At 60.7% G+C, this 125,422-nt stretch overlaps 4 protein-coding genes across 12 annotated transcripts; 2 read left to right on the forward strand and 2 right to left on the reverse strand.

Moving 5' to 3' along the window:
* Positions 1-6,267: 6,267 nt before the first annotated feature.
* Positions 6,268-21,423, reverse strand: AMZ1 (archaelysin family metallopeptidase 1). 4 transcript variants are annotated; one of them, XM_061153777.1, is made up of 8 exons: positions 21,203-21,228; positions 18,147-18,307; positions 15,303-15,785; positions 14,776-14,943; positions 11,812-11,940; positions 11,387-11,556; positions 10,782-10,958; positions 6,268-9,277 (listed from the first exon to the last, which is right to left on the reverse strand). In XM_061153777.1, exons 3-8 carry the CDS (start codon positions 15,634-15,636, stop codon positions 8,732-8,734), a joined length of 1,524 nt encoding a protein of 507 aa, XP_061009760.1. In that variant the 5' UTR covers positions 15,637-15,785; positions 18,147-18,307; positions 21,203-21,228; the 3' UTR covers positions 6,268-8,731. The 4 variants fall into 4 exon arrangements, with proteins under 4 accessions (XP_061009760.1, XP_061009758.1, XP_061009762.1 ...); XM_061153775.1 differs by lacking the exon at positions 21,203-21,228 and adding an exon at positions 20,177-20,219; XM_061153779.1 differs by lacking the exons at positions 18,147-18,307; positions 21,203-21,228 and adding an exon at positions 21,242-21,423.
* A 9,937-nt stretch (positions 21,424-31,360) lies between these two features.
* BRAT1 (BRCA1 associated ATM activator 1) lies at positions 31,361-41,292 on the reverse strand. 5 transcript variants are annotated; one of them, XM_061153781.1, is made up of 15 exons: positions 41,064-41,292; positions 40,278-40,460; positions 40,053-40,195; positions 38,636-38,790; positions 36,654-36,801; positions 35,811-36,201; positions 35,430-35,546; positions 35,130-35,221; positions 34,345-34,463; positions 34,083-34,269; positions 33,804-33,877; positions 33,157-33,259; positions 32,856-32,954; positions 32,546-32,721; positions 31,361-32,243 (listed from the first exon to the last, which is right to left on the reverse strand). In XM_061153781.1, exons 3-15 carry the CDS (start codon positions 40,177-40,179, stop codon positions 31,572-31,574), a joined length of 2,460 nt encoding a protein of 819 aa, XP_061009764.1. In that variant the 5' UTR covers positions 40,180-40,195; positions 40,278-40,460; positions 41,064-41,292; the 3' UTR covers positions 31,361-31,571. The 5 variants fall into 5 exon arrangements, with proteins under 5 accessions (XP_061009764.1, XP_061009765.1, XP_061009767.1 ...); XM_061153782.1 differs by having other exon boundaries at positions 40,053-40,186; positions 41,059-41,292; XM_061153784.1 differs by having other exon boundaries at positions 36,654-36,798; positions 41,059-41,292.
* Positions 41,293-43,044: 1,752 nt separating this feature from the next.
* IQCE (IQ motif containing E) lies at positions 43,045-84,299 on the forward strand. 2 transcript variants are annotated; one of them, XM_061153786.1, is made up of 23 exons: positions 43,045-43,145; positions 52,869-52,916; positions 53,807-53,852; positions 56,677-56,805; positions 58,570-58,640; positions 60,835-60,948; positions 61,046-61,096; positions 63,576-63,646; positions 64,929-65,001; positions 65,247-65,296; positions 67,004-67,167; positions 68,266-68,324; positions 68,913-69,091; positions 70,738-70,842; positions 71,942-72,032; positions 72,889-73,059; positions 74,325-74,348; positions 75,192-75,308; positions 75,402-75,512; positions 76,157-76,278; positions 76,928-77,028; positions 78,161-78,247; positions 81,556-84,299. In XM_061153786.1, exons 1-23 carry the CDS (start codon positions 43,110-43,112, stop codon positions 81,681-81,683), a joined length of 2,148 nt encoding a protein of 715 aa, XP_061009769.1. In that variant the 5' UTR covers positions 43,045-43,109; the 3' UTR covers positions 81,684-84,299. The 2 variants fall into 2 exon arrangements, with proteins under 2 accessions (XP_061009769.1, XP_061009768.1); XM_061153785.1 differs by lacking the exons at positions 75,192-75,308; positions 81,556-84,299 and adding an exon at positions 79,277-80,875.
* Positions 84,300-97,454: 13,155 nt separating this feature from the next.
* TTYH3 (tweety family member 3) lies at positions 97,455-122,947 on the forward strand. Its single transcript, XM_061153787.1, has 14 exons — positions 97,455-97,612; positions 111,080-111,249; positions 111,425-111,536; positions 111,682-111,902; positions 112,197-112,292; positions 112,451-112,523; positions 112,810-112,885; positions 113,853-113,908; positions 114,549-114,641; positions 115,255-115,347; positions 116,287-116,423; positions 116,886-117,059; positions 117,749-117,824; positions 119,998-122,947. Exons 1-14 carry the CDS (start codon positions 97,490-97,492, stop codon positions 120,070-120,072), a joined length of 1,575 nt encoding a protein of 524 aa, XP_061009770.1. The 5' UTR covers positions 97,455-97,489; the 3' UTR covers positions 120,073-122,947.
* Positions 122,948-125,422: the final 2,475 nt, after the last annotated feature.

The raw sequence follows: 125,422 nt of genomic DNA on the forward strand, positions 1-125,422 counted from the left end.
TCGCGGGGGCTCCACGTGGCCCTGGTGTCCGCACTGTGCTGGTGTCTCCCAGGTGAAAACCTGCTTCAAGGGACAACAGCTTGCATACTGCCTGAAGCACCCGCGGTGCCTGCCTCGGCCTGCCGACCCTGACGGTGGTCCTGAGCCTGGACACCCCACGGCCCTGCTCCACGTGGGGGCTCCCCGTGTGAAGGCTCCCGGCCCCGAGATTGCAGGAGGAGCACGGTGTCACCAGAACTAGGGAGTCCTCGGGTATCCTAGCAGGAAGGACCTTCCAAGGAGTCCATGTCTGAGTGTAGCAGGGGCAGGAAAGTGGGGCGACCCAGACCACAAGATCCCTGCCCCGAAACAGCCCTCGCGGGGCGGCAGGGCCCTCCCCGGCTGACTGGGGCGTGGGACTCTTCCTACAGGGACCCAAAGGCTGCGTCTGGGCCGTAAACGCGGCTCGTGGCTCGCCTCACGGAAGCGCATGCCTGGCTCCACCTGGAACTGGTGGCCCTGCCTCTGAGCAGGTTAGGGAGGTGCGGGTTTTCTTGTGGGGGGCTGGGGAGGGTAACACCCGAGTGACACGCTGGGGCAGCTTCTGGGCTACTGAGCCAGTCTGCGTCTCCTCTGGGCCGGCAGCGAGCGGCTGGGCTGAGCCGCACGGGTTCCTGCCGTCCTGGTCTATCCATCGGTTCCAGGCTTGTCACTCGGGTGCCCTTTTATCAGCCGTGGATGCCCCTTCTCTTGTGCTTTCAAAAGCCAATCCCTGCAGTGAGCACAGCCCAGCTATTCAGTCTAGGAGGCATCCTTCAGGACCACGGGGGTGTGGGCTGCGTGTGCCCCCGGGAGCCGACAGGAGTCCACGTTGGGGTGGCTGAGAGTGCAACCCCGGGGTCGGGGTAGACAGGCCCTCCCCTCCCTGCCCTGGTGCTCCCGGGGCCGTGCAGGCGCTCATCCCTCCAGCTGGCTCCAGAATCCCGCTGCTCGGGCGGAGACTGGGAGCGCGGTGCCCGTTCTGCAGTGTGCGGCCTCAGCCCTGACCAGGGACAGGCGGGGGCCCCACCCACTCTGTTCAGTGCCTGGCCCCCAGGGAAGCCTCCCGCCGCCTTGGGGTGATCCAGAAGGTCTCCCCACCCCCGGCTGTCAAGGTGCCCTGGAAGAGTTTGGCACGCACAGTGGGCAGAGGGCTGTCACCCAGGTGGAGAGAATTCGGATCACAGGCTTGACCCAACAGCCAGGTTGACCAAGCCCGTCCTCCACACTTCCCCGCCCACCCCAGCCACCTGCTGAGCCTGGGCATCTTTTCCAGGTCCACCTGCAGGCAGGTGGCCGGAGCCTGCGGCAAGTCTGGAAGCCGGAGCCAAGGGCGTGAGGGCAGCCTGTGATGCCAGGCCACTCCCCGTCTCCTTAACTGTCAGACTCTTCCACCGGCCTCGGTATCGAGAAATTTAAAATAGATCTCTGTTGAGTCTCTGAAATCTTATGGCATTACCTTTCGACCTGTTAACACAAATCAGAAAACATTCCAAATGTCTTTTTCTTCGGTTCATTCGAGCCAGCTGAAAACGGGCCGGTGTGGTGGTCTCTGCTGACACGAGAGCAGCCAGGAGGTTCCTGTCGTGCACCCGCCCCCCGCCCCCCGCCCCGTCCTCGGCTCAGCCTCCACAGTGGACCCCACAGGGGCCGGGCCAGGACAGCGCCCGGCTCAGCGTCCCCGGGGACGGAGCCCCGAGCTCTTCCAGGGTCTTCACACTCGGAAAGGAAATTTCACGGGGCCGGGGCCCTCCCCGGGCTGGCGCTGAGCCACCACCCCCCACCACCCCACCCCTCCCCGGCCCCAGCGGTGGGGACAGGCCTCTGCTCACGCTGTGTCCCGGCTTGAGAAACACACGGCGCAGTGTAAAAAGTGTACTGTACAGCCACGGTGGGTAGTTGAACATGTTTTGTATATATGACTTTTATAAAACGATTAAAATTCGCCTTAAACGACCTTCCCCTGGTATGTCTCATCTCTGCCGCGGTGAGCGAGGCCCCGGGTCCTTGGTCTGAGTGCAGAGTCTCGCCTGTGGGCCTCCTGGGTGCAGCCTCGCCCCGGCTCTGCGGGGGCCCTGGCGGGAGAGGGTTGCGGGGTCTGGGCCTCAGGCTCTGCTCCCCCGTCCCATCCCCAACGTGCCCCCGCCCCGTTCAATGCCCCTCCCAGGCGGGGGGGACCCCACACCCTGCACTGTGCACACAGCCAGGTCGGAACTGCAGTCACGGCAGAGAAAACGTCTAGGTCGTGTTAGTACAAATAGAAATAATGACCCCCCCCCAAAAAAAAAAACCTTTTCATTATATCACATCAGAAGCATTAGCCGTGACCCTGGGAGGCGTGGACATGGGGAACAAGCATCTGTGAGGTAACCCAGGTGGTGGATGAGGTTTCTTTTAACTTTGGGCAGAGCGACGGAACAGAAGGTATCTAGTGGGTGTGTGTTGGGTGGACGTGTCGTGCATGAATAAATAAAGACTTGCGGTCTGTCCTCATCAACGACGGTCCAGGTCTCCCGAGAGGAAACCCTTCTGAGGAGAGTAGGACGTCCCATTTCTACAAAGCGCTGGCAACTTTTCTAATCAGTAGATCCCCACGGGCGCTGAGCATCATTCCCAATGGGAGGGAACTTCTTATCACATTCAAGTGACAGATTCTTTTCAGTTAGACTTCTGGAATTGCATCCTCTCCCCTGGAGATTCAGATTGGATAGTGTTAATTTGGAGAATGAAAATGTGATGTGTAAGCATTAAAAACGTGAATGACACAGAACTTACTCTGCACATCAAAGCCATCTGTAATCTCCCTGTGAAGGTGCCTGAAAGAAAGTGAACGTGGCCCAGTCGTGTCCAACTCCGCGACCCCATGGACTATACAGTCCATGGGATTCTCCAGGCCAGAATACTGGAGTGGGTAGCCATTCCCTTCTACAGGGGATCTTCCCAACTCAGGAAACGAACCGGGGTCTTCTGCATTGCAGGCAGAATCTTCACCAACTGAGCTATCAGGGAAGCCCCAGTGAAGAGGTCTACGTGTAGCTATATTTCCACTTGGCCTCTACACAAGGCTGATCAAGTTGTTTGACCAAGTTGTGACTAAAGCTCACGGGGACGCAGTGTCCCCGCCCTCCACTGAAGGGGACTCCCCAAACGAACGTTCAAGGTAACGGCCCCGGTCCTTCCCACGGGGCAGGGATGGACGACGGCTCCGCACCTTTTCCGGCTGGTGGGGCCCCTCTCTGCCCGGGCTGCTGCTGGCCCAGGTGGACGCATCTCCCCGCTTCCTGCCTGTGTCAGGAGTGCTGACCTTGGAGGAGCTCCTTCCCACACCCGTGGCCCCATGGGGCTCCCCCTCTCCTTCGAGGAACCCCTTTGCCACCAGCTGCGAACCCCCTTTAACCACGAGGGCAGGAGGGCTGTCCCAGCGGCAGAGCCTCCCCAGGGGTGTCCGCGTCCCCGCTGACCGCCAAGACAGCAGGATGGGGGCAGACGCAGCCCCGCTCTCCCCGCCCGCCCCCTACCGCCGGCTTCGGAAAGGCCACCCAGTGTAGACGGTCAGTGACCCGCATTTGAAATCCACTCTTACTGTGGACAGGTGTTGGGAGACACAGGGTAAAGAAACCTCCTTTTGTGGCTCAAAGGCCACAGGAGGGAAAGAGACGGGGAGGGGGCTCCGGCCACTCTGGGGCCTCCCGCTGGGGGACCCCTGCCCCATCCACGCGGCGGGTGAGTGGGGGCCTGACTGGTTCCCCAAAGGGCACAGGCCAGTGAGAGGCCCTCAGACGTACCCCTGGTGACTGCAGAGAGTCACAAAGAACAGCGCGTAGTGTCGCTGGACTATCAGGGGCCCCTGGGGAAGCCACGGGGGCCTGAGGGGCCTTCCAGCTATGCTGCGGCAGCGGCTGTGCGGTGGGGGCGGGGCGGGGCAGCTGTGCGGGGCGGGGCGGACGCTCTCAGGCGGCCCAGGCCTGGCACAGAGAGAGCGCTGATGGACGCGCAGGCTCGCGGCATCTGCAGAGGCCTCATGTGGAGCCTGGCTTCATTTCTGGCCAGCCTGTTGAGAGCTGGGCTCATCCGGGAGGCCGTGCAAGGTGGACTGACCCTGAGGGTCCTCTCTGGCGGCCCAGGGGGTGGGGGGCTGCTGCGTCCCCTCACCTCTTTGCCCAGCATGTCCTTGGTCGCCCTGGGTCGTCACTGAGGTGCGGGGACTGGACCGAACACGCCGTGGCCCCAGGACACTTCTTGGAAATTGCTTTTTTAAAATAAACCCCCGACATAAGCTTGTTTTCGTTTGCCTTTTGACCCAAGAAGCCGAGTTCAAAAATAAACCTCGGGTATTCTGGGTTCTCCCCGACAACAGAGGTGCCGGAGAAGGCGAGACGCTGGGGGGCTCCCCCCGGGGCCCCTCCCCACAGCATGGTGTTCACAGCCTATCGTTCTGGGGCCCTAAACCCACGGTTTCCTGGGGCTCCTGGGGTCCTCTGTGCAGTCACCCCATAGCTGTCAGGACGGGGCAGGCCCCGCTGGAGACCCTGGGAGCGGGCGGGGGTCCCCGGCGCCTGCTGCCCTCTGCAGCCAGGCCACGGCAGCCGGAGCCGGCCTGGATGAGGCCTCTGTCCACTGCCCTGGCACACGGGCTCCAGCTCAGGTCGGGAGCGGCTCAGAGGAGCCCTGGTCCTCCCGGCCTTCACCAGGGTAAAAATACTCCTGCAGGGCCTCACCCTCTCTGTACAAACAAGTCAGCGAGGCCCTGGGACTCTGGGCTTTGTTTAAGTTGGCATCTTTGCCCAAGAGAGCCGGCCACCCACCCAGGCCGCTACCCACCCTAAAGGGCTGCGGCTGTCAGACTGCTTCCGGGTCGTCTTAGAACTCAGGGCAGCGGAGCAAGGGCTGCCACCGCGTGGGTAGGAGTTCGGGTGCAGCTCCTCTGCCCTTTGCTTCCTTCCCGACTCTTCCTGCGCAGACTTTCCTGGAAATGCCCTGGGACACGGAGGGTCAGGTCAGAGCAGACCTGGTCAGAATTTCAGCCCCAGCTTTGTGGCCTCAGGCAGTGACCACACACACCTCTCCACTCCCTAAACCTTCAGATGCAATCTGAGTATCCGCCTCGCAGGACGAAGGAATCCCCTGGTGCCCACGAGGGCCGGCTCAAAGAGGGGGTTATCTGCAGGGACGAGTTGCCTGGCTTTCCCCAAAGGGATGTGGGTCTACCCGGCCCTGCCCAGCAGGCCTACAGAGCAATTTGTGGCCCCGCTGGTGGTGTGTGTGTCTGTGCGTTGGAGATCAGCTCCTTGTGGCCCTGCCAGTAGAGTCTGTGTGTACGTGTGTGTGTACGTGTGTGTGTGTGTGCGTGTGTGTGTACATGTGTGTGTGTGTGTGTGCGTGTGTGTGTGTACGTGTGTGTGTGTACGTGTGTGTGTGTGTGTGCGCGCACACACCCCTGGAATGCTACAGCCGCTCCTTTGAACTTGGTGGGATCTAAATTTGGAATCTTTGCTTTAATATTAGCTGCTTGGCTAAGCTATTGTGTGTTTATTTTCTTAAGCCCTTTCAGAGATTGCCTCCCTCCCAGAAAGGTCTGAATCAGACGTCCTGCGGGACGGTATTAACACGCTCTGGAATCGCGGGGACTGCGGAGGGGCTTGTGGTAGGGGGAGGAGGGAGGTCAAGACGACTCTTGGGTCCCTCACCTGACGACGAGCCTGAGCTTCCAAAACGACGAGGGGCCTGCCACCCCTCTCGTCCCCCTCCACCAGGACAGGGTGCCGGCATGAGGCTACTGCTGAAGGCAAGTGTGGACACCCCACCCTGTGTCCCACAGGAGCGGTGACATGCACATAACGTCACGACCCCCACGTATCTTCAGCTCCATCGAGCCCCTCCACCTGGGCTCATGGCGGGGGACGCTCGGAGAGGGTCCGTGGGAAAGCTCAGACCCTCTCCTCTGACTCACAGGGCCTTTGACAGATAAGGAGATGACACTGACTTCATGCATCAGCAGAAATAAAAGCCAGGGCCCTCGTTTCTCGGAAACCATTATCTGTGGCTGTTTCAACTCAGCCCGTTAAGGTGCCCAGCCGTCCAGCGTCTCAAGCCTGGACTTGGCGACCCAAGACTCTGATTCAAGAGATGGGGCTGGTTACACCCCTCCCCAGCCAAAGCCACTCCCTGGGGGCCGTCCCCAGCTGCTCCCCACTCCCCACAGGGGCAGGACCTGCGCTGATACTGGAGCAGAGGAAGGAAGCTGTAATCTCTGCTCCTAGAAGTTTTTTATTTTCAAAACGTCCCTCCCAGCTGCTATTTTCAAAGTGTACTCTGTCTGCAGCTGGCGCAGGCCGAGAAGGAAGTGGCTTGTCCCTCCCCGTCTCAGGATGCTTTATGGGGCCACTGATCACAGCTGGGAGCCAGAGGCCACGGGTGCAGACAGACGGTGCTGAGAACTTGGTAATGACCCCCCTGAGCCCCCGGCCCCAGTCTGAGCCAGGCTCTTCTCTCTTCATCAGTCGTGTGTGTTCTTACGTCACTCCAGTCGTTATTTTTGTGTGTGTGAAGCTTCATCAGGACTCTGCTGCGGCACAAGGGACATTTGTTGCGTCATGGGGGAGTTTTCATGACAGCACTCAGACTCTAGTTGTGGGTTCTAGAGCACTCAAGCTTAGTTGCCCTGTGGCAGGTGGGATCTTAGTTCCCCGACCAGGGAGCAAACCCGCGTCCCCTGCATTGCAAAGAGTGAAAGTGAAGTAGCTCAGTCATTTCCGACTCTTTGCGACCGCATGGACTGTAGCCTACTAGGCTCCTCCATCCCCAGGATTCTCCAGGCAAGAATGCTGGAGTGGGTTGCCATTTCCTTCTCCAGGGGATCTTCCCGACCCAGGGATTGAACCCCGGTCTCCCTCATTGTAGGCAGATGCTTTACCCTCTGAGCCACCAGAGAAGGCATTGCATTGCAAGGCGGATTCTTAACCAGTGGAAGACTAGGGAAGTCCCTCCAGCTGTAACCCCCTGCAGAAGGAAAGCAGGTGAGATTGTGTGGTGGGTGTGACGGCTGATCCGGGCCGGGCGTGCTTACAGCGACAGGTTTCCACAAGTGTTTTCCCACCGCCCATGCTCCTCCAGAACCTGGCCACTCCCCCGTGAAGAGGCGTGAGCCCTATTGGACCCGGCTGTCCTGAGAGGACACACCTGTCCCACGGGGCACCAGGAAGTCCTGCCTTTGACAGCCAGCCGCCAGGCCACAGGGACCCCGGCCCTGGCCCTCAGCTGCCACAAGGCAGCTCCCCGCACCGCCCCGCCAAGTGGGCCATCCTCAAGCCGGACTCTCCAGCCCAGGACCGGGGCACACCTTCCCAGCTCTCTGCCCACACCGAGCCTCCTGAGCAGACAGCTGTTGGGGCTTTAAGCGCTCGGATGTGAGTGGTCTGCTCACTGTTCTTGTGCCGTGCTGTCTGCGGGGTCCACCCCAGCTCACTTCCCGCGAGCCCGGCTCATCCTGTCTCCCCATCAGGAGCCTCCAGGTCCTTGTGCAAAACCGAATGGGGGTCTGAAGAGCTGCGGCGTTGCTGCTCTGCTTGCACGATGGTCTCACCCCTCTTATGTCTCCCTGGTCTGGGACTTGCCTGGTCAGGTTACAAACAGGCTTCGGGATTCTGTGCTTGTGGGACCACCCTCCTGATTCTGTATTTGTATTTTGTACCATTGTTCTTAGAAGGCTTCCCCAAACTAAGCTCTGTGAAAAATGTAGGAGCTGCCCCGTTCTCGTCTCTCCCCAGACGGGAAGATAGCTGCCCTGGCCCTCCAGGCACCCCAACGCTCCCCTCTACCCATCACACCACAAGACCCCTGCTGTCAGGACCAGAAGCATCTCTGCAGGACTCATGAGCCACAGCCCAGGGCGTGTGAGAAGGAAAACAGGGTCAATCTGTCATGAAAACATATCAAACGTGTGTGTACATGAAGGAGCCTCGAAAAGCCGAGAGCAAAATCTGACAGAGTTAAAGACAGACAGATGCTTCTACTGGGGTGGTGGGTGTTTTAACATCTAAATCACTTGTTCTCTCAGCAGCTGGCAGAACTAGACCAAAAAACAGACACGGATGTTCTGAACAAAACCCTAACCCCCCTGCCCTCGTGAATATGGGGTCCAGCCCTCCTGCGTCCAGCTGTCCCGAGGGGGGAGCTGTGGTCTGCTCTCACCTCTGCAGGCCCCAGCGGGGCCGCACTGTCCCGCCGCACCTGTGACCTCCCCCACCCAAGAGTCGTCAGGGGAAACGGCAGGTCTGTGGGCACATGGTCCCATAGAGGTGGTGACCACCCCAAGCTTCAGGGAGATGCCCGCGGCAAGTCCCAAGGGTCAGGATGCAGTTGGACCACAGCAGAGAACCCTTTCTATGGGGCTCATGGTAGAGAGAAACACAACCGCTGTGACTTGCCCTCTGAGTGGAGACCCCGCGTGCGGGCTCTGGAAGCTGAGTTTGCAGTAGCGGAGACCCCGGGCTGCAGGAGAAGCGGGCACCTGCCCCACTACCTACATCGGGTGCCTGGGACGCCCTCCCCACCGGCCACGTCGCAAGGCCACGGTCAGGACTGGGGGTGCAGCTGCGTCACCCTCTGCTTCCCGAGACACTGTCCCTCCTGCCCCTGCACCCCGAGGTGCCCCGGAGGCCGGGCAGCTGGTGTCTGGGGACAGGCCGGCGCTTGATGGGTCACACCGGCCCTGCTAGTCATCCTCCGCCTTCTGGCGCCGGGGAGACGACTCGGCCCTGGACGGCCTGCGAGCGCTCAGCTTCCTCCGGAGGGAGGAGAACGTGTCCCCCAGGACCCTGCGCAGCCCCACGCCATCGCGGCCACAGGGCAGGTCCTGCCGGGGGGCCGGGAGCTGCCCCGTGAACAGGTCCCAGGGGGCCAGTGCATCCACAGCGCCGTCCACCTGTTCCAGCTCCCCCTCGCTCACGTCCCTCTCCAGGGCCTGGATGCAGGCCGCCAGCCAGCGGCCGTGCTCTGCCAGGGCCTCCCCTGGACCCTCCGTGGCTGCCAAGGAGCCCAGCCCGTCCTCGGGCTCCAGCTCGAGGCCCGCGGGGAAGGCTTGGCTCCAGGCGTCAGGCGACAGGGGCTCCGACAGGCTGCTGCCCGGCTCCGAGTCGCTCTCACAACACAGCCCCGAGTCTGCGCTGCAGGGCAGGGTGTCCTCCGACACAGACGGCTCCCCCGCCGCCGCTGGGCCCGGCTGTGTCCCTGCCGCCGCTTGTGTCCAGGCGTAGAGTCTCTACGAGGGAGAGACACAGGCTGAGCCGCCCTGATCGGCCACGTCCCTCACCAGGGAGCTGCCAGGAGACCCAGCCACCCACTCGAGGAGACCCCACCATGCCCGTGACCCCAGGCAGATGTCAGACTAGAAGCTCTATAGACAGCAAACTTGCAGGAGCTTTGCAAGCCTGACATATTATTCATGGTTTTCATGAAGATAAGGATGTGGCACATATATACAATGGAATATTACTCATATAGTAGAATATTACTCAGCCATTAAAAAAAGAATGCCAAAAAAAAAAAAAAAGAATGCCATTTGTAGCAACATGGATGCAATTAGATTATCACACTAAGTGAAGTCAGAAAGAGAAAGGACAGATACCATATGATATCACTTGTATGTGGACTCTAAAATATGGCACTAGTGAGCCTATCTATGAAACGGACTCACAGAGAACAGATTTTCCACTGCCAAGGGGTAGAGGGTGGGGGAGGGAAGGAATGGGGGTTTGGGATCAGCAGATGCAACTATATATAGGATGGATAAGCAAGGCCCTGCTGGTCAGTGTGCTGGGATAAAGCCTAATGGAAAAGAATATGAAAAAGTGTACATATGTATACAACTGAATCACTCTGTCACTCAGAAATTAACCTTGTAAATACACTATACTTCAATAAAAGAGGAGAGAAAGAAAAGGAACCGCCACCTGCCTGTGACCTGTGAACTCAGAGCCCGTCCCTGGGTCTGCAGTGGGGCCGATGGACCTGGCTCCCTGGGCCCCTCCCGGCCCTGCTCCCCGCGGCTCCTCGCGCGGGCGGCAGAGGGCAGCATCGCCCGCCGGCTCGGCCCCTGCCCGGGCGGGCGGGATTACCCGCTGCCCGCCCCTCCACGGCTGCTCTGGCTTTCTCCGCTCCCGTCCCCTCCTCCCAAGGGGCCGAGGCCCAAACAGGGAGAAAGCGACGCTGCGCGGCCCCTCGGTGAAGCCGGCGCCGCCCGCGGACAGCCGCGCTAGGACAGGTCTAGCACGCGGTCAGTGCCGGATAGAGGCTGGCTCTAATTAGGATTGCTGCGAAACAGAGGAGCCCCCTCCGCCGCGGGACAGCCACCAGCACCCGGCCAGGCGCCCGGCCGAGGACTCAGCCCGATCCCGAGAGTCCCCGGAGTGACAGCGCGGGTGTACACACTGCGCCCTGCCCCCTCACCGCGTACCCGCCCCACGCCCCGCCCACTCACCTCGTGCCCGCCCTAGCCACGCCCACTCACCTCCTACCCCGCCCGGCCCCGCCCACTCACGTTGTTTCCGCCCCCACGCCCCGCCCACTCATAATCATACCCTCCCCGCCCACTCACCTCGTACCCGCCCCGACCCCGCCCCCTCACCTCGTACCCGCCCCGGCCCCGCCCACTCACGTTTGTTTCCGCCAACGCCCCGCCCACTCATAATCACCCTCCCTGCCCACTCACCTCGTGCCCGCCCAGGCCCCGCCCACTCACCTTGTACCCAGCCCCGCCCACTGACCTTGTACCTGTCCACCAGCCTGAAGCCTAGCAGGTGCTGCAGCTTGCGCAGGCAGATGGGGCAGAGGTCCAGGGGCCGGCGCAGGGCCTCGTCCACGCGCAGCGCGCCCTGCATGAGGCAGCGGAGCCAGCGGCAGTTCCCCAGGCCCAGGAGGTGACACAGCTCGTGGCACGTGACCTGAGAGAGACGGGGCCACCGCCTTGCAGCCTGGAGCCCGCCGCCCACCAGAACCCCAGGACCCTGGAGAGGGGGACACGCCGGGCTCCAGGCAGAAAGGCCCAGCTCTGGGGGCCTGGCAGCATGGAGGTTTGGATATCAGAGAGACAAGGGTTCAAGTCCCAGCCCCGCCTCTTGAGAGCTGTGTGACCATGGACAGAGCACTTGGCGTCTCTGGGCCTCAGTGTCCATACTCCCTAAAGTGATGGGTGGTCACCACATTGTCCGGACTGGACAGCATAACTGACCGTCCACCCACGTCCTGCTGTCCGACTCCACCTCCCAGCCTCTCCCGGGAGCTTGCCCAAGCCCCCAGCCCTTCCCCCGTCCCATCCCCTGTCTTCTCCCACCACCCGAGCGGCACCCGGAACCCCGGCTTCCACACCCACCTTGCAGCACTGGACCATCCCCAGGGTGCTGAAGCACACGGCCTGGCCCCCATCCTGCAGGGGCACCTCGGAGCCACCTGCGGCCACCTCCACCTCCGCCAGGTCAGGCGTGCTGGGCCCCCGCGGCAGGAACTCCCCTGAGAACCGGGCAAAGCTGCAGACGCCCACTTCTGGGGAAAGGCAGAGAGGCGGGGGCACCAGGCGTGGCCTCAGCTCAGAGAGCCCACGGGTAAAGCCCCGCCCCCTAGGGTGCACAGGTCCTGAAGGCCCCGCCCCGCCAGGTGTCCCCCATGAAGGTGGCCTGGGGCAGACACCCCCGCCCCGGGAGGGCCCTGGGAGCCACAGCGAGGGGCCGGCGTCCCTGGGCACTCCAGGCCTGTGCCCAAGCCCCAGGGCGGGGGCAGGGTCCCCGGGCGCTGGCTCACCGTGCCCTGGAAGGAACGTGCCGAAGGTGAATGTCCAGGCCTCGCGGGGGTACAGGTCGGACAGTGTGAGGCCCAGCACACACAGCGCGTCCCCCGGCTTGCTGCTCTTCAGGAAGGACAGGATGCCGTCTGTGGGGACAGGGCCAAAGGACACAGTGAGGCGGCCACTAGGTGCCCCCTGCCCCCGGTTCGTTCCCTTCTTCCCCTGCCTGGAACCAGCTCATCCCAAAGTCAGACACGCCAGTGACATTCCGTGAGGAACTGTCAGAGCTCAGGGCAGCCAAGCTCCATGACGTGAAAGGGGCCAGGGGCCTGGCCTCCTTGGGGACAAGAGAGCGCTCAGGGTCTCTGTTCTCAAAAGTGCTTCACAGGAAGAGCCGCGGCAGTCCCGCGCAGCTGACGGATGGCCCCAGAGATGCCACCTCTCGCCCCCGGGGCCGGTGCGCGTGGCCCTCACGTGGCAGAAGGAACTTGGCAGATGTGATTAAATGAAAGGTCTCCCAGGGGGAAGGTGATCCTAGATTATCCAGCTGGACCCGATGTAAGCACCAGGGTCCTCACGGGAGCAGCAGGAAGGTCAGAGAGAGACCGGGAGGGGCTGCAGGGTGATGAAGCTGACCTTGATTTTAATTCAGGGAGACTCTGATCCTTGGAGCTGTTAAGAGAATGCATGTCATTTAAGCTGTTAAATTACTGCTGAGTAACTGCCCACAGCGGGTGTAGACAGATGAGACGCCAGGGATGGAGCCGGGACCGGCGGGAACATGGAGGAGCCCAGAGACATCGGGCAGAGTGGCGGCGAGTCTACAACTAGGAGAGGGTCTCGGAGTGATCGGAGGGAGAAGGAGAGAAAGACCCTTTCCAAGAGGTGTGGCTATAAAAAGGGGCAGAGAAGGGGGTCAGCGGTGTGTCAACAGGATAAGTAGCAGCAGCTCCTGTCTGGGAGCGGGCGGAGGGCTTGGGCAGGGCCGTGATGTAGAGCTGGGCGTCCACCCGTGGACAGGGGGCTCGAGGCCCGCGGGTGAGCAGCTGTGCCGAAGGGGTGTGAAAGTTCCCCTCTGCCTGCATTTCCTCCGCCCAAGAAGCAAAGTCAGAAAGAAGAGGAAGGCGGAGACGTGAGGGCCCCGGGCTCACAGTCCTGTGTTTCGAGGGGGCCACGCAAGCAGGCTCTTTCCTTCAGTCCATTCAGCTGCCAGGAGATAGGAGCGGGAGTCACGCTCATGTGGACAGGCCGGGGGGCTGGGCGGGGGGCTGGACTGAGCGTGGGAGGCAGATCTCGACAGCCAGAGAGGGGCACGGAGCAGCGGGCTGGGCCTGACAACCTGGGACCCGTTAGCCAGGCAACGGGACACACGGAGCGGGGAACGCCGGTGGAGGCGCTGCGAGGGGGCTGCTTGCAGCCCCAGCTACAGAGACGACCCTGCTGTCGGTCCTGCCAGGCCTAGCCCAGCGCTGTCCCTAGAAACAGTGTGAGCTGGACGTGTAGCTAAGACTTAACGTTTTACTAATTTTAAAGTTGATCAGGAAAAGAAAAAAAAAAAAAGTTGATCAGGGCTTCCCTGGTGGTCCGGCGGTTAAGAATCCACCTTGCAATACAAGGGACGCCAGTTTGATCCCTGATCCAGCAAGATCCAGGATGCTTCAGTGCAAGGGAGCCCATGTGCCCCAACTACCAAGCCCAAGTGCTGCAAATACTGATGCCCAGAGCCCGTACTCCACACGGAGAGAGCAGCCCTCACTCGCCAGGACTAGAGAAAGCCTGCACACGGCAGTGAAGACCCAGCAATGCCAAAGAAATGAAATAAACCTTTAAAAAATAAAAGATCAAATGGATTCTAGCATAGGGATTTTAACCTAACATATCCAAAAATTGAATATATCAAAGACTAAAACGTTAGACCATTTATGTTGTTTTTCACACCAAGTTGTCAATGCAGGTGTGCGTCTGTCTGCTCAGCAGCTACACGTGGCCGGCAGCCGCTGTCCGGACTGCCCAGGTCCAGGGGTGACCTGGGACGAGTGGCTGAGGCCTTGGAGGAGAGACCGAGGGATGTCAGGTCTCAGGGTGGTGCTGACGGTGATGCCTCTTAGAGGTTGAGCTGTGACCCCCAGAACATGATGTGGAAGTCCTCACGCCCGGTACCTGAAACGTGACTTTATCTGGGCCCTGGGTTTGCGGACGTGATCAAGTTAAGGAGAAGTCAGCAGGGTGGGTCTGATGCAGTTTGCCCTGGGTCCTTATTAGACGAGAAGAGACAGACACACAGAGGCCGTGAGGCAGCTTCAGGCGAGGGACCCCAGGACTGCAGCCACCACTGGCGGTGAGCAGGCAGGGGTGGTCCTGGAGCTGTCAGAGGGGGCAGGACCCGCCGACCCAGGCCAGGATTCTGGCCTCCAGGCCCTGAGATGATGCAGAGCTGCTGTTCTAAGCCCCCCGGTCCCCAGGAAACGAACGCAGCCGTGAAACCACGGAATCTGACCACAGGAGTTGAACCCCTCACAAGCTCTGCGCCCCACCTGCCCCGAGCCTTCTCGGGTCCCCTTCGTTCCCTGCGGTCCGTGCAGTGTGGGGCTGGGGGCGGTCTGTTCACCAAGCAGAGGGCGGACCCCTGGGCCCCCTGCATCTCGATGCTAGGGTCTCCAAGGCCCCTGGGGCAAGTGGCTGGATGCTGGGTTCCCCCTGAGTGGGGCAGAAGCAGCCGCAGGCGTAATGACGTCGTACGGGGCAGGGAGAAGCTGGGCCAAGGTCGGTCAGTGCTCCGCAGGCCCCACTCAGACCCTTGGGGGCAGGGGGAGGCTGTGCCCAGGAAGGGGCTGAAGCTGCAGCCGGAACACAGAAAGGAACATGCCCCTCGGGGTGGCACCCACCCTGGACGCCAGCTGCAAGTGGCCCCACATGCCCCTAGAAGACGGCAGAACAAGCCAGGCGGCGGGGGCCTGCCCGCGCGCGCCACACGCACTCACCGGTGTGGAGCTGGAGCCTGTCGGGGTCCTGACTGGGGCGGGATGAGCAGTGGATGGAGGCGGCTGCCACCGAGGGCAGGCATCTGACCTGCAGGCCCAGGAAGAAGGCCTCCGTGCAGCTCCGCAGCTGGTCCAGAAGTGCGCTGCCCGCCGGCCCCTCGCTCAGATCTGGGGGCGGAGCACCACTGTCAGCCCCGCTCAGCCCCTTGCCCCCTCCTCGGAGCCCCCACCCGGGACAGTGACACAGGGTGTGGGCCAGGAGACCTGCAAGAAAACGGCCACAGGTACCCAGGTTCCCACGGGCGCAGGTTCCCACGGTCGCAGGTACCCAGGGGCCGCAGGTTCCCATGGGCCGCAGGTTCCCACGGTCACAGGTACCCAGGGGCCGCAGGTTCCCACGGTCGCAGGTACCCAGGGGCCGCAGGTTCCCACGGGCCGCAGGTTCCCACGGGCTGCAGGTTCCCACGGTCGCAGGTACCCAGGGGCCGCAGGTACCCAAGGGCACAGGTTCCCACGGGCGCAGGTACCTATGGGCTGCAGGTAAATGTGTTTCCGAGCGAGGCTCTGCTTCCGGGGCGGCAGGGCAGCATGGAAGGTCTGGAAGTCCTCGGGGGCCTCAGGGCGGCTGAGGAGCCAGTCGAAGGCCGTTCGGATGAGCAGCGTGCCAAAGAGCGTCCTCTGGGGGTTGTAGGCCTCGGCCAGGAAGAGCCTCTCGGCCGGGGAGAAGGCGGCTGTGTAGAGCTGCCGCAGGGCGGGGTCGGTGGACAGCAGCGCGTCCTTCAGGGCCCGGGGCCCGAAGCTGAACTCCTCGGCCGGCCGGCACTGCAGCATGACGGGCCTGGCCTCGCCGGGGCGGCCCATGCACCGCCCAGGGCCCGGCCACCGGCTCGTCCGCAGCCTTCCTGGGGGCCAAGCGTGGTGGCCACGCGGGCTCCCCGCACACGGACCAGGAGTCGAGGACCCGCGAGGCCCGGCTCCACCTGGCGCTGGGCCTCCCGGCCTGTCAGCACCTGCAGGGACAGGGACAGGCTCCACTGAGCCCCCGGAAGTTCCCCAGCACCACGCCAGCAGGGGAGCCCCCCGCAGGGGGAGGGAGGCCCTGAGCCACTGGGGAGGCCGGGGGGATGGGCGGCGGGGAGGCCGGTGCCCAGTCACCGCACTGAGAGGGTTTCCCCCAGACCAGAGGCGCGGGCCTGCACCTTCGTGTGGATCGGAACACCGCCCCCTCCACTGCATACCCTGCAGAGCGGCCAGGAAGGGCCCGGCCGCCCGGGCTTGACTGAGTCTCCCCAGAGACGCAGGGGTGGGGCGGGGGGAGCCTCGCCGACGGAGATGGAGGGGGAGGTGACGGAGAGAGGAGACGCGCAGAGAACAGATCGGGACCTAGGCCAGAACGGCGGATCCCTGATTTAGAAAGTCGGGCAGCTAGGCAAACCTGCAAACCCTTCTCTACGGAGCACAGTGGCGAGGCCTCCCAGCCCGCGCTGGAGAAGCAGCAGCCGCCTTGCTTTTGTGGGAAGAAGGAAGAAAGGAGCCTGCCATCACTTTACTGTGTGTGCACGCTCAGTCGTGTCCCACACTGGGCGACCCCGTGGACTGCAGCCCGCCAGGCTCCTCTGTCCCTGGGATGCTCCAGGCAGGAATCCTGGAGGGGGGTGCCGTCTCCTCCTCTGGGGGATCTTCCCCGCCTCCCGGGGTCGTCTCCTCTACCTCCTGCCCCGGCAGGTGGGTTCTTTATCACGGAGCCACCTGGGACGCCCACCCAGCTTGTCAACCCCCGGTTAAAGTGTTGATCCAGAAGATAAACTCACCTGTATCCACTCGTATATGCAAATACGTGTATGTGCATATATGTACAAATAAATATATACACATGTATTCACATAGAGAGGAAAACTAGGTATGTATATAATTTATAAATCTTTGTCTGGAAAATTATATATGTATGACTTTTTCCAGGGATGTTATACGCATATGTGCATATATACACACATACTTACACATAGGGGTGTATTTTTTTCAGAGTTACTTGCTGGCTTAGATGAGGGGAAGGGAGCCAGGACTGAAGGCTTACTGAGATCCCTGCCAGTAGACAGCGTTACGTATTTCTCTTTGCACATATATTTTACAAATGTAACATCCAATTGTGTGTGCAATCTTAAATCCTCTTGACTTAGTATATGATGAGTGCTTTCCCAAATCCTTAAACAGCCTATTTTTTTAAAATGTCATTTTAATGACTGGCTAAAAACTCCGCAATTTGTGCATGAGTCTGTTTCCATTTCCTCAGGAGCGGTTCCCGCAGATGCTTGTGTGTGGATGTTTAAGGACTCTCAATTTGTATCGCCAAACTGTTTTCCAGAAAGGTCACGCCAGTTTGCAACCCCATCGCCCACCAAGTTTCTAAGTGAAGTGAAGTCGCTCAGTCGTGTCCGACTCTTTAGTCGGCAGCAAATAAAAACTATTACCAACAGCGCTAAATCCCCCGCTCTGTTCCAGACAGGGGAGTGGGGACAGTTACCCTCATTTTCAAGAAGGTGAAACTGAAGCAGAATAAGGTTAAAACTAGCAACCGAAGCCACGGGCTTCAGAAGTGGCGCCCTGGTAAAGAATCCATCTGCCAACGCAAGAGACCCAGGTTCAATCCCTGGGTCGGGAAGATACCGTGGAGGAAGAAATGGCAACCCACTCCAGTATTCTTGCCTGGAGAACCCCATGGACAGAAGCGCCTGGCGGGCTCCAGCCCACTGGGCTGCAAAGAGTTGGACACTGAGGAATTGAGCTTGAACAAGCAAGCAAGCAAAGCCACACTGCTCACAAGAATCAGAGGTAAGACTGAGATGCACCCGTCTTCCAGGACCACAGTGCCCGTTACCCGAAGCTGCAGAGCGCCACCTTCTGCGGACCCCTGCCCTGACCCCACTCCGTGTGGGGTGGGGCCACGTGGGGCAGCCTCAAGGCTGCCCCCAGAGCTCTGGCCTCCCTCCAGCCCCCGACTCCCGGGGGCTGCAAGCCGGGTTGCAAGAAGCCCTCCACCCCTGTGTCCTGAGGGTGGGGAATGACGCTCCAGGAAGCTTTAGGCGTGGTCAGAGCGGGCCACGGGCTCCTGGCTGTCCAGGACTCCGGGCCGGGCACACAGGGGCACTCAAGAAACCCTGAGGACGGAGCGCTCTGAAGGCCAGCAGGGCTCTGGCCTGAACTTGACCCTCAGACGTTCAGCGCCACTGGGCCTCATTTCCTCACAGGCACACAGGCCTGGTCCCACTTGCCTCCCTTGCCCAGAGCGAGGCTGGACCGGGCAGAGAGGAGGAGGTGCCGGCTCGCGTCCAGGGTCAGCCCAGAGCATCTGACACCGCATGCACCTCACTGACCTGTTCTGGCTTCTGGATGCGGGCCGCGGGCCCCGCACAGCTGCTCCGGGCTCTCCCCAGACCCTCCGCTCACCAGTACCCACACGCAGCGAGCTGCAGTGGGCGGGAGGCTTCACCGCGGACCGTTCCCTGGTGTCACAGGCCGTTCAGAACTACGCTTTCTGTAAATGAGAGTGACTATAAATCCTCCCGAGGGCCGCGGGAGCCTTCCGGATGCCCGGAGGGTCTGCGTCTCAGCCTCCCCACAGAAGTGGAAACGGGACAAAGGCCCCCAACAGAGGACACCCCTCCTCGCAGCTCCACCGTCCTGCAAACCCCAAGGTCACTTCTGGACACAACGCCTCCTCTGAACCCACTGCTTCCTGAAATGGAGCTATTAGTAGTCACATGGTTTATGGGCGAGGAGACAGAGGCTCAGAGAGGGGAGGCTACTTAAGTGCCCAGGGTTGCACAGTTCATAAGACACGGCGCTCCAGGCTCCGATAGAGATGTAAGGCAGACAATAAAAGGCAATAAATATTGCCCCTGTCACTCCAGGCCTCCCTGGCAGGACCATCTCCCCTGAAGGGTCTTTCCTGCAGCACCCACTGCCCATCACCATCCGCAGACCCCGCTCAGGGGCTTCGGTGCCAGGGAACTCCACAAAGCCTCAGGAAGTGGAAACCGCCTGCTTTTCACCAGAAGGTCAAGGGCTGGGAGCGACCTGGGCCCACACTGTAAAGCCAGGCCCCTCCCAGGTGTGCAGAGGGGGCCAGGTCGTGTGGCCCACAGCGACCCGAGGCACAAGCGGAGTTTCCCCAGGAACCGGCTACCCCATCACACCCCGCGGGGGATCCGAGAAGGTTGGCTCATGCGGTCACATCAACCATCTTCTGCGTCTGAACTTAAAACCAAGAACCATGTCAAATACAGGAACGCAGCGTCCTGCCTCCATCGGCAGCGCACATCTGACACATCTCTGCGCTGTCGTGAAGACGGTTTTGACCTGAGGGTCCCCTGCAGGGTCCCCGGAATGCACTTTGAGAACCACTGGTTCACTGTGAATTCTCTCCCCGGGACAGCTGATCACAACCTATAAGAACCACGTGGGCACGCCTCTGCCTGGAGCATCCACATGTGAAAACCGGGCCTGACATGGGCCAGAGACACCCCCACAACACACCCCGCGGCAGAGCCGCTGGCCCACCAGCCACGTAGAAGAGCCTGGAAGAAACGGCCCCTTAGCTGCGGACCAGTGCGGGCTGGGGGGTCCAAGGGACAGGAGGCTCCAGGTCGGGCCCCAGGGTGTGTGAGATCCTATCCACCACTTGGGTCCCACTCTCTCTGAGGTCCAGCCATCATCTGCCCAGACAGCGTTTCCTCTCAAGAGCCCCGGGCGGCCACATTCCCTTCCTGGGTCACTAAGGGAAACCCTCGTGGGACTCTTCAGTCCTGCCGGGTCATCTCTGCATAAGACCACCCCTCGTGCAGAGGCAGAAGCTGGGTGTGGGCAGAGATGCAGGGCATCGACAGAGGCAGCCCCATCAGAGCAGGTGCTTCCCCACCCTCCCCGCTACCTGCACCCCGTTAATCTTGGCAACAGTGAACATTCTGGAAGGGAGACCTCCAGAAACACCGGCTGTCTTTCCTGCTCTGCAACATCCAAGGCTCTCCTCTGTATACACCGTCGCACCGGACCCCAGCCACATGCCTGAGCCCCGCCCGCATCCATCTCACTCAAGCTGCACAACCCGGGGCCGCCGGGGGTGCTGTTATGGTGCCCATGTCTCAGATGGGGAAACTGAGGCCAGGTGCGATTTCAGAGCCATGCTTCACACTGGAGCTGAAACTCTTTTTTTTTTTTTAACCCCAAGTCAATGACCTTTAATTTTAAAAAGTAACATGCTCAAATCAGCAAACTTAGGAAAGAGCCAGAATTCTTAACCATCAACACGGTGGGATGTCTCTGACCGGCCCCTGTTAACACTGGGACGGTGGCCACACTTCTCAGCCCGCCTCCCCTCTCCCTGGGGCGCCCACGTCCCCCTCACCTGTCCACGGTCCTGCTCAGAGGCCGGGGAAGGACGTATGTTGGTTCCACTCCCAGAGGAGGGTCTGCCCCAACGCCCTCGGCCCAGCACCCAATCCCCCCGCCCCCAACCAGGCAATGCCTCAGAGTCAGAGGCAAGAAACCACGCTCTGGTTCTTGCTATTCTGAATACGCTTTGCAAAACATCCCGGCAGCTGCAGCGAGCTATTCATCACCGTCTGGCTTCCGAGCAGCCCCGCGCTGGAGCCATGTAAAGGCTTTGGGGTTTCACACTTCTCAGAGGCTCCCGCCTGCTCGAAGGGGCGCCGAGGGCTTCGACCACAGGGGCCCGGCTAGGCGGCAGACCCCTGCTTCCTGCAGAAGCCCCCACCTCTCAACCACCTGGCCACCAGGCTGACGGCTTCCTCCCTGTGACGGGCGGGCAGGACCTGTCCTCCCCCTCCGGGCCCGGCGGCATTCCCCAGTTCGGCATCTCCGTGGGACCCCATGCCCCACTTTTCCGGCAGGAGGTGTTGCCTGATTTCCTGGGGAGCAGCCACTGAGCCTCCTCCCCACCAACACCGCTCGGTTTAGGGGGCCTCTCCCCGCACCCCCAGGCTCAGGGAGGCACTCCATGCCCACGTGGGCCGGCCAGGCAGTGCCCTCTTCCCGTGCCTGGCCCCGGGCTCTCCCACAGCCTGTGAGCCCCCATCACCAGGATGGAAGACCGCCCGCGGGGCGCCCTCCCCCAGGGAGCGGAAGGCCGGGAGGGGCACCCCAAGCCCCTTCTTTCCACCGGCTCCCCTCTGCCGGGACCAGGCCGGAAAGTTCCCAGGCAGGCGCGGAGCACAGAGCGCAGCACTGCGCCAAACCCTCCTGGGCGCCCCGGTCCGCGCCTCCCCTCCCGCGGGCCCGCGGACCCCGCGCAGGAGCGCGCCCGCCGCCGCCAGGCCGTCCTCGGGGCTTGCGCGGCTGGGCCCGGCGCTGCGCGCTCCCGCCCGCCCCGGCGGTCTCCTCTCGGTCCTCGGGCTCCCCGCCGCACCCTGACCTCGCAGTCCGGCGCGGGGTCCTCCCGCCGCGTCCCTACCTCGCTGCCGGCCCGGCTGAGGGCGCGTGGGCCACCGGAATGGGGAGGGAGGCCTCGTGACGTCAGCACCGAGGGGCCGCAGTGGGTGCCGCTCCCCTCCCGCCGCTCTGGGGCATCACGCGCGGGCCACAGTGGGCAGGGTGCTGGCAGGGGCCCCTGGGCCTCAGAGTGCGCTTGCAGGCGCTGCCCTCTGCTGATGCCCGGGGAGCCCGCCAGGGACGCCCCGCCACTTGCAGAAACAGCGGAGGCGGGGCGGGGCCTAAGATCTTAGGGCCACAGAGGTGAGAGGGGTAAGCCAGACCTGCCCAGGTACGCCCCGGTGAGACAGGTAAGCCAGGCCTGCGCAGGTAAGGTGCTGGCATCAGGGAACCAGCGCGGCCAGGCCATGGCTCCAACCAGTGACTCACAGCCTAGCCCCGTCACTGCCCCCCACCCCGCCCGGGAACCTTGTCTGGTGGCCTCCCTGTTAAGATGTAATAATGATTTTTTTTTTTTAGTATATATATGCCAGGCATAATATCTATACTAAATGCTTTAAATGTATTATCTCGGTCTGTGAGATAACTATCCTTTTTGTCTCCATTTTATAGATGAAAAACTGAGAAAAAAAAAAAAACCTGAGGGGAGGGCAGGGGAAGGGTCAGGCCCACCCAGGGGGCAGGGCAGCAGGCTGAGCAGCCCCAGCGCCAGGGGGGCACCCGGCCAGCAGCCCGGGCTCCGTGTTCAGTGCCCATTTACAGCGTGCGTGCCGTGGGCCCCCAACAAGGTCCCGGGGGTGTTTGTCCTGGGGGCTGAGAGGCAGGGCACCCCGTGTCATCCGCAGGTAACCTGGGTGGCCTCCTGGAGAAGCTTCCCCCTGCATTTTGGGAGGCGAGGAGCCGCCTTGCCCAGCTTCCATAGAGCCTCTGTCCCCACAAGTGTCCTGCCTCCGGGGGCGGCCCCCGAGGGAGGGCCTCGGGCCGCAGGACATGCACCGTGAGTGAGGGCGGCCTCCTGTGCCGTCTCTGGGCCATCGTGGTGGCCAGCGGCCCCCTGCCCAGTCCCCAGAGCTGCCTGGGGCCACCACCCCAAGGTGGGAGAGGACTCCCCGGACAGGGAGGAGCCTGGCCCTGGCCCCAAGGGGGAGACGCTCCCTCCCGCTGCCCTTTATCTCTGGAAATGTTTACGATAAGGGCTTCCTTTGAGGCGAATGTTGCCCCGGCTCTGGACTGCCAGCTCCCAGGACTTCCCGGCAGTCCGCCCACTCCCGCCTGCCCAGCCTCATTCTGGAGAAATGCCCCACGCGTGGCTGAGGGCTGTGTCACCGTCGTCCCCAGCATTGCTAGGGAATTTTGTTTAAGCCTTAAGAAACAATCCTACAACAATAGACATCCATTGTAGAAGATTTGGAAAGTTTTAAAAAATTTAAGAAACAGAAAAGACCCCATAATCCAACCATCAAGAGGTGACTTCTCTTAACTTTCTGTTAGACATCCTTCAAATAATTTTTCTCTCAGCATTTACACAGAATTTTTAAGGAATGCACTCTGCATATTTTGCTCTGCTGGAGGCTTTATCACATGATACCTTTCCCTGTCAACTGCCAGAAATCAGAGCTTCCTCAAAAAACTAAAGGTGGCTCAGATGGTAAAGAATCTGCCGCAATGCAGGAGACCAGAGTTCAATCCCTGGGTCGGGAAGATCCCTGGAGAAGTGAATGGCAACCCACTCTAGTATTGTTGACTGGAAAATCCCATGGACAGAGGAACCTGGCAGGGTACAGTTGATGGGATTGCAAAGAGTCGGACATGACTGAGCAGCTAAAACTTTCACTTTTTCCCCCCAACAAATGAAGAGTTGCCGTATGATCCAGCAATCCCACTCCCGAAAATAGATTCAGACGAAACTCTAATCCAGAAAGACACACGCACCCCTACGTTCACAGCAGCACGATTCCCAATAGACGAAATGTGGAGAAGAGCTAAGTGTCCGTTGACATGCGTACAATGGGATACTACCCAGCCGTGAAAAGGATGACATAACGCCATCCCCAGCAACAGGGACACAGCCAGACATATCATATGAAGTGCAGTCAGTCAGAAGGTCAAACTCCGTAGGATATCACTTATACGTGGAATCTAAAATATGGCCCAAATGAACTTATCTACGAAACAAAAACAGACACACAAACATAGAGAATAGGCTTGTGGTTGCCAAGTGGAAGTGGGAGTGGGAGAGGGAAGGAGTGGCAGTTCGGGATTAGCGGATGCAGACTGTTATATACAGGATGGTAAAAGAGGTCCTCTTGTATAGCCCGGGGAACTCTATTCAATATTCTGATAAACCATGATGGGAAAGGATGTGAAAAAGAATTTATATGTATAACTGGCTCACTTGCTGCACAGCAGAAATCAGAACACTATAAATCAACTACACTTCAATAAAATTGTTTTAAAAGATACAAGTTTAAACATACGAAAGTAAATAATAAACCCAGTGGCAGGAATCCTCCTAAGAGACAGAAGAGGAGAGACACAGAGGGAAGAAGGCCAGTGACACCAGAGGCAGAGATGAAGGATGAGGCCATGAACCAGGGGCCCCAAAGCCGCCTGAACCTGGAAGAGCCAGGAAGGACCCACCCCCCCCACCCAAAGCCTCTGGAAGGAGGCCCTACCCATGCCTTGACTTCGGACCTCCATTTAAGAAAATTAATTTCTGCTATTTTTCAAACATTTATTTGGCTTCCTGGGGGCTCCTTTATTGAGCTGCATGGACTCTCTCGTTGTGGCACGCTGGCTTAGTCGCCCCATGACACATGGGCTCTTAGTTCCCTGACCAATGATCGAGCCCCTTCCTCTGCACTGCCAGGCAGATTCTTAACCACTGGACCACCAGGGAAGACCCCACGCAGCCCTGTTTATGATCATTCGTTACAGCGGCCTCGGGAAAGGAACGTGTGTGGGAGCGCACTCAGTCGTGTCCGACTCTGCAACCCCAGAGACGGTAGCTCGCCAGGCTCCTCTGTCCACGGGATTCTCCAGGCAAGAACACTGAAGTGGGTTGCCATGCCCTCCTCCAGGGTATCTTCCCGACCCAGGGACTGAACCCGTGTCTCTTACATTGGCGGGAGGATTCTTTACCACCACGCGTAGGAAACGAATGGAATTGGAGAATAAGATGGTTCCCATGGTTGTTGGAGGGTCAGGAAAACTTCCAGAATGCTCTCGGCACTCAGTGGCTCCTTACAGCACTCCTCTGGCTGAGGCGTGGACACCCGCTGTGCTTTGGGGGGCGGGGACCGTGTGCTTCCCTCTGTCCCCGGGCAGTAGACAAGGGCGAAGGCGGACGTTGGTGGGCACAGACAAGGGACGGAGGGGCTGAGGGGCTTGTGCCATGTGGGATGGGCAAGATGAGCTGAGACAGGGTCCTGCCGGCCAGAGGGACAGCACGGGCCAAGGCCTGGACTTCAGGGCAGGCAGGGCCTTTGGGGAGTGGGGTCTTGGTGGTTTGGAGTAAAGCAGGGGGGACCCAGGGGGTGGAGCTATGTGGGGGGTGAGAGCCGGGAGGGGGAGGGGCAGGGACCTGGACGAAGGGCCTCACTAGGGCTCCGGCTGTGGTTCGGGAGGGGTAGGCAGGTGATGTCCAGGTGGCCGGCAATGCGGGCTGAGTCAGGGTCCAGGCCGGGGGATGTGGGGAGCACCTCGGGCCTGGGGGACTTGAGGCCCACCTGAATGGGGAGCAGGGATGTGGTACCCACCTCCTCCGGGTCGTGGGCGCCCTGTTCGGGCCTCAGTTTCCCCAGGCCTCCTGGGGAAGCACCCAGTGGCCATGCTAAAGCGACCGTTTCCTGAGTACACACCCCATGCCAGTCCACACGGGGCACCCTGCGACCTCCCCCCGGAGCTCAGGGCTGGATGGGGCTCCCCGCAGCTTGGGGGACTCGGAGGTCCCCCGCATTAGAAGCAGGGTGAGTGGACCTGACCTGCAGCCCAGGCCAGGAAGGTCCCCGTGGGTGTGGCGGGGCAGAGCGGGCAGGGCCTCCAGCCCTCGCACCCTGCCTGTGAGGACGCCCTCGGAGCTCAGGGTCAGCATTCGCTCAGGGTGCCCAGGTCTGGAATCCCGTGTCCCGCAGGGAGCAGCCGGGCCAGCTGGGCTGCGGGATGGTCTCACCTCAGGTACCCCAACACACACTCACATGCATACACACACACACACACGCACTCACACACACACACACACACACACACACTCACACACATGCATACACATACACACACGCACACACATATACACATACACACACATACACACTCACACACATACACTCACACACACATACACACATACACATACACACTCACATACACATACACACACTTATACACACACATTCACACTCACATACACTCACACATGCATACACATATACACCATATACACACACATAGACACTCACACACACACATACACATGTACACACACGTATACACACATGAATGCACATACATACACACATGCATACACACACACATACACACATGTACACACTCACACACACACATACACACACTTATACATACAGATACACAGTCACACAGACACACACATATACTCACACACACATACACCATATACACACACATACACACATGCACACACAATACACGTACACACACATACACACATACAAATTTACAGATACACACTCACACATACACACTTATACATACAGATACACACAAACATACACTGACATACTCATACACACATACAAATTCACACTTATATAGATACACACACACAGACATATACACACAGACATATACACATATACATACATATACACTCACACACATGCACACACACATACATACACACACTCACACATATACACACACATATACACACTCACATACACATACACATGCGTACATATAGATACACACATGTACAGACACACATACACGCATACACACATACACAAATGCATACATACACATACACACACATACACACATATATACATTCACACACATGCATACACACACACTCACACACACAGACATGTACATACACATATACACACACCAGTGACCCCGCCCCTCCTGGTGGCAGCAGCGGTCCCTTCCCAGCATCCACAGACTCAGCAAAGGCTAGGGAAGAGCGTGGGGGTCCTTGGCCTCCAGAGGGCAGACCCCCACCTCATGTCTGCGTCTGCCCCTCCTCCTAGGCCTCTTGCCCCCAACCCCCACCTCCTCGCCCATCGGAGGTCCCTGCAGGCGGGGGGCCCAGAGGCACCCCACAGAAGTGGAGCAGGGGACGGAGCACGCGCGCTCCCTCGGAAGCCGCCCCCCGCCTGGCTACATGGTCCCGGCAGGCCAGTCTGGACTCCGGACACCGGGCAGTGCTTCCCTCGGATCTGAATGTCGCCTGTGCGGGCTCTGGGCAAGTTCAGCCCCTGCGTTTGGTCCCCAAGAACGACAGCTCCGTCCTGGGTGCCCAGGGCAGGGCAGGTGCGGGGGTCTCCCAGGACCAAGGCCACATCCTGCTCAGCCGGGACAGGGCTGACTCCAGGCAGATGGCGGCCTCCCTTCCGCCCCCCCCACCCACCAGGTCCTCACCGAGGACGCAGCCATCCGACCCCCACCTGGGTGGTCCAAGGGCTGATGGAGCAGCCGGGACATGGGCATCGCAGAGAACGCCAACCACACTCTGATGGTTTCTGACCCAGCGCAAGCTGCCCAGCGCATATTTGGTGGACAAAGGGGGCTCGGGGTGTGGGGATCTGGCCAGGGGCCATGCCTGAGGCCACCCCCTGGGATTTGGGGTGTCCCCACCCCCAGAGATCACCTGAGCCCCGCTGCCCCACAGGGAGACGCGGGAGGCCCAGCGTCCAGTAGAAGACCTTGAGGCCGTGGGGTCCCTGGGCCGGCCTGTGGGGACCCGTGGCCCTGGACACATGGAGCCCTGCCTAAGGGGGTCCCAGCTTTGTGGCCAGTTTGAGTCCTCAGAGCCCATGGTCCAGAAGCTTCTCCAGGCAGGCACAGGAGGGGCAGGGGTGGTTGGGGAAGGCAATTAGGGGAAGGTCCTAGGTGAAGGCAAAGGCAGCCTGAGGAGGCCAGGCTGCATCTGGTCGACCTCCAGGACACCGTTTCATGGCCCCCGGCCCCAGGCCAGGCCTCCCGGGGCCCATCCAGCCACACACCCAGAGCCAGATGAAGCCACATGGCCACGGAGCCTTTCAAGGACTCCTCGTGACCTGAGGATGAAGCTCAGCCTTCCCCACGAGCCGTGAGTGTCCTGGCCACCCAGCCCGCCACGTCCCAGGCTTGCCGGCTCTGTCTGACCCAGACACCACCCTCTTTCTCCCTCTGGGGTCCCTCTGCCTACAAGGCACCCAGCACCCTGCAACCCCGGCAGGGATTCCCGAGTCAGAGTGAGCCCCGACCTGGTGGGGTGCCATGGAGCCCTGGCCGCCACTCCTAGCGGCACCCCCATCTGCCCCAGCCCCTTCTCTCCCGCCCGGTCTCACCTCTGGGTTTCTGCCTGCAGCCCTGCCCCCTCCCCCTCTCAGGGAGGACCCCCACCCCTCACTTAAGTGTCAGGCCCCAAGGCTACTTCCTCCCAGGCGCCCTCCTGACACGCACTGCCACCGACGCACGATTACCTGGTCAGTGTCTGTCTTCGGCCGCGAGAGCACGCTGGGGGTTGCGTGTTCCCCTGAGCGGCTAGTGCAATGCCCAGCCCATAGTGAGCGCTCAGCCCAGGTGGGCACGCTGCCACGCGTCGCAGCCCGGCATGCACACCCCTGCACACACCCCGCGTCCCTGCCACGCACGGCTCTCTGAGCATGTCCACACGGACATGCTGGCCTCCAGGCACACACACGCACGCACAGGCATGCTTGCACTCACTCCCAGCGTGATGCACACATGCCCCTCCACACACAGGGTGCTCACGCTGCGCACACACGGGCACACACACAGTCAAGCATGCTTGCTCATGCCGTCCCCGCCACCCTCACTCCGACAGGCGCCTGAGCTGCTGTTTGCCGCCTCTGCCTGCCGGCGTGTTTGCCAAGCAGTTTCCATGGCAACACATCTCAGCTCGGCTGGGAGCAGGGAAGACGGCCTCCATGGAGGGGACGAGCCTTGAGGTCTCCGCATCCACCAGCTCCACTGGCAAGCAAGGCAGGCCCTCCCTGAGGTGGAGATGCCACCCCTGCCCCAGCCTGGATGAGGCTGGCACCTGAGGAGGTGGCTCTGGAACTTCTGGGCTACATGCTCCAGGGCGAAGGTCACTCAGTCATTCAACAAACCCCATATGCCGGCTGCACAGCCACCTGAGGCATGGGCCTGGCTCATGGGAGCTCATGGTTGTGCCCTGAGGCTGGACTGTCATCCCAGCATCTGGCTGAAGGCCCATTCCACAGGTCAGTGGTCCCCGAGCACCGAGGCCTGGCCACCCACCCTCTGCTCACATGGGCAAGGAAGCCGAGCTCCTCCCCACCACCACCACCCGCTGGGAGACCAACTGCAAACGCGACCCTGACCCTACATCCCTGCCTGAACCGCCAGCCTCTGTGCCGCAACACCTGTGAAGGAGGGAACCTGCCCCGTAACTGGCCTTGGCCATCCACGGCGACAGTGACACCCTGCCAGGTCCCAGCCGCAGGGCGGCGTGCTTCTGCCTGCTCTCCCGTGGGCTCCTGCGGTAGCACGAGAACAAGCCTGGGCTGGTCTGCAGCAAGGTGAGGAGACACGGGGCCCCCTAGCTGAGCCCACCGCCCCCAACCCGCCACGGAGCGAGCCCAGAGCAGCAGTCCTGCCGGGTTGGCCTCGGGACCCTTCAGATGCAAGAAAACGTGGTTTTAAGTTGCCAGCCTGAGACTCCCTGTTACACAGCGGTAGCTAACAGACACACCCTCATCCAAGGGCCTCATGCAGTCAGCACAGACCAGAGCGTGTGGGCTGTCCACGGACTGCCCTGTGCCCGAGCCTGGGGATGGAGAGGACCACTGCCGCCTCCTTGGAGCCCACAGCACTTAGGAGAGGCGGGGTGAGCCGCCCAGGCCCTGTGATGTGTGGGAGCAGGTGGGCGTATCCACAGAGCCTGGCTGGGGCAGAGTTTCCTGTTTCTCTCCCCTCGGACACCTGTTTGCAAACATTACTTCCCGGGTAACTGCACGTCAGTTCAGTTCAGTCGCTCAGTCGTGTACGACTCTTTGCGACCCCATGGACTGCAGCACGCCAGGCCTCCCTGTCCATCACCAACTCCAGAGTTTACTCAAACTCACGTCCATCGAGTCGGTGATGCCATCTAACCATCTCATCCTGTTGTCCCCTTCTCCTCCCGCCTTCAATCTTCCCCAGCATCAGGGTCTTTTTTAATGAGTCAGTTCTTCCCATCAGGTGGCCAAAGTATTGGAGTTTCAGCTTCTGCATCAGTCCTTCCAATGATTATTTAAGACTGATGTCCTTTAGGATGGACTGGTTGGATCTCCTTGCAGGCCAAGGGACTCTCAAGAGTCTTCTCCAACACCACAGTTCAAAAGTTATCAATTCTTCGGTGCTCAGCTTTCTTTATAGTCCAACTCTCACATCCATACATGACCCCTGGAAAAACCATAGCTTTGACTAGACGGACCTTTGTCTATCTCTGCTTTTTATGCTTTTTAAGCATAAGTCCGTAAAAAGCAAAGTCTCTGCTTTTTAATATGCTGTCTAGGTTGGTCATAGGTTTTCTTCCAAGGAGCAAGCGTCTTTTAATTTCATGGCTGCAGTCACCATCTGCAGTGATTTCTCACTGTTTCCATTGTTTCCTCACCTACTAGGTCGTTAGCGCAGTGACTTTTCGGTCCCTGGTGCGGTCTGCGGGCTTCTCTTGCTGTGGAGCAGGGGCTCCAGGGTGCAAGGCTCTGTGGTTGGGGCGCACAGGCTTAGTTACCCCATGGCACGCAGTATCTTTCATGACCACGGATTGGAACCGTTGTCCTTTGCATTGCAAGGTAGATTCTTAGCCACTGGACCACCAGGGAAGCCCACGCTTCTACTTCTAAAACTAGTAATTTGTGTCTTCTTTTTTTCTTAGCCTGGCTAGAGCCCTTTGTTGTTTAGTTGCTAAGCTGTGTCTGACTCTTTCTGGACCCCGTAGACTGCAGCCTGCCAGGCTCCCCTGTCCGTGGGATTTCCCAGGCAAGAATTCTGGAGTGGGTTGCACTTCCTTCTCCAGGGGATCTTCCCTACCCAGGGATCAAACCCTCATCCCCTGCATTGGCAGGCGGGTTCTTTACCAATGAGCCACTAGGGAAGCCTGACTCGAGGCTTACTGACTTTCTTGATTTCTTCTAAGAACCAGTTGTTGGTTTCACGATTTCCTCTATTAATTTCCTGCTTTCATTGATTTCTGCTCTAACTTTATTTCTTTTCTTGTCCTTACTTTGAGTTGAATTTGTTCTTTTCCTGGTTTCCTAAGGTGGAAGCTTAGTTTATTGATCTTAGATCTTCTTGTCTCATACATGTATTCAATGCTATAAATATCCCTCTGAGCACTGCTTTGCTGCAGTCCATAAATTTTGATAAGCTATAATTTCATTTTCATCCAGTTAAAAATATTTTTAAGTGTCTCTTGAGACTTCTTGACTGTGCAGTGTGCTTTAGAACACCGAGACTCACCTCTGGGAGGCAGACAGTAAAATCCCCATTTCACAGATGAGGAAGCAGGTTCACCCAAGGGCCACATGGCCGAGAGATGGCAGAGCTGGGCTGGGGTACCTTCTGCCCGGTCCTGAGGACCAGCCTGGAGCTAGACTCGGCTGATGTCACGAGTGACTCTGTTGCCTGGCCAGTGAGCGCTGAACCACTACAAGATCAGGGGGTTCGGAGACTGAAAACCTGGCTTGGTTGGGCCTGGGGTCACTAGCCTCAGGGCCCGGGGCCAAGGCCACACTCTCCAGCCTGAGCTGTTGGCTCTCTGACCCTGGGTGTCCCTGGGGCATGGTGGGATCCAAGCAGAGGAACCCCCGCCCCAGGCCAAGGAGGCACGTGGCCCGTGCGCAGAGGGCCCTCCCCGGCTGCGTCTCCGAGCCCCACGGGGCCTGGGGCTGCCCCGGGCCATCTCGGAACTGTACTGACTCACTGGTACTGTCACAGGACATTTATTTTGTGTAGAAAATAAGCCATTTCTTCAACAATACACCAAAATGGGGACTCTTTAACCTTGCTGAGCTTGCCTGGTCCTGGATCCCCTTGAGGGTCCCCTGTGCGCCCGGCCAGACCAGGGTCCCCAGCAGGGCAGGGCCTGAGGAAGGGCCGTGGGGCCACAGGGTCCCAGGGAGGCGCCGCTCAGCCGGTCAGTAGCAGTCGGCCTCGTTATCTCCCAGGACGCCCACGGTGGCCAGCATGTCCTGCAGGAGGGACTGGGGGCTCCTCTCCACGTGGTCACTGCTCTCGGCCAGGGTGTCCCGAAGGGCCTCTAGGTCCATGGACCTCAGCACGGCCAGGACGGCCTCGGGCGCCAGCTCCCCCAGGGGCTGACCCTGTTCACCAGCCCGCCACCTCCGCAGGGCAGCCTCCACGGGGGCCACGTCGGGACTGTCCCCCGCCTCCTGCAGGCTGCCGGAGGGAGCAGCCTTGGCCCTCAGGAAGAGGAGGAGGTCACAGGACTTCTGGGCCACAGGGCGGTCACAGTCAAACAAGGACCGGAAAGCGAACTCGAAGAGCTGGACCCGGCAGAGCGCCCGCAGGGCCTGGGCCAGTGCGCCGGGTGGGGCCTCCCCGGGGCCGCGGGCGCCCAGCAGCTGCTGCAGGAACACCAGCGCCAGCTCCAGGCCCTGCACACGCACCTCCCAGTCCAGGTCCCCGCTCGCGGCCTGCAGCACTCGGGCCACGAACCGCTCCCGGTCCTCCGCCGTGGCCACGTGGCCGTCCCGCAGCCACTCCGTGAAGACCCGCATGGCGGCCCGCCGGGGGAACCCTTCCGAGTCCGTGGTCAGGACGAGCAGAAGCTCCTCGAGTGGCGTCTTCTAGAAGACAGTGCAAGGAGGGTGGGGGGGCCGGGCACCGGTGCGGCAGGGAAGACCCCTGAGGGACCCCCGCGGGAGCGCTGGAGCTCGGCCTGCTCTGCCTCCTTCAGGCCATGTGCCCCTGGGCCCCCCACTATCTCACCTGTCAAACGGGGGTGACCATATCCAAGTGACAGGGGTGCAGGAGGCCGAGCAGGAGACTCAGGGGCCCTGCCCACACCCGTGGCAGGCCCGCGTTACCCCGGCTGTCAGGGCACTGGCCAGGGGCGGGCTGCGGGGCCACGGGGCCCACGGTGTCCTACCTGTGGGCCGGCCGGGTACTCAGGGCTGGAGGGGGCGGCGAGCAGCCCCCGGCTGGACAGCTGCCCTGCGGCGGCCACTGCGCTCGCACGGACGTAGCTCTCGGGGTCCTGCAGGAGCTGGCTGGTGAGCTTGGGCACCTCCGAGGCCAGCAGCGCCTGTCTGAAGCCGGCCTGCCCTGGGGGTCCAAGCAGCCACAAGCAGCAGTGACCAAGTGCCGAGTCCACGGGCCCGCCTTGCTCCCCCAAGGTTCCCACGACCTGGGGGCGGCGGGGTGCCAAGGCCAGGCCGGCCCCCAAACCCTGTGCTCACCTCCCCAGCGTCTGGTCATCTGGGTCAGGAACTCAAGGCCCGAGTCCCTCACCTCCCAGCAGGGGCTGCACAGGCGTTTCTGCAGCACAGCCAGCAGCTCTGGGGCGGGGGGACAGCTCAGAGGGGCCCACCCACTGCCCCCCGGCCCCCCACAGCGACCCCCGCCCCACGGCCCCCTGGCCCCCCGCCCAGCCCCCGCCCCGCGGCCCGTCTGCCTGTGGCCCCCCAGTCACCACCCCGCACGCCCCGCCCCACCGCTGCATGCCCCTCGGCTCCCCGGGGGGCGGGGGGCAGGGGTTACCTCCGAGAACCAGCTGGGCACGGGGCTCCAGGTCACAGCAGCCAGGGGGCACAGCTGAGCTCAGCAGCCAGCGGAGTGTGGCCTGGAAGGCCTTCTTCAGAACCTGGGGCGGCAGGGCGGGCAGGGGTGAGCCGGCCCCCGCCCCGCCCAGCGCCCTCTGCGCCCGCCCGGCCCTTGGGTGTGCGATGGGGACGGCGTGTAGGGGGAGAGGGGGCCTGGGCCCAGCTTCTGTGAGGCAGGAGCCTCTGGAGGAGGTGGACAGGCATCAACACGAGACAGAGAAGAAGGCAGCTCTCCTTGGGACCCCCGGTTCCGGGGACAGGCGGGACCACCAGGGCCTTTTCCTGAAGGCCTGCCGCCTAACTCCCTCCACCCCGCCGCCTGCTCAGCGCACGAGCCGCTGACCCTGCCCCTCACAGCGTGGCAGCCCTGGGAGGACGGGGAGGCTCGCAGGGAGCCTCAGGGAGCTTGGACCCCGCGCATTAGGCCCAGCCGGATCCAGGCTCCGTCTCTCAGAGAATTCCTGGGAAGACTGGGCCCTCTCCCGCTTCCCACGGCCCAGCGGCCCCCCCTCAACCTCCACCAGCGCCCGGCCCTGGCTGAGCCCCAAGCAGCTGCCTGCCCACCCCCGCCCGCCCCGCCCGTACCGTGGGGCTGGAGTCAGGGCTCACGAGGTACTCCAGCAGGACGGCAAACACCTGCGTCACCAACTCCCGGGGGCCTGAGACGGACGTGCATGGGTAAAGCACCCAGCCTGCCACCCTGGGGCCTCCCCCGCCCGGAGGTGTCACCCAAGGAGAACGGGGGCACAGACCCCCGCAGTCAGCTGAATCCCACCTCTCCTGGGAGGAGACAGGAGATGACAGCGGTCCCGGGACACTGCTGAGCAATGCCCGAGCTATGCAAGAGAACGCGTTCTCACTTACCCAGCCCCTGAGACAGGACCCCCAGGAAATCCAGGGCAGCTCGCTGGACGCGGACACAGCCCACCAGCATCGCGCACAGGCGGCCCCCCACCTCGGAGCTGGGGGCTGCAGAGCCGTTGCAGAACCGCAGTATCGTCACCGCAGCCGCAAGCAGGGGCGCCTGGGGCCAGGGCGAGGGGCGCTGGGGCTGGGGCGGGGAGGGAGCATCAGTGCCAGCCGCAAGTCCCGCTGCCAGGGTGGACGCGGGCTGGGCCACACCTACCAGGGGCTGCAGCAGCTCCAGGTGGGCCAGGGTGCTGCAGAGGAGACCCACGCACGCCGACTTGGAGGGCGGGAGCATGTCCACGGCCATCGGGTCGCCTGCGGCCCCCTCCAGCAAGCCTGCGGGCGACCAGACACGGGTCCTGGTGAGCAGGCACCTCCCGCGAGGCCACCGGTCACCGAGTCCCACCAGAGACCAGGTGGGCGGCTCCGAGCAGTGGGCCTGCTGGGTGACATGTGGTCTGAACCTGTCTGCAGGGCTCTTGAGCAGAGTTCCACTCTCCCAGCAGCCTGTGCTGGGGCCGGCTTATGCTGGTCAGAAGGCCCCTCTCTCCCTCGACATGGGGCTACTGGGCACAGCGGGGTCCCCATGTCTAACCCCCAAACCGTCATGCAACTGAACAAGACGAGCTGCGGTCGAGGAGACCCACTTTCCCGTCACAGAACAGATGGTCTGGGAGCATGAGTGCCAGGCCCAGGTGCCCGATGTGGGTCAGGAATGGTCCACGTGGCCAAGGCCCCGGTAACCACCACCGACTGCAGGGTCAGTGGCTCTGGGGCCCCCTCGATGATGCCATGGGGCGGGGCTGGGGGGAGATGCTGCCCTAAGAACTAGGCAGGCACGCGAGCCAGTCACTGCCGAGACAACGCCCACAGCCCTGCCAGCTTCACTCTTGGGTGGGGAGGTGAGCCAGACACCGCGATGCCCACCGGCCTGGCCTGGCCCCAAGGACACGCTCAGGGTTCTGCCTTCCTACACCCGCCCGCTCTTCCCCAACAGCCTACCTGGTATTCCAGGGGCCTGAGCAGCGGCTTCTAGGACACAGGCCAGGGGCCGGAGGAGGACACCGAAGGCGTGGGTCCTCAGCGTCTGGGGACTGAAGACAGAACAGGGTGAGGCTGCCCGACCCGGGCACCCTGGCTGCCCTCCTAACACCCCCAGCGAGGCTGGGGCAAGGGGGCAGAGCCAGGGACTGGGAGACAGCGACCCTGTAAGCCTCCTTACTGGCACTCCACCAGGGGCAGGGATCCTGGGAGGCCCCTGACTCACTGCCTGCCCCGCACAACATGAACCCTGGCCCTTACCAGTCCTGCAGTTTCAGGATCCCCGCAGCCAGAGGCCCTGCCTGCATGGGGCTCAGGCAGCTGAGGGTCTGTGCTGCAGTCTCCCACAGGCCAGGGTCAGAGCTGGGCACGGAAGAGCTGCAGAGGCCCCAGAAGACAGCGTCACCCCTCCATCCAGCCCACACCAGGCCCAGCGGTGCGGGGCGTGCCCGGCCCAAGACAGGAGGTCGTTCCCGGCGTGCAGGCTCTCAGACCCCCTGAGGGGTTCCCCTGACTCAAGGCAGCCTTCTTGGGGGGCCAACGAGCCGCGGCCCTGGGTGCGATGGCCGCTCAGAGACCTCGAGGAAAACTAGCAGTGGCCCCCCACCCCGCCCACCCTGCAGCCGCGCCCGGGGGCCTGACCGGGCCACGCTGAGGAGGAGCTCCACGAGCGCGTGTGGGGCCGGCACGGGGTCCTTCTCGAGCAGGCGGGCCACGAGGGGGCTCAGCTGCACCCAAAGGCCCTGCGTCCAGAGGCCGTGGCAGTGCCCGAACGCGGTGGTCAGCACGTGCAGGGCCTGCGTGACCCGCGGGGTGGCCTCGGAGCACAGGCAGTCTTCAAGGTGACACACGATCCTCCGGGCACACGCCGGCCAGTCCCGGGCCTGCGGGCGGCCGTGCCCCTCGGCGGGACCACACCCCTCGGCGGGGCTGCGCATGGCCAAGTCCAGGACGTGCACCAGCAGCTGCCCGGCGGCGGAGGCCACGAACAGGCTGGGGTCTCCCTGCAGGGAGAAGATGGTGTCAACAGCACCTGGGGGGGACAACGGGGCAAGGGGGGGAGAGAAGGGTTCAGCTGGGACCGCGGCCGTGGGGCAGCAGGGACGCTGGAGATGCCGAGGGGCCTCCAGCACTGGGACTCAGAGCCTGAATCCCGCCCACTGGGGAGGCAGGGTGGGAGGCCCAGCCTCCCCTGCTCGGAGGCTGGAACCCTCTGGGGGTTCACGGGGCGGAGACTTGAGAACCCTGGCCACTTTGGAGCCTTCTAACCAGCCTCAGAGCCACCCCAGCTGCTGAGTCTGACCCACAAACCAGAGCACACCGCACAGCCTAGAGGGGCCCCCAACACGTGATCACCCCGAGTGTTCCTCTCAACAGCCCTGTGACACCATGGCCGCTCTCCTGTTCAGAGGAAGAACCCAGCGAGGCTCACACCGCGCGGGACGGGGCGGGCAGAGGCGCGGGCGGGGTGGGCGGGGCACTCACCCGAGTCGGCGAGGAAGAGCAGGGCGCTGGGGTGCTGCGCCAGGGAGCGCAGGCCCTGAATCCAGCCGCTGCGCACGGTGGGGGCCGCCCAGGCCGCTGCCCCGAGGGGGCCCTGCTCCCCGAAGAGCCCGGGTAGCAGCTCCCCCTGCTGGAAGCAGAGGAGGAAGGAGCCGAGTGAGGCCAGCTCGGCCTTCCGGGGAGAGAACTTGGGAAGGAAGGGCTGGGTGTCACACTCAGGCTCCGATCCTGTCACAGACCTCTCCAGAAGACCCTCCCGCAATACCCACTAGCAGAAATGCCAAAGGATCCCTCTGACCACAACATCCTGTGCCCGAAGACCCCCGCAGGTCTCCACAGCCCACTAGGCTCTGCACTTGGCACGCAGGGCAGGTGCCCTCCTCCAGATGTCCCCCACCACAGACTCCCCAGCACACCCCATGTGTCAGGCTTGCCCCGCACGTACACCTGCTCAAAGCCCTTCCGACCCAGCTGTGAGCCCGCGGTCCCTGAAGCTGGCCCCTGCCCCACCCCACGCCTGCAGCAGACACTGCCCGACTCCCCACTCACTGCCCATCCGCGCATGGGTGCCCACCTGCAGCACAACAGCACGCCGCCCTGACCCCCGCCATGTGCCCGAGATTCCTGTTCCCCACGGGGCCCAGCGCGGTGAGTGGGAAACTCGGGGGCTGCCTCTTTCCCCTGGAGCCCCTCCCTGGGCTCGTGACTTGCTCAGAGCCTTGTCTATCTTGATAATAAAATGCTGTTCCCCACCCTCGAGGGACGGGATCCTTCTAATCATCCCAGACTCCGGGTGAGGGATCCCCGGGCCAAAGAGACACTCTTTCAGTCACTGGGGGATGAGTTTGACCCCACAATGGCCTTACAGGGCGCCGCTGCTGGTGGCAGCCCACAGGGAGGCCCTCTGTGGGATCACCCGTCATCTAGATAGCCCCCCCAGTTACAGCCCTCCTGGGGGCAGCCTGCAGCCAGTGGGAGGGCACCAATGCCCAGCCCCCAGCCTCACGTCATCTGTCCATATGCCCCCTGCCCTGACGGGGGCCCGTGTTGAGCATCTCACTGACAAGCAGCCCTGGGGGCTGCCAGACCCCCTGGGGTTCTGTGAAAGGGCAGCTGAAAAGCGAACAGGAGCCCAAGCCAGTGCCAGGGGCCCAGGGCAGAGGGCAAGCTCCCTCTGCGACTCAGGGCCCAAACCTGCCGTCTCCCTTGTCCCCGTGTGCAGGGGCCCGCCAGCAGAGAGAAGGGCAGCCCTTGGCCTGTGAAGCCTCCACAGCCACGGTTGGCCACGGGAAGGAAAAAGAGGATGTGGAGAAGAAGAGATGGGAACCGGGGCGCACCCAGGAAGTCAGAGAAGCTGGGGAAATCCACATGATTGGGACTGAGCATTTGTTTTCAGAGAAGCAGATGGTGTGACAGACCACGCCACCAGCCTGACTCCTCAGGGCCCACTGTGGGCCCTGCCGGTTCTGCGGGGTTCCTCTACTGAGCCATCGCTGTCTCCTCGCCCGGAGACAGAGGTGAAGGCTCCTGACCTGATTACTGGCCAGGGCTCTCAGGATAATCTGGACGTGATTCTGGAAACGCTGAGGTATGTACGGAAGGATGATCAGACATGAAGTCATTTCCTACAACAGGCTTCGGTATAGAACACCCTGGAAAGTCTGCCCCACAGTTAGCTGGGGTGGGCGAGGCCCCGGGAGCTTGCACTGCTGAACTGAGGGGTGCCCACGAAGGCTGCAGAGGCCCAACCCCAGCTCTGTCTGATTCCAAAAAGTTCACCCTTCACCCCAATCCGTTCCTGGTGAGTTTTTCAAAGGAGGACTCTACGCAGGAATGAAAACCCCGTGGAGCACCTCAAGGTACGGGGGCAAAGCGAGTTTCAGAGACCAGAGGTCATGACAGCCACCGGCTCTGTGCAGCTGCAGGAGAAAATGGGTTACACAGGTGGGAGAGCCCAGGCTTACCTGAAGGTACTGGAAGCAGTTCTCCTGGGCTGCAAACGTCCCTGCGAGGCGGAGTGCGAAGGACAGGATCCTGGAACTCAGGTCCTGGGGCTTCAGCACATGGAAGAGCAGCTCCACCAGGCAGGGGTTTTCCTGCAGTAACAGGAGACTGGACCCTGGGGACAGGCCCAGCCGGGAAGCACGTTACCAGGGCACCGTGCCTGCCTCCAAAAGGGACCGTCCTCCTGGCAACTCCCAGTCCTCCTCTCTCAGGCTGTCAGACTCAGCAGTCCGACCGGGAGGAAGCATCTGCAACAACTGCTTCAAAGGATTCGTTACTCTAATTCAACGACACCTCAACAACAGGCAAGGGGCTTGGACAGGAAATACAAACGGCCAGCAAACCTGAAAAGACGTTCTGTCCCGCTGATTATGAAAAAAAGACACAAATAAGAGCAGCAGACAATCTTCACCTCTCCAGTGGGTAATTTTCTCTTAAATGGAGAGCACTAAAGCAAGACACACAGGGAACAGGAGTTCTCCTCCAGACACGGCACCTGAAGTGTCTACACACCACAGCAGCAGTACTCACAACCAAGACATGGAAGCAACCAAAACGTCCATCAACAGATGAACAGACAAAGAAGATCTGGTTCCACTGCATATACACAATGGAATACTACTCATCACAGAAAGAACGAAACAATGCCATCTGCAGCAACATGGATGGGCCTAGAGATTGTTGTCCTAAGTGAAGTGAGTCAGACAAATATCCTCTGATATCACTTACACGGGGCATCTAAAAAAATGATACAGGTTAACTTATTTGCAAAAGAGAAACAGATTCATAGACAAAGAAAACAAACGTATGGTTCCCAAAGGGGAAGGTGAGGGGACAAATTAGGAGTTTGAGATTAGCAGATACAAACTACTATATTTAAAATAAACAACAAGGGCCTACTGTATAGCACAGGGAATTACATTCAACATCTTGTAATAAACTATAATGGAAAACACTCTGAAAAAGAGTGTGTGTGTGTGTATGTGTGTGCGTGCACACACACCTATTGCTGTTTAGTCACTAAGTCGTTTCTGACTTTGTGACCCCATGGACTGTAGCCCACCAGGCTCCTCTGTCCATGGGCTTCTCCAGGCAAGAATACTGGAGTGGGTTGCCATTTCCTTCTCCAGGGGATTTTTCTGACCCAGGGATTGAACCCGAGTCTCCTGCATTGGCCGGTGGACTTTACTGAGCCACCAAGGAAGCCTATATACTCTAACCCTAACCCTAATTTGTGGGTGAGGAAATATCATGAAAAGCAAGGGAGGATCTCTAAGATGTAGGGGAACGACCCCGGACAGACGGGCCTCTACCTAGCACAGGGGAGCCCTGCACCCTCTGGCCTCCGGGGAGAGTCGGCAGCCGCCCTCAGCCTACCTGCTTCAGTGACTGCTTTAAACCAGTCCAGCAGCTTCTCCAAACAAGTGTCATCTGCCACAGGCTGCCTGGGGTCTGCCAGGACGGCACAGAGAGCCGGGAGGAGCCGGGCGCACTCTGGGTCCATGATGGGGCTGGGGTTCCTGCAGAGATGTCAGGCAGGGCTAGACCCCACCCGCCGAGTCACAGGCAGCCCCCAGCCCCACCAGGCCCCAGGACTTTCACCTCAGGCCAGGTGATCACTCTTCAGAGGGAAACTCCCAGCTGCCAGGACAGCGGTGAAGCCTCAGCTGGGGTGAGATTGGAGGTTGTCAAGAGCAAACTGGAGCCCTCGAGTCTGGCGGTGGAGACGGGAGTATGGAGTAAACCATGCGGCCTCAGGAGTTCAAAGGCAGCCAACTCTGGACTCTGGTGGGAGGAAATGACCGTGAAATTGATCTAGGCTGCAGGCCTGTCAGAGCCAGGGGCGCATGCGCGCTCTGGGGCCAGCCACGTGTAGGAGGCTGAGCGGGTTAGTCAGTCAGAGCTGTCGGGGTCTCAGTCCAGCTGGGAGGTGTCTGTCTGTCAGTCCCTCCCAGGGTCAGTGTGAAAACCCTGCAGCCAGCAGTGTGCGGAGGGGAAGGCGCTCTGCCCACTGCCGGTTCCTCCCGGGACTGCAAGCGCACCTGCGAGTCTAGCCTGGGAGGGGGCCCGGGAGCCCGTCGGTCCTGTGGTCAGGGAGGGCTCTCGCGGAGGATGGGGGTGTACAGTGACTCTGTCTGCCGGGATCTAGAGCAAGCCTGGGGCGTCCGTCTGTCCATCCCTGGCCAGGCTAAGTTCTTGAGAAAGGCGCCCTCCCTGTGGACCCCACGGAGGACGCCAGGCCGGCGGCTGCGGTGGTGCTGGGGCCCAGTCCAGGGGCGCGCACGCGGGCCCCAGGCGGTTCTCCGGCCCGGGAGGCCCTGGCCCCTAACCTCGACCCCGCCGGGCCCTCCACAGTGACCGCGACCCCTCCCCGGGTGCGCACCTCACCCGCTTCGCTTCCCTCAGCCGCCGCAGGCCCCGCCCCGGGCCGCGCGACCTGCCGGGACTGGAGGAGGCGAGGACGGGGAGGACGCCCCTGGAGGCCACTCTGAGAGCCCCAAAGGCCCAAGCTCAGGGAACGGGCTCAGGAGGAGCAGGACAAGCCGCCGCCAAGCCCGTTGCCCGGACCCGTCACCCGACCAGAGCGCTCAGAGGTGTGTGCACCGGAACCCAGCACGCTTTGCGCCTGGAAGGCGTGGCTTTCGGCGGAAGGGCGTGGCTATACGTGAGGGGCGTGGCCTCGCCTGCCAAAGGCCCACGTGTCTGGGCGGGCCACCGAAGCCAAATGCTAGCCGCGAAGTAGGCACACCTTCCTCCATTTACAGAGGGGTTTCATCCTGACTAAATTCAGAATGCACACACTGTCCCTGCCCCACCAGCGTCATCATCCTACCACACCACATGCCCGGTGTGCGGACTCCTTCATCTGTGTCACACTGCGCACACTCTGGAACCCGCAGCTGCTGTAAGCACTTTCGGTTCGGTTCAGTTCAGTTCAGTTCCGTCGCTCAGTCGTGTCCAACTCTTTGCGACCCCACGGACTGCAGCACGTCAGGCCTCCCTGTCCATCACCAACTCCCGGAGTTTACTGAAACTCACGTCCATCGAGTCAGTGATGCCATCCAACCATCTCCTCTGTCGTCCCCTTCTCCTCCCGCCTTCAGTCTTTCCCAGCATCAGGTCTTTTCCAATGAGTCAGTATTCCGCATCAGGTAACCAAAGTATGGGAGTTTCAGCTTCAGCATCAGTCCTTCCAATGAACACCCAGGACTGATCTCCTTTAGGATGGACTGGCTGGATCTCCTTGCAGTCCAAGGGTCTCTCCAGAGTCTTCTCCAACACCACAGTTCAAAAGCACTGGGCACTCTGGTCTTCACAAAAGCTCTTTCCTTCCCTTTATGTTAGAGGACACAAACCCAGAGAAGTTGTTACTCACTGGTCACCAAATACCTACTGATTAATCACCTGTTGTGTGCCAGATACTGTTCCAAGGGACGGTGATACAGTCGGGAGCAAAACAAGGCCTTGCCCCAGAGAGCTTGCATTCTAGACAAGGGGAGTTCTTGTAGATAATAAAGGTCAGGGGGCTGGAAAAATACAGCAGGGCAGGGGGACAGAGTAAATGCCCTTGGAGGCCTGTAGGAAGAGAAAGGGCAGATTATGTTTGCTAATTGTTTAAATGAAACTTGCAGCCCAATGCGCCCAAAGATCTTCATGATTCACACTGAATACAGTGAGTGCAAACTCTGTTCTTTTTTTTCTTGTCCTGTGACTGCATTATAACCCTTGAGCCTAAGATCTTTCTCTTTCTTTCTTTTCTTTTTTTTTTTTTGGTCCTGTGACTACATCATAGGATTTAGGCTACCCACTCCAGTATTCTTGGACTTCCCTTGTAGCTCAGCTGGTAAAGAATCCACCTGCCATGTGGGAGACCTGGGTTTGATCCCTGGTTTAGGAAGATCACCTGAAAAGGGAAAGGCTACCCCCTCCAGTATTCTGGCCTGGAGAATTCTGAGTGACTTTCTTTTCTTTTTTTTTTTTTACATCATAACCCTTGAGTCTAAGATCCGAGATTAGGAAGATGGTTTTCTCGATGCCAGGCATTCAGAGCTAGCAGGTTGTGGACACGGCACAGGCTCCCTGTCCCTCTCAGCGTTAACCTACTAAATATTTATTAATAACCAGCTCTGGTGACTAGCGCGCAGGGTCGCGGTGCCGCCTCGGCGGCAGAATGCTATTCCAGCTCCGCCCCGCTCTCCGCCCCACACTCTGGGCGCGCAGCCGGTCGGCCAGAGGGTGTCCCCGGGTGCAGGTAGAGTCGGCCGGGCTCGCCACATCCGGGGCTCGGCGGGCTGGCGCCGTTGCCATGGAAGCGGGGTCGCGGCGGGCGCGCGGGCCGGCGGAGAGGCTGCGGACAGCCGGGTGGCCTGCGGAGCCCCAGAACCGGACGGCCGCGCCCGCCGCGCCCGGGGGCGATCGGGCAGCGCCGCCGCCATGTCGCTGGGCACCGCGGAGCCGGCCTCGGAGACGGTAAGCGCGGACGGCGGGGCGGGGCGCGCCCTCGATGCCTCCCACGCCGAGGCGCGGGCCGGAGGGAAGGGGCGCAGGGCCAGCGGCCGCCGGTGACCGCAGCCATTATTGTCACGGCATAAGAGCGGACCTCTGGCCGCCGCCCCTCGCCCGGCCTCCAGCCGCCTCTAGTGCCCCACTCGTCCTCGCCCTGGCCGCCGCTTCCAGGAAGCCCTCCCGGACGCTGCGCCCGCGCCGCTCGGCGCCTGCGAAGCCGGGCCTGAGCGGAGCCTGCGATCGCGGCCCGCCGGGGTGGCGGAGCTCACTGCGTAAGTGCCCGCCCACCCGGCGATTCCCGGGCTGGGGGCCTCGGACGGGGCGAGGGACCCGAGCCGTGCCGGATGTGAAGGAGGAACCCCAGGCGCCGATCAGGGCAGGCTTCCCGGAGGAGGTGCCGCCCGCCCAGGGTGGCTCCCCCGGGTCAGAGCGAGCGTGTTCTCAACTCTTCCTTCACCCAGTGTTTCTGGGGCGTCAGCCATCAACTGTAGATACCACTGTGGGTGAATACACTGCATTCCGGTGGCGGCGTGACGGGACCCGGGGTGGGGGTGAGGGAAAACAAGGCAAAAAAAAAAAAAAAACAAACCCCAAAACGGATCGTGTCCATCAAGTCAGAAAGTGCCCTGTAGAAAATAAAACAGCCCATGTCAGGGAGGCGGGGTGGTGGGCTGCTTTAGGTTGGGTGCCAGGAGCAGCCCCTGAGAAGTTGGAGTGCCCTGATGTCCCCGATGAGAAGGAGGCAGCCGGGTGAAGATCTGAGACGCCGGGGCCAGCAGGTGCAAAGGTCCTGAGGTGGGAAAGTGCAGGGTTCCAGGGCACGAAAGAGAGCTTGCTGGGATCTCACTGGGCGACATGTGTGGATGGAAGGGAGCCGTGGCCCTGACTGCGGAGAGCCTTGCAGGCAGTGGTCCCGGTCTGAATTCACTCCTGCCACAGTGGGAAGGGTTTGGAGGGCTCCAGGAGAGGGCACTTGACTCACGGTTGCTTCCTTCTCTGGGAGGAGATGGCAGAACCCAGCAGGGCTGCCCGGCACTCTCCCCAAGTGGGGGCTCAGGGCTCCTGCCACTTGTTCCCCAAGGCACCGAGTCCGGCCTCCCCTGGAGGGCCTGCCGCCTGCTCTGGTCTCCGTTACTGCTTCTTCACCTTTAAAAAGTAGCTCCTCATACTGTGACTGTAAAGGTTATTCATGCCCAGTAAAGAAAGTCAATTACCCGTACTCTAACTGCCTACAGAAAACCACAGTTAATGTTTGGTATATTTCTCTCTTTTTTTTTTTTTTTTTTAGTTCTAGCACTTTATTGCTACCAACCCATCTCCCTCCACCCTCGTGTACACACGCTCAGTCATGTAATCCCATGGACTGCAGCCCTCCAGGCTCCTCTGTCCATGGACTTTTCCAGGCAAGAATACTGGAGTGGGTTGCCATTTCCTTCTCCATGGTATATTTCTTTCTGATATTTTTTCAACGCATTTTTTCTTCCCATATGGCTTTTAAAACTTGGGGTCCTATTTATATTGTTTTGTAATTCTTGCCGTTTAATTTACTGTTAGCATCTTCCCATACCTACGTTTTCAAAAACATGTCTTAAAAACCAAGTTTATATATATATGTATAACTGAATCACTTTGTTGTATACCTAAAACTAATGCAACGTTGTAAATCAACTGTACTTCCATTTAAAAAAGAGAAAGAGAGTCAGCCTTCTTAGTGCAGTGGGCAGCACATCAGTCTCATAAAAAAGAGAAAGAGAAATACATCAAACAGATAATGACAAATGCTGTATGATCTCACGTATATATGGAATCTCAAAAAGCTGAATTCTAAACAGCAAGGACTGACTGTATAGCACAAGGAACTACGTTCAATATCTTATAACCTATAATGGAAAAGAATTTGAAAAAAAAATATGTATATAATATAACTGGATCAGTTTATTGTACACCTGAAACTATAATATAGTAAATCAACTATACTTCACTTAAAAAAATTTTTTAACTCTTAATTTGGGGGACTTCCATGGTGGGTCCAGTGGCTAAGGCTCTTCACTCCCAATGCAAGAGGTCTGGGTTCAATCCCTGGTCAGGGAACTAGATTCCAAGTGCCAGGACTAAGGGTTCACATGCCACAACTAAAGATCCCATGTGTCGCCACTAAAAAGATTCCGCATGCCCCAAGGAAGATCAAAGATCCTGTGTGCTGCAACTAAGACCCAACACAGCCAAAGAAAGAAAGAAATATTTTTTAAATAAATAAAATGAAAAAACAAAAACTCTAACTTGAAAATTCCCTGGCGGTCCAGTGATTAGGACCCTTGAGCTTCCACTGCAGGGGGCACAGGTTTGATCCCTGGTCAGGAAACTAAGGATCCATGTGACCTGCAGCACAGCCAAAATAAATAAATGTATGTGTAAAAATCTTCACAAGTATTATTCATGCAAAAATGGAAAGATAATATTTTTTAAATAAAATTAAAAAGTAAAACTTCTAACCTAATCATTTCAGTTCAGTCGCTCAGTCGTGTACGACTCTTTGCGACCCCATGGACTGCAGCAAGCCAAGCCTCCCTGTCCATCACCAACTCCCGGAGCTTACTCAAACTCATGTCCGTTGAATCGGTGATGCCATCCAACCATCTCATCCTCTGTTGTCCCCTTCTCCTCCCGCCTTCAATCTCTCCCAGCATCAGGGTCTTTTCAAATGAGTCAGTTCTTGGAATCAGGTGGCCAAAGGATTGCAGTTTCAGCTTTAGCATCAGTCCTTCCAATGAATATTTAAGACTGATTTCCTTTAGGATGGACTGGTTGGATCTCCTTGCAGGCCAAGGGACTCTCAAGAGTCTTCTCCAGCACCACAGTTCAAAAGCATCAGTTCTTTGGCACTCAGGCTTCTTTATAGTCCAACGCTCACATCCATACATGACTACTGGAAAAACCATAGCTTTGACTAGACGGACCTTTGTTGGCAAAGTAATGTCTCCGCTTTTTAATATGCTGTCTAGGTTGGTCATAACTTTTCTTCCAAAGAGCAAGCGTCTTTTAATTTCATGGCTACAGTCACCATCTGCAGTGATTTTGGAGCCCCCCAAAAATAAAGTCTCTCACTGTTTCCATTGTTTCCCCATCTATTTGCCATCAACTGATGGGACCAGATGCCATGATCTTCTGAATGTTGAGTTTTAAGCCAACTTTTTCAACTCTCCTCTTTCATTTTTATCAAGAGGTTCTAACCTAATAGGATACTCGTATTTTAACTCTCCACTTCCTTCCTTTTGGACTTCCCTGTTGGCTCAGACAGTAAAGAATCTGCCTACAATATAGGAGACCTGGGTTCCATCCCTGGGTTGGGAAGATCCCCAGGAGAAGGGAATAGCAACCCACTCCAGTATTCTTGCCTGGAGAATCTCCTGGACAGAGGAGCCTGGTGGGCTATAGTCCATGGGGTCGCAAAGAGTCAGACACGACTGAGTAAATAACACTTCCTTGCTTTTCCTCGGTTGTTTTCACCTTGTGCTGTTGGAAACCCCGCTGCTCCAAAGGTCCTTAGGCGTAGAAGCGTTTGTCAAGCCCCTGACACACGCCAGCTCCGAGGCCACCCGGGTGCCCGCGTGTCTTGGTCCCCAGGAACGCAGTCCCGTGGGAGGGACCAGCGCCCAGCCCTCTGCTAGGAGGCTCGCAGCCATTGGCCCCGGCTGACTGGCGGTTTCCCTGCTGAGCTGACATCTGTTCTCAACCAGACGAGACCCTCTCGAGGGCAGGCGCCGGGAGCAGAGCCGCTTCTGGGCTTGCTCGTGCACTTCATGGGGCACGTACGGTGCTGGGGAGCAGCCCCGCTGGCCCCGGCAGAGCCCCAGGGTGAGGGGAGCCTGAGCCTGGTCCCCGGTGAAGGGCTTCCAGGCTCCAGAACAAGGTAAGAGCATCGGCAGAGCGTGTCCTGCTCCCGAGGTTCTCTGTCACCTGCTCTAGCGCCCCCCGCCCCCCAGACCTCTCGCGGGCAACCACTGGGTTGCCCTGCCTCACCGTCCTCCCAGCCTCAGGATAGCCCTCCTCTGAGCTTGCAGAGGCGGCCGCTCCGAGGCCCGCGGCCCGTGGCGGGGCCCTGCACACGGAGCTTCTGCCGCCTGCTCAGCCCCACATGTTGGTCGCACTTTCCTGGTCCTCCGTTGTCTCTTAGTTTTTTTGTTGAAAGCTCGACATTTAGATGATATGTTACCGCAGCTCGCCCCCCAACATTTAGATGATACATTACAGCTCCTCCCACGCCCGCCCTCCGGTTTGTTTATCTGGGGAGGGACCTGGCTGATCTGACTCTGAAGTTGTTGTCCTCGCACTGTGCAGCCTGTTTCCCTGCTCAGACTTTTTCCTTTTGAAGTCCTTTCGCCCAACTACCTTGGGGTTATCCTTGGGTCAGCAGAGGCCACTTGTTGGTCAGAGGTTGTTCCACCCCCTGGGTCAGTCAGATCTTTGCCGTTAACCGTTGCATGTGTGTGCCCCTGCGTGCGTGTGCGTGCGTGTGTGTGCGTGTGTGTGCAGGTGGCTGTCACTGTTCAGGGGTTTACATCTTTGCCCATGTGCAGCCAGGAACCCGTGCGTGGTTTTCCCCCTCCTACTCTCCCGAGTGCAGCCATGGATGTGCCGTGGTCCTCCAGACCTCCTGGGATGTCTGTCGTCATACTCCTTTTTTATTTTTTTGGCCACGCTTCGGGCATGCAGTATACGGGATCTTAGTTCCCCAACCAGGGGTCGAACCCGTGCCCCCTGCAGGGGAAGCGCGCCGTCTTCAGCCCTGGACCGCCAGGGAAGTCCCCGTCAGTGGTGTTTAAGCCTGGCTCCCTGGGGTCTGCTCTCGGGTTGGGGGGGGGGGTCCCCCGTTCTGCCGGGGTTCAGTCACCACTGGGGCTCACACCCGCTGGTTGACCTGGGTGCCAGGTGGGGGCGGCTTCCAAGTCTGCCCAAGCCCGCCCCGAGGCTGCACTCCAGTCCTTGCCCCCAGCCTCCCTGACCCTCAGGCTTGACTGCCGCCCCAGGAAGGCGCTTCTGGGCTCTTCAACTAGCGGCTGCTCTGCAGTGAGCTTTCTGCCGCCATGACCCTGGAGCTGGGGGCCCCGGCTCGCTCCCCACTTTGCCTTCATTGGCAAAGGAGCCAGGCAGGTGGAACTGTGCCGTCCCTCCCCTGGGCACAGCTGCCGTCCTGCCTCTCCCGGAGAAGGGCCCTGGGCCCCGGCACAGCAGGGCAGCGGTGTCTCCCCTGAGGGGTGCTCCTTCCTGCCCCTCCCTGCAGGGAGCCCCCGCCCCACAGACACGGGGGTCTTAGCCTGCCGTGTCTGGGGAGGAGCTCACACCCCACAGCACCCAGCCCTGTGGTCTTGACTGCACCCGCCCGCCTGCAGGACCACGCTCTGGGGTCACTTAGGTCCTTGGGGAGCCGAGGGGCCTGTGACTCTGGAGGCGCTTCCCTGACTTAGTAGATTTCCTGCACTGCAAGATTCGTTGATTATCTTCACTAATCGATGAAGATTGATAGCCTTTGTGGCTTCTTCTGTTAGATGATTGTTGGTTGAGGAGCGGGCCTTCCAGGCTCCTCACTGCACCGTCCTGGGAGATGCCCGCTCTGTGAAGGCATCCCTGCCTCCCCACCGTTCACTAGGAACCGAAGCCCTGTATGTTCCGGCATCTTGTTCTGGACACTGTGTCTCTTCCCCAAGTGTCTTAGTTAATATAGATTTAATGCTTTAAAATCCCGACGGGAAAACGTGTCCTCCTTGTCACCGAGGAAGCTGAGATGCGGAGGGGTCCATGGCGCGACCAGCATCGCACAGCTGACGCAGGGCCACGTTTCTGCCCCAGGCCTTTTGGGACCCCCCGGGGCACTGCCCGCCAGCCGCCGCCCCGCAGAGTCCCCCCGCGCGAGGTTTGTGTGCGGTCTGTAGGAATCCACGCAGGCCCAGGTCCTGCTTGCAGAGGAAGAATGAATTGACCTTGACCATTCATGTGTTTTTTGTTTTTCCAACACTGTCCGTGGTCTCCTGCTGGAGGGATAGATCTTGGGCTGCTTGGCGAGTGCAGACACTGGCAGTATTTCCCTTGCTTAGTTCCTTCTGACCGGCAGACGGGGAGGAGCAGACTCTGAGGGGGTCTGACGGGGGGGACGCGATGGTGTGGGTGAGCCCTCCTATAGAGACAGAGGCCGCCTGGTTTTGTTCACCACGCGGGTAACCTCCTTCCCTTGTTGAAATTTCAGGCCCTTAAAAAGTCTTCAAGGTTTTATTCAGAACGAAGAATTGTGACACGTGTTCACATGAGAAAGCGTTGCCGCTTTCCTGTGGGGCTGTTGACAGCTCACCCTGGTGGCTGGCAGGCCCGTGCTGTGACGCTGGGGGCTAAGGCGGCCTTCACCCAGCCGCCCTGATGCCCCTGCCTTAGTTTTCCACATCATTCTCCTGCAGTTTGTTACGTGAAGACTTCCGTCTGTAACTGTCATTTGCTACTTTACAAATGTTTTTACTGGATATGGCTCCATTCCCCTGTTGTGTTGCTTTCTTCTGCGCGGTGAAGTGAGTCAGCCACACCTGTTCACGTGTGCCCTTTTCTGGATGTCCTTCCCGTTTTGGTCACCACGGAGCACCGGGTAGAATTCACTGTGTATACAGTATGCTTGTCATTTGCCGTTTGTACCTCGGAATCCGCCTGCCGATGCAGGAGACGTGGGTTTGAGCCCTGGGTCGGGAAGCTCCCCTGGAGAAGGAAATGGCAACCCACTCCAGTATCCTTGCCTGGAGAATCTCGTGGACAGAGGAGCCTGGTGGGCTACAGTCCTTGGGGTTGCAAGGAGTTGGACACGAATGAGAGACTAAACAACAATAATAGTATAGGGAATGGATTTGAAACGTTCTGCTTTCTGTGTTTTTAGGACGTAAGCCTAAGTGTGTTAACAGACACATCATCCACTTGGGCAAGTTCCCTTTATTCTGATGATAGGACAGATTTTATTCTGCTCCCTGCGCCAGGTCAGATCGCCGGAACCGGAAGGCAGGAACCTCTGTGCGCGAAGACAACGCAGGCACTGGTGATGCTGGGTGACGCTGATTCACTCCCTCCAGGATGCAGTTATAGGGTCCTTATGCTCTGATGCAAAGATGGAATGCTTTTATCAAGAACCGTTCACTGGGGGAGGGATAAACTAGGAGTGTGAGATTAATAGACACTACCGTCTATAACTCATGAACTCCTTATTGCCAAATTCAGACTTAAATTGAAGAAAGTAGGGAAAACCACTAGACCATTTAGGTATGACCTAAATCAAATCCCTTATGATTTTACAGTGGAAGTGAGAAATAGATTTATGGGACTAGATCTGATAGACAGAGTGCCTGATGAACTATGGATGGAGGTTCGTGACATTGTACAGGAGACAGGGATCAAGACCATCCCCATGGAAAAGAAATGCAAAAAAGCAAAATGGCTGTCTGAGGAGGCCTTACAAATAGCTGTGAAAAGAAGAGAATCGAAAGCAAAGGAGAAAAGGAAAGATATTCCCATCTGAATGCAGAGTTCCAAAGAAGAGCAAAGAAAGCCTTCCTCAGTGATCAATGCAAAGAAGTAGAGGAAAACAACAGAATGGGAAAGACTAGAGATCTCTTCAAGAAAATTAGAGATACCAAGGGAACATTTCATGCAAAGATGGGCACAATAAAGGACAGAAATGGTATGGACCTAACTGAAGCAGAAGATATAAACAAGAGGTGGCAAGAATACACAGAAGAACTGTACAAAAAAGATCTTCATGACCCAGATAATCACAATGGTGTGATCACTCACCTAGAGCCAGACATCCTGGAATGTGAAGTCAAGTGGGCCTTAGAAAGCATCACTACGAACAAAGCTAGTGGAGGTGATGGAATTCCAGTTGAGCTGTTTCAGATCCTGAAAGATGATGCTGTGAAAGTGCTGCACTCAATATGCCAGCAAATTTGGAAAACTCAGCAGTGGCCACAGGACTGGAAAAGGTCAGTTCTTATTCCAATCCCTAACAAAGGCAATCCCAAAGGATGCTGAAACTACCGCACAATTGCACTCATCTCACATACTAGTAAAGTAATGCTCAAAATTCTCGAAGCCAGGCTTCAGCAATACGTGAACCATGAACTTCCAGATGTTCAACTGGTTTTAGAAAAGGCAGAGGAACCAGAGATCAAATTGCCAACATCCGCTGAATCATCGAAAAAGCAAGAGAGTTCCAGAAAAACAGTTATTTCTGCTTTATTGACTATACCAAAGCCCTTGACTGTGGATCACAGTAAACTGTGGAAAATTCTTAAAGAGATGGGAATACCAGACCATCTGACCTGTCTCTTGAGAAACCTGTATGTAGGTCAGGAAGCACCAGTTAGAACTGGACATGGAACAACAGACTGGTTCCAAATAGGAAAATGAGTACGTCAAGGCTGTATATTGTCACCCTGCTTATTTAACTTATATGCAGAGTACATCATGAGAAACGCTGGGCTGGAAGAAGCACAAACTGGAATCAAGATTGCCAGGAGAAATATCAATAACCTCAGATATGCAGACGACGCCACCCTCATGGCAGAAAGTGAAGAGGAACTAAAAAGCTTCTGGATGGAAGTGAAGGAGGAGAGTGAAGAAGTTGGCTTAAAGCTCAACATTCAGAAAACTAAGATCATGGCATCTGGTCCCATCACTTCATGGGAAATAGATGGGGAAACAGTGGAAACAGTGTGAGACTTTATTTTTGGGGGCTTCAAAATCACTGCAGATGGTGATTGCAGCCATGAAATTAAAAGACGCTTACTCCTTGGAAGGAAAGTTATGACCAACCTGGATAGTATATTAAAAAGCAGAGACATTACTTTGCCAACAAAGGTCCGCCTAGTCAAGGCTGTGGGTTTTCCAGTGGTCATGTAAGGATGTGAGTTGGACGGTGAAGAAAGCTGAGCGTCAAAGAATTAATGCTTTTCAACTGTGGTGTTGGAGAAGACTCTTGAGAGTCCCTTGGACTGCAAGGAGATCCAACCAGTTCATCCTAAAGGAGATCAGTCCTGGGTGTTTATTGGAAGGACTGATGCTGAAGCTGAAACTCCAATACTTTGGCCACCTGATGCGAAGAGCTGACTCATTGGAAAAAAACCCTGATGCTGGGAAGGATTGGGGGCTGGAGGAGAAGGGGACGACAGAGGATGAGATGGTTGGGTGGCATCACCGATTCAGTGGACATGGGTTTGGGTGGGCTCCGGGAGTTGGTGATGGACAGGGAGGCCTGGCGTGCTGTGGGGTCGCAAAGAGTCGGACACAACTGAGTGACTGAACTGTCTATAAAACAGAAAAAAAATGTATGGCACGGGGCACTCATTCAGTATCTTGCAATAACCTATAATGGAAAAAGATCTTTTAAAGCAACTGTACTTCAATTAAATTTAAAAAAAAAAAAACCATCTGTCGATTCTGTGGCAGTGCTGTTGCTGGACTGACAGGCCTGGAGCTGGCCCGCCAGCAGAGCTTCGCTTCGTGTCTCCACCGTCCCTTCGGATGCGGTGGACCACCCGGCCGCCGCCCACACCGAGTGTTGTGTCCCCCCTGCTGGACGCGGGCTCCCCCGGCAGCTCGGCCCAGCGGTTCCCGCTGTGTGAGCGCACCCAACCGTCTCACTGTCTGCCTCTCTTCCTCCAGGGGGATGACAGTCTGTCTGCAATCACCTTTGACTCTGACTCTGAGACGGTGAGTGCAGTCGGGGGGCTGGCGTTTCGCTCACCCGCCTGACTCCCGCGCGTCTCCCCACAAACGCGGGTCTCCCCACAAACGTGTGTTCAGAGCCAGATCACAGATTCCAGGTGCCCTCAGCTGGGTCTGAGCGACTGAGACGGTAATTTTACGACTTCTACAGAAGTCAGTTGTGAGCAGAGTGCGTTTGAGGCTGATGACAAGCTCTTAGCCTGCAGTCTGGTTTTGGCCTGCACGCCCCCACCCCTGCCCCCAGCCCCCCAGTCCTGCCGTGGAGGGGAGGGAGCAGAGCCCCCTGGACATGTGACAGAGGGCCCAGCGCGTTCCCGCCCCCGCAGCACTGAGGACTCCAGGGGGAGCACCCCGGTCCGGTCCGCGGTCTGAGGAGCGGGGCCTCTGCAGAGGAGAGGGTTCCCTCCCTGACACTCAGGACATGGCCAAGATGCTCCTGGGAGGGAGAGGGATGCGAGCCAGTCTCCTGGGATCTCAGTGTTCTGAGCGGGGTTCCCTGTCTGGAGTGAAACAGAGGGTGGAGGCATGGAAGGGGCCCGGGGGCGAGCCTGGGTGGGGCCCAGCTCCGTGTTTGGCCCGGGCTGTCGGGGGAGTGGTCCTCCAGATGGGCCAGCGCTGCCCCGCGTCCCCGTCTCACGTCCCACCAGTGGGTGTCCCCCAACCTCCATCTCTGGGTCCTGGGGGCGCCTCCCCCGGGCTGCCCGCTCCTGTGCTGGGGGCGCCCCCCTGCTCCCCACTTGAACTCTGCTTGGCCTCTTGGTGTCGGCTGCTTAATCCACCACCCCCCACGCCCCTAATTCTGAGCACTCCTCTGCTGTGTGGTTGGGGCCGTTCCGGCTGCCTGAGAAGGCTCAACCATCTCTTCTTTCTTTCAGAAAGCAAAAAGGAAAAGTTTCCACAAACCTCCACCCACATCCCTGAGTAAGTATGACCAGCTTGCCTCGGAAGGGGTTCTCTGAAGGCCTCCTTCCCGGGTGTCCTGGAGGAGGCTCAGCCACGTCTGTCTTCTCTGAATACTCAGGATCACTGAGGCACGCCCTTCTGCCCCGGCTCCATCTCGTGCTGGGGCTCACTCCTGGGTCTGGGCGGAGGCCCCACGGGGCGCAGGTCCTGGGCCCTCCCTGCGCTGCTGAGCCCCCGGCCGCAGGGCACCCTGACGGCCTCCTGGGCTCTCCTTCCCAAGCCGCCGGAGTGAGGGAAACACGCGGTTTGTTCCTTGAGACACAGAGAGCTCATCCGGGTGATATACTGAATTTTACGCTTCCCAAGGTCTCTGTGACCAGTCAGATCCTAGGCCAGCTTTCTTTTGCTGCCGAAAAGCCTGTGGCCATGCTTGGCTTGATTATATACTCGTGTATGTATTTACATCTCTTACATACATATATACGGTCAAACATACTGTCTTAGTATGACACAGTCAGAGAATACAAACGAACTTTCATATGAGCCCAAGAAAAACATAACGTAGAAAGATAAATTCCTGCAAAGAAAAGAAAGCATGTTTTGTAGTACAAATAAATAGAAGCATTAGAAAGGAACCATCTAGCGAACTTAACTGCAAAGCAGAAACGGAGACACGGATGCGGGGAACAAACTTGGATGCCGAGGAGGGTGGGGGGCGGGGTCAGTCAGGAGGTCGGGCCTGACATAACACCCTGCTGTGTGCAAAACAGGGACCAGTGAAAAAAAAAAACAACAAAACTGGGCCTAGTGAGAGCCGACCGCACAGCAGAGGGGGCTCGGCCCAGGGCGTCCCAGGCGGCGCTGGTGGTAAAGGGCCCGCCTGCCAGTGCGGGAGACGTGAGAGATGGCGAATTCTACCCCTGGGTCGGGAAGATCCCTGGAGGAGAGCGTGGAAATTCACTCCAGGATTCTTGCCTGGAGAATCCCATGGACAGAGCAGCCTGGCGTGCTGCAGTCCCTGGGGTCGTAAAGAGTCGGACTCACCCAAGGTGACTTAGCACTAGTATAGCTGATTCACTTTGCTGGCAGCAGAAACAACACAACAGTGTAAGGCAGCTATGTGCTAATAAAAATTAATTTAAAAAAAACCATCTAGCAATTTGGATTTTGAATATTCTGGCTCTCCTCCTGTGGAGCAAATCGAGAATTGATGCCAAGTGAAAGTGTGGGCCTTGGTGTTTTAAACCTTCTCTTTCAGACTATTTTGTTTAAATCCTTTTGTCCAGAAGGCATCACTACCTAAGGCAAATGTGAGATCATCTTTCATTATTCTTACTTACTGGAAGTCAAGCATTTCAAGTGTTGAAAATACTAATAATCAAATTGCTTTTTATCTTGATTTCTATAAATGTCAGAGTTGTGTTTCGAATAATTTAGGATAGCCAGAACCCCCAAAGCATCAAAACCGCCAGAGAGGTGCTTTCCCCCAGAGGCTCTGCCTCCCTCCCCCAAGCCCCCGGGCCCTCCCCCAGCCACGCTGGACACCTGTCCAGGTACCAGGGCTGATCCCAGACCCCCACTCACTGCAGGGTGCACTGTGTCCCCTCCCCCGGCCCCCCCAATCCCAAGCTCCTAACACTCCCGTAATAGGTGTACGCCTGTCTGATTTCTGAGCCATGACAGCAGGAATCCGGGCTGTCCTGTTCACTCCATAAATGTGTCTCTACTGCCCAGTACCGGCCATCTGATAACAAGAGCTGACTCACGGGCAAAGACCAGATGCTGGGAAAGGTTGAGGGCAGGTGGAGAAGGGGGTGGCAGAAGATGAGATGGTTAGAGAGCATCACCGACTCAGTGGACATGAATTTGAGCAAACTCCAGGAGAGGGAAGCCTGGCAGGCTACAGCCCATGGGGTCTCAGAGTCGGACACGACTTGGCGACTTGGCGGCAGCTGCCCCCTCTGGGTCCACGGCGTTCGTGGCTCCCCTCGTGCTGAGGTTCTCAGTCTCCACCCTGCTCCCAGGAGGCGAGGTTCCTGGCCCCTCCCCGATCACCGCTTCCGCAGCATGGGCCACCTGCAGGGTCTCCACCAGCTGAGTCCCTCTTCTTCGCAGTCTTATCCATGGGCATGCGTATTGTGGAATTCTCACTATTTATTGATAAACCTCATACAGTTAGGAGGGAAATGTCGTGTGTGGGGTTTTTTTCCAATCACTAATATACCTGCATAAATGGAAGGCCTTCCGAATACCCTGGGAGTGAGCACGGCGGTCCCGGGTGAATGGAAACTCTCAGGGCCCAATGTGTCTTTATTCCCACATCCTAAATGTTAAAGGGGAATTTTCCATTAATTCTGAAGCCATGGAAAAATCTTAGAAATCTTAAAAACTAAATGTATTAGATTTAGAATCTCAGGACCTTCTATAGATATAAATTGCTTTGGTATTTAAGAAATATAAGCATGGTTTATGAACAACTTGGTTTTGCATAAATTTGCACAATCTATATTTTACATGAAGAAGCAAAATTCCAGATTAAAATATAATTTTAAAACCTTTCCTTTGTTTTGGTGACAAAATAAAAAATGCCCTGGGTGGGGGGAATGGGAAATTAAATACTGTAATATGGGTACAACTTTAGGTTCATATTTTAAAATCAATTCCAGTTACTTCTTTATAATAAAATTTAATAAACAAATTGAGTATATAAACATAATCGTATTTTTTATTTTTGCCAGAATGTGTTCATCTGGGCGGTTGTGAATACTTTGTCTTTCTGAAGCACAGGTGTTGTGGGGAGCACGGTGTTCTGTACCCCTAAAACCGTGTGCTGTCTTTCTAGAGTCACCTTATCACTCTAAACCGAGGAAGGTGGCCTCCTGGAGATCTCTGAGGACCGTGGCGAGCATGCCTCTCGGGGGCCGGATGTCCTTAACCCCCCAGAAGCTGTGTCTGGGAAGCTCCAAGCAAGGTACGCAGTCACCCCTCGGAAATAGACCCCTCCTGCTCACGAGCAGCGCCTGGGATGTCACAGGTGCTGACGACATAGAGCTTTGAATACGCCTTGTCTGAACGACACCGTTTTTGACCTTCTCAAGGACGCGGCGCCTTGAGGCTTTTACTCTGCGTGTGTGGTCACGACGTCTGCTCTGCGGGTCTCGGCCTGTCTGAGCGGGGCTGGCAGTGGTGGGCCAGGGCGGCTCCTCCCAGCTTTGGGAGCCGTGTGAGCCGGTCGAGGCGACGCCGGCAGCTTGGAAGGGGATGTGCTGGGCACACGCACAGCCTGGAAGTGGGCAGGCGCCGCAGGGAGGGCTCTGCTGATCTTGGGGCCGGTGGCTGAGCATTGCTCACCCCCCACGGGTCCCGTGAGCTTCCTTCAACCCCCCGAGCCTGGTTACTAGAGGCAGGGCCGTCTGTTGTGTCTGCTCACACCTGTCTCGTTAAAACCGTGCACGTTCAAACCAGGCAGTCTGACCCCAGCCCTGACTTCAGACCTCACCTTGGGGCGTGCCTGGACCCACCTCCCCAGCAGCGCCCCCGACTTTGTGACCGAAGCCTTGAGAATGAAGAGGTCAAACCTCAGGCGTTCTGCCAGCCACGGTGAGCTCACCGCGGTGACATGGCCGCGACTGAGGACGGCTGCAAGGCCGGGCGTGGGGACTGGGGGTGCTCTGCGGAGTGAGGGGTGGGCCTCCCGGCAGGCGTCCACCGAACATCCTGAGGACAGTGACCCTGAAGGTCCCTGCTGCCTCCTGGAGGGTAGCTCTCCTGCTGTGGAGGGAGACGTCGTCCCCGGCTTCCGTGGTGCGTGCCTCCCTGGAGTCGTAGCAAAACGGGTTGTATAAACCATCTTAGAAATGAAAGCTGCAGGGATGACAGACAGCCCAAATCTCACAGAGAAGGGTGGGCTGGTGTCACATTCCTGTCCTCCTGTCCCGCCCGAGTCCACACGCCGCCTCCCCAGCGCCCCCTGCCTTCCCGTCGGCCCCGTGGGAAGCCCCGAGAACCCTTGTCCCGGTGCCTGGGATGGTCCCCGCAGCTCTGCCGGCCGGCATTGCCGCTCCAGGCTTACGTGCTTTAGAGTCCCGTCCCCGTTAGGGACCACGCTGAACCAGAGAGCGGCGGGCCCTGTGCAGCGTCGGACGCCAGGCGGGCGCAGCATCCGCACGGTGATGCGGCTGTGTGTTTGTGACTGTTAGTTTGTTTGCTGCGTCACGTGTCAAGACACGGCTCTTCTTTCCGACTCCCTCCTTTGATCCTTTTATAGATGAACACATGGGCTTCCCTGGCGGCTCAGTGGTAGAGAGCCTGCCTGCCAGCGCGGGAGGCCCAGGTTCGACCAGGAAGGTCCCCTGGAGGAGGGCATGGCAGCCCACTCCAGTATTCTCACTTGGAGAATCCCATGGACAGAGGAGCCTGGCGGGCTACAGTCCTTGGGATCGCAAAAGAGCTGGACACGACTTAGCAACTTAGCAACAACAGCTCTCCTTTAATCCTGAGTGTAAATAAGTCTTTTCCTTGTAGTTTTCTTTTGCTGCTTCTTTCCAGATCAATACCTGTTTGGGTTTTCTTACTTCTGGGGAAAGACCATGATCAGGTTAAAAATGTTGAAATATATTTGCTCTTTTTTATTCTTTTTTTTTTTTTAAAAAAGGATAATTTTATTAACCTCCAGGTTTCCCTTAAGGTATAGTCTAGCGTTCCTTCTTTTCAGAGGCTGTGTGTCTCCCTGCAGGTTACGTTCCGGGGACCCTCATCTACCGAGAGAAGGAGGACATGTATGACGAGATCATTGAGCTGAAGAAGGTAGAGTTCCCGCCCGTCCTCTGCGGCTGTCAAGCGGGGAGAGCCCTTGGTAACGAGGGCAGGCGGCGGCACCTGAGCCGGGGTGTGTCCCATGGGAAGAGCAGGGGTTGTAGGGGGACACTGAGTTTAAGCCCTGGCCGGGCGCCTGAGCAGCTGGGAGATGCTGGCTCCCGGAGGGCCACCCGCCAGTGGTGAAGGGGCCTGGACAGCCGTCAGCCAGAGAGCTCTGCGTCTCCCCGGAGGACGAGGTCAGCTCAGGGCCTTTTGTGCCCCGAGCCCTGGCGTGAGGATGAGTCTTTGGCTGTCATTGTGATCAGTAACTTCCCGTTTGCGTTTTCCTTTGGCATTCATGGCATTTCACGGGCCTGCTCTCAGTGGCTCTGTCTCTACATGCGCCCCATGAGAGAGGTGATGGCCTTGAGGCTCAGAGAGCTTCGTAGTCTATCCAGGGTTTACCAGTAGCAGAACCAGAATGTTCATCAAGGTCGTCTGCCTCCTGGGGCCGCGGCTCCGTTTGCATAACCCACGCTGCCTCTCCCCGGAGCACAGACTGCCCCGAGATGAGCGGTGTCCTTGTCCCCGTCTCGTCCCCCCTACGCCTCGGCCGTCTCTGTGCCCCGCACGGCTCCTGGTGCCGCCCAGAGACTCGGGGGGCCGCTTTCCGTCCATGACGCCTGTTCACAGTCTGCCGCTCCCTCCCCCACCACCAGTAAAGCCAGGACCTGTCCAGCACGAGGTCAAGCAGGGTGTTGGCGGCCGTCGTGCCCAGAGCACACGCGAGCCTGGAAGCCACCTTGTCCGAGGGGCGCCGGGCGAGGGTCCCCGTACACGGCAGCCCTCTTGTGGGAGCTGCAGAGTCCTCACCGGGGGAGGTTACTGGGAGCCCTGAGTCCTCACGGCGACACTCGGGGGAGCCTTCTTGGGGCCAGAAGCGCTGCTTGGGTTCCTCCTGGGTGGAATCACACTTCCTGATTCCAAGCGCTCAGGCCTCCTCTTCCCTTCCGAGCGGAGGGTTTATCTTCAGCAGTCTGCTGCCCTGGGGGCAGGGGCACGGGGTGGTTTTTCTCTGGCAAGCGAGTCTCAATTTCCTGTTGGAAATGGGGAGGGTCATAAGTGCAGCTTCATGGGGTGTTGTGAGGGTTCGAGGCAGTAACCCACGAGAGAGCTTCAGTGCAGGGGTCTTAGCTGTGCTGAGCAGGGCGGGTATTCCTGGGAGCAGAATTCCTGTTATCGGGTTTCTCGTCTTTCCCAGTGACTGGGCGTTAACTGACTAATTCACGAAATGGGCCCCGAGGGCCAGGCATCTCTCTCGCCGGCTGCAGCCGCTGGCCAGCTTTCCCGGCTGCCCGCAGTGGGTGGACGCCCGACTGTCTCTCCAGCGGCCGGGCCGGGTCTGTTCTGACGCTCAGAGCTCCTTGACAGGACGTCTCCGAGACGACTGGCTAATTCGGGTGCAGGCTGTGCTGGAAGCTGGTCAGCTCCAGCGCTGGCTGACCCCGTAGGCATTTCTGGACGAGGCTCACATGCGCTAACTTAACCTGACACTTTCCCAGCCATGGGGTTCCACAGACCAGGAGAAAGTTTCCTCAAGTGAGGCTGTTAGAAGTCCCCTCCCGTGAGCGTTGCCTCAAAGGGCCACACGTGTCTGGCGTAATAGGAAGGACATCATTTCAAAATACAGGATAGTTGTAAAAAGTGAATAAACTTAGTTTTATGAAAAATTGATAGTCTTCCTTCTAAACTCACCGCAGATGGGTGGGAAATCCACCCACAGATAAACGTGTGGGCACCAGCACTCTGGCCAGCTGAGCCTTAGGTGTGGATGAGTCTTGAGTAGATGTTAGCCCGTGACAGTTTGTGACGTATAGACCACTCCCGTGGCGCCCCCAGAGCTGCCACCGGCCGCGTCATTTGTGGAGCAGCGTTCATCTGCAGCAGGGGCGCTATTGGCATTCTAGGGGGCGGGGTTCCTGGTTGCTTGGGTCGCCCTGCACCTAAAGGGGTGTCTGCCCTCCAGCCCCAGTAACGTCCACGGTAACGTCCAGACCATCCTCACCCTCTGCACACACAGCGCCCTGCTCGGGAGCCAGACAGCTTTTAACACTCCTCTCCATCTGCGTGTTTCACCCGGATGTCTGTGCACGGTGTGTGTGTGTGTGTGTGTGTGTGTGTGTGTGGTCCTTCTTTCCTTCAGTCGTTAAACATGCAAAAGAGTGATGTGGATCTGATGAGAACGAAGCTCCGGCGCCTCGAAGAGGAAAACAGCAGAAAGGACCGGCAGATCGAGCAGCTTCTGGACGCGTCCCGAGTAAGTGCGGGGCCCCGGACGCGGTGCCGGATGCAGGCATCCCCGGCGGGGGAGGCCCAGCGTACCTTGTCTTCATCTCCCAATCTGCTTACCACAGGGCCCGGATTTTGTTCGGACTCTGGCGGACAAAAGGCCTGATACTGGCTGGGTGAGTATAATCTCCAGCAGCGCAGCTCATCTGTCCGCTGAAATCTTATCTTCAAAACAGCCTTTAGAGACGTGCCTTCTCTCTGAGGCACTCAGAAGTAGTAACAGGCGTGCGGAAGGCATTCCTAAAACCCTCCTCCATGGAGCGGTGGGGCTTACACGACGACAGCGCGGGGGCTCTTAGTGGGAGCAGGAGGCGGGCTGAGCAAGCTGATTGCAAGGGCAAAAACACACAGCAGGAGAAGGCAGTCACGGCGGGGACTTGCCCCGCCACACCTCAGAGGACACCTCGGGCCCAACCCACGATGCTGATTTAAGAAGGAATCAAAGCAGGAGCAGAGTTAGGGCCTTAAAGCGCGTGCAGACCCTTCTTGTTCATTGTGTGACAGTACGTAACCCACTGGACAAAACAGAATTATGGAAAATGGAGCCATTACGTGATTAATGCTGTGGGAATAAACACACAGTCAGAGAAAGATGAGTCACAGTAAACGTCACATGAGTCAAGGAAGAACGTTTAAAAAAAATCTGAGATGCAATTCACTTCTGAGATTCTTGAGCAGAAAATCACAGTCATGATGCGATTAATGGGTTTGATAACATAAACTTAAATTTTATAGTGAAAACCCATACGACTACAATTGAAAATGGATCCGTATAATGGGTGGGTGGGGGGGGGGGGCATGACTGATCAGTAAAACAGTTTTTATCCAGAAGATGCAAAGAATCTACAGCCGTGTCTAAAGAAAAGAAGCATCGTGCAGTGAACAGACGACGCTCCTGGCTCTCTGCCTGGGACAGCGCAGAGGAAACGCTCACATGCATGCCGGCGACTCATCAAACACTGTACAGTTTGCCCGTGTAGAGACTCTTGCTGATCTTTTTGCAGTCGGGACTTCAATCCCCAGGTTTAAAACCAGGAAACTGGGGTTAAGAGATTTGTCCCAAACTGGGTTCGCGGTGAGCGACCGTAGGCTTTGACGGCTGGGGTGGTGTGACCGTGCCGGCCAGCGTTTGTGACGCTGCGCTCCCCACTTGTCTAGTGATGCTTGTGGCCGTGCCGGGCAGCATGCGGGGTCTTAGTGCCCCAACCAGGGATCGAACCGGTGCCCCCTGCATTGGGAGCACAGAGTCCAAACCACCGGACTGTCAGGGACGTCCTAATGATGCTCTCTTTAGGATTATGTCTTGAGAAAAAAAATCCAGTACAAAAGGCTGTTTGCACACAGATATTTCCAGCTGCCCAGTTTGGGAGGGAGATGGAGGAGCCATTCAAATTAGCATCCCGCTGCTTTGATCCTCAGAATTTCTTTTTTTTTTAACTGCACCTTGAGGCCTGTGGGATGTTAGTTCCCTGACCAGCGACTGAACCTGTGTCCCCTGCAGTGGAAGCACCACGTCCTCACCACTGGACCGTCAGATAATTCTGGGGTTTTTTTTTTTCTTTTTTAATTAAAGTTGATTAAAAGTAGAAATTCTAGATCATGGATATGTGCCACTTTCGTTCTGCTGCCCTTTGCCAAATCACCCTTCAAAGTGGCTGTGACTGAACGTTTCTGCTCGAACTGTCTGCCCTCCAGAAACACCTTCCCGCGTGCACGAGGAGGGCTGGCTGGGGTTTCTGTGAAAGCGATAGTGGGTTACGAACTCAGTGTCCATCAGTAGAACAGGTAACTACGCTGTACGTTCATACCTTGGAGGAATAATGCAGATCTGTAGGAACAAGTAGGGTTAGGTCTCCACGACGGTTTGTAAAGTGAGAAGCAGTTTGCAGAATGGTATGCGTGGGGTTACCATTTATGTAAACAACAGCAAAACACCGCCATTGCAGTAGGTGTGCATACGCGTGCGCATGTGCGTAATGAGGTCTGGAGAGTGAGTACGCCTTATGCTGGTGACGATAGTTAGTTGACAGGGATAAGCTCAAAGGGTAAATGTGCCCGTGTATCGGTAGTGTAACTAAAAGTCACCTTAAAACCCAGTTGAAACGTGTTTGACTCTTCAAAAAGAAAGGCACGTCCTTTCGGGGACGCAGGGTGTCATCTCCCAAAGCGCCGTGTGAGCAGAGAACAGGAAGCGCTGAGGCGGAGAGGCCTCCCCAGGACCCCAGTCAAGCTGCCCGGGGGCACATGCTGGGGGTGGGGCTGCCCTGGGCCGCTGGGCTTGGGGCGTCCGTGCCTGGTGCCTGAGGCGGTGCGGTGTCCCGTCCCTCCTCCCGAGGGTGGCGCCCTCTGTGGAGGGGAGCACCTGGCCCCCGCCCCCCTGCCCCCCTGCTTGGAGTCTAGAAGAGACGCTGGCGATCGAATGGGGGGTACAGCTCGGCAGGAACGCGCCCTGGCAGGAGGCTGTGCAGACACTCCCAGGGAATGGGCAGGGGACCCCGCCCCAGGCCGGGCATGGTGAGGTGGGGGAGGCCGTGGCCCTGGAGGCCAGGGTGTGGTCTCCCGTCGGTCAGCTTGACTGTCGTGGTCCCCCGGCAGGTGATCAACGGGCTGAAGCAGAGGGTCCTCAAGCTGGAGCAGCAGTGCAAGGAGAAGGACAACATGATCAAGTACGGGGCCTGGGGGGCCGGGGGCCCTGCCCGGGGGGCCAGCTGGGCGCACGCACACCCGTCCTGCTCCCAGCCCAGCATCCGCGCCTACTGTCCCGCCCCTCCCGCGCCCACGTCCCGGCCTCGCTTGTCACCAAAGCTTGAGCAGTGGCCTCTTCCAGATGCCACGGAGGAGCAGTGTTCTCCTCCCCTCTCTTCTCGCTCCCGTTTCTTTGAAGACGCGCCTTCTCTCCACCTCCTGTGATCTCGTCTTATCTCCAGTGTTGACTTCATGGACTAGAGACAAGCTCTTACTGCCTGGACACCTCCCCAGGCTGCCTCTCACATCACGCATGGCCCTGTGCTGTTTTCAGAGCAGCTGCAGATTTCTTTCCTGCTCTTTTATCCCAGAGGGGAGGCTTTCCTGGTGTGTGTGAGTTTATTTAAGGAAACCTGAGTTTTCACTTTTTGTTGCCCCGAATATCCTCTTTATACAATAGATCCCGTCTTCCTTTGTTTCTCGCTGGACTCATCAGCTTTAAAAAGACTTTATTATTTGCTGATTTATTCTGTTTCAGAGTCCTAAACTGTATTAGTAACTTTACCTTCATTTCTCTATACAGCCTTTTTTCTGGAGTCTGTTAAGTGTTGAGAATGAGGAGAGTTATATGGACAGTACAAGGAGGAAAAAAAAATGGTTCTCTTTCCTTTAAAAAATTATCATTCCCCCACCTTCCCCAAAGACCACTTGTCCTTTCTAACCCTGAGGCCTTTCTTCACAATTACTCCAGTTTTTAAAGACAAGGTCTTATTAGCAAAGAATATCCCCCGGAGGGAGGCCTTTTACCTCACCCTGGAGGGTGGCTGGTCCAACTGGAAGGGCCTGTGGGTGTGACAGTCCTCTGGTGGGTCTTGTGCAAGCCACCCACCAGCTGAAGGCCCTTCAGACTTCCCCGGTGGCTCAGCTGGTACAGAATCCATCTGCAATGCAGGAGACTCCGGTTCGATCCCTGGGTCGGGAAGATCCACTGGAGAAGGGATCGGCTACCCACTCCAGTATTCTTGGGCTCCTGGGGTGTCTCAGCTGGTAAAGAGTCTGTCTACAAGGTGGGGGACCTGGGTTGGGAAGATCCCCTGGAGAAGGGAAAGGCCCCCTCCAGTACTCTGGCCTGGAGAATCCCATGGTCTGTATAGTCCGTGGGGTCGCAGAGTCGGACAGGACTGAGCGGCTTTCCCTTCCCCTCGTCGGGCGCTGCCCAGCGACGATGACACTGCCACATTAACTCTGACCTTGGGTTCTCAGCAAACTGCAGACTGACGTGAAGACCACGAGTCTGGAGGAGATGCGGATCGCCATGGAGACGTACTACGAGGAGGTGCGTGTCCCCCTGCCCGGGCAGGGGCTGGGCTCAGGGCTGGGGGGCGCGGGCAGTGGCCGAGCTGGGCGATGGCCCGGCTGCAGTGTGGGACCCTCCCCTTCTAGTTCGTCTTGACCGGAACACGAATCAGCAACTTAGTGCTAACTTCCCGCCGCCGGGCCGACATGGAGACTCGCTTTTCCAGAGGACAGTCTCCTTGGCGCTCGGTTGGTGTTAACCACGTTTTAACTTGGTGTTTGCAGATTCACCGTCTCCATGGTCTCCTCGCAAGCTCCGAGACAACAGGGAAGAGGTGCGACCCTCTGTCTGTCTGTCCGTCTGTCTGGGAGCCCGGCTCTGTGCGCTGTCTGCGTGTTCAGTGGCTGGCAGAGTAGGGGCGCTCCTGGGGAGCGCGGACCCCACCCTGGGCCTGGGGCCTCTAGCTGCCGCTTGAGCCCCGAGCGCTCGGTTCCCCCCTGTGGGTGTCCGGATGCCCCCTCACATTGCCACCTCTGACCCCTGGCAGCGTGGTCAGTGCTCTGGGCTTCCACTGGTGGTCCTACCTCACAGCTTCCAGCTTAGAAGCAGAAAACACTCTTTTCTCAAAGCAGATCTTCCTTTTAGGAAGACATTTAGGACCGAGTACAGGTTCGTCTTGCCAAGTATGTTTGCTGGGAGAGACGGGGCGTTTCCTCACCACATACGTCTTCCCCTGTCCTGTCCGCAATGATGTCAGGCTCTCAGCAGGTCAGGGAAGGAGGGGTCCCTTGTCACAGATTCAGTCATGTCACCGGCCTCCGCCGTGAATCACCTGGGCTTCCAGGTGGCTCAGTGCTAGAGAACCGCCTGCCAATGCAGGAGATGTGGGTTCAATCCCTGGGTTGGGAAGATCCCCTGGAGGAGGGCATGGCAACCCACTCCAGTATTCTCGCCTGGAGAATCCCTTGGACAGAGGAGCCTGGCGGGCTACAGTCCACGGGGTCGCGAAGAGTCAGACGCGACGGAGCGACTAAACAACAGCTACAACAGTGAAGCCTTCACAATGTGCAGGCTCGGTCTTCCCTTTTCCTTCCCCCAGTAGCTTAAAGGGAGGCAGGAGAGGGGGCCAGAGGACTTACAGGCATTATGTTCTGCAACGTGTCCTCGGGTCTGAACTGGCGAGTGACGGCCCGCCACCCCTGGGGAAGCACGGGCTCCATCCCGACACCTCTGGTCAGCTTTCCCATCAGCCGGCCAGCACACAGCCCGCCTCCCCGTGTTTCTGTCTAAAGGTGCCTCACCGAGTGCCTGCTCTTAGCTCACGAGCCCTGAGCCCTCAACCCACCTCGGCTCGAGCCTGAGGGACCCCTGACACATGGGGTCCCTCCCAGAGCTGCGTCTCAGCTCCTCCCGACAACAGACTCCGCTGTGGGGGGCTGGGGAAAGTGGTGAAGTCGGCCCCGAAACGCGGAAGAGCTTGTGGTCCACCCCACTGAGAGCAGACGCCGGCAACGCCTGTCCCGCTGCCGGGAGCGGGCTCCCCGAGATGCAGAGCCTCCCCCTTTCCATCCTGGGTGGCCACGGGGGACCACGAGACACCACAGGCGTCGGCCCGGGGCTCACAGAGACAATTTAGTGAGCAGACGACTTCGCAAATGAGGAGTCTGTAACCACCCGGCATCGACCGTGCTTTGGACTTTGCGGAGGAGGAGGCGCAATCGGAACAGCTGTCCAAGGACAGGCCTGACGGAGCAGGAGGGACGGGGACCCTCCACGGCGCTTCTGGGGACGCTGCTCCGTCTGTCGCTGACGGCTGGACGCGGTCCTGTGTTACACGGGCGTGCCTGTGAGAAGAGTGGACGTCTGTCCGGGGTGACAGTCCACCGGCCTGGGGTTCGCAGTCAGCCTTCACCGTGAACTGCGCACATCGTGCCCAGGACACCCTGAGCGCCCAGGCCGCCGAGCGCCTGCCCCTCACTCGGGATGTGTGTTAGGCCAGCTCAGGACCCGAGCCTTACCCGCTGGGTCTGGTTGCTCCTAGGCCTCCGGTGGAGAAGAAAGTGGGCCTTAAAAGGCAGAAGAAAATGGGCAGTGCCCTGCTGAGCTTGTCCCGGAGCGTCCAGGAGCTCATGGAGGAGAACCAGAGCCTGAAGGAAGACCTGGACCGCGTGCTCAGCAACTCCCCCACCACCTCCAAGATCACGGGTGCCTGCCCGGGCCCCGGGGGCGGGGCACGTGGGAGGGGGCCCGGTCGCGGGGTGGAGGCCGTGGGAGAGGCTGGGCCTGTCCTCCTGCCTGGGCAGCGCTGCCCCGTGTCACCAGCCTGCCATGTGCCAAGCATGGTCCTGGACCCCGGGTAGAGCCGTGGAGGCGCGTGCAGGGGAGGGAGGGCTGGCCTATGGTAATAGCGCTGGGGAAGGGGCAGATAAGGGGGCTGGGGGCAGCCGTGCCCACGGCCGGGAGGGGCCCTCTGGGCAGCGGGCACAGAGCCCTGAGTGAGTCTGGCAGTGTGAGGCAGCCAGCGAGCCCAGCCCCTGGAAGCGGGGGCTGACGGAGGACATGGCCCTGAAGGCCACCCAGAGGGCAGCAGGTTTGCGCAGAGGGGAGAGGACCCCCCGCTCCTGTGCTGAGTGGAGGCCACGCAGGAAACGGGGCCGCGAGGACAGCATTCCGCAGGGTCCTCTTGGGGCTGCTGGGGGCCTGGCCCGGGGGCCCCGCGGTGGCGGGAGGTGGCTGCGTTCCAGGTGCGCGTGAGGACTGGCTGCAGCCTGTGCAGGCCGAGGGGTCAGGGTCATGGCCTTGGTCTGAGCAGGACAGAGGGGCACACGGGGGGAGGCTGCGGCTGCGGTCGAGGGCCCAGTGGGGGTCAGGCACACGGGTGAGTCAGCGCGGGGCCCCGGAGGGAGGGTCGAACCCGGGACTCAACCAGGCCAGGGGACAGACGCCCAGCCCACGAGCAGGGGCGGGGGCAGCGGAGCCTCTGGGTGGGTAGTGGGCACCGAGCGCCCGCAGAGCTGGGTGGAGGGGCCCTGGAGGACGAGGGCCCAGGTGGGCTTAGGATCGGCCGCGGGCCCGCTGGTGAGCCGGAGCAGGGCCGTCCCGGCGGGTGGGGGAGTCGGGAGAGGTTGCGCAGGGGAGCTGAAAGGAGCAGCCGTCACCGCGGAGCCGCGCGGGCACCAGGGGTCCCGGACTAGGGCCCCCCCTGGAGGGGAGCTGTCTGGCCGTGCCCCAGCCAGGAGGTCCCAGCCGAAGGGGCCCGTCCGACAGCTGTGGAGGTGTATCCCTCAAATCCCATTGTCCCAGCAGGCTACGCGGACTGGAGCAAGCCCCGGCTGGTCCGGCGGATCGCAGAGCTGGAGAAAGTGAGTGGTGGGCCCCTACCTGCCCGGCTCTGCCTGTACAAGGGGGCAGCTCCCAGGAAGCGGGCGGAAGGAGCCTCGCTCCCGGGACACAGCGGGGGACATCAGGGCACGTCTGTGCCCAGGGACGGCCGCACACGGGACGAGCTGGCCAGAGGAGACTCTTAGGGTCTAGATGAGACGCCTGTGTCACAGACAGTAAGGCATGGTCACACCGCATGCCGCAGCACTTCCCAGGCAATAGCCTGGGACAGAACCTTGCAGACATCCCGGGGACAGCGGTTGAGCGAGCGCAGGGAGGGGCAGACTGGGCTCACCTTCTCCAGCTGCTACAGCGCCCGCCCCGAGCCGGCTGGGTCTGCACGCTTCCCACTCCGGAGGGGGAGAGTGATGGGGTGGGGGTTCACCCCCTGCCGTCGCCCCCAGGACTCCGGAACTGCCCTGTCCCCAGGCAGCGTCCCAGGCTTCTCGGGTCACATGCAGAGCTTTTCCCACCCCCTCGCTGGGAGGAGGTTCTCTCTGGCCGTTGTCTCTTTTCTAGGAAAGTAAAAATCAGAAATAACATCTAACAGATGCCTGTGTCACCTCCAGAAACTCAGTTCGATGGAAAGCCCCAAGCCCCAGGCTTCAGAGGGGGTGAGGTCGACCTCCCTGAGCCCCTCGGCGTCCAGCCCCACGGTGCACCTGCAGGAGCGCGAGCGTCTGCGTGGAGCGGTGCAGAGCCTGACGGGCGAGCGGGACGCCCTGCACGGCCAGCTGCAGGAGAGAGAGTAGGTGGCCCGCCTCCGGGGGGGGTGCCGCACCTCCTGGGGGACGTGGGGGGGCCGGGGTGGGGGTTCGGGGGGCCGCGCCCACTGACACGTGCAGTCGCTGCAGCGGAGCTGCTCCTGGGTCTGGGGAGGCGCAGCGCGTAGCGGCCGTCACACAGGCCTTTGTACGCCGTTATTAAACTTCTGACGGTTTACCCATGAGGCGAGGACAGCTTCGGTGGTACAAGGAGACACTCACTGGCCTATTACATCATCAAACGCGTGGGCAGTGCCATTGAAATCTTACACAAAATTCCAGAGGGCTTTCCAAATTCTTTCTTAGAGAAGAACTTACTTTGATTGGTCTGTGTAAAATGTTGGCCGTCCGTCAGAGCTCACACACAGGGGTTTAAAGATTCCGTGCTCTGTTCATGACGTCTAATCCATGCATCAGAAAAGACCCTGGTGCTGAGGATTCTGGAGTTGTCAGAGCGACTGTGAGCGTGTGGATGGCGGAGCCTCGAGGTCAGGCTTATTTCCTCTTTGTTCTCTCGCGTCTGGGTCTGTAACCCACGGAAGACACGCCTGTCTCCTCTTGTTCCCTGTGGCTTCTCCGGCTGCAGTTCTGAGGTGCTGTTTCTCAGGCCCTGCTGCTCAGAGCACAGCGGCCGGGGAGCCAGCGTCACACAGGGCCCCTTAAAGGTGGGGACCCTTGGGCCCCGCCCAGATCTCCTGAACCCGGCTTTGTCTACTGAGACCCGCCCCCCCACCACACCCAATTCATGTGCACGTTTAGGTCTTCAGTTCACAGCAGAAGGCAGCGTAAGTCTAACAGTGCATCCATGCGCTAGGTTCTTTATAAACATTAGGAGCCATTTTGCTTGTGGCTCAGCTGGTAAAGAATCCGCCTGCAATGCAGGAGATCTGGGTTCGATCCCTGGGTTGGGAAGATCCCCTGGAGAAGGGAACAGCTACCCACTCCAGTACTCTGGCCTGGAGAATTCTATGGACCTTATAGCCCACGGGGTCGCAAAGAGTCCGGCACGACTGAGCGACTTTCACTTTCTTTTGCACAGTGAAGAGCATCTCTGATGATCTCAGCCATCGCATGACATGATAGTAGCCTCTACTCACTGGGCCCTTAGGATGTGACCCATGCGTGTATCTCATCCGTGTGAGATCACCACCTCAGTGAGCTGTGGAACATTTTGAAGCCACGTTCTTGGCCACGTGTCACCTGTGGGGCACGTGAGAGCTTGGGGGGAAAGGCCGGGGGGACCCCCGTCCCTGGCTCAGGCTGCACCTCCATCGAGTCCACTGCCAGTCCCGGGAGCCCTCATCTCAGTGCAGGTCGGTCACCGAACAGTGTGACCGCTGGTTGAGGCCTGTCCCCGGGTCGGTGATGCCCGCCCGCGAGAGCAGGGCCTGCGCCTCGTCCGGCCGCCCTGCTCCCGACCGCCGCTGGCACAGGCGGGTGCTGGGTAAAGCGCTGAGCGGAGGTGGCCCGGGCTGCTCCTCACACGGAAGGGCCTGTCTGCATCCTCGTCTCCGCAGAAGTGAGGAGGCTGGACCCGCTGGTTTTCCTGAGCGCTCCCCCTGCTCCGGTGACCCCGTCTCTGTGAACCTCTGTTTCGATGACGCTGAGATGTCTCTGGTTCCCTGTTCAGTTTGGAGGTGAAGCAGCTGCTGCAGACGAAGGCTGAGCTGGAGAAGGAGCTGGAAAGCGTGAAGGAGGGAGAGAGGGAGAGAAGAGAGAGAGAGAAGGTGTTGAGGTGAGCGGGTGAGGGTCAGGAGGCCACGGGTGCCAGGCTGTCCCTGCCTGCCCCTGAGGCACGCCCCCGCCCCGCCCCACTGCCCGCGGCCCAGAGCGGCTCTCGGGACGCTGCAGCCTGGTCACACGGCTCTCCTGCCGTCTTTCATGGCCTTGCTGCTGCCTCCAGGGAGAGGCCCCTCACGATCAGGCTGGTGTTGGCTCTTGGGCATCATGACTCCCCTCCTCCAGCACATCCTCCTGGGCAGCCTCAGAACATGCCCGGATTCCACACCCTGGTCAGGATAAGACTCAGGAGACAAAAAGTGGAAACAAGGCAACTGTCCATCACATTAAAACACTGAAGTACATCCTTAGAGAGGAATGAGGCCTGACCCGGCTGTAACATGGGCCAGCCTCAAAAACGTCATGCCCGCGAAAGAGGCAGGCGGAGTCGCTTTCAGACAGACTGATTCGGAAATACCCAGAGTGGGCGGATTCTTCGAGAAGACAGAGGATGCTGGTTGCTGGGGGGGTCGGATGGGGGGGTGGGGGCGTGGCAGGCAGGTTAAAGCGCTCCTTTTTAGGGGCCGGAAATGTCCTGGAATTAGGCAGTGATGACGTTTGCACATTGTGACTGAAAATCCACTTAACTGCGCACTTTAAAGAAGTGAGTTTATCTCAGTAACAGAGGCCCCCACACGTAGATTAGAAATCCAAGCAGAAATGTTTGGTGCTCAGAATAATTAGTAAGACACAGATTACTGAAAGGAAAAAAAAAATATTATTTTCAGAATAAACGTGACTAGATTTTGTCAGAAGCCTAGAATTGAATCAGAGTGGGCGGGTGCGTGGTGAAGAACTGTGTTTGCCTTACCTTTGAGATCTGTGGCCAGGACATGAGTTGTGTCTCCCTCCGTTCCCGCCGTTTATCACCTGGTCGTCGGTCACCTCAGCCCATCCCGTGTGCGGCCGTGGGGTCCGGGGATCTCCTGCGTGGTCCCCGGGGCATTGGGTGCTGGCCGGGCGCCCACGTGGATTGGTGCCCGCCCCCCGCCGTCACACGCAGACGCTGACACAGCGTCACGGCAGGCACGAGGTCCTCTCCCTTCTCTCCTTAGAGAGGAGCTTCAAGCACTGACCAGGAAGTTTCGGGAACTGGAAGGAAGTAAGAAGGAAGAGGAAGATGAGGCCGTGGCGGTGGCCCCCGAGGTGAGGCCGCCTGTGTTTTCACCTCCTGCCCAGCACGGGGAGCGGCGGGACCCTGAGCTGACGCGCCGGGGTTCCACTTGTTCCTACACCCGCGGTTTCTCCCGAAGCCAGCGGTGACAATCCAGTCTTACCATCACTGTTGGTTTCTGTGAATGGTGCGCATTGAGTCCTGGGCTTCTGGACTAACCGACGGTCAGTTCATCCTACCACCTACTGTATCGTCTCTCCCCACGGACTTCTCCGCTGAGAAGCCCGTGTCTGCACAGAGCCTGTGGTCTTCCCGTGAGAAAGTCCAAATGTTTTTCTGTTTACGGAGAGGTGTCCCTATAGATGATAAATGTGGACCCTAAAATAGTAGAAATGAGTGCGATTTTTATGATCATGATAGTAGTTCTTGATTCTTTTCCACCTTAAAAACCAAGCTAGGGATCTTGCCTTTTATCTCAGAAGTCCGACCTACGTAATCTAGTACTACCCTAGAAGGAAGACTGTAAAAGGACCCCCAAGAGGCAGATGACTCGTGCACGGATGCGCTGAGCCTGGACAGGGCGTTCGGTTGCCTGGGTGATACCACGGGGCCAGCCGCCTCCCGTCCTCACGGGAGACGCTCCCACCAGTTTACAGAGCTCACGTAGGCCGGGTTCACCTTGTACACTAGAGGAGATGTTGTTTCTGCAGACTTTCTGTCATCTGGCCCGCTGAGCAGCGTGGACACAGTTTCCCCTCTAAATTAGAGAGTCTGGTCTGACAAGCGTCTCCGGTGTTCTCATAGCCTGCCGCCGCCCACCCAATAGGCATCTTCTCTGCCCACCCCGCCCCCCCAGAGCTCATCCTTCTCACCTTGAATTTCCTGCAGACCTGGGAAGAGCCCCAGCCTCCCAGCCCCACTGCCAGCCCCTCCCAGCCGGACGCTGAGCCGGACAAGAGCCAGGGGGGCTCCTCCCGGCCCCCCTCCACCTGCCCAGAGGGGAGGAGAGACGCGGCCGCCAGGGTCCTGCAGCGCAGGTGGAGGGGCTACCAGTACCAGGTGAGCGGCCCGGGCCCCTGCTCCACCCGCTCACGCCGACAACAACTGGGTCCCTGCCTGGGTCCGTCCGCTGGCGGGAGGCAGAGTGTAGGCGTGGAGGGGCGGGAGGGAGGCGTGCCTGGAGGCACGTGGGGGCTGGGGGGGGCAGCGGCAGGTCTGGAGGCTCTGTCACCCCCTGGAGGACTTGCGCAGTGGCGGGCTGGGTCCCTGGGTCCCAGGGACCCTGGCTCCAGGCACATCCTCTCCCCCAGGTGTGTGTTCCTGACCTTCCCCGGGGCTCCCGGGACTGCGTCTTGTTAGGGGCAGGGAGAGGCTGCTCTGTAGGGGAGGAGGTGGCCAGGACAGAGGGGCCGTGGGCCCGCGCTGGTGCCCGTGAGCGGGGGCAGCCTGGACTGCGGACCGGAGCCCTGGGGGGCGGCTTCTCCTCAGCCCCCACGAGGCCCGCGGAGAGGGCAGGGGCTCTCTGACGGTGGAGCGCCCTACGGGAGCCCACCAGTTTATGAAACGAAGCTCAGCCCCCATTCCCCCAGCCGGACAAGCAAAACCAGAGTTCTCCTCTTGCCTGAACATCATAAACTCTTAGCTCCAGAAAGTGGCCAGTGGAGGCTTATCGTCATTTCTTCCCAACTGTTATTATGGAAGTGTAAAGACACAGCAAGTTGAAAGAAGTCAGTGATGTACTGATTCTTGCCCACCACCTCAATTCAACAAGAGTTAACATTTAGTCATAATTATTTTCCACACATGCTGTTTTTTTCCTAGAGTCATTTGCAAGTAAGTTTTAGATGTTATGAGGCTTCTGTGTGTATCTTCTCTGAATAAGGACATGCTGCAAACCACAGGACCATGGCTGCACCTGAGACATTTGCCCCTGAGATTCTGAAGACTGTTGAGGCTCGGAAACCAGGGACCCAGAGCCTGCATGGGTTAGGGTTAGCGTGTCCTCCAGGGAGGGCAGCCTGTGCTAGGGCGGCTCTAACTGCGGGGGCTCCCTCGTCCAGAGCCTCAGAGAGCCCCGTCACAGCAGGTCCCCGTGAGTCACTTCATGGCAGACGCCCCCACCAGGCCTCGTTTTCCGCAGTGATTTGCCATCCTGACTATGGCCGCCCACTTTGCCCTTGCTGTTGCAGGCGTGTCTGGCTCCCAGGGAGTCAGGGAGGCCGGCACCTTGGTGGGGATGGGGGAAGGGTAGGGTCAAGAAACAGACACGGCACTGTGAAAAAACCCACCCTCATGTTAACTCATCACTTTTCTCTCTATTTCAGAAAGAAAGGGCTCTTCTGGATGAAGTAAGCAAGTTTTATTTCACCAATTTCCAAAACATATGTTTTTACTTTGGTTCCACTGCCTATGGGGGAGGGGGGAGGGGGGGGTCCCCATCTTCATGAAATCAGGCCAGACCCTAACACCGAGTTGAAACACGTGAGTGCTGTTAGCATCCAATCGGTGCGTGGGTGATTTCACGCTTCCATCTCACTCACAGCATTCTCTCAGCACACTCGTGTGGACCTCAGTTCTGCGTCCGCAAGCTGAGGGCCCTCGGAACACGGACCGTAAGGCAGGCCAGTCGAGGCTGGAAGGTGGGTTCAGGGCGCGCCCTCAGCGCTGTGGGGCCACCGGTCCTGCCTGCCCGGCCGGGGCGTCCCTGCAGGGGACCTTGAGGAGGAGAGGCCTCGCCGGACCGGGAGGAGAGGAAGGGCACCCGGGCAGAGTTGTCACGAGTGGAGCCCGCCGGGAAGGGGAGAGCCGGGGCGTGCCCGGGACACGGGCACGGAGGCTGCCACTCTCCCGAGCCTCACAAGGGCTGCAGGCCCATCCTCGGGCTGTGCTGTTGCTGACCGGGGCTAGAAGCAGGATCCTCGAAATGACAGCGCCGCTCCTGAAACCCAGCCCAGAGCGTCCGCGCAAGTTTCTAGGGAAAAGCGCTCAAGGGCAAGGTTAAAGGATAATTAACTCCTTGGCGATAGTGTGAGGTCACGCTCTACCCTGCTTGACCACGAAGATGCACACAGAATAAAGTATACGAAATGGAATAACTACCGCGGCATGCAAACATAACTGGGTGTACAATACGGATTCACTTTAGCGGTGAAACAGGAGAGCCTTTAGCCGACGATTCGTTTGTATTCCAGGATTCGCTTTACCGTGGGATCCGGCGTCCAGGCCGGTTCTCCCTGGAGAATGAGCGTGTTTCCGGCTGGGGGAGGCCGCTGGCGAGTGAGGGAGCAGGAGCCTCAGGGCAGGAGGAAGTGAGGCGTCTTCTCTGCTGTTGGGGCCCCTCCTTCGGGACCCTCCCGTCTTCAGGGAAACTGACCTCTGTCTGTCTGTCTCTCTCTTGCCAGGCGGCTACTGTGCTGCAGGCGGCTTTCCGGGGGCATCTAGCTCGGGCGAGGCTGTTGTCCAACAGAGCGTGTGTCTCGGAACCCCCCAGGGTGCCGAGCCCGCCCACCCAGGTACCCTCGGGGCCGCACTTGGACCCGAGTCCTCTCTCTCTCCCTCGCCATCTCGTCTCACACTCCATCCACCGACAAGCGCTGGGACCTCCCTGGCGGTCCTGTGGTTAAGACGCCACCTTCCAAAGCCGGGGATGCGGGTTCAATCCCTGGTCGGGGAGCTGAGACCCCCCATGCCTTGTGGCCAAAACACAGAAAACAGAAGCAGTATTGTAACGGATTCAATAAAGACTTTAAAATTGGTCCACATCCAAAAAACAAAACAGGGCAAGAGCGGTGTCTCCAGGCCCCGGCATCCTGCCTTGCCCTGGATGTGCCCCTGGCCCTGCCCCCGGGCACCTAGCAGGATGGAGTTCAGGAGCTGAGTTGTGTGGAGGTGCTGGGACATGGAGTACCGTCTCCACTGCAGGGTCAAGACAGGCTTAAGCTGGGGTTGGAGCACCCCCACCCTGTGAACCACAAGACATTTTTAAGGCTCTCTATAGTCTTAGGAATTAACCTCAGTTAGGAAAACGCTAATGAGATAGTTAGTAACGAGGGGAACCTCCTGAATCAGATTGCTGAGGGTCGGGGGTGACAGCCCTCACCACGCGGGAGGGGGCCGGGATCTCAGATGGTTCTCTCCCCCCGTCACTGCGCCCCAGGACTCGCCCAAGCCCCGCGTCCCGAGCCCTGCTGTCCAGGCCGAGGGAGACTCATGGCAGGAAGAGGCCGTCACCATCATCCAGTCTGCCTTCCGGGCACACCTGGCCCGGGCCAGGTACAGGTTGGTCCCCCTGCAGGCCCCGGTGCCCGGACACCACGGGGAGGCTGCCCTCCAGGGAGGCACAGGCCGGTCCCCCTGCAGGCCCCGGTGCCCGGACACCACAGGGAGGCTGCCCTCCAGGGCGGCACAGGGTGAGGGACCCTCTCACTGCTGGGGGCCCCAGGCTCCCGTCCTCAGAGGAGGCCTTCCTGGAACCGTTTCCTCCCACTGGAAGCAATAGATTCTGTGCGGCTCTGGGAGCCACTGGTTTGCAGACTGGCTGCAGCCTGTCCTGAGACCCTGCCCCATCCTGGAGGAGAGCGTGACCTGAGCCGTGCTCAGGAAGCCATGGGTGTTGTCAGAGCCTCCCCTCACCCACCCTCACCGTTGTCCACGGCTCCCTTCCTGCTGGACCTGCCGCTGCAAGGCTCAGAGCCCCACAGCCGTCCACTCGCCCGAGAGGCATTGACTGCAGGCCAGGGGCCGAGCTTGGGTCGGGGCCCAGGCTGGGAAGTGGAGGGCACGTCTGAGGCCTCCTGCAGCCCCCCTCTCAGGACCCGGGCCCATTGGGCGCCAGCCAGCTATGCTGGCTGCGGTGCTGGACCCCCAGCGGCTGGCCTGGGGCTGGCCTGTGTGAGGTCCGAGCCAGCAGGTGTCTCTCTCTCCCCAGCGCCCCCGGTCCCGGACCCACCACTGCCACGGTTCCCGAAAGGCCAGCCCGGCCACCCCCCAGGGCCCCCTCCTCTCCACCCTGCCCTGCGGCCACTCCCGGTAAGTGCACTTTGTCTGGGTTTCACACGAGGGCGGCTGGCCTTCTGAGGTTGATGCTGAAAGAGCTGCCAGACTCCCGGGAGCCGGGCCGCGTAGTCGCGTCAGGGGTCTGGTCCCGCACGGCGACCTGCGAGCTGGGTCTGGAGCCTAGTCCAGGGTTGGTGACCACCGGCCGTGCAGTCCGAGCTTCATGACTTTGATTTTTATTCTCAGCTCTAACCAGAGTGCAGAGAAAGCAATGGCAACCCACTCAGGTACTCTTGCCTAGAAAATCCCATGGATGGAGGAGCCTGGTGGGCTGCAGTCCATGGGGTCGCTAAGAGTCGGACACAACTGAGCGACTTCATTTTCACTTTTCACTTTCATGCACTGGAGAAGGAAATGGGCAACCCACTCCAGTGTTCTTGCCTGGAGAATCCCAGGGACAGGGGAGCCTGGTGGGCTGCCGTCTATGGGGTCGCAGAGTCAGACAAGACTGAAGCAACTTAGCAGCAGCTAACCAGAGTGAGATGGTTGCCCTTCTTTGGGCCAGTGTCTTTCCTGTTGTTGGTTCTAAGTAAAGCTGTGTTTGCTTTTCTGCCTCCTTAAGACCAGCCAGCCGTCAGTGCAGAAACCCCTGGACCGGTGGGGCGGCCGCCCGAGGAGAGGCCTGCCCCCCGCTCTGCCCCGCTCTGCACTCAGGTCCTCGCAGGCCAAGCCCCTCTTGTGTGAGACAGAGCCCGGGGCGAGACCCCTTGCCAGTCGCTTTCAGCCCAAAAACTGATTCTGACTGTCCTTCAGGCCCTTCCCTCCTGTAATTGGGAGCCTCCGTCTGTCCTTGCTTGGACCGTGAGGCCAGAGATGGGCAGAGGTGGTGTTTGGGTGTCGGAGTGGTCACTAGACCAAAAGCACGGTCCTCAGCCTGGCTTGTGAGCAAGGCCTGCAGGTGGGAACCTCTCGAGATGGGCTTTCAGGACCGAGCCCTGAGATCACAAAGATGGAGTTGGGGAAGGTGGGTGTGGGAAGGGAAGGGTGCTTCCCGTCAAGGAAAAGCTACAGATGGAGTGGCGTTTCTGAACAAGATGGGTGGGAAGACGTGCGGTGTGACCACAAGTCTGTGCAGATGAGAGCCTCCGTCTGCATGCTGTTTCAGGGCAGGGAGACAGCGAGGGGAGCAGCAGGGAGACTGCCAAGGGGCCAGCTCCAGAGAACAGAGCGCCGAGGCTGCCACCCTGCTCCGGTGAGTGTGGGGTCCCGTGGCCGAGTCCCCTGGCCTTCCAGGCTCATCTGACCTGAAAGTCAGTTCAGTTCAGGTCAGTCGCTCAGTCGTGTCCAGCTCTTTGCGACCCCATGGACTGCAGCATGCCAGGCCTCCCTGTCCATCACTAACTCCGGAGTTTACTCAAACTCGTGTCCAGTCAGTGATGCCATCCAGCCATCTCATCCTCTGTCGTCCCCTTCTCCCCTTCAATCTTTCCCAGCATCAGGGTCTTTTCCAGTGAGTCAGCTCTTCGAATCAGGTGGCCAGAGGATTGGAGTTTCAGCTTCAGCATCAGTCCTTCCAATGAACACCCAGGACTGATCTCCTTTAGGATGGACTGGTTGGATCTCCTTGCAGTCCAAGGACTCTCAAGAGTCTTCTCCAACACCACAGTTCAAAAGCATCAATTCTTCAACGTTCAGCTTTCTTCACTGTCCAACTCTCACATTCATACGTGACCACTGGAAAAACCATAGCTTTGACTAGACGGGCCTTTGTTGGCCAAGTAATGTCTCTGCTTTTTAATATACTGTCTAGGTTGGTCATAGCTTGTCTTCCAAGGGGCAAGTGTCTTTTAATTTCATGCTGCAGGCACCATCTGCATTTTGGAGCCCAAAACAATTAAGTCTGTCACTGTTTCCATTGTTTTCCCATCTATTTGCCATGAACTGATGGGACCAGATGCCATGATCTTAGTTTCTGAATGTTGAACTTTAAGCCAATTTTTTCACTATCCTCTTTCACTTTCATTAAGAGGCTCTTTAGTTCTTCTTAGCTTTCTGCCGTAAGAGTGGTGTCGTCTGCATATCTGAGGTTATTGATATTTCTCCTGGCAATCTTGATTCTAGCTTGTGCTTCATCCAGCCTGGCATTTCAAATGATGTATTCTGAATATAAGCTAAATAAGCAGGGTGACAATATACAGCCTTGACCCACTCTTTTCCCGATTTAGAACCAGTCTGTTGTTCCATGTCCAGTTCTAACTGTTGCTTTTTGACCTGCATACAGATTCCTCAGGAGGAAGGTCAGGTGGTCTGGTATTCCCATCTCTTGAAGAATTTTCCACAGTTCGTTGTGATCCACACAGTCAAAGGCTTTGGTGTAGTAAAAGAGCAGAAATAGATGTTTTTCTAGAACTCTCTTGCTTTTTCAATGATCCAGTGGATGTTGGCAATTTGATCTCTGGTTCCTCTGCCTTTTCTAAATCCAGCTTGAACATTTGGAAGGTCACCGTTCATGTACTGTTGAAGCCTGGCTTAGAGAATCTACAGCCTTCTAGAACTAACACCCAAAAAAGATTTCCTTTTCATTATAGGGCACTAGAATGCAAAAGTAGGAAGTCAAGAGATACCTGGAGTGACAGGAAATTTGGCCTTCGAGTAACAAAACAAAGCAGGTCAAAGGCTAACAGAGTTTTGCCAAGAGAACGCACTGGTCACAGCAAACACCCTCTTCCAGCAACACACGCGAAGACTACACGTGGACATCACCAGATGGCCAACACCGAAATCAGACTGATTATATTCTTTGCAGCCAAAGATGGAGAAGCTCCATACAGTCAGCAAAAACAAGACCGGGAGCTGACTGAAGCTCAGATCATGAAGTCCTTATTGCCAAATTCAGACTTAAATTGAAGAAAGTAGGGAAAACCACTAGAACATTCAGGTATGACCTAAATCAAATCCCTTACAATTATATAGTAGAAGTGACAAATAGATTCAAGGGATTTGATCTGATAGACAGAGAGCCTGAAGAACTGTGGACAGAGGTTCGTGACATTTGTACAGGAGACAGGGATCAAGACCATCCCCAAGAAAAAGAAACGCAAAAAGGCAAAACGGTGTCTGAGGAGGCCTCACACACAAAACGGTGTCTGAGGAGGCCTCACACACAAAACGGTGTCTGAGGAGGCCTCACACACAAAACGGTGTCTGAGGAGGCCTCACACACAAAACGGTGTCTGAGGAGGCCTCACACACAAAACGGTGTCTGAGGAGGCCTCACACACAAAACGGTGTCTGAGGAGGCCTCACACACAAAACGGTGTCTGAGGAGGCCTCACACACAGCTGAGAAAAGAAGGGGAGCTAAAGGTAAAGGAGAAGAGGAACGATATGCCCATTTGAAGGCAGAGTTCCAAGGAATAGCAAGGAGAGATAAGAAAGCCGTCCTCACTGACCTGGAAGCCCCCACGTTTGAAGTCGTCCACTGTCCAGTTCAATCACCCCCCTAGCTCTGTCAGAGTCAGCACACTGCCCACTTGGACATTCCCTCCCAGGCCTCCACTCACCAAGCTCCCCGTGCCTGCCCGTCTTCCTCCAAAAACCAGTTTCACTCTGATGTCAGCAGACCCCACGCTGGATGACCTTTAGAGTCTTCGATCAGGGCTGAAGTGTCTGTTCGTGCCGCCTTTTTCTCCTCTCATTAAACGCGTGTCATTATGAAGCGGCCGCTCTCCCTCCTGCCTGAAGGGCACCTTCGGAGGTCTCTGTCTGGCCTCCTGCTCACACGGGGAAGCAGTCTCCGTGAAAACTGGTCAGCGAGTCCTTCTCTGATCTGATTGTTGAGAGTATTTTTAAAGGAAAATAACTGAAGATAACCTTGAAAACTGATGTTTTTAATTTCAGAAGCTCCCAGTTTAATCATTTTCTTGGAAGTTACAGAGAAAAAGCTGGCCCGGTCACACCATGTGCAGAGCGGCTGGGTCGTAATTTCCTCCCCTTTTATCTCAGATCGGGGATCGGCGCCTCTTTTATTCCACTCTGCGGAGCAGTGAGAGCAAGGCCGTCCTCGGGGACTGGGCGCCCCGGCACCTCCCTCGTTCCCTGTCCAGGGGCCACGGAGGCTGGGGGTGGTCTGCAGGGTGGTCCGCGGGCGGCGCCCCAACCTCCCCTCAGTTGGGGGATAGAGAGCTTAGATGCTTGTGGGAAAAAGAGTGGACGGTCACAGTGGTCCCCAGGTCTCCCGTCCAGTCCCTCCCCTTCCGCCTCCGGGCGTGTGTCCTCCCGTGGACGCTGGGGCCACCGGCCGCCAGACCCCTGGACTCTGCCACCGGGGCGACTCGCGGAGAATTCCCGCCACAGCCCTGGGCCCCCTCCCTCTCTCGGGTGTCTTGCCCACCTGCTGGCGCTGAGCGTGGGGGCGTGGCTTGCGGTGGGCGTGGCTGTGCGGCGGGGAGCGGGCAGGTCGTCCGGCCCCGGGCCCGAGTGTGGCCCCCCATCTCTGTTTCAGCCGGTCGTCCGCCCGGGGCCCCGAGCGTGGCCGTGACGCCCCCCGTCTCTGTTTCAGCGGAGCCCCCCGTCTCTGGGCTGCAGCCCACGGTGCCCGCACCCGCGGAGGACGTGAACTCCGACGACTCCGACGAGATCGTGCTAGCGCCGTCTCTGCCCACGAGGAAGAGCGCCTCCCCGCGCTAGGCCCCGGGCTCGCCTGCACGCCGCGACGCCCGTCAGGGCGGCTGGGCTGAGGACAGGCCCCGAGATTGGAGCAGTGTGTCTTGTCAGGAAAGAACGCTGCCTGCTGGACGCCTCGGCCTGCCCAGCCTCTCCGCGTGCCCCTTGCTTGCTCGCTGAAGGAACCCGAGGCCTTTCCTTTCCTTTACCTTTGTGAAGGGGTCGCCCCGTTCCGACGCCCGGCTGCCCCGCTGCGTGGTCCTCAGAGCCCGCAGACTTACTCCCGGGACTGGAGGGCCGCGGGGAGCCGGCAGAGATGGCCCGCACGGCCGCTTTGGGCCCCGGTAGCCGAGACCCAGACGGCACCAACGGCGCGACTCCCTCACCCCCGGGGCGGCCCCACCAGCGGGTCAAGCTGGACGCGCCTGCTGTGGCTTTTGGAAGAGCAAGTGAGCAGGAGACAGGCCTACGGTCGGGAAAGTCTCCATTCCTGAGACAGAACGCAGTTTCAGAGACGCTGGCAACATCAGGGCCCCCAGATGGCTCGTGTGCCTCGCACTCCGACACAGGCCTTTCTTCTGCCCCCTTCCCTACCCCCTTGGGAAACTGACCCCAGTCAGGGGTTGGGGGGTGGATTGGTCACCGGGTGGATTAAGCCTTAAAAAAATACCAAATTACAGTCACAGAAGCAGCATCAAGGCCGCTTCTGAAGCACACAGCTGGTGCAGGGGCTTGCTGTCCCCAAGCCCAGCGGCAGGGGCTGTGTTCTCTGTGGGGCTGCCCTGCACCCCGCCGCATGCAGACCCCGCTCTGACGGGCCACAGCCCGGACTGAGGGCCTTTCAGGAGCTTGGGTCTGCTTCCCGTCTGGGAGATCATCCCTGGCTGATGGGCCCCCCACGCTCAGCGCTGCTTCCCAGCCGTCCCCGCAAGTCCACGCCCTCTCCCGGGGCGGGCTGCACAGCTCAGGGACGGCTGATGGCACAAAGCCGGCTCTCAGCTGCACCCAGGGGCCTGCCCACGGGGGACAGTCTAGTCCCCGGCGACCCCCAGCGCACCCCCCATCCCCCGACAGCTCCAGGTATTGAACCTCGGGGGCTCGGCTCAGACGCGTCCTCCTCTCAGGAAACCCTTGGGCCCTCCTCACAGTGGTCAGAAGCTTCTGGCTCCAGCACCGACGAGGTGTGTGGCCCAATGAACTCTGTGTGGTTGTGGCTCATGTGCAGGGCGAACTCCCGACCCAGCCCCATCCACCCCGAGTCACTCGGGGGACCCCCGGCCCCCTTCACCACTTAGGTGCTGTTCATACAGTCGCTTGGAAAAAACTCCAGCTGGGGACCAGGCTTGAGTTATTTTTTTCTTTATTTGACCTGGGAGCCGCCAATCCGCTGTTCTCCTTCTGTTTCCCCCACCGGACTGATTGCTCATGCGGGGATTCAGGCTGACCTCTGCCCTGTTTCGTCCACTGGGTCCACTCCTCCTCTGGGTGCCGGCTCAGCTGAGGCCTGTAGGAGGCGCCCAGAGGTGGTGGGGGCAGTGCCCGCGGGCCTGCCCGTCCCCAGGGGTCCTGCTCCCCAGCGCCCACTCAAAACCGGGCGGTTCAGCTTCAGTCCTTACTCTTAAGAGCCCAAGGCTCTGAGCCCTTCAGCAGAGAGATTACCTTCAGGATGCCCTGGGGCCTGGAGACAAGGCCGTGTGCAGCGGGCCAGCCATCAGCAGAGCTGGGTGAAGTCAGCCCCCAAACCTGGGTTTTCCAAGAAAATGCCCCTGAGGACTGTAAACATGTAGATCTGTCTGCCTGTGCTCCTTGAGTCCGGCAATGTTGATGTAGGAAAAGTAGAGTCTTGAAGCCACATCAGTAAACGGGTGACCGCAAGGCGGTGGCCCTCTGACACCGCACAGATCTGTCCCCCTGGGAATGCAAGCCCCAGGCGGGCTTGCAGGGCCCAGGGCTCAGGCTGAGGTTCTAGGGCCTGAGGAGCAGCACAGGAGCAGGGCCTGGGCTAGAGGGCCGCCCCCGCGGTGCCCGCCTGCCTGGCGCTGCCCCAGCAGGCCGCCCCGCAGACAGACCGGAGCGCTGGTCCCAGCATGAAGACCAAGTGCATTGGGAGAGGGATAGCAGCGCAGACAGACCAGGGCCAGCGCTGCAGAGCTCCCCTTTGTTCTTGAGAAGCAAATACCCTCTGGGAAAGCCACATTCACTCTCAAGGTCTGAATATTTAAATTCCGCGAGAACCCACCTAAACCAGTTCAATCCCTCCTGTGGTCTGGGAAGCAGTGTTGGCTCTCAGAAGTTCTGAGGACCAGAGGGTGGGCGTACACACCCGCCCAGGGTCAGCCGGCTGCTGCTCCAGAACTCGGGGGGGGGGGGAGCGGGGGGGGGCCTCCCCGAGCTCCCAGGGGTCTGTCAGCAGCTGATAGAGCCAGGCAAGCCTCCTTCAGGGCCCGCGGTCTCACAGCGTCGGGGAGTCGCAGGGTGACGCCAGCAGGTGGCTTCCATGGGAGGGGTGCCGTCACTTGTGTGTAGGAGTTTCCCGACCTTACGTGTACGTAACTTATCCGTGAACCCTTTGGAAGGGATCAGGTTTCCCTCCGCGCTGTGTCGGCTTCTGTAAATAAAAGTTGTTTGGCGGGTCTCTGTCTGGACTGCCCGCAGACCTGTGGCTTTTTCATGCTGGGGGTGCAGTCGCCGAGGCTCCTGAGCTGCTGGGCATGGCGCAGGCTTGGGGGTGGGGGCCCGGCAGTCAGCTTCCTCCCGTGCACGCACTCAGGCACCTGTCCTCGGATTTCTCCTTGCTCGTGAGCGAGGGCGTGAGCATCACAACGTAAAAATGAGGGGGTTTTCTCCCCCTGAGTCTATTTAATTTTTGCCAGGGGAGGAATAATTTACTTAGGAATCACACAGATGCCAACGACCCCTCAAAAAGTTGACTTCTAGAAAAATAACCGTTTTCCAACATTTCACAGGGAAATCGCAGTGCGAGGGGCGCCTGTGTGTCCTGGCTTGCTCGCAGCGGCTTGCCGGGCCCTTGAACTCGTCTGAAGCCCTTCCGGGGCTGGCTGGTTGGCTCCCGAGCCGGCCGCCCCGTGCCCTGTGCCCTGTGGGCAAGCAATTCATTTGGGTGACTTGGCGGTCTCAGAGCAGCAGGCTGGGCCTCAGGAGGCTCCAACAGAGGAGAGCAGGGCTCGCCAGACCTCAGCCCAGCCACGGGCCTGCTGCACCCGCTCTTCTGTGAAGCTGGGGTCCAGCAGCAGAGAGGCGGCCTCGAGGGGAGCTGGTGGGAGGAGAGTGGAGTATGCCCCCCTATCAGGAAGAGAGGCGGCCGCGGGTGTGAACCCGTGGACACGCGCGTGTGCACACACACATATAGAACTCTCTCTTCACGCCTGCCAGCTCTTCCCCTATGAGGTGGTCCCAGCCTGGTCTGCCAAGGAGCGCCTGAGCCTCACTAGAGGCTGGGGGCTGACTATAAGCCGCCAGCCCCCGCCAGGATGATTTTAAATACGAGATTCCTCAAAGTCGCAGAGGAACAGAGAGAGGAAATGTCGGAACGCAAACCCCTGGTTTCTTTCAGCTGCCGTTGGGTCCAGAACGTGGACGCCGGGGTGAGGAAGGGGCCCTTGCCTCTCTGCTCGGTCGCCAGCTCGTGGCCTCTGGCCAGCACCTCCCGTCCTGCCAGGAGCCCCGGCTCGGAAGGCAGCCCCATTAGACGGTCCTGCCTGGGGCCCTGGGGGACGTTTCCATGGTGCCCTGTCCCTTCTGAATAGGAAGACAGGGTGCCCCTGAGCTATTCGTTAATGAAGCCCAGAACAGCCGGGATTCAAAGCAGCGGGTCCAGTGTGTGCCAGGGCTCCCGGCTCCCATTTAGGCCGCCTCCCGGCCCTTCTCTTCCGGCCTGGCTTGGAGGGATGAGAGCTGGCAGCCTGGGGGTAGGGGGGCCGTGGGCGCAGTGCGTGGAAACGGCAGAAGGCTGCTGTCCCTGCTCACAGCAGCCTCGTCCACTGTCATCGGTCTCAGAGGGCCTCCTGCTCAGCATGGGGACGGCCCCTGTCTCTGCAGCTGGGGACCCAGGGGCCCCTTCCCGGGCACCCTGGGCTGTACCGACCCTTCCTCCGCTTGTCGGTCAGACGTGGGTGTCCCCGGGACTCTGACCTCAACATCCAGAACCCTCGATGTGCACGTGGATGTTTGCACACATGCCTCTCCGGTGCCTCAAACTTGGCTTAGCTCAGCACTGACTTACCTTTGCCCCTAACCTGGCCCCCACCAGAGGCCCCACCTGGGAATCACAGCCACTCGGTTCTTGGGGCCAGAACCAGGCATCCCCCACCGCCGTGTCCCCAGCTCCCTCACCCTCCACAGTCACCAGACCTCAGCGGCCGCTCCTCTGAGGCCCCAGCGTCTGCGGTGCAGCCTGGTGAGCGCCCAGGTGCCCCTCGGACCCCAGGGCACCGCCCAGCTCCTGATGATGCCATGCTCCCCACACACCGCCACAACCACACAGGCAGTGTGAACACACACACACGCACGGACACACACACACACACACATGCTAAATTGACGCCTCTGTGAGCTGTACGTGTGAAGCTCCTCCACCTCTCCAGAGGCGCCCACAAAAGTAAAAAAACAACCTGAAAGTCGCGATGCTTTCTTTAGGTGTGGATGAAAGTGTCAAAAGCTAACTTGCTCATGATTCATTAATTTAACTACACATATTTGAAATCATATAAAACAACACAAGCTTTGGTTTCGTGAATGCACAGTGACATCACCCCTGGCTTCGGCTATTCCTTCCCCATGGACGGCTGCAGCTGGCTCCCTCGGCCGAGTCTTCCACATCCATGACGGGCTTTCCAGCTGCCTCCTTACCATCTCTCTTCAGACATCTTGACGTCTTCTCCAAAATGACACCGACAGGCCTCACATCTGTTAACGTGGCTACTATCAAAACAAAAATAAAAATAAAACTCACAGGTGTTGGTGAGGAGATGGGGAGATAGGCATCCTGTGCCCTGACACTGAGAATTTAAGATGACAACAGCTGTTGTGGACAATCGTATGATGATTCCTTAAAAAACCAAATACAGACTCCACGTTTGCATGCCCAGGGGCTTCAGTCATGTCCGACTCTTTGTGACCCCATGGACTGCAGCCCACCAAGCTCCTCTGTCCATGGGATTCTCCAGGCAAGAATACTGGAGTGGGTTGCCATGCCCTCCTCCAGGGGATCTTTCTGTCCCAGGGATGGAACCTGCAACTGCTGACTTTCCTGCACCGGCAGGCGGGTTCTCACAGGGGAAGTCCATAGACTCACCGTGTGATCCAGTGATACCACTTCTCCACCGACACCCCAAAGAGCTGACAGCATAGACTCAAACAGATATTTGCAGGCTTGAAGGAAGGGGCTTCCCTGGGGGTCCAGTGGCTAAGACTCCATGCTCCAAATGGAGGGGGCCCAGGTTTGATCCCTGTCAGGGAACTAGATCCCACATGCTTCAACTAAGGGGTTACAGGCCTAAACTAAGACCCAACACAGCCAAATAAATAAATAAATGTAAATTGGTTATACCCCAAAACAAAAAGTTTAAAGTTCGGGGAAAAAAATAAAGTAAAAATGCTTTGCCAAAATCCTTTGAGGAGCAGGAGGCTTCTCAGGGTATGAGCTACCTGTCTCCTTGCATGGCCTTGCAATAAATAAATTGGAGTCTTAGCCACTGGACCCCCAGGGAAGCCCCTTCCTTCATTTTAAAGGCTGAGACACAGTCCACTGAATGGACTGTTAAGTTTGTCTGTTCACTCACCAATAGACATGGCTTGCTTCCACCTTTGGGCTTCTGCGAATAATGTAAACACGGGCCTACAAATATCTGTTTGAGTCTATGCTGTCTGCTCAAATAAATAAATATATATACATATTTTTATTTTCTTAGCATTTGTTTATTTGACTGCACCGTGTCTTGCTTTTGGCACGTGGGATCTTTAGTTGAGGCATGAAAACTCTTAATTGCAGCAAGTGGGATCTAGTTCCCTGTCCAGGGATCAATCCCAGGCTCCCTGCATTGAGAGCACAGTCTTAGCCACTGGACTACCAGGGAAGTCCCTAAATAAGTATTCTTTTTTTTAAGGAAAGAAACTCTGATACTTGGTACAATACGGATGGACCTTGAGGACACAATGCTCAGTGGAATAAGCCAGACAGAAAAGGATAAATACTGTGTGATTCCACTTCTCTTATTGTTGCCTCCCCGTTCTGAACACAAGGCTTCATGGTCCACAACGGCTGCTTGAGCTCCGGCCACAACAGATGCATTTCAGTGGGCAGGAAAGTAAAAGAGGGCATCCTCTTGCTTGAGAACACCTCCACTCACATCCCATTGGTGGGTGGCACATCCAGCTACAAGGGAGCCTGGAAATACTGTCTTTGATTCTAGGCGGCAATACACTCAACACAAACGAGAGGCCCTGTTACTCAGGAGGAAAAGAAGATGGGCGGCAGTGGGGTGGTCAGCCCTCCCCTCCCTGTTCCTCCAGCGCCAGGCCCTTTGGTCCCCCCTACACTGCCTCTGTGGTCCTCAGTATAAAAACCAGTGTAAACACACGCCTTCTCCCCTCCCTCAATAGACTCGCGCGGGTTCCACGTGGCGCCCTGGATCCCCTCCACACCCCAGCTGGCCCACCACTCCCCGCCCTTTCCAGAAACACGAGGCCCGTCCCCGCCTCCAGCCGGCCCCTCGCTCGGGCTGTTTCCCAGCCAGGAATGTCCTCTCCACCGAGCCAGCCCGCAGTGCTGAGACGCAGGGATCAGCCCCTCCTTCCTTTGTGCTCTCACAGAACGAGTTCGTTCCCCGCGTGTTAAGATTTCCTGCACGTGTGCGGCGTGCCGGGCGCTGGGGCAGGAAGGCAATTTGTGCTCGGCGTCAAGGTGGATTTCATCTGCGGGCAAGTCTGCCTCTCACCCAGGCTGCGCTCTGGGGGACTGGAGTACCCCCCTTCCCCGCCCGATGCCCACCTGCCCAGGTGCCAGGCCCCAAGTCGGCAGGACTCTGGCCGAGCACTCCTCAGCAGGGCGGTGATGGCCCTGGCAGGAGAGACCCGGGGGCATAGCGTGGAGCGGGCAGTGGCCAGGGGGTCAGTAACATGCTGTTCCTCCCCCAACACACAACACACACCCGGAAGAGGAAGCGAGGGCCTGTGGCTGGGCAGGTGGGGAGGGCATCTTCCTGCTGAGGGAACCATCAGCCCACACCCCCCACCCCAGAGATAGAACTGGCAGGGGGCAGCCGGAGCAGCGGGGGCCACGCAGAGGCTGAGGCGGCGGGGTGGAGGGGGGCGGCTGGCACATGTGCTGAAGAGTTCAGCCTTCTCCCCTGGAGCTGGGAGCCGTGGGAACGGGGAAGGGCTGTTGGCAGAAGAACAACGGGGCTGGATTTGCATTTCAGAACACATTTCAGAAGGTGGAAGGAAGGCTGGCAGCTGGGAGGGCACATAATGGCCCCAAGGGCTGGTGAGGAACCTGTGAGTGCTGCCCGCCCCCCAGCCGTGGCCACAGAGCCCAGTGAAGCTGCCCCCTCAGCTGCCCCCGCAGAGAGGAGAGCGCTCAGGGCATCCCAGGGCCCAAGGGCGGGGGCGCCCTCGGAGGGGGTCCCCCCGGGGAGCGGGAGGGTGAGCGGAGTGAGCCCAGAGGGCAGGGGGAGGCCCTGGGCAGCAGGTGGGCTGGCCTGCTGGGACCCCCGGCTCTCCCCTGTCCCCCACCCACGCTGCAGAACCGGCTGGGGTGTCTGGGGAGGAAGGGGCCGCTGAGCCCACAGGCAGAAGGCTCCCAGCCAAGGGTCCCGGCCATCCTGCCCGGTGAGCTGGGGGGGCTCAGCTCACCCCGTCTGTAAGAAGGGGTTCTCCTGGGGCTCTCCAGGCAAGAATACTGGAGTGCTTTGCCCTTCCCTGCTCCAGTGGACCGCATTTTGTCAGGCCCCGACTAGCAAGGACACGTCCTCCGGCCGCTCCATATAGCTGGCTGGTGTGCCTGGCGCCCTGGGCGAAAACTTCACCAGCCGCCCCGGAGGTTAGGGCAGAGGCACTGCTGGAGTCGCCGTGTCTCTGGGTGGCCGTCAGCTGGTGGCCTGCGGGGCCTGTGCCAGCCAGGGTTGCTCTCTGAGGCCTTGATGGTGTCGGTTCTGGACACACTCACAGAGCACCTATCCCGGGACACGTCGCCATCCCAACATGTGTGGTCATCCTGTGATAGGTCATCATCGTGGAAGCTGGGGCCTTCCCCCCATCGACCCCGCCCACCAGGCCCTCCGGGAGGGATGGGGCAGGCGGGGCAGGTGTGGGCGACTATGGTTCTTAGGCCCCAGGAGCCAGGAAGGGCCCATGAGAGACAGGCACGACCCCCCCTGCCGCAGAGACCCAGCGGTGGGGGACACTCCGGGGACGTGGACGAGGGCCCCTCCTGTCCGAGCTCCTGGTGACTGGAACGGTGTGTGTGGAGGGGGGGGTCCTCCTCTCCTGAGCCCAGGCTGGGGTCACATATCCCTGGGGAGCGGGCGGCCTCCAGGGTTCCCCAGGAGAGGCACCCATCCTGGGGACTCAGGGGAAGACTGACTCACTGTGAGTCCCCAGGCCCCACCCTGGCAGAGAGACAGGCCTCCCCATGTGTGAGGGAAAAGCTCTGTCCTGGCCCAGCTTTGCATCTGGGGACCCAGGCCCCACCCCGCAACATGGAAGCCAGGGGCCTGCATCTACCAGGCAAGGCAGAGACCTCCCGGCCGTGGGGCAGCCCACCCCGCACCAGGGACTTGAGCTGGTCCCTGCGGGGCGGGGGTGGACCAGGTTACAGGGAGGGGAGGAGACTGGGCCAAGCTCTGAACAGCCCCTTCCAGTGGGCCCCTGGGATCCCCGGAGAGCGACGGACTTTTGCAGACGCGGAGGCCAGGCCGATGCTTGGAGAGCTGCGGGTTGGTGGAAGGGTCTCTGCTCTCGGAGCGGGGACAGCGTCACCAGGCAGCCAGGCTGGGATCAGCTGGTGGGGCTCTGGACGGGGAAGTGCGGTCGGCCCGCCCACGAACCCAGGCAGGGGTGGGGGCGGTGAACTCCGGTTCTGCCCGCCCGCCCTGCTGGGCCACTTCCAAAGTCCAGGGCCGCGCGAGGCGCAGTCCATGTTTCCCCGCTGGATCCCAGCCCACGAGGTGGGGGTGGGGTGGCAGAGAGCCCCCCTGCTCCTGGAGAGGGAGGGATATGTGGGAGGCTGCCAGAAGGAGCCCGCACACCTCAGCCTCCAGGGTGGAGCGGAACATACCAGCCGACTGAAGACCATCCCGTAGAGCAGCAGGACTTGGAGAAGTCCTGCCCCATTTTGGAGAGTCCGCCACATCAAGACCGTCCTAGCCGTGGCCCTGCACCCACACCCCGATCTGTCCTGCTCCTCCTGTCCTGACCGTCCCTCGGCACTGGGACTGGCTTTGGCCAGCGGAGCATCACGAAGGCCGACATGAGCAGGCCAGACCTCGGGCCTCTGGCTTGCACCCTCTGGCCTCCCTGAGACTCCAGGTGAGGGTGCCCGAGGTCGCCAGCTGGAGCCACGGGAACCGCTGAGTCAGCGCCGCCTCCCGCCGGAAGGAGGCCGGCTGAGAGCGCACAGCCCAGGTGCACCCAGGACTCGAGGACGCAGCCACCCAGCCGGGCCCAAGCTGCCGGCCCCTGGAGTTGAGAACAAATACAGTGCTGGCTGTCTGAGCAGTAGGTGACCCACATGTGTGCATGCTCAGTTGCTCAGTCACATCCGTTTCTGTGACCCCATGGACTGTAGCCCGCCAGCCTCTTCTGTCCATGGGATTCTCCAGCAAGAGTACTGGAGTGGGTTGCCATTTCCTTCTCCAGGGGATCTTCCCAACCCAGGGATCGAACCCACGTCTCTTGTGTCTCCTGCGTTGGCAGGCAGATTCTTTACCACTGAGCCACCTGGGAAGCCCCCGTAAGGTAACCAGTACCTCTGCCTTTTAGAGATACATCTCTCAGTGGGTTGCACTGGAAAGAATTAAACCAGAAATAAAAAAGGATGGAAGGTTCCATCTTGTCTCTGCACCCAATTCTCTGAAGTCTCTGTTTCCTTCTCTTTAAACAGAGAAGGTGGCCATCTGCCTCTTGCAAGAATTCAGTGAGACTCTGGGCATGAAAGGTGCTTGTACAAATGAGTGTGTGCACGCACAGGCACCCTCTCCTCCCAGTAAGGAGACCTCCTGAATACAGCGTCTGCATTCTTCCTGGGTCAAGGTTGCGGCTTGGAGTCTGAGCCTCCCAGCGGCAAGACGGGGAAGCTGAGCTTGCTGAGTTCTGTGGCCCTGAAGGCGACAGGGCTTCCCCAAGGGCTCAGAGCGGGTGGGCAGAGCCTGGAAGGAACCCAGACTCCGCACTGTGGCGCTCATCACAGCTCCGAGGCTGCTGCGGGGCGGGAGGGCGGGAATGAGAGGCCCACCCTGGGGAGGGGCCTCTGCAAGTCCGTTTCACCTAGTACCAGTCCCTTCATGTCACTCCGGGGCTACCTCCCCCCAGGAGGACCAGGCTTCTGGTCTGCCTTGGGCTTGCGCCGCAGAGACCAGCCTCGTGAGTACTGTGTGTGAAGCAAGAGCAAGCAGGCGCTGAGCGAGAGACTGTGGTGGGGGCGTGCTGGGCCTTGCACAGTATCCCTGGCCACTCTGAGACACCCCTGCTGGTTTCCTGGCTCCCAGAGGCCCTCTGGAGAAGCAGGGCGGCTGGCTGGGGGGTGCTGGGCAAATCTGAGGTGTGCACCTGTCGTCCTGGCCACGTCTGGCTGGCGGGCTGGCTCTGTGGCATCTCTCCCAGCCTCCAGAGCCACAGGGCACCTCCGCCGTAGCCAGCTTCACAGCAGCGCTCCTGTGGCTCCGCTGTGGCCAGGGGACTGTGGGGGCCAGGCGCTGGGCTGGCCGAGCGTCCGGGCGGGGGCTGGGGAAACCCGGCCTCGGCCTCGCACTCTCTCCTCTCCCCGCCTGCTCTCATGGAAAATATGAACCGCGCTGGATGCACTCCAAACGCAAGGGATTCCATTGTTCTGGCTTCCGCCCCGGCGTCGGGGGACCCAGCCCCTGCCTGGCCTTTCTCCCGGCGTCTCCAGGTCTTGGGACAAACCGTTCAAGAGCCTCAACCCAGCCACCTTCCTGGCCTGGGAGACAGACCCTGGGGAGCTTCTGGCCGGGCCGGCCTCCCCCTTAGCTCCGGATGCTCCTATGGGATGCTTCTGAGCAGCTCAGCCCTCAGGGTGCTCTCTCTGCCGACTTTCTCAACACCGTCCTTCCCTCACAAGCTCTACTTTGGTGGGGGGGCGGGGAGGGAGGGAAGGAGAGACATGGTCAGGGACCACTGAGTGAGGCCCCTTTCACATCTAACCATTTGTGCCTGTGATAGAGCACGCAGAACCATTTCAACCATTTTTTAGTGTCAATTCAGTATCATTGAGTTTGTGCAGTGTTATGCAACCATCACTATGTATTTCCAAAACTTTTCATCGCCCCGAAAAGAAACCCCTGGCCCCGTCCTCAGTTCTTCCCCACTCCCGCCCCCCAGCCCCTGGCAACAGCTCGTCCTCCTTCTGGATCGCTCCTGTGAGGGGAATCCTGCAGCTCGTGGCCTTTTTGGTCTGGCTTCTGCACTGATCGTGCCGTTTGCGATGTTGTACCAGTGCTTCGAGCCTGCCCCTGGTGAGTCACATTCCACCCCGCGACGGTGCTGTGGATCCCCTCACCAGCTGACAGGCGTCTGGGCCGCTCTCACCTTCCGGCTGTGGCGAATAGGGCTGGGCTGCGGAGTCGTGTGAATACTTTATATATGCTTCATGTTGCCATGAGCTCAGCAGGACTCTACCCACTTTAGCCATGAAAAGGCTGGGGCTCAGAGGACCTCGGGGCTTCCCTAGTAGCTCAGTTGGTAAAGAATCTGCCTGCAGTGCAGGAGACCCTGGTTTGCTTCCTGGATCGGGAAGATCCACTGGAGAAAGGATAGGCTACCCGCTCCAGTATTCGTGGGCTTCCCTGGTGGCCTAGCTGGTAAAGAATCTGCCTGCAATGCAGGAGACTTTGGTTTGATCCCTGGATTGGGGAGATCCCCTGGAGAAGGGAACAGCTACCCACTCCAGTATTCTGGCCTGGAGAATTCCAGGGACTGTACAGTCCATGGAGTCACAAAGTCGGACATGCCTGAGTGGCTTTCACTTTCAAAGGACCTGTGACTTAGAGTAGGAGGTAGTTAATTTTAAAAGAAAAGACATGAGATGACCTGGACTTTGGAGCCGAGAAGACCTGACTGAGCAAGAAAAGAACAGTGTCCGAAGATGGAGCCTCCGGAGAGCTGGGCACACACAGCCCGGACTGCACGACCTCCCCGGGAGGCAGGACTATTTTTAGTCTTATTTCAAATAAAGGAAACCGAGGCCCATCTGCCTGCCTCTTGAATGTGTCCACTGGGGGCAAGTGTCTTCATTTCTGAGCCTTGAAAACCCCCTCACCACCCGCTCTGTGGTGTGAGAACCTGGCTAGGGGCCGGAGGAGGTCGTGGGTACAGGCGCTCAGCGTGGCTCAGCTGGTCCTTCCTGCCGGTGCAGGCCTGGCCCTGCTGAGTCCTTCCGGGCTCCCCAGCTCGGGGTCCCCGTGGTTGAGGGGCTTGGAGGCCGTGGCTCCTTACTGCGGCCTGGACTGCTTCTGCAGCCAGGGGAAGATCAGCGGTTTCCCCATCGGCCACCTCCTCCTGAGTCACACTGCCAGGTCACTGAAGGAGTGTCCCTTGGCGTCCTGGCCAGTGGTCAGCACTGCATGCCAAGTCCTCGCTGACTTCTCAGGCCACTGGAGCCCTATTTCAGGTCATCTAGTCTGTGGCGGACAGCATGAGGCTGAACCCTGGTTCCTTGACTGGGTGGTGATTCTTGTACTCCTTCCCGAGCAATGGTAGGGCCCGGGCCTCAGTTGCCCCATCTGTAGAGTGGGGTTAAAGTCAGTCTCCAGTTGCAGGGGTCCCAGGACAGGCAGAAAAACCACAGCAGCTCCAGCCAGTGAGCACCAGACGGGGAGTCTCCCTTGTACCTTCCCCCTGCCACCTGGCCTTCTCTAACCCTGGCTCTGCTGGGTGCCTGTTTTGCAGATCACGGATGGGAGTAAAGATGCTGGGATCCCATAGCTGCAAGCACCAGACCCCAGAGCCCCTGGAGCCTGCTTAGCCCCCAGGAAAGCAGTTTCTCGGGGGCTTTTCGGTTCCACGGGGATTTTCTCAGCAACACTGGACCTCCCTGTGTTGAGGAGCTCTGAACCTGAGGTCCAGGCTCAGGCTCCACTAGGAGAGGCTTTGGCAGTGCTTTTCCAGAACTGTGTGTTGTGGGTCCCTCCTTTTCTCTGCCCTGGACCCCCTTTATCATTCCTCCTCCATGGATTCCCTTGGGAAAAGGTTTCATGCACCAAGCCCATTGCAAGTATTAATCAGTGACAAGGCCCTTTGCCATTCTCTGCAACGGGAGACATGGAGTGCCTGCCCACCAGAAGTTCTGAGCAGCCTGGTGTGTGTGTTTGCTGTGGCTGCTATAACGGGACCACACGCCGGGCAGCTTAACCCACAGAAAGGTCTTGTCTCTCAGTTCTGGAGGCTGAAGTCTGAGCTTCAGTGTCACCAGGCTTGGTTCCTTCCGAGGCTGTGAGAGAGGATCTGCCCCACTCTCTCCCCCAGCTTCCGGTGGCATCAGCAATCCTTGGGGTCCCTTGGCTTGTGAACGCATCACCCCGTCTCTGCCTCCGTCTTCATACAGTGTTCTCCCCACATCTCTGTGTCTCTGAAGTGTGTTCAGTTCCCCTCTAATAAGGACTCTGTCATTGGATGAGGGCCCTCCATAATCTCATCCAACTTCATGTTACCTCGATCACATCTGCAATGACCTCACTTCCAGATAGGATCACAGTCACAGACACCAAGAATTGGGATTTAGACGTATCTTTTGTGGGGACAGAATTCAACCCCATACACCCAAGTTATCATTTCATACAATGTTTGGGTCTGGTTTTCTGACTCTACCAGAGAAAAATGCATAGTTTTGTCATGTTTCTTAGAAGGTAGAAAAGAACTCAGTGTGTGTGGGGGGGTACTTCCTTATGGTCCACTGGCTAAGACTCCATGCTCCCAATGAAGGGGGCTCAGGTTCCATTCCCGGTTAGGGAACTAGATCCCACGTGCTCCAACTAAGAGTTTGCATGCCTGCGTGCCACAACTAAAACCTGGTGCAACCAAATAAATAAATATATATTTAAAAAAAAGAAAGGAACTCAGGGACCCATGCCTCCACATGGGGACCCTGGTAGGCCTGCTATGCTGATCTGGGGGCTTGGGAATCACAGTGGAGCCAGGGTTCTGTGGCCATGTGACCTGCTGCTAATAACAGGAACTAGAATCAGACCTTTTAAGGATGGAGAATGTTACCTTCCTTCTCCTGACCAGCTGTTATTCCCCAATTGGGTGACGTCTGTGAATTACCGGAGAGCAGAAGCCATAGCGTTGCAGGAGGCCCACTGGGGCTCCCCAGACTTATCACAGGAACATGGGTAAGTCAGGGCGGTCAGGTGAGCAGACAGACTGGCCCCTTGGGAAGCCACCGCAGGGAACTGTCCTTGCCTGCAACAACCCAGCTACAGAGTCGGCCGAGCCCAAGCATGGCAGACGGCAGAGTCCCGGGTGTGGAAACCTGTTTCTCAGAACACAGCAGGTCCAGAAGTGATGCCTCAAGGTGGTGACAAGCCAGAGCGAAGAGGAAGCACCTGTTGCCCCCGGGGGGACACAGAGAGGGGTGTGCTGGGCCTGGCACTGCCGCCCTTCCAGCCTCCCTGTCTGTTAGGAGGCCCCTGTCTCAGTAACAGGCATGACTCCGGCCTCCGGGAAGTGTGGCCGTGTGTGTGACTTCAAAGTCCATGCTCAGCCCTCCCTGGCAGCTGCCTGAATTTCCAGGCTCAAGGATACCAGGATAGAGTACCGCCTTTCTTCTAGGTCTTGACAAAAGACCCAACTGTCCCCAAAGGCAGGCCCAGTAGGGACTGAATTTACCCGCTCCCCTCACGTGGCCACTTACTCCGACTGGATCACTGATCTAGTCTGATCACTGATCACTCTGATGCTCTGAACCTTTTACAGTTATCGTATTCCCTATTTACAGACCCTGATGGACAGACAGGTTAAGTGACTTGCCCAAGATCACACGGCTGCAGGTCACCAAACCACGAAGACAGGCCCCTGGGCCCCCTGCCCGGCGTCGCAGTCGGCGTGTGAACGTGCATTGGTCCCACCAACGGGCGCGCGCCCGGGCGAGGCGCCGCTCCACGTGCGACAGACGGAGGGACCGCGGCAGGGATTGCGTGTCCAGACCGCCTTCCCCGCCCGGGGCCCCGCGGCCGGTGGGGAGGGAGGCCTGAGTGGGCGGGGCCTCTCCCAGACGGCCAATGGAGGCCCGGGGGCGGGGCGGGGCGGGGCTCGCCGCTGGGCGAGCGGGAGGCGTGGCCGGCGGGCGATGGGCCAATAGAGGCGCGGGGGCGGGCCCGGGCGGGCGGTGGGCGGGGGCGCGCGGAGGCGGCGGCGGCGGCGGCGGCGGCGGCCGCGGCGGCGAACAAAGAGGCGGCGGGCGCGGGCGGCCGAGCGGAGCCGAGCGCAGCCGAGCCGGGCCGAGCCGGGCCGGGCCGGGCCCAGGAGCGCGCGGGCGATGCGGGCGGCCAGGCCGGGGTCGGCGGGCCCCTGATCGCCGTTCCCTAGGCCAGCCAGGGAGCCCCGCGACGGCCGCGCGCCGCCGCGGCCGGCCCGCCATGGCCGGGGTCAGCTACGCGGCGCCCTGGTGGGTGAGCCTCCTGCACCGGCTGCCCCACTTCGACCTGCACTGGGAGGCCACCAGCAGCCAGTTCCGGCCCGAGGACACCGACTACCAGCAGGTGACGCGGGCTCCCTGGGTCGCAGGTCCGGTCCCGGGTCCCGGCCCCTCCGTTCCGAGGGTCCCGGCCCCCCTCCCCGCGGGTCACGATCCCCCTTCCCAGGGTCACGGCCCCCGCTTTCTGCAAGGTCTAAAGGCTTCCTGTCACCTACCGGCGGTCACGGCCTCTTCCTCCTCCGCGGACCCTGAGCCCCCTCCCCCCGAGGGTCATGGTCCCCTCCTCCTTTAGGGTCTAAAGGCTCCCCCCGACCTCGCATCCAGGATTATGGCCCCCGCCTCCTTGTTGGGCACAGCACCCGTTCTTCCGGAGAGTCTCCTCCTGGTCATGGGGCTCCCCTGCTGGAGAATCTAAGGGGACCCCCCCCCCAAGTCCGCATGGAGGGTCCACAGCCCTCCTGCCGATTCTAGCCGTCTCTTCTGGAGTCGCTAAGACCCTCCCTCCTTGCTGGGGTAGGAGGAGCCGCCTCCCTCCCCTCCTTGGAGACCCCTCCGCCAGCTGTCAGTGTCTGCCCAGGCCCCTGAGCAGGGGCAGTCGGTGGGTGTTGCCCCGCAGAGCCCCCGACCCAGAGGACCCAGGGCTTGGAGACTGTGTCCATGCCTGAGAGCACTGGTGCAGCCAGGAGGGGATTCCTGGCCCCCTCAGCCCCAGCCGGGAAATGCCACTCACTGCCAAGTTGTCGGTGGGTGAGTGGTCTGCGTGGATGCCAGTCCCCCCTGGCTGCTAATGACCCCCTGCCTGGAGCAAGCTGTGGAGTGTACACACAGTGCCTGCCCGGAGACCCGACTGCCTGTAGCCCTGAGGGGGATCGGAGGGAGGCCTGGCCACAGGGACAAAAGATGGGCCTCAGTCTGGGAGGCTGGGAACGGCTGAGTCTGGGCAGAGCTGTGGGGTGGGGGTGGGCACAGACCCTTTGCAGCCCTCTCCCCGAGGAACCAGGCTCTACCAGTGGAGCCCTAGGTCTGGGGTCGTGCCAAGCCCCACTGCCACTGAGTGCGGGCCAGGGCACCAGGCTGTGGACACTTCCTTCCTGCCTGGGGATCCGGATTCCACAGCCCCAGTGGCTGGGGTGCCTGGTCACCCGGATCATGTCTGAGTTCCTCTTTGGTGATGAATGCAGAGCCCTAGGGTGAGTGGGGGCGGGGAACGGCTTTGCTCGCAAGACGGCCCGGGAGTCCAGCATCCGTGGACAGTGTGACCCCAGTTCAGAGCTCTGTCCTCAGGGCCTCCCTTGCCCAGAGGAGAACCGGAAGCACCCCAGCTCTGCAGGGAGCCTGCCGCCCCAAACACAACGCTTACCTGGAGCTTGGTTCCCCAGCCCTGCTGATCTGTTTCTAAGCAGATTAGAAGGGGGGCGAGGGATCGGCCTAGGCATGCCCAAGGCAGCAGGATTCTTATAAAACTGGACGCCCGTGTTTTAGCAGCCCAGTCCTAGGGGGCTGACCAGGGTGGGGGTGACACCACTCCTGCACGCACCCCCGGAGCTTCCCCTGGGGTGGCTCTGCCACACATGTCCCCGGGGCTCTGCTTCCACCGAGCAGGACCGTGTACCTTACTTTAGGAAGTTCTCTGCCGTTTGTCAGTCCTGAAGCTCCAGGGGCACCGGGAGTGTCTGTGACCCGCTGGCCTTAGTGGGCTGCTGCCTGCACATGCTGCCCACCCAGGCTGACCCGGCCACCACCCCTCCTAGGAGCTGCCCCCCGAGTTGCCTGGACCTGCAGCAGGAAGTGAGTGAGGGGCGGATGCCTCTGGCCAGTGGAGGCGTCCACGTGGTGGCCACCCCCCACCCCACCCCCCCCTCCACTGAACCCGGTCTCCTGCAGGGCCCTTTGCCCCTGAGAGGACCGCAGCTAGTGCCCCGGCCTCCTCTGAGAGCGCTGTTCCTGCCCCGCTGTGGGAGGGCTCTGACTCACTCTCTCTCCCGCCTCCTCTGCGAGGAGCAGAATTAACCACTGAATAATTCACGGCGTGGAAACCAGCCTGTCTCCATCCCCCGCCACCTCCACCGCCTGCTCGGGGCTCTGGAGCGAGCTGGGCTTGGGCGTGCGCCCTGCCCCTGCCCTCCCGTGCCGTCCTGAGATCCGGGCAGGAGCGCCTCCTTTGCAGGGTTGGGATGGATGTGAGGGCCCCACGCTCCCGCTCTGCTGGCTGAGCCGCCCACGGAGCTCCCCTCCTGGGCAGGCAGGCGATGGTCTGGCGTGGGCCGCCACCTGGGGCCTCCCCCTGCCTCCGCCGGTGGAGCACTCCTAGCTGTGCGAGGACAGCTGCCCTCGCCCCACTGGCGGATGGGGAGCCCCTCATCCTCCCGACTTGGGGCGCCCCACTCAGCCTGGGGGCCCGTCTGTGCCTGGCGCCCACCTGGTCTACAGGGGCCTGGAATCGTCTCCTCGCTGTGCGGGGAGGGGGCCTCTGCTTCTGAGGCCATCCAGGGGGAAGGTGGGGCCTGAGGCAGGAGCAGGGGGTGGTGGGGCCTGGGGAGACCAGCCTTTGTGCTTTGCTGTTGCCTCTGCCAGCCGTCCACTGCTAGGAGCCCGGTGAAACCCACTGGAAACCCCAGGGGCCAAACCCTGTTTGGGGTTACTCACTGGGTCTACTGCTAACCTTTTCGCATACAAGCCTGGGAGATGAGCATAACTGTTTCCATTGTGCAGATTAGCAAACTGAGGCTTAAAGAGGAGACTGGCCCAGAATCACACGGTGAGCGGGTTGTCCAGTCGCTCAGTCGTGTCTGACTCTTTGCGAGCCCGTGGACTGCAGCACACCAGGCTTCCCCGTCCTTCCCCGTCTCCCGGAGCTTGCTCACACTCACATCCAGTGAGTCGGTGATGCCATCCAGCCATCTCGTCCTCTGCTGCCCCCTTCTCCCCCTGCCCTCAGCCTTTCCCAGCATCAGGGTCTTTTCTGATGAGTCAGCTCTTGTGAGTGGTGAGTGGTGAGTGGGCGGTAGACCAGAATTCTGCCTCAGGCCTCTTGCTCCTGCCCCTGGAGGAGTCAGAATCAGCCTTGGGGGCGGCGGGGTGCTTCCCCCCCTGCAGGGATGAAAAGCTGATGAGAGCCGTTACGGGGGCTCTCAGGGCCCCGACTGGCCCTATGCTGGAGGCTCAGAGCCTTTGTAAGACCATGGATCGGATTTTGCACCCTAAAATCTTGCATTTACTTTGGGAACTGAGGGTCTTGGGCTCCCATGTTCCCAAGGCTCCCATCCTGGCGAGGAGGGACTCCCTGGCCCGTCCATCTGTCTCTTGGGGGCTCCTGATGTTTGCTGAGTGGACAGACTACAGGACGGTGGGTTCTTTGGGGACTGTTGGGACGGGTGGGCTGGCAGGCGCCGGGAGGGGGCGGAAGGGCTTCCGGGGTCTGCTCTGTGCCGCTCCACCCCCCCCCCCCCCCCCGCCTGCCTGGCTGCTGGTCTGACTCCCGGGGGCTGGACTATTGCCAGGGTGCCAGGACTCCCCAAACCCCGGGGCAGCTGATGGTGTGGTGCAGGGGGAGGACTGCACCCAGAGGAGGGAGGAGGCCTGGTGGTTGCATAGCCCGTGACCTGGAGTCCACCCTGACGTCAGAGCTGCAGGCGGGGGCGGGGGTGGTGGTCTCAGAGCCTTCCTTCTCTGCAGACTGGACTGGGGGTGCCTGGCTGGGGGCGCCAGGCCTGGACCCCAGCTCTGCAACTTCCCACCTGTGTGAAGGTGGGCCCACTTGGGTGGGTTTAACCACCTCTCTGGGCTCCCCTTGGTGGCTCAGACGGTAAAGCGTCTGCCTACAATGTGGGAGACCCGGTTCAGTCCCTGGGTCAGGAAGATCTGGAGAAGGAAATGGCACACCACTCCAGTACTCTTGCCTGATGAATCCCATGGATGGAGCAGCCTGGTGGGCTACAGTCCATGGGGTCACAGAGTCGGACATGACTAAGCGACTTCACTTTCTTCTTTCTTTCTGGGCTCCACTTGGGGGGAACTGCCCCCTTAACTCCTACCATCCCTTCCCAACTCCTCCTTCCCAAGCCTCCCACAGCCGCTGTGTCCCGAGGTAGAGTTCAAACCTGCTCTCTGCCCTCTGTCCCTCTCATTCTTGCTCACTGCCTCTGCCAGTTCAGGAGAGGCTCAAGCCTGGGAGCTGGAGAACCATTCAGCCTGGTGTGGTGGCGCTGTGATCAGGTCAGGGCTAGGGAAGCCCGGCAGTCAGGGAAGGCTTCCTGTAGGAGGCGCTTCCTCTCCTGGAATGCCCAGAGGGTGAGGACTCGCCTGGAGCGTGGTATGCAGTGGGCACACCAGCTCACCTTCCAGGCCAGCCCAGCGTGTGGGGCCTGTTTACCTATGAAAGCCCTGAGTGCCTGGGTGTTCCTGTTGAGACCCTGAAGATAAGCCCGAGGTGGCTGAGAGCTTGGCGAGGCGTGTTCTAGGCAGTGGGAATGCCACACGCAAAGGCCCCAAAGCAGAGAGAAGCCTGGGCCTCAGCCCAGAACAAGGGAGTCCTCGGGTCTGAACGTGCTGCCTCTGAGCAGGGAGTGCTCTGTGCCCGGGGTGGTGGGGGGTGGTGAGCCCAGCCTGGAGGGCCACTTGGGGGCCCCACTGGGGCTGGTGGTCTCCTCGCAGAGACCGCAGCACCTTGGCTTCATTCCTGACTCAGGCGGGGTCAGCGTGTGCCTGCGGGTGAGGCTGGCCCTCTCCGCATCGTCCCCACATTCAGAAGGAAAATTTGCTCCTCTCGCCTCTCCTAGTTTATGAAAGCAAGACACCTTCATGGAATACTTGGAGAGTAGGAAAAAGTGTGGAGACAGGGAAGAAGTCCCTGCAGCTGGAGTCTGTCCCTCCCTTAAACCCGGGGAGGGTGCCGCCTGAAACTAGGAGTTGTCACCAGCTTTTACACATCGAGTCTGGGGACCATGTCCTTGGTCCTGGGTTCTTAGCTTGCCCAGAATGCCGCGCACCTCTCAGGTCAGGATTCTGAGGCTGCAAGTGCCAGAAACATCCCCAAAGGAACAGCGCCAAGGGGTGGTGTGGAAGCTGAGTCCCCCCTGTGTGGACAGCATCTGTGCGCTGGGCTTTGGGGGTGCAGGGCCCATGCGTTTGGGGGGTCTGGGAAGCCCCTGCCAGGTGAAACCGACTCTGGCTGTGTGCCTCTTGGCCAGGATCACGGTGCTGGGAGGGGTGGCTGCCTCTGCCCAGATCTGCGCCTGCTGAGGGGCCTGGTGTCGCATAGGTCAGGGTTAGGGTCTGCACTGCCGGGCCCCATCTTGGGGTCTTTCAGGGCTCCTGGTTCTGTCCCCAGCACTGTGCTGCTTGGCCTCAGGGACGTGGAGGGCGGGCGGGAAGTCGTCTTGGCTCTGACCAGGGGCACTGGGTCAGGCTCTGGCCAGGTGTCCATGGCTCTGACAGGCTCAGGCTGTGTGTTGTAAGCACGTTTCTGGGAAGCCACACGGCCTCCCTGGGGGTGGACCCCATTCCCCCTGCAGAAGCGAAACTGAGGCCGCTGGCCAGCCGGCATCAGAGGCGGGGAAACACAGGCAGCCTCCGGCACCAGGCCGGCAGTCCCCTGCCTGGGGACACAGCCCCGTGTGTGGGTCCGAGGCTGGTCGGGGGCTCCCTGGGTCCCCCAGCCGGCGCCAGTTCAGGAGGGCCCAGGGGCAGTTGGGACCAGACCCCCACTGGCCACGGCAGCTCTGCTAAGCCCTTGGCTGGGGAAGAGGAACCGAATCTGCAGCCCTGGGACTGGATGACAGATGTGGAAAGCACCCCATGTGGCCCCCGCGGAATTGGGGGCACGTGACCAAGGGCGGGGGGTGGGAACAGCGGGGCCCCGGGAGCGCCCAGCTGCGCCCATGCTGTCTCCCAGGTTTGCGGGGAGCCTGCCGCAAGCCCTGGCTGGGCCGGGACGCACCCGTGGCCCTCGGGGGCCTCCCCCGGCGTTGGGGCTGAGGACAGACAGACACAGTGGGGCTCCTGCTCAGCATAGCAGGGCTCGGGTGACGCACACCAGGCTCCAGTGCCCAGCGCGGGGCGCCCCTCACTGCTGGAGGACGCCCCTCACTGCTGGAGGACGCCCCCAAGCCGAGGCTCCCTGGCCTGCCCCGGGGTCCCTGCTGCAGACGGGGATGGCACCCGTCCCCCCAGAACTGAGTCTTCAGCCTGCCCAGCAGGGCTCCTGAGAGCCCAGGCACGCGGACCTCTGCCGAGGAAGCGGGTGTCCCTCGTGCCACAGCTGCAAAGGCTGCAGCGGGCCCCCAGGCCTCCAGCCCAGAGTCCGAGGCAGGACGGGGCCTGTGTCTGCTGCCAGCTGCCCACGAGGCCTCTCTGGTCCTTGCCCAGAGCCAGACAAGCGCCGGGCGTGAGGTGTGCCCTCAGGGAATGGGGAGAGGGGAGGGTGGAGTGACCCCCTGGGCCGGGCCTGGAGGAGCGGATGGGCTGGGCGGGGCCCTCGTGACTCCCCCGTGACCCCCCCCCTCCTCGCACCCGCCCCACTCGAGGCCTGGGTTCTGCGTGCCCACTCGTGTGCCCCAGCCCCTTCTGGGTCCCCTCGCTGGGGCCGGTGGGCTCCGGAGGGCAGATGCCCCACGGGGCTCGGTTTTGTCCACAGGCCCCCTCGTGGCTGGGCATGTCCCGTGTTGGCCGAGGGCGTGGGATGAGGCCAGGCCTCCCAAAGCCCGCGTGACCCCTTCCGTCTGCTTCTAAATGCCAGGCGCGGTGCCACCCTCGGGCTCCCCTGCTCTGGCCTCGGGCGCCCTGTTCTGGGTCCTGACCACCAGGGGGCGCCCCGGGGGGCGGATGCGGGCCCGGGGTGGGGCGGTGCGCCCAGGGGCCGCGTCCCCCTGGCGGGGCTCCGCTCCGGTCCCGCGGGTGCGCCCGTCCGTCCGGCAGGTCCTGGCCGCGTCTGAGGCCGGCGCCCGCAAGCCGGCTGGCGGAGAGCGCGGAGTCTCTGGGTGTCACGCTGGGAGACGCGTTAGGGCGCCGGGACCGAAATAGACGCGCTGGCGTCTTAGAGGGCAGCAGCGCCGCCAGGTTCTTCGGCGTCGCCTCCGCGAGCGGGCGGGGCGGGGGCGGGGCCTCGGCCTCCCTGCACGTGGCCCCAGGCCTCGGGGGTGCGGAGGGGTCCTGGGCTGGGCGTCTCTCCGCGGCTTCAGCCCAAGCCCCGCCCCGCCGGACCTCCGTCTCGCCGTCCCCGGGCGCCGGCTGTGCGGTGAGGAGGGAGGTGCCGCTGGCAGCCTGGATCTCGGCCCCAGGTCGGGGGGCTCGGGCCGAAAGCCGGGCCCCTCTCGCGCTCACGGCACGGCCACGAGCTCAGCATCCTGGAATTCGTGAAACCCAAGCCTGGCCTGGTGGAAAATCTGTTTTTAATTTCTGGCCGGCGTGTGGGAGCCGCAGCGAGTGTGCTGGGGGTGGGGTTGCCGCTCAGGCAGCTCAGCTCCCACCCAGCCTGGCCCAGGAGGTGAGGGGGGCCCTTTCCAGAACTTTCCCCAGGAACCCCGGGCTGGCTCCAGCCCTGCCTCTGTTAGGTCAGTGCAGGGGGGCCTGGGGGTCCTTTCTGGCCCCAGGCCCCTGGCCTGGAGGATGGGCCACCTCTGCCCCAGGGGGTCTGGGGACCCACAAGGCCATGGATACAGCTGGGTGCTCAGGCCCAGACCCTGGGGCAGTGGTTAGTGCCAGGTGGTGTGAGGCCTTCCCAGCGGGAGACCCCTTCCCCTTCCTCCCCAGGCCAGGGCTCCAGCCAGGACTTCAATGGGTTCCCAGATGGCGCCTCGTTGTGGGGACCGGCCAGCTTCCTGGACGCCCCTGCCTGGCCTCTTACTCTGGAGAAGGGCCTTTGGCAGCCCCAGGGCCGGAGAGGACGACCCTGGAGGCGCTGGAGGGGCCCGTGGACCCCCCCACTCCACCCGCATGCCCCGACCTCGTCCCACAGCGCCCTTGCTCTGCCGTCGGTATCAGGCTCAGCCTGACCCCCCTGCCTGGTGGCAGCTGCTGGGGGGCCTCCCTGAGCGCAGGTTTGCAGCTTGGGCCTTGGCTGGCCCTCACGCACTGCCCCTCCCTGCGAGTGCTCACGCCTCACCGTGCCCTGCTGGCACCCGCTGACCCCGCGACGGCGGTTGAGGGGACACCCCCTGAAGCTTCTGTGCCCCTCCCCTGCTCTGGCTCCCACAACCTCTGCCTTTCCTGCACCGCGGAGATCCGGGCAGACGCCTGCCAGCCCAGCAGAAGCTGTGTCTGGGGGCCCCATGCCCCCAGTGCCCAGGCCAGGCCCGGTGCTGTGTGTGCACTGTGTGCGCTAGTGTTCCCTGGTCTGGGGGCCGGCTCTGGGCTGAGGGCCCCGTGTGCCCCAGGGAGGCAGGTGTGGCCGGTGCATGGACACGTGAGCTCGCGGGGCCCTGGTGGAATTTGGACTTGCCTCCTCTTGGGAGCCTTGCCCTTTACCACCTGGCCAGGCTACCTCCCAGAGAGCCTTGGCATGGGGCGGGACAGGGCCGTGCAGTGGGGGGCAGGCCGGCTGACTGTGGCCTTCTTGGGGACTCCGGCCCTGGGAGAGCCCCTGACCCAGCAGCGGTGAGGCCTCAGGCTGCGGTCATAACCCCTGGGCTGGGATCCTGCCCCGCCCACTAGCCATGTGACCTGGAGGAGGTCCAGAGCCCACCCGGTCTCCCCTGGACTGCTGGCCCCAAGTCTCCCCTGCTGTACCTGTGCCGGGGTGCTCACCGTCACCCCAAGGAGGCGGGCTAAGGGGGCACGAGCTAGGACAGCAGGGTGACGGGGACGCAGCCCCTGGGGCTGCAGGCAGGGTGCCGCAGGCCCCCACTTCCCATCAGATCGCCCGGGAGGGGCTCCCAGCCTGGCCGCGGGCTGTGGCGGCCTGCAGAGGGGCTGAGCAGGCCGGCCAGCTCTCAGGGTCAGCTGCCGGGTGGCACAGCGGCTGTATGGTGGGAGGGCCGGGTGTTCCTCAGGCAGTTTGTCCGCGGTTCGGCCGTGCTCACTGCGTGGGGCACTCCCCCTCACAGGCCTCCAGGTCATGTGCTGCCAGGACACCCAGCTGGACCAGTCTTGTGCGGTGGCAGGCGGAAGGGCTGCCCCAGGGTCGCGCGCGGCCCTCCCTGCCTGCTGGCTGGGCGCACCTCGGTGCAGCTGGGCCGGCGCTGTGAGTTGCCCGGGCCATGTGCTGACCGCCCGTGTCCAGGCTGTGCTGAAGGAGCGGGCGGGCGGCCAGTGGGGAGGGGACAGGCGGCAGCCTCGTGCTCTCCCGTCTGCAGTGGAGCTGAGCGCCGTGCTGTGGGCTAGTTACTGACATCTGGTGGCACGGCGTGGCCCTCCCCTCACAGGCCCAGCCGGGGGCTCCCCACACCCTGCAGGGACCACCCACCCGCACAGGGAGCCCACCACTCCCTGGGGCCCCGGCCCTGGTCCCCTTGCTGGGCTGGGAGGACCTGTTGGAGGCAGAGGCCTCATTGGTTCGCCCAGTAGGCCTCAGACATGGGCTTGGCCCGCCCTGGACGGAGTGAGTTCAGACCCCAAGCACCAGCTTGTCGGGCGTCTCCAGAGCGGGTGGGGGCTTGTGGGCCCATGGGACGTGTGGGCACAGGGCCTTCTTGGCCCCCATGGCAGGGGCTGCGGGGCCTTGGGAAGGGCCGGGCAGTCCAGGGCTGAGAAACGGCAGCCGGAGGGGCAGGTGCACGTGTGTCCAGCCGAGGCCTCTCAGCGAGCTTGCGATACTCCAGGTGCTGACGCCAGCAGTGTGGCCCGCGGTCAGGCCAGGAGCCCCAGCGCCTGGCCGCGTGCTGACATCACTTCCATCACAGACGGAAAATTCCATTTGGTCAGAGCCCAGATGCTGATCAAACGTTTCCCATGCAGAGGGGCCGCAGCGTGGTTTGGAGGGGAGGCGAGGCGCCCGCGGGAATGCCAGTGGAAGGCTGTTCTCTGGGAACCTGGCCTCAGGATGAGGGCAGAGGGCAAGCTGGGCCCCTGGGCCAGAGGAGGCCGCTGCCCAGGGCCAGGTGCCCCTGCCCTGCCCTGGCCCTCGCACCCACTTGGGCCCGGCTTGTTTGCATCAGTGGGCTGGGGTCCTGAACCCCGAGGGCCAGCCCCACCCCATGTCAACTGGAGGGTTCTGTCACCTCCTTGTGGGGACCGAGGGGGGCTGTCCTGGCTTAGACCCCCACAGCCTACCTCCTGGGGCCGTGCAGGGGGCCCCCACCAGCAGCCCAGGGGGGGTCATGGTTTAAGGCGAGCCCTGTCCGAGGGGAAACTCTCCTATCCGAGCTTGTGGGGGGCAGGAGCCTCGTGTTTCTGAGTGTTCACTGTAGGCCGGGCCTCAGGCCCAGGGTGGGTAACGCCCCAGCCAGGTTGCTGAGCTTAGCAAGGCCTTTCCAGCACCCACCGGGGAGCAGGGGGTGTGGGCAGACAGGCCCAGCGCAGAAGTGGTGCAGTGCCCTCATCCAGGAAGGGCCTTCTGGCGCTGGGCAGATAGACAGGAGGGCAGGGGCCGGCTTCCTTGTGTTGGGCTAAGGGGGAGACTGTGGCCCCCGGGGTCTCTGCCGTCCCCAGGGAAGCCTCTGGAAGTCACTCTCCTCCCCAGGTGTCCCTCTCTGAGCCCCAGGACACGCGCTTACCCTCACAGCCCTTGACCGCGCCTTCCTGGAGCTGGAGGTGGGCTCCGCTCCGTGAGTTGGGGCTGGGGGCGGGGGGGAGGCGGCTGCTCCCCCAGGGCTGGGGCTTCCAGGGCCTGCAGTGGGTGGCTGTGCCCGTGACAGGTGTCTGAGGCCTGTCCACCACCACAGAGCTTCCAGCTGTGGGCTGCTGCGCCCGCTGCTGCTGGGGCTGAGGACGACATCTTCACGTGCAGGTGACTGTGTGCGAGGGCGCGTGTGCACCTGTGTGGCCATGTACGGGCGCAACCATGTGTGTGGGTGTGAGCATGCACACACTGTGTCTGTGAGCGGCCTGGACGTCCCTCCAGCAGCGGGGACTGGCCCCCGCCCGGGGCAGAGCTGGCGCGGGAGCAGTACCCCAGGGGCTCCCCGATGGAGGCGCTGCTCTCAGCCTTTACACCTGTGAGCTCACGCCCTCCTCGGTGCGGCCCTGGCTCTGTTCTATAAACGGGCGCCCAGACTAGGTCAGCTCCTGGAGCCAGGCGGAGCAGCATTTGACCCCAGCACTTGGGGCCCCTCGAGCTCGGCCACCCGCGGGGCTGGGCAGGAGCCCCCCCAACCCCACCCCTGTCCAGCAGCAGGCGGTCCTCGGCCTCCTGGTGGCGACACCCAGGGCAGCCCTCCGCTCGACCTCTGCTCCTGGGGCTCCGCAGCTCCACCGCACACCGCCCAGCTCCCGCGGTCATGTGGTGGCCGGGGAGCACGTCGGTCTCCAGGAAGGGAAGCAGGCCTGCGGGAGGGAGGCGCGCCGGGACTCACGCGGTGGAGCTGGGTGCGGGCCAGGCGCCTCCCACGCCTGACTGAAAAGAGCTACTAACACGTTTCTGGGTTTGTGTTGTAATTATAAAGGTAGTAAGGTTCGTGGTTTAAAAAGGAAAAGCAAAAAAGGAAAGAAAGAAAACCAGTAACAACAACAACAAAAAAACAAATCAAAGCCGTAGGAGGTCCTGGAGCGCCTCCCAAGTGCCTGGGCCTGGCGCGGCGCCCTATGCCCGGAGCGCGCTTCCCTGACCCACTGGACTGGGCTGTGCCCGCGCAGACCTGCTGCTGCTCCCGCTGGGCCTGCCTTCTCGGTTTCCCACAGCCCCCAGCTCACACCCTGCAGGCCTCAGCACCTGCTTCCTCCACCAGCCTGGCACCTACCATGTTTCCCAGAGGAACGGTGCCCCCTCACCGTAGCCTCGCCCCCAGTGCTGGGGTCTTGCTTGGCCAGTCACGCTCATCTCGCCTCCGATTCTCACAGGACGGACGGGAGTGGGTGGTCCTGGCTCCGCCTGAGCTGTGCACAAGTCCTTCGAGCTCTGTGATGGGTCCTGACAACTCTGTAGGCACTGGCCTTGCCCGCTGCCAGGCTGGGCGGCCTCCGGGCCCCAGCTTGGGTGCCCCTTGCCCTGTGCCCCTGGTCCCTGGCTTCCTCACCCCCGGAAGGATTTCCTCAAGAGGACGTGTGTAGATGCGCTTATTGGAGAGGGTGCGGGTCAGGCAGGAGAGGAGGGGGAACAAGGTCAGCTGGAGCGGAAAGCTGGCCTGAGGACCGCTGGGGACCAGAGGGTGGCCTCCTGCTGTGTGTGTGGGGGGGTGGCTGCCAACACAGGGCTGACTTGCGGCTGGTCATCGGGGCCTGCAGAATCCCGGGAGCCGGGGCAGGCAGGGCATGGGGTCGGGAGGTCACCGCCAGTGGGTTCTGGTTGAGGGTTTAGGGGAGGAGCCTGCTGGTAGGATGGAGGCAGTGACCCCTCTGACCCGTGAGGAGGGGGCCTGCAGGATCCGCGGCCCTGTGCCCAGGGTCCAGCGTGTGCACGCGCAGGCAGAGCCCACCATGAGACTGCTTTTCCAAGCATCTTGTCTGCTGTGGCAGTGTTGGGCGGGGTGGGGGCTGCAGCCAATGCTGGGCACCTTAAGGTGAGCACTCACCCCGTGACTGTCCCTCGGGCAGGCCCTTGATTGACACCAGAGGCTCCCTGCTGTGGCCTGGCTGGTGTCCCCATGTGACCTTGAACACCCCTCCCTGCCTGGCCTCAGAGTCCCTCTAACGGGAGCGCCCTGGGACCGTGAGGAGTGGCGGCCCCTCTAGAGCCAGCACACAGGGCCTGCTCCCTGCCCCGCCCAGCCGCTGAGCAGGGTGGTCAGGTCCTGTCAGGCCCACCCACCCACGCTGCACCCTCACTGGTGCCCTGGCCTCTCCCAAGAAGTTGCCCCATCCTGTACTTCGTAGGGAGGACAGAGGCCTCCAAACAGCACAGCAGCCGGCAGGGACTATGGCTGGGGTGCTGGGCCGGGCAGGAGGCCTTTGGGGCCAGCTGGCTCCTGGGAGGGCAGGGAGTGCCAGCCTCCATCTGCTGCCTGGTAACCATCTCCCAGGAGACAGTCGCTGGGCGCCAGGGCTGTGATCCAGCAGTCCCAGTGCCTCTGTGGCTGAGCTGGTCCCAAGGGGGCCCTGCAGGGGTGGGTAGGCCTGGGGCATTCCACCCCACAATGGCTGCCCAGGCTCGCGGCCACACCGCTGAGTTAAGATGTGAGGAAGGCGTTTCCAGGTCCCCCTGAGGGCTGGTTTTCTCTGCAGCAAGGGCAGCCAAGGGGTGTCCAGTGAAGGCCTGGGAGGGGTTAGGAGAGGCCTTGCCCACCCGGCCCCTCCACGTGGGGCTTGGACAGTGCCCAGATGTCTAGGAACGAAGACGTTGAGTCTGGGGTCCCAGGTCTGGGTGAGCACAGGCACATGACTCCGGTGCTGGGGACCCGTGGCCCCTGGGCCGGGGGCACCAGTGGGGTTGGCCGCTCCTGGGGTTGGGTGCAAAGTCGGCCTGGGAGCCCCTCCTCCAACACCGCTTCCCCACCGCCCTCAGGCGCTGCTGCTGCTGGGGGCCGCCGCGCTGGCCTGCCTCGCCCTGGACCTCCTCTTCCTGCTCTTCTACTCCTTCTGGCTGTGCTGCCGGCGGCGCAAGAGCGAGGAGCACCTAGACGCGGACTGCTGCTGCACGGCCTGGTGCGTCATCATCGCCACGCTGGTCTGCAGGTGAGCGCGCGGGGCGGGGCGGGGCGGGGCCACCGGGCGTGCTGTGGGCGTGGTCCGGCTGGCAGGGGCGGTGTTGTCGGGGCGGGGGCGGGGTCAGACTGCAAGGGGTGGGGCAGGCCGAGTCCCGTGGGGGGACCCCAGGCTCGCGCCCTCACGCGGCCCCATCCTGTCCCAGCGCCGGTATCGCCGTGGGGTTCTATGGCAACGGGGAGACCAGTGACGGCATCCATCGGGCCACCTACTCACTCCGTCACGCCAATCGTACGGTGGCAGGGGTCCAGGACCGCGTGAGTGGCCGCATGGGTAGGGGGGGCCTCTTCCTGCTCCTACACCCGTGTGTGTGCATGTGTGTGAGAGCGAGACGTGGGCGTGTGCGGGAGCGTGCGGGAGCCGTCCTTGTCCCAGCTCACTGCCTCCCCCAACCTGGAGCAGGTGTGGGACACAGCAGCTGCCCTGAACCGCACGGCGGAGCCCAGCCTGCAGAGCCTGGAGCGGCAGCTGGCCGCGCGGCCGGAGCCCCTGCGGGCGGTCCAGCGGCTACAGGGCCTGCTGCAGACGCTGCTGGGCTACACGGCGGCCATCCCTTTCTGGAGGAACCCAGCCGTGTCGCTGGAGGCACTGGCCGAGCAGGTGGATCTCTACGACTGGTACAGGTGCATCCCCCTCTCCTGCCTGCCCCCGCTGGTCCCCGTTCCTCTCTCCAGGCCAGTCGGCTTCCAGCTCCCAGTGCCTGAGGTCTTGGGGGAGGGGCTGGGGCTACTGGTGGTCACTGGCAGGAGTCCCCCATGGGGACGTCTGTTACAAGGTCAGAGGTCAATCTCTGCACCCAGAGCTGCCTGTGGACGCTCTTCTGGGCCCCGGGCTGTTTGCCCCGCTCTGCCCAGCACCCCCTGCCCCTGCCCTGGGACTGGCCCCGTGCCCAGCCCACGCGTGCCGTGTCCCTGCAGGTGGCTGGGCTACCTGGGCCTGCTGCTGCTCGACGTGGCCATCTGCCTCCTGGTGCTGGTCGGCCTCATCCGCAGCTCCAAGGGGATCCTGGTAGGGTGAGTCTGAGGGCCCTGGGGGCGGGGGGCTGAGGCTCCTGTCGCATCCATCCCGAGTCAGCCCTGACCCGCCCTCCCCCGTCTTCGGGTCCAGCCTGGCGTGGGGCACAGCCCTCACCCCAGCCTGGAGAGTGCCGACTGTCGCTCTCTGCCCCAAGGGTCTGCCTGCTGGGGGTGCTGGCCCTGATCATCAGCTGGGGAGCCCTGGGCCTGGAGCTGGCCGTGTCTGTGGTAGGTGACGGAGGGGACGGGGTGCCCGTCTGCTGGCAGAGCGTGGGGGTGGGGGGTGGATGCCACAGTCACCTCCTGCTCTCCTCCACGGGACACCGAGATCCAGAGAGACGGGGGACCTGTGTGTGACACACACACGGGGTCAGTCCCCACCCCCCGGCCCCGCAGAGCCACACCACGTCCCTGAGCCACACGCAGACGCTGGGGGGCCAGGCTCCACCCCCGGGAGCTGAGGGCTCGGGGGCCCAGCTTGGTATCCCCTCCTCCTTGCCTGCCCCCACCCCAGGGCTCCAGTGACTTCTGTGTGGATCCTGACACCTACGTGACCCGGATGGTGGAGGAGCACTCGGTGCTGAGCGGGGGTGAGTCTGTGGTCGTGTACCAGCCGCTTGCAAGTGCCCACTCCTACCCACGGGCCATCAGGTCAGGCCACGTGCTGACTCCCTGGACAGGTGGCTCAAGCCAAGTGGGCGCTTTCTTCTGTTTTCCAACATAAGCTCCATAGGAGCCCAGACCTCAGGGGCCGAGCACAGGTGCGGTGTGGAGAGACTGCCCTGGGCTGTGCTAGGCCTCGCTCCAGCCCCCATCCTGCGCTGGACCCCAGAAAGCCCCCCAAAGGGGCCAGACAGCACAGGGCGGGGTGGGGGCCAGGGTTAGGCAGTTGGGGTACAAATTTTCTTCCTCAATTCTGGCTGGGCTTGGCTTCCCTAGGTTTTCAAAATCAGAATTGTGCGTGAGTCCGCATCTTTGAATGTTGGACACAATCAACACCTGTTTTAATGGGGATGAGCAGGCCACCTGCACCCTTTTTGGGGTGACATTCTGGATTAAGAACTGTTCTGCTCAACTGGCCTGTGAGCAGATGCCTGGCCAGCTGACCTCTGACTGCTTACCCCCGCCTCCTGCCGTGGCCTGTCTGCTGCCCCCCACAGAGGGGAGGGATGAGGCAGCCCTCCAAGAGAGAACTGTGACCGTTTCAGTAACACGACTCAGAGTAGAAGGGTCTGGGCCCTGGCCCCAGGTTCCCTGGAGACCATTCCCTCCTCACACCTGCATGCTCACACGCAGACACAGACACGTGCACATGTACATGCACACGTGACATTCATGTGTACAGACACGTGCATGTTCAGAGGTACACCTCCACTCAGACATGCGCACACAGGCACACGCATGCACGTAAAGATACATACAAGCAAGCACACATACATTCAGCATACACGCAGATGTGGACACACACGCACGCGTGTACAACAGATGCGCATGTAGACGCACACAGGTGCATGCGGACAGCCGGAGCCACTCAGCCGCCCTCACCTCTCTCCGCAGACATCTTGCAGTACTACCTGGCCTGCTCCCCCCATGCCGTCAACCCCTTCCAGCAGGTGAGAGCTCAGGCCCACCCCTGCAGAGCTCCTGGTGCCCTGGCCCCCACCCCCAGACGCCCACAGACCGCGAGGCCCCCTCCCACCTCGTCAGGCCCTTGGGGCCCTCACCCTGGTGCCCTCACACGAGCCTTTCAGTGTGGCCTGCTTAATGCCCCCAAGCCCCTGGGCACCTTGCATCTCCCGGGCTGCCCTTTATGACAGAGCCGGATGCCTCCCGGGCAAAGCAGGAGCCCAGGGGTGTCCCGTGGCGGAGGGGTCCTGTGCCCGCCGGGTGGAGTAACTGTCTGGGCCAATGTGGAATTTGAAGGGAAACCGCGTAGCCCATCGTCACCCCACGTCCCCGTGTGGCCCTCTGGGTCCTCCGGACTGCGTGTCTGCTTTAAAGACGCTGTACCTTCCGTGGTCTGTACTGTCTGTGCGTGCTCATCCTGGGGGCCAAGGAAAGGTGTCCCACAGAGCGGACTGCTGGGCACAGCCGTCCCACCCCAGGAGCTCGGGGCCCCACGGGCTGGATGCCCCTGGGACTGGCGGGGGCTGCCGGCACTGGAGCCAGCCCGCCCCGCGGCGGGGTGGGGTCCTCGGGGAGGGAGGCGGGCCGCCCACCTGCGCGGGACTCAGCGGCCTCTCTGTGGAGCAGAAGCTGTCGGGCAGCCACAAGGCGCTGGTGGAGATGCAGGACGTAGTGGCCGAGCTCCTGAAGACTGTCTCGTGGGAGTATCCTGCCACCAAGGTGAGGGGCTGGGGGCCAGCGCTGGGGCCCGCGCGCTCCCTCTCGTCACCTTGAGAGGGAGGCGGGTGCACTCACGGCCCAGGCTGCTCCTAGGGGACCCTGCCCGGGGGGTCTGGTCCTCCTGTCCTTCCATCCTTCCCTTCACGCCCCCAAGGAACTGGGTAGGTTTAGTGAAGCTGACACACACACACACACACGCTACAACACCAGGGTCACACTGCCCAGAGTGTGCTGGACAATGTCGCGTCCTTTAAGACACTGTGAAGATTTCCGTCGTCTTAAACTGTTCCTTAAGACAGTCTTGGGGCCCGTGTCGGGAGATGCGCGCGTGTTTGCTATTGCTCCTGTTACACGGCAGGCCCGCAGCATGGTGTGTGCACAGGCGCTGTGGGCCCCACGCTCCCCGCTGCCCTCACGCTTTCAGCCGTCTCCCGAGGCCGGGGCACAGACCTGGGGGGCAGCTTTTCTCAAAGCCCGGGGTCCTCAGGGCCTGTGCCAAGACTGGAGGGGCAGTCAAGGGGGGATTCTTGCCGGCAGGTGAGGGGTGGAGGGAGGCCTTGGCTGGCTCCTTTCCTGAGCGCTGTGCTCACCTTTCGTGGTTCTCACCCCCCAGGACCCCCTGCTCCGTGTCCAGGAGGTGCTGAACGGCACGGAGGTGAACCTGCAGCACCTCACTGCCCTGGTGGACTGCCGCAGCCTGCACCTGGTGAGAGCCGCCCGCACCCGCTGTGTGGGGAGCAGCTGGGGGAGGGGTGGGGAGGAGGGGGAGCAGCTAGGGGAGGAGGGGGATCTGGGGGAGGGGCAGGAGGAGGGGGCAGCTGGGGGAGGAGGGGGAGCGACTGGGGGAGGGGTGGGAGGAGGAGGAGCAGCTAGGGGAGGAGGGGGAGTGGCTGGGGGAGGAGGGGGAGCAGCTGGGGGAGGAGGGGGATCTGGGGGAGGGGTGGGAGGAGGAGCAGCAGCTGGGGGAGGAGGAGGAGCAGCTGAGGGAGGGGTAGGGAGAAGGGGGAGCAACTGGGGGAGGAGGGGGAGTGACTGGGGGAGGGGTGGGAGGAGGAGGAGCAGCTAGGGGAGGAGGAGGAGCAGTTGGGAGGAGGGGGAGCAGCTGGGGGAGGAGGGGGATCTGGGGGAGGGGCAGGAGGAGGGGGCAGCTGGGGGAGGAGGGGGAGTGACTGGGGGAGGGGTGGGAGGAGGAGGAGCAGCTAGGGGAGGAGGGGGAGCGGCTGGGGGAGGAGGGGGAGCAGCTGAGGGAGGGGTAGGGAGAAGGGGGAGCAGCTGGGGAGGAGGGGGAGTGACTGGGGGAGGGGTGGGAGGAGGAGGAGCAGGAGCAGTTGGGGGAGGAGGGGGAGCAGCTGGGGGAGGAGGGGGATCTGGGGGAGGGGCAGGAGGAGGGGGAGCGGCTGGGGGAGGGGCGGGAGGAGGGGGAGCAGCTATGGGAGGAGGGGAGCAGCTAAGGGAGGAGGGGGAGCAGCTGGGGTAGGGGTGGGAGGAGGGGGAGGGGCTGGGGGAGGGGGAGTGGCTGGGGGAGGGCCAGGGGGGAGGGGTGGGTCACGGGGCCTCTGCCAGCCTTGGTTCAGACGTGGTTCAGGCCCGTGCGCTCCATCTCAGGCTGTGCCTCTCCCGCTCTCTCTTCCCCGCCTGGCCCTAGGACTACGTGCAGGCCCTCACAGGCTTCTGCTACGACGGCGTCGAGGGCCTCATCTACCTGGCCCTCTTCTCCTTCGTCACAGCGCTCATGTTCAGCTCCGTCGTCTGCAGCGTCCCACACACGTGGCAGCAGAAGAGGTGAGGGCGCCCGGGGCCCGTCGGACCACACGGCGCCTGGGGCTGCGTCTCCAGGATGCCCCGAGCCGTAGTCGAGGAAGAACAAAGGCCTCCCTGCCCCTTGACGCTCCCTGGGGTTCTGCAGCCGCTGCAAGGCTGGTGGATCTGAGGCGGGCACTCCCACTTCATGACCGGCCTAGAGGGGCCCCCAGCCCGGGAGACAGGCGAGTGAGCAGCCGGCGGGGGCGGGGTCCCCGCCTGAGCCCCGTCCTGCAGGCTGGGGCTGCCCGCCCTCTGCTCCCCCGGGACGGCCCCGGCCCCGTCTTTTAACAGGCAGGCAGCGTCCCTGTGTCCCCGGGAGCCTTCCCCACAGCCCCGCCGACCCAGGACTGCAAGCAGGAGTGTCTGCCTCAGAGCTGGCTGCTGGCCTGTGGCCCCGCATCCGCGTCAAGCCTGATCCCGCGCTGGTGTCCCTCCCCGCAGAGGCCCCGACGAGGACGGGGAGGAGGAGGCCGCCCCAGGGCCGCGGCAGGCACACGACAGCCTCTACCGTGTCCACATGCCCAGTCTGTACAGCTGCGGCAGCAGCTACGGGAGCGAGACCAGCATCCCGGCCGCGGCCCACACCGTCAGCAACGCCCCGGTCACGGAGTACATGTGAGTCGGGCAAGCGGGGCGCAGAGGCGCTGGCCAGGCTGCCTGGCCCCTTGCGGCTCAGGGCGGCCGCTGCCCTGGGGCGCCTGAGCGAGACGCGGGGCAGGGGCCGAGGGGGCCCTGGGGTGCCTGAGTGAGACGCGGGGGCAGGGGTGGAGGGGGCCAAGGGGGCCCTGGGGTGCCTGAGCAAGACGCGGGGCAGGGGCCGAGGGGGCCCTGGGGTGCCTGAGTGAGACGCGGGGGCAGGGGTGGAGGGGGCCAAGGGGGCCCTGGGGTGCCTGAGCAAGACGTGGGGCAGGGGCCGAGGGGGCCCTGGGGTGCCTGAGTGAGACGCGGGGCAGGGGCCAAGGGGCCTCTGCATACGGGGGTCGCCCGGGGCTGCCTGGGCTCAGAGTGCTTGCTGCTGCCACACCCCTGGGTCGAGGCCACAGGGGACCACTGTCAGACAGAGGGTCAGCACGTGGGATCCTGTGGCCAAGGAATCTGGGCCCAGCCACATGGTGGGCTGGGGTGGGCGGGCAAGGGCTCCGGCTGGGCCGGGGCGGGCAGGGGCGGCCGTGGGCCTGCTCGCAGCCCCTCTGTGTGCTGGGCTCCTGGGACCCCAGGCGCTCGCTAGCGGGCCGTCTGTGGGGTGGGGTCTGCCTGGTTCCCAGGTGGGCCCACTGACACAGGGCCCTGTCCTCTTACCTCAGGAGCCAGAATGCCAATTTCCAGAACCCTCGCTGTGAGAACACCCCTCTCATTGGGCGCGAGTCCCCGCCGCCTTCAGTAAGTCTCGGGGTAGAAGCTGGAGCGGGGGGCCCGAGGCCAGGGTGCGGGCTCCGCCCCGCCGCTTCGTGCCTGCTGTGGCTTCCTGGGTGGCGCGGGCCCCGCAGGCTACCCTGAGCCTTCAACGCGGGGCTGCAGGTGGAGCCCCAGCTGGGGCCCTTGGGCGGGCTGCTGGCCTGCCCACACGAGCTCCTCCAGGAGGCCCGGGCTCTCTGCCTACCCGAGCCCTGCTGCTTCTTTCCTCAGCTTCCTGAACTCAGCCCAGGTGCCCCCCCAGGCTCTTCCAGATGGGCCTGGTGCTCGCTTCTGGTCTTGGGAATGAAACATGAAAAGGGGGATAGGATGGTTTGGTGCCAAAGAAAGGAGCTCACAGGGGCCAGGGGTCCTGGAGGGCTTCCTGGGGGCGGCGGGCCTCCAGGAACAGGCTAGAGAAGCTAAGGGCCACCTGGCTTCAGACACACACACCCACCAGTGCGGCGGCCCCGCTGTGCCCCATCGCACGGTGCTGACCTTGGACCTGCCCTGGCCCCAGGCTGAGAGGGCTCCCGGCGGCACCCCCGGCAGTGCTGTAGGCTGAACCCGCGGCCCGCCCCGGGCCGGTCCTCGCCTGGCGTTGAGGCTGCCCTCTCTCTCTCTCTCCTGCACTCCTCCCACCCCGCGCCCTCCTACCTAGCGCTATCTGGCCGCCCTGGACTCTGGCGGCCACACGGGCTGGCAGTTTAAGCCCCTGAACAGTGCCTGAAGGCTGTGGTGGCCGAGTCCTCAGAGTGACAGGTACTGACCCAGCTGGCCCCCCGCCCATGCCGCCTGCCCGCCCACACATCTGCTCCTCGCGCCCTCTGCTCACTGCTGCCCGCTCCGGCAGGCCCCAGGGCCAGCGCAGGGCCAGCACAGGCGTGTGGACCTCAGGGACCCTGGCCCTGGGCCGTCACCCTCACTCCAGGGGCAGGGAGCCCCCCGCAGAGCCCCTCTTCACGCCTGGCCTGGCTGCAGGTGGCCGCCGCCCATCCGTCCCTCCCGGGCCCGGGAGCGTGTGCACGCCGGCACTGGGTGCCTGGGTTTGGGAGGCTGAGCGCTGAAGTCTCAGGTGTGGCCAGCAGACCTGGCCCTTGGGGGGGGGCCCAGGCGTGCAGAAGCGCGTGTACCGACGGCCGCAGCCACCCTCGCCCTCGCTGGCGCCCGCCGCGGCCCCTCCCGCCTGAGCCGCCGCCCCCCACCGCCTCCCCAACCCCTGCTGCATGTCCTTGGAATGACGACACGGCTCCCAGTGCCCACCGCTCCTCCGTCCAGCTCGCCTCCGTGGCCACCCACCAGGAGTCCTGGGAGGGCTTCCGGGGGCAGGGTCCGTCCTGACGCCCACACGGTGGGCACTCGGGGCTCACGGGGTGCCTGGCCACGGGGCCGGCTCCCTCCCGCTGGCGGCCTCGGCACATGCCTCGGCTTTTGTCCCCGCGATGGGCGTGTGGCCCTTTGCACACCGCCTGCTCTGAGCACACATCTGTTCCACATGTGTTCATTCTGAGCACACGTGCACATATGTGTGTGTGTAGCAAGCAAGCCCTTCACGCTTTGGGTTGGACGAGAGCGGCTGGGTTGGATGAGAGTGGCCGGGATGGGCGGGCTGTCCCCTCCCCCAGCGGCCTCTATCCGGGTCCGTGACCCGCCAGGAGCCCACAGTCTGGTTCCCACCTGAGTGGGTGGCAGCATCACCCGGGCCCCAGGGGGCCTTTGTGGCTCTCCAGGTCCTTCCCTGGGGGCCGGGGCAGAGCGGCTGTGGAGCCTCCTCGCTCCTGTGACCCTGACCCTGGTGGTCTGGGTCCTTGGGAACCTGTCCCACCGCCCTTGGACACAGCCCGGCCCCGCCTTTGCCGACACACTCTTCCCGGCCACCCGGCCGTGCTGCGGGGCCTTCAGGTCCTGGGCGTGCGGGGTGCAGGGGGCGCCTCCGTGCTCCAGTTCCATGCCCGAGACGGGGGTCGGGGACCAATGGGCTCCCCTCGCTGGGAGAGGTGCTGGTCCTCCTCTGGGCCTGGACCAGCGGGCTCCCCCAGAGCCCCGTGCCCCGGGGCTCTGTCCACTCTGCCTCTGCACCGTCCAGCCAGCGAGGCCAGCGAGGCCTTGCCCAGCCGCGCCCAGTGCCGCTGACCATCGGCCCCCCCTTCTCTCCCTCCAGTACACTTCCAGCATGAGAGCCAAGTACCTCGCCACGAGCCAGCCTCGCCCCGAGTCCAGCAGCAGCGGGCACTAGACCCCCAGCCTCCACCCGCCCCATGTGCCAATCGCCCCGCTCCTTCCCGTGCCAGCCTCCCTGCTTGCACCTGCGACCACCCGCCGGACCCTCCCCGCGCACGCCGGGCCTGCTGCGGGCGCCTCTGCAGCCACTCGGCCCTGCCCTCCCTTCCTGCAGGGGCGCGGAGACAGACACCTGGCCTGCTCCCCAGGGCAACGCGGGGGCTCTGGACCCGCACCCTCTCCTCGGTCACAAGCCTGGACACCTGGGGTGCGATGCTCGGGCCCCCAGCCCCCACGCGCCTCCGCCCTGCAGGGGCCGGCTGTGCTGGTGCTGCCCCGGGGTCTCCTCGGCTGTGCCCGCCCCCTTCCCTCCCCAGCTGGGCCGTCTGCTCCCTCTCCGTTCACAGGCGGCAGTGCCCCCTTGGTGCCGGGCGTCTCGAGCGATGGCGTGTGCGCCCGCCTGCTTGCCTCCCGCCTGCAGAGACCCCTGCGGCGCCCTCACACACCTGCAGCATCTGTCGTCCTTCCTTCTCTCGCCCCCCACACCAGGCTCCTCTGCCTCAGTTGCCAGAAGCCTCCCAGGGGGTCTCCCCTTCTCTGCTTCCCCCCACTGCACCGCTCTCTCCCCGCAGCAGCCCCCGCCCGTGGCATCCGGCTGTCCATGGTGGCAGGAGACAGGTGCCTGCCGAGCCCAGGCTGCTCTCCTGGTGCCAAACCCCTCCCCCTCAACCCCCGGAGCCTCGGCAGCTCCACCCGGTTCGCTCTTTGCACTAACCACATCTGTCATCTCTAGGGCAGGCGGTTCTGCGGGCCGGCTGGCACCCTCTTCCCGGTTCCCTTTGCATCCAGGACAGGCCGGCCTGGGGGCTGCACCCAAGCGGGCTGTGAAGGTGCCCTCGGCCCCCGCAGCCCCCCTTTGGACTAACCACTAACCTCACTCCAGCCTCCGAGAGAGAGATCGCCCTGGGCACCCCACGGTCCGCAAGCCTGAGGCCAAGTCCAGGCCGGAGACGAAGCCCCAGAGAGCCAGCTGGGTTTTGGGGTGGAGAAGGCATTTCTTCTCGGGGCGCTGCTGGGGGTGTCAAGACCAAGAGGCAGTCCGAGGGCCTGGAGACCCCTCCCTGGGCAGGTGTTGCCCCCAGGGGACCATGTCCTCAGGAATGAATGTCCCTTCGGCTGTAGGACTGAGGCCCCTGTGGCCTCGGTCTCCTACCTGTGAAGTGGGAGCAAGGCTTCCCTAAGGTGCTTTTGGCTTCGTGTGCAGTGTTTGCTGTTTTCCTACCGCAGAAGGTGGGGCCGTCCCCAAGTCAAGGCGGGGAGATGCCTGCCCTGCCCAGCCAGCCAGCCACCGAGAGGCCAGGTGCAGCGCAGGCCTGCGTCCCTCCAGGGGGGGAGTTTACAGACATTATGGGAGGCTCCTCCTGGGGCGGCAGGGTAGCGCCCCTTCCTTAAGGTGGCCCGCAGAGAAGCCGCCTCCCCTTTCTCCAGGATCCCTTCTGTGTGCTGGTGTCTGGGACCAAAAGGATGGGTGGGCCCAGGGCTAGAGCGCAGCGGCCCCTGGCCCTTTGACCACAGGGCAGAGGCTGCCCGGGAGAGGGGGGATTGAGTGGGCAAACAGAGGTGCCCCCAGGTGTGCCTGCGGGCCCCCAGCCGCGCATCTGAGCCCTGGCGCACGGCCAGACCTCACCGAGGGGCACCCGGCGCCCTGTCCTGGGCCCGTCACAGCCCAGAGCCACAGCCCGACTGCCCAGTTTTCCTCTGGGCGCCCCCACCCAGGCGGGGCTTCCCGGCCTCTGCCTCGGCCGAGGGAGCTCCAGCTGTGCTGCCCCGGGCGTGGCTCAGAAGCACAAAGGCCGCGAGGCCGCCGAAATGTGAATGTAGAAGCTTGAGAGCCTGAGGCGGACCTGAGGGAGCGGCTCCGTGCGCGTGCCCGCCCGCCCGCGTCCCCGCCCAGCTCCTCCCAGTCACCGAGGGTGCATAAAGGAAAACGCGGACGTCGAAAGGGCAGCAAGACCAAACCTCGGTCCTGCAGCGGGTGGGGGGAGCCTCCCGCCCTTGGTTTTTTTCTTGCTCTTAAGTTTTCAGGCCCTTCTAACCAGCCCGGGCCCGGGGCCTCCACATCCCGCACCTGCGGTCCTCGCCCCCTCAGCAGGCCCTGCAGCTTCTCCAGCGGTGGTCCCCGACCGCGCGGATGAGAAGGCGAGGGCCCTGGGGGCTCCGCGGGCAGGCGGGCTTCCAGGCCGGTCCCTCCCCGATGGGGCTCCGCCGGCAGGCGCACGTTTCCGGTCCCGAGGTACCCTGGCCTGATCGGATGTCCCCTCCACGTTCACCCCATCTCACTATGCAATCCCAGTCCAAGTGCCAATCCCTCCCCGTCCCAGGACCCCTGCCCAGCCGGGGAGCGGGTGCATGGGTGGCGGGTGCATGGGTGGCGGTCCCAAAAGGGGGACGAGCAGGGACCGGGGCGTCTTGTGCGGGATTTTTTTTTTTTAAACCATAATGGTTGTGTGCCACACCACTTTATATTTGTTACATATATCTCTCCGAGTTATTTTGTTAAGACTCCCCCTCCAAGGTCACCGCCCCCACCACCCAAGATCGATTTAGCATCCTGAGCGGGGATCGAGGCCTGAACCGCTTGGCGTTCTCCAAACTTCCATAGGGCCATGGCTGTATGTGCTGTCGCTGTGTTTCTGGGTGTGTGTGTGGTTTGTTTTTTTTTTTTTAGCTTCTTTTTTTTTTTTCTGGTAAAACTGGGTTTGGGGGTTGATTTTTATTTCGCTGGGGGTTTTATTTTTCTTGGCAAATACTAAAACTCTCGTCAATGTAATTTCTGTGGTTTCTATTCAGCTTGGGTTTCATGTTTTAAAATAAACAAATTTTAAAAAACAGGCCTCTTATTCCTGAGTTGTTTTAGCACCCTCCCAGGTCTGTGGGCCGGGCGGTCACGTGCGGGAGCCGCTAGGGCCTGGGGGACCCTGGTGGGCGGGGCATCGCTGGGAGCTGGGGCTGGTGGGCGGGAAGAAGGGTCTGGGGGCGGGGCCTCGCAGGGAGGAGGGCCTGACGGGGCGGGGCCCGGTGGGCGGGGCGTGACACGGGTGGGCGGAGCTGCTGGCGCAGGGAGCGGTGATTTCCAATCTTGAAAGATCTATTTGTACATCCGCGCTGGAGAGTCCTCGAGGAGACTCGGACTGCTGTGCGGAGGGCCCCCGTCTCCGGTCACCAGGAGAGGTGACAGAGCTGGCCCTGGGCAGGGCTGTCGGAGGAGGGCAGAGAGGCCAAATGGCGTGTCCCCAGGAGCATCTCTTGAGTCCCCCGGTGTAACCCGAGGAGGGGTTCCGGTTCCTGGGCGCCTCCCCAGAATCTTATCAGTGGCCTGAGCAGGGACCCAAACCCCGCCCTCCGAGATAGGAAGGATCATTCTCGTTCTCATTTGAGAAGCCGGCTGGGAAAGGCGCGGTGCTGTCCCCGAGGGCACATGACCCAGGGTGGCAAGACACACGCCCCCACCTCACAGGGAGACCCTCGGGCCCTGTGGAATTGGGGGAGGCACATTTGCCCAGGAGAGAATCTGTATCCCATGCCAGGCGCACAGGTGGGCAAAGGAAGCCGCGAGGCTCCAGGGAAGACGCCCAGGCTCCCGGCTCTCGCCCCCGGGGGTGCCTGGGCTGGCAGGGACACTGGGCGGAGCCTTTGCCTCCAGCACACAGCAGCAGCCTGGTCCAGTGGTTTCCGATTTGCCTGATTCCTGGGGAAAGAGGCCCAGGTTACATAAGCTTTTAAAGGGTGGGGCGGGGGGACACATCTGAGGCTCTGTGCTTCTGCAGTGCCACGTGGGGACAACAGAAATTGACTCCCTTCTTGAGTTTAGCTGCAAGGCAGAAAAATCCTGCTATAGCTGGAGGGAGTATGACCCAGAGAAGTGTGTGTGTGTTTGTGTTTGAAGATGGGGAAATGTTCTGATGGTGATGATCTCGTAGGCAGAGGAGATGGCCGCAGCCGGGAAAAGGAAAGAGCTCTTTGCGGAGCGATGTTCCTAAGTTACCAAGAGGGGCTGGGACCTCGGTCCCAGTGAGGGGTTGGCCGCAGATGGGAGTGTGTTCCCTCCTGCTGGGCCAAGAGCATATGGGCAGCTTGGGGCTGGGGTGCAGAAGGTCTTACAAGGTAGAGAAGGCTGGAGAGGAAGTGGGGGTGCTGTGTGAGGGGCAGTGAGCCTCCCCAGAGGCCCCTGAGGCACTTGGTCTGGAACTCAGGTGAGACTCACCAGGCTGGAAGGCAGCCCCTCCAGCCACCCAGCTGTGGGTAGTGAGCGGGCAGCTGGCCAGATGCAACAGGTCAGAGGCTTCAGACTTGGCCAAGAGGCGATGTGGAGGCCAGAGAGGCCAAGGGAGGTGAAGGTGACTTCAAGGGCATGATTGAACCTGGAGATTTCAGCCAGGGGGAGGACAAGCCCTCCAGGGGCAAGGAACCTGGGGTCCCGTGGGGTCAGGAAATGGGAGGGAGTGAGCTGGACAGACAGCAGGCGGGGGCAAAGTAGGATGCTGCGGCCACGGGGTAGGTGAGGTCTGGGTGGAGTGGTGGCCAAGACGGGGTGGGGTGTGGCTGCCTGCAGGTTGTTGGGGGAGGAATTGCCAAGGGTACGGGAAGGGTCACTGACACCAAGTCCCCAGGAGCAGCGTGGGAAAGTGTGGCCATGAAATAGGAGTCCAGATCGCCCCAGAACGAGGGGGTCTGTGGATACCCACATCAGGGAGGGGGCAGCAGAGGTTATGACCCTGTTTGGGGCAGGGGCATCCGCTAGGGGCAGCAAGAGCATCGTCAGGAGTGAGGTGTGAGGATGGCAGATGTCCAGCAGGGGGCGCCGAGTCCTCGGAGGACAAGGGGCAAGGGCAGGACAGTTGGAGGGGCCCGCCAGGGAATCTGCATTCCCAGCAAGTTCCCAGTGACTGGGGCTCAGCTGTGACCACCACATTCAAAAAGGAAATGAGCAGTCACTTGGCAAGGATCTGGGGATTCCACCAGGATGGGCCATGAGGAGATGCAGCAACCAGCCATACACCAGAGCCAGGGGACAGGGCCCCTGGGTGGCCTGCAGCAGAAGGCTCAAGCTTGCCTCTTGACAGCACATGTACTTCAGAAAGTAAATACTGGTAATAACCAGTAGATTCCAAATACTGGTAATATACCAAATATTGATAATAACCAAAGATTCATGATGTGAACTTTCAAGAGCAAGCAAGGGGATGCAGAGATGGTCTTCCCTCCCATCGATCCCAGGCTGCACCCATTGATCAGGTTCAGTTCAGTTCAGTTCAGTCACTCAGTCGTGCCCAACTCTTTGCGACCCCGTGGACTACAGCACGCCA

Source organism: Dama dama, chromosome 10 (assembly GCF_033118175.1).
Source record: "Dama dama isolate Ldn47 chromosome 10, ASM3311817v1, whole genome shotgun sequence".
In the NCBI taxonomy this organism is placed as follows: Eukaryota; Metazoa; Chordata; class Mammalia; order Artiodactyla; family Cervidae; genus Dama; species Dama dama.

Coding starts and splice junctions, on each gene's coding strand:
- AMZ1 (XM_061153779.1), bottom strand. CDS start 15,636: ATGGGCCGCCCCGGCGAGGCCAGGCCCGTCATGCTGCAGTGCCGGCCG. Junction 14,944..15,302: donor CATTTACCTGCAGCCCATAG/GTACCTGCGCCC, acceptor CTCCGCCCCCAG/ATCTGAGCGAGGGGCCGGCG. Junction 11,941..14,775: donor CAGGCTCCAGCTCCACACCG/GTGAGTGCGTGT, acceptor CTGTCCCCACAG/ACGGCATCCTGTCCTTCCTG.
- BRAT1 (XM_061153781.1), bottom strand. CDS start 40,179: ATGGACCCAGAGTGCGCCCGGCTCCTCCCGGCTCTCTGTGCCGTCCTG. Junction 38,791..40,052: donor TAAAGCAGTCACTGAAGCAG/GTAGGCTGAGGG, acceptor GCCTGTCCCCAG/GGTCCAGTCTCCTGTTACTG. Junction 32,722..32,855: donor GATGACCAGACGCTGGGGAG/GTGAGCACAGGG, acceptor TTGGACCCCCAG/GGCAGGCCGGCTTCAGACAG.
- IQCE (XM_061153785.1), top strand. CDS start 43,110: ATGTCGCTGGGCACCGCGGAGCCGGCCTCGGAGACG. Junction 60,949..61,045: donor AGCTTCTGGACGCGTCCCGA/GTAAGTGCGGGG, acceptor TGCTTACCACAG/GGCCCGGATTTTGTTCGGAC. Junction 70,843..71,941: donor GAGAGAGAGAAGGTGTTGAG/GTGAGCGGGTGA, acceptor TTCTCTCCTTAG/AGAGGAGCTTCAAGCACTGA.
- TTYH3 (XM_061153787.1), top strand. CDS start 97,490: ATGGCCGGGGTCAGCTACGCGGCGCCCTGGTGGGTGAGCCTCCTGCAC. Junction 117,060..117,748: donor GCCCCGGTCACGGAGTACAT/GTGAGTCGGGCA, acceptor CTCTTACCTCAG/GAGCCAGAATGCCAATTTCC. Junction 117,825..119,997: donor GCGAGTCCCCGCCGCCTTCA/GTAAGTCTCGGG, acceptor CTCTCCCTCCAG/TACACTTCCAGCATGAGAGC.